This window comes from Pinus tabuliformis, chromosome 3_2, assembly GCF_031772625.1.
Source record: "Pinus tabuliformis cultivar Carrire ecotype Pingquan chromosome 3_2, CPIR1, whole genome shotgun sequence".
In the NCBI taxonomy this organism is placed as follows: Eukaryota; Viridiplantae; Streptophyta; class Pinopsida; order Pinales; family Pinaceae; genus Pinus; species Pinus tabuliformis.
In genome coordinates, this window is record NC_142302.1 from 1,042,129,431 (window position 1) to 1,042,256,117 (window position 126,687).

General features: G+C 36.5%; 2 protein-coding genes across 2 annotated transcripts; one reads left to right on the top strand and one right to left on the bottom strand.

The window, feature by feature from the left end:
- The first annotated feature begins 46,026 nt into the window (after positions 1–46,026).
- LOC149184156 (uncharacterized) lies at positions 46,027–105,146 on the top strand. Its single transcript, XM_089417408.1, has 5 exons — positions 46,027–46,527; positions 65,629–65,714; positions 66,320–66,625; positions 66,839–66,922; positions 104,412–105,146. Exons 1-5 carry the CDS (start codon positions 46,027–46,029, stop codon positions 104,863–104,865), a joined length of 1,431 nt encoding a protein of 476 aa, XP_089273534.1. The 3' UTR covers positions 104,866–105,146.
- Positions 105,147–112,646: 7,500 nt separating this feature from the next.
- On the bottom strand, positions 112,647–113,822 carry LOC149184157 (uncharacterized). The gene has a single exon (XM_089415245.1). The coding sequence runs from the start codon at positions 113,820–113,822 to the stop codon at positions 112,647–112,649; it is 1,176 nt and encodes a 391-aa protein (XP_089271371.1).
- Positions 113,823–126,687: the final 12,865 nt, after the last annotated feature.

Below are 126,687 nucleotides of genomic sequence, written 5' to 3' on the forward strand. Positions count from 1 at the left end.
AGCATTGCCAAATGGAATCAGATGCACATTGGGAGTGCGCCCTAGAACAATGAGCCGGTAACTGTTCACTGAGAGGACAAGTGGCGCAGGATTATAGTGTTGGACATCAGATGTAGATTTGACATTGACAATGGATTTTGGACTTCCTGGGAAGGAGGTGAATCCTGGTATTACTTGAGGGTGGATGTATGAGCCTCTAGATTCCCTTGTTGTGGATGCATGCATCATATCCTTTAATTTGTTGGTTGAGAAAATGTGTATATGTGTATCTTATTGTAAATACATAATGAGTTGTGTTATAAAGCTCTAGTAAATGGTATGTTTGTCATGTTTAGCAGATGGTCATTGTAAATACTGCAACAAGATGTGTTATAAAGCTCCATGGGCAGTATGTGTTGTTTCCAACAATCTTGTGTGTTATAGGTGTCATTAAACACCGAGGACGGTGTTCCCCCAAGGGGGAGGGTTCTGTAACAATGTTGATTAAAAATTCATGTAAAAGTATATAAGACCACGATGATGGGATGCATATTCCAAGCTGAATGGTGGGGAAAACATCCTAGTGGGTGTTCATTCAATTTATTATGGCTAAGGAAATTGGAAAAGGAAATGGATAAGGATTTGGAGAGGAAAAATGGCATTTTGGCACATTTATTTATGAAAATAATGGAAATTAGGAGAAAAGGGAGGTGAAAGGTCACAGGTTGCATCTGAGGAGGAAATTGAAGGAAAAGAATGGAAAGTGAAGAAAATAAAGGCCACATTGATAAAAAGGCTTTTGAGTATCAGTGAACAAGCTTGGTCAGTTAAATTTTGGAGCTCTGTCTCTCTCTCTTTATTCTCTCTCTCTCGTACTCTTGGACACTTAGAGTTTTCTTGGAGCACTCTTGGAGGGTATAGTGAACATGGATTTTTGGAGCAAGAAGGCAAAGGAAGAGTAGGAAAGTGCAAGAGGACATCAAGATCAACAGCTACAATGAGTTTTGCTTGCAGGTACCGAGTTGCATGTATGTTTTCCTCACTAGTTTTGGCATGCATGGCACATGTATGTGGTTTCTTAGCTATGAGTTTTCATTGGCACGGAGGATTGCCTGGATTGACAATTTTTTTGCCTAGCCTTGCCATTTCCTGGATAACCATGGTGTTGTGGGTTCATTTCTTTGTTTTTGTGGTTGGTTCTCATGTTTCCTTTAGCTTGGGTTGAGTTATTAGTTCCTGGAGCCTTGGTTGGAAAAATGCTCTAGAAGCCCTTTAACAACTTGTGTTAAGTTACTAGTCCTGGAAGCCTTGGTTGGAAAAATTCTTTGGAAGCCCTATAATAGCTTGGGTTGAGTTACTAGCCCTGGAAGCCTTGGTTGGACAAACACTCTAGAAGCCCTTGGTGGGTTGAGTTACCAGTCCTAGAAGTCTTGGTTGGAAAAACGCTCTGGAATCCTGACGACAGTTGTGGGTTGAGTTACTAGTCCTGGAAGCCTTAGTTGGACAAATGCTCTGGAAGGTTGGCAGCAGCTGTGGGTTGAGTTACTAGTCTTAGAAGCCAGTTTGGAACAAACGCTATGGAGCCCTGGAAGGCTTGGGTAGAGACCAATCTGATGATGGTTTTGTGATGTCCAACTGCGAGGTGGAAACACTGTTTGATGGGTTGAGGTGGTTTGGCCTCCGGAAGCCCTAGATGGTTTTGGATTGATGTATTTTATGAGATCCCACATTCATGATTGGAATATGGCACGAGGGTGAATGGTTGAAGAGAGATTTTGGTTGTCATTCTACGGTTAGGTGGAACGTGTTAGTCCCATACCGGGTTGGCTTTTGCATCATTAATATGAGGCTATTTCTCCTTGTTATCTCATGAGAAATATATTGGTTTATATGTGGATTATAGGGCTAATGCATCCTTGGTATTTCTATTGTTATTATGTTGGTTATGATCATGTATTATGACAGTGGCTATGTATGAGTCCATTCATGTTTTAATTGTATATGAATGAACAATGTATCTATGGCCTAATGGATGAAACAATAGCTAAAGTGACAAGGAAACAATGCCTCATAGTGAATCTCAGATAAATATGAGACCCTTATGCCCATAACTGTTATTTACACCTATAGATTACATATTCGTGATATGTTTAATGAAATGCCTATCATGGCTAGTATGGGTCCAATGAAGATCTTAATCAAGTAATTGCATTAGTACTATTATTTCCATGTTATCTTATTGTTCTAAAGGTGTCATTTGATTCTGGGTAGTGACTTGGGCTCTGGGCCTGAAAATGTGGCTTAAATCCCTGGCATGAAACTTAGTAAAATAGTCCCTGGACACTAGCTTGCAGGCCTGTGAGAGCGTCCAGAGGTCCCTGGATGCTGGCATGTCCATAGCATCAAAGCGTCCAGAGGTCAAGTGGTCCAAAAGCTCAGTGGGACCCATGGGATGGTTAGCATAAAGGTTGGATTGGTTCCTGAGGGTCCCAATCCTAATGTTGAATGTATGTATGGTTTGTTTTCGTCAGTTCCACTTCCTTCACACGACTTAGGAGGTTGAATCATATCATAGTGGCCTCTCATTGCATGTTTACCCCGACTTACCGTTTGCTTTGGTAGATGTGGGAGGAGGGTGTTACAGAGTTTATACAGGCATATAATGATGTGTTCCAAGAACCTAGAGAGTTACCATCCAAGAGTTAATTGGAGCACGAGATCCAGCTATTGTTGGACCCCCCATTGCTAAACATTGGGTTGTATAGGTAGTATGTTATAGAAGTAAGTGAGGTAAAGAAAATATTGTAGTAACTACTTGTACAAGGTGTCATTTGACCAAGTACATCACCATGTGCATCACCCATTATCATTCTGAAAAATAAGGATGGGACTTGGCGAATGTGTATTGATTACAGGGCGTTGAACAAAATCACACTTAAGAACAAGTGCCCCCTAGCCAAGATATATGATCTGATGGATCAATATTAGCAAGCAGAATACTTCACTGAGCTAGACTTAAAGTTTGGATCTCACCAATTTCGAATCAAAGAAGAAGATACCTAGAAAACCACCTTCAAAACTAGGTAAGGTTTGCATGAGTGGTTCGTAATTCCATTTGTCCTATGCAATGCACCAACTACATTTATGAGTTTAATGAATGTTATAATGCACCCTTTTCTAAATTCATTTATTATTGTTTATTTGAATGATATATTGGTATATAATGCTACCTGGGAGGAGCACATTGCACATTTGTCGCAGGTGTTGGAGAGATTAAAGAAGCACCGGCTACTAGCAAATCTCAAGAAGTGTGAATTTGCACAACAATCTCTAGTGTATATGGGGTATGTAGTAAGTTGAGGAGATATAGAGATAGATCCTACCAAGATGGAGGCCATCATGTAATCGCAAATGCCTACTAATGTTTTTGAGGTTAGGAGTTTCATTGGGGTAGCACGGTACCTAAGGAAATTCATAGCCTTGTTTTCAGCAATAGCAACACCACTCCACGTTATAACAATAAGTGGAAAATTTTTCCAGTGGGAAAAGGGTCAACAGAGAACCTTTGAGCAGCTAAAGAAGAAGATCATTCCAAAACAATTTTTGCAATTGCCAAACTTGAAACAACCCTTCGAAGTGGAGATGGATTCGAGTTGGTATGTTATGGAAGTAGTCTTGATGCAGGGAGGAAGCCATGTGTGAAACCATTCTAAAGTATCTCATGGGGTAGTTTTTAATTACTCTACCTATGACAAGAAGCTTTATGCCATGGTGCAAGTTGTGAAGAAGTGGAAGCACTATCTGATGGGAAAGGAGATAGTAATCCACACAAATCACCAACCATTACAGTATCTACAAGCCTAGAGTAAGCTAAAATAGACCAAGCATTACAAGTGGATGGGGTTTGTACAATAGTTTCAAGTATAATAAGGGAAACACACACAAGTTGGTTAACATGCTTTCAAGGCCATCAACATCAAAGATTACAACTTTGGTAACTCTGATGCACGTGGAGCCATTCACCCATGATGCATACAAAGAGGCATATTAAGAGTATGAGGAATTCAAGGAGGTATTTCAGTAGTTGCAGAATCAGAGTCATGTGCATGATGGTGAAAGCATAGTTGATTACCATCTCCACGACGGGTTGCTCTATAGGTTGAATGAGTTATGTGTTCCTAAAGTTGAGTGTTTGCGTCTGATAAAAGAGGCTCACACCTCCAAGATTGCAGGGCACTTTGGAATAGGGAAGACAATGGCCAACTTGCAGAGGTATGTGTATTGGCCCAAGATGCAAGAACATGTAGCTAGCTTCATAAGGGGATGCATGCTTTGTTGTACCAACAAGCCTAGTAACAGCAAACATGGTCTATATCATCCCTTGCTTGTACCCACTCGTCCCTGGAAAAACATTTTCATGGACTTTTTGGGAGGTTTACCAACAACCAGGAAGGGACAAGAGTACATGTTCATGTAGTTGAGAGGTTTAGATAGGTGTGTGTTTTGATGCCCTCTGAGAAGACCATCAATGGGAAAAAAGCAACAAACTTGCTCTCTGGACAAGTTTGGGTGCACTTTCGGATACCTAGGAGTATTATTTTACACGGGGACAAGAGATTTCTTAGTGCATTTTGGACTACATTATGGGAGAACATGGACAAGAAGTTGAAGAGGTCTACAACATTCCATCCTCAGAAGGACGAGAAAACAAAAGTAATCAACATGACTTTGGTACAACTTTTGAGGGGCTATAATTAGAAGCACTTGAAGACCTGGGATGAAAATAGGTATGTGTACAACACTCTTCTAACATAACAGTTCACACTTCTACTGGTAAGTCCCCATTTCAAACTTGTTTTAGATATTTTTTGCCTTCACCTTTGGATATTACATATGAGCAGCAAGGGGGAGTGAGGGAGGATCTTACAGGGGATTCCTTGAGGGTTGAAAATTTTGTTGAGAATATCAGGCATATCCATATACAAGTATAAGAGACATTGCAAAAATCACAGGAAAAATACAAGGCCAAAGATGATCAACACAAAAGAGAGAAGTCGTTCAAAGTGGGAGACATAGTATGGTTACAATTGAACTAGGAGAGGCTACAAGGTCCTAGTGACAAAATCAAGGCTTTACGATATGGTCCTTTTGAGATACTGGAAAAGGTGGGAGACAATGCCTATAGACTCAATCTACCCCCATAAATGTGCATTTACTCAGTTGTGAATGTGGATAATTTGAAGCTCTATGAGCCTTCCATGTTGGATCAAGAAGAAGAACATGTCCTACATTCTGTGGATGATTTGACACCAGATGCTCAAGTAGAGTTGACATAAGATATTATTTTGCAAAAGATATCTAGAACTATAAGACAGGGCAGCATGACATTTGGCATATTGGGTTGAAAGGAAAACTTGCAAGCAAATCTAAATGGTATACTCAAGAAAAGGTGGAGGAAAAATTTATTCACCTCAATCAATAGAAGCTTTTAGGAACCAAAAGCCTCCCAAAATGGGGAGGTGTGATCCAGATTGGATCATTATATTGGTTTTCATCCATTTTGATGCTTTTAGAGTGGAAAAAGTGGAGGAATCAACTCATAGGATGATTTTTATCAGTGAGACCCAGTTTGGAAAATCAAGGTCTTGAACCTTTCAAGAGCATTTTGAGGCATCAAACAACATTTTTGGGGGTAAATTTTGTTGCTTTAGTGTTGCACCTTTTTATCATATTCTATGTAATAACCCCTGGTTGATTTTCCATGTAAATAAAACAAGACCAAGGTCATGGGACAAGCATTCCAAGATGAATGGTGGGAAAACACTATAGTGCGCATCATGTGTTTATTAACGGCTATAGAAATTAGCAAAGGCATTGGCAAAGGAAAAGAGACAATAAATGACAATTAATAAAGGAAAATAGGAGAAAAGGAAGGTGAAGAGACACAAATATGCATGCAAGGGAAATTAGAGAGAAAATGAAGGAAAATAGGAAAGAAGAGTCTAGACATTAACGATAAAAAAGCATTAGAGAAATAGTTCACAACATTTGATCAGTTTTCTAATTTTGTCAGTTGTAGCTTTGGCTTAGCTTTTGGGGATCAACTCTTCCACAGTCTTGCATACTCAGAGCATGCTTGGAGCATTCTAGCATTCTCTTGGACTTGGAGAGGACAAGCAATCAAACAAATAAAATCATGGGAAGCAAAAGGAAAGGTTTGATCAATAGCTACAACTGGTGGATATGCAGGTTGCATGTGTGGTTCCCTTGTTGGGATTTGGATGCATGGTACATGCATGTGGTTCTATGGTTATGTTGATGTCATTTTCATGGGATTTGCATGGATTGACAGTGGTTTCATCCTTGCCTTGTCATTTCCTAGATAACCGTGATGTAGTGGGTTCTTTGTTTGGATATTGGATTAGTTCTCAGGTTCCATATTGGTTGTGGGTTGGGAGAGAATCTTTGGAGCCCTGGAACAACTTGGAGTCCCTAAAGGTTGTGGGTTGAGATGGTAGTCCTTTGTAGCCTTGTAACAACTTGGATTCCCTTGAGGTTTTGGGTTGAGATAGTAATCCCTAGAGCCCTAGACAGCTCGAGAAGAGACCAATATGGTTGGTATTTGTGATTTATGGACAGGTTGGGTGAAATCACTGTGATTGAGGGTTGAGGTGGTGTGGCCTCTAGAAGCCCTGATTAGCTTTATTTTGGTTGAACCTATATGATCCCGCATTCATGCTTGGAATATGGCATAGGTGTGATTGGATGAAAGAGAGATTTGGTTCAACCCAATCTATGATTGGGTGGTACGTGGAAGTCCCTAACTTGGTTGACATTTGCATATGTCAATATGAGTTATTTTCTTGTTGTGATCTATGAACACATGTATTGGTTATTATGTTGATCTTATGGTTGATTTGTCATGGATTCTATTCTGGTTATACGTTGGTTATATGCATGGTTATGTGATGTGCTCTTATTATAGATCTTGTTCATGATTGGATAAGTTATTGAATGGTTAATGTATGCATGGGCTAACAAGTGTTGATGCAGCTAGCTTGAGAGGGATTTGAGCCTTCTTGGTGATTCTTTGTTGAAATTCATAAGTTTATGATCAAATATGCATTCATGACTTGTAACTACTATGTTTGACGAAATGTTCTCATATGTTTGGGATGTTTCAAGCAAGATATAGTCTTAGTATTCATTATTCATACTTGTTATCATCTAAGATTCGATTATGGAAAATCCTTGAGAGTTTTGGGCAGTGGCTTGTAGGCTATCCTTAACAAAGTGGCGCAGATCTAACAATCAGGCCCTCTTAATTGGAAAGTTGTAGTAATAACCACATGGAGCAAGGCTCATGCATGCGGTTGGAGCCTTTCAACTGCATGCACAATGTGCAATGCGTGCAGTTGGGATGTCAACCCTAAGAAATGAAAGTTCCAGCTCACGGATTGATCAAAGAGGTGGTTTTTAGACACCTGGGTGATCTTGTGTCCCTAAGGGGTGTCAATATGTTTCCAATTATTAGGCCCCACTTCTATAGCTAGAACTTGGAGGTCACGTCCAATCATAGTGACACTCAACTCATGTTTACCCCGGAGTGTTTGTAAAAGTAGGTAAATATGGGATGAGGTATTACATTCTACACACAAAGACCTTTCCAAGGGTGTAAGAATTCCCTCAATCGGTGTCTATATGCAAAATTTATGCCGCTTAGAAGCTGACCTTCATGTTTTCACTACCATAATTCGTTAGAATGACATGTCATCTCCCATTATTCATGGAAAAGGGGCTAGCCACGTGATTATGATGAAGAAGACTATAGAAGAGTCCATATTGTAACTTTGGTTAAGAGTTGAGAAAGTCAAACCTAACCACTAATAGGATATCAGACTGTGTTATAACCAAGCCACTAGGAGGAAAAATGGTTCCATTCTTTCTAAGTGCATTTGTTCCATAGCTGAGCAAAAATATCCAAGAGGGATAGGAGATAGAGCACATAGAGAGGAATTGTGCGTTGTAGTAGCCCACATGCCATACTTATTTGTACTCACAATCATTTTCTATTTAAAGAAACAGAGCAGAGTGACCTTACCTTCCAACTAGGTTTTCTCCCGAAAGGGTTTCCTAGGTCATATCTTGTGTCAAACTGTGGTTTATGAATTTTTATGTTGTCATTCTATATTTTTTTCATAATTTTAATTTGCATGCATATGCAACTAGTAAAAATCTATACATTTAAGCCCTGGGGGTTAGCTCAGTTGGTCAAGTCTCTGTTGTTAAAGCACCCTTGCTACTGAGAGGTCGTGGGTTCAATTATCTCGACACTCACGGGGTTCGGCTCTGTGGTTGACCTTTCAAGTAGATTTACATGGTACAAATATTTAGTGGACATTGTGGTCACCGATCTCCAGGGACTGTGAACCACACAAACAAACAAAAAATTAATAATAATAATAATAAATAAATAAAATTACAGATCTATAAATTTAAAGAGAAATAAAACCTTAATAGCGTAGATTTCATATTTTTAAATATAGTTTTATGAGATTTGTTGCGACGAACTGTCCAGTAGAATATCCACAACAATTTATGGATCAATCAAGGTGGATAAGTAGGAGGAATAAATGAGTTATCATAGGAAATAAGTGGAAAAGCTTCCAAGAATGACGAGTAGCCTGAATTTAAGCTTAAATGATATAAATGTCCGGACTAGAATGAGCCCATTGAGTTGGGCAAGTATATTGTAATGTGAGATTATATCATTAATTAGTCGTTCATGTATTGTAGGTTTTGCTATATATTGGGGCTCTATTGGTTGGCGCCCCTGTCCCTCCCGCCCACCCCCTCTCCTCGCAGGATGTGAGAATAATGGTCCTCTTGAGAGGCTAGTTTGAATAGAAAAAAAAAAAACTGAAAAACTAAAGAAAATGACTAATATAATTCATGATGTGTCTATTGCGACCCATACACAAATTTTGATCTAATACAAAAATTCTCATTACCATTAAAAAAAACATTATACACCAAAGCTTCACAAAACAAGCTACATAGTAGCAAGTACCTGCCGCCTAGTTTAAATATAACTAAATTAAACTAACAAAACTATGAAGATTTGGCATAATGGAAGCCCATATAAGTGCATGCAAAAACATGAAACCAAAACTAGAAGAAAAAGAGGTAAAATTAGAAAACAAGAGATTAGAAAAAAAGGGAGCTATAATTAATTATACAGAGTCTAAATCTACAATAATGTCCTATATTTTGTTTAAGATTATAAATAAATATTCAGGAATATTATTTTATAACTTTAAAAAGCATCCTTTAGAAGTCATGGTCAACAAAAAAAAAATTGTCATTTAATGACCAAAATAAGCCATAAACGACAATTTCACTATCAAATTCTACCCTTCATGGAGAGTTTAATTTGACTTATGAAATGGACAATATCTATCCACCATGTGAAGCTTTTACTCATAAAGTTAAATAATTTTACATTCAATTTGAACTCTTTTTGAATGAATGGTTCTAGAACAAGTTATGCAATTTGTAAATTTTAAAGATTTTGATAACAAATTGTTAATTATTTTCCCTTTATAAATATGCCCTATTTTATGAATTTTATTTTAAATACAAATTTTGATTTTTTTCATAATATTTAAATTAACTAACACAAATAAAGTTTGTTCAAAGTTGGACTATACTAAAGTGCTTTGTTTATTATTATCTTAAGGTTTTATATTGCTATGGTCCCACATAGATGAAGCATTTCACATAGATGAAGTAGTTCATAAATGAATTTTAATGTTATTGTCCATTTTTATCCATGTTATGCTTTACACATGGTTTGTCTGCAACCTTTATTTTAATATCAATTTATTTTTTCTAAATTTGGGATTGTGATTATTGTCCAACATACTCATCATATTTCATATATATTTATTTATTTTAACAACTTTCATGAATTGAAAAGTTTAATATAGGGAGATGTGTAATTTAGTGCGTGATCAACATGAAATTGATGCGTGTTACTCTTAAAATAAAATAAACCTATTTTCTAAATAGAAAAGCAATGTTAAAATAAAAAATAACTTAGTTTTTAAATAGACAAGCAATGTTAACTAATTCATGTGGATATCAACTTCATATATGTCTATATATAGAAAAAAATGTTAATATAAAATATTTTAAAGTTGTATATAGTAAAATATTCAGTGGCTTATACTTAAAATTATATTAATAACAAAATTATATTAATGTTAAAATGTCTAGATATACATGTTATGTAAATATTTTAATGTCAACTATGTATATATTATATATTGTTTTAAAAAAATATGTATATATCATATAAAGCTATTGAAAAAAAAAACTTTTATGGTTAAAACTTTTGAAATGGTATGGGTATTTTACAATTCGGTCACTTTTTTAAGTATATGTTTTAATCAAAATCCAACAAAATTTTTTTGGACTTACAAGTTTAAGTTGCACTCTATATAGCATTCAAAAATACAATTTAAACAAAGAAAAATTACACATTGTATTTTGCACTCTAAAAGAAGTTTTCACCTAAAGAAATTTGATCCCTCTCGACTTATGTTAGATCCAAACTTAGATGGATCTAGGTTGGTTTTAGTCAAAAGAAAACTAATAACAGATAAACAAAAAACTAAATATATAAGTATAATAATATCATATCAAATAACAAAACAATATAAAGTCAAAAACTAATATAAATCAATAAACAAACTTATTACTATATTTTGCAAAAAAAGAATAATTAGGCCGATAGGCCTTCCTATGCATCAACAATTGTCAACACTTTTAATCTGAACCGTTTGATCAAGTTTGACAGTTTCAACGGTTGATTTGAAGTTGAGTGCTTTTTCCAAATATTTGAGTTGCCTTTTTTTCACGTCCAGTTCTGCTGTGCATTGAACCTGGCCCTTTGAGTTGCATTACTGTTTTTTCCAATTCTTTTGTCACTCTCGAAGATATGCATTACTGCTTTTTCCAATTCTTTTGTCACTCTCGAAGATATTTTCACTGCTTTTTCCTTGACAGTTGTTGTTGTTGTTCTTCAAATGAGTTTCGTTAATATTTCTCTTCTTAGATGCTTGAATGATAATACGTCTGATGATGGATTCAATCGAAAATATATAGTATCATGCACTGTGGAATCGAATTGCTCACGGGATTTTAAGGTTTCATGGAATTGTTCGTGTAGCATCTGTTAGCAAGAGAGAACACACCGGCCTAGCCTATTCTTGATTGCTCTACCTGCAAAAGGCGCAATTTTTTAGGGAAATTCTACTTTTGCCGGTTCACCTTAAATCCCTTATACAGATTGTGGGCGCCCAAAATGGAGGTCCTGAGTTCGCCCAAAGAAAGCTTCAGAGAGGTTGTGGTGGTACGGAGCAATTAGAGGAACCCATCCTCCTCCTCCTGTCGAGGATGGTAAGTCGGAGGCTCTGTGGCAGAGTAGGCGGCTCAGGCTGTTGAATCCTGTGCGCAGCACCGACGAGAAGAAAGCAGCTCTCGGTGATTCAAAATGAGATTGGGGCTTTAGTGAAGAGGAGAGCAGATTTCATTTCTGAAAATGTGCTAATTATCTTCATCCTCAAAAGGTATTTACACAGGTTAAATCTATTCATTAAATTACTTGTGGGTTTATTTTCTTTGGTTTTGTATATTGCTAAACCCTTCTATATTTGAAATGTGCAGAGAAGAGAAGTCTATTCCTACGAAGCAAAGTAAATTGTTGCTCCATGGCAGAGATGGTGATGGGTTTTTCGACTGAGTTGACCTCCACTGAGCTGCACTGATTCCTGTTTTATCTCTTTCTATTTCTCTGACTGATATTTGTTCTATAGATGTGTTCTTCTTTGTCTTTATCAAGCCCAAAGTCCTCGCGTGGTCATGCGTTTTTGTTTGGCCATTATATTGGTTTTATTTTATGGTTTATTTATTTATTATGGGGGAATTCATTTACAGTTTTTTAATTGTTTGGATTTGGTTTGGTCGGGGAGATGAAAGGATAGTTGGTTCGGCTATAGCCTATAACTTGGTTGTGTCATATGAGTTTTTTTCGTTTCCTTTGCTCTCAACTTCTTCTGTGTTTTTGTTTGGCCGTTATATTGGTCTTATTTGATGATTTATTATTTATTATGGGGTATTCTTTTACAGTCTTTTAATTGTTTGGATTTGGTTTGGTCGGGGGAGATGAAATGATAGTTGGTTCGGCTAAACCTATAACCATGGCTGTGTCATACGTGGAGGTATGCACTAGCTTTATTTTGATTCCAATAATTTTGATTACAATTACGTATGTGTTAATTTCAATTCTTAATATGTGTGCAGTGTATAAATATTGCGGTGGACCGTTGGCGTTTCTTATCAGATCAACTTTGAAGAATTATCATTCAGTTATTTCTCATTTATTCCATAGATCATTCTCATATCCCCGAAAAAAATTCTAGCTAAATTGACTCCTCTTAATTTTACATGACGTTGCCAATCTGAAAACATGTCAAATGTCAAAGTAAAATGCAAGCAATGTGTAGGACACTTGACTTTACATCACCTTACACATCTGAAGACATGTCAAATGTTGTCATTATATTCTTTGAGTAGTCCGACGTGGCTAACATTTAAAATAAAATGAAGTTATCCGTACTATATTGATCAAGTTTATTATCAAGATGTTTAGCTATACTAAGCTTCAAAATTCAACAACTATATTGTCGAGATGTTTGCCTAAGTGTGTGTTTTTTTTACTAATTATTTTATTTTCAGTTTGCTTGGATAATAGTTAGTGTAAAGTGCTCTCTTTGTGCGGAACTGCGGCGACATAGATCACGATTGCACCGTATAATTTCAATATATTTAAATTATCCGTTTCTCTATGCACATTTTATTTTTAATTTGTGTTTTTTTCAAAATTATGCACAAATGTTAGAAGGATGCCATTTCCTCGAGGAAATGGCATTCCAGAGTATAAACGATATGTTTATGTTTATATTGTGTATTATATTTGAATTACGTTCCTATATTTCTTTATTTTAAATAAATTATGTAATTAGGTCGATAGGCTTTCCTATGCATCAACAATTGTCAACACTTTTAATCTGAACCGTTTGATCAAGTTTGACAGTTTCAACCGTTGATTTGAAGTTGAGTGCTTTTTTCAAATATTTGAGTTGCCTTTTTTTCACCTCCAGTTCTGTTGTGCATTGAACCTGGCCCTTTGAGTTGCATTACTGTTTTTTCCAATTCTTTTGTCACTCTCGAAGATATGCATTACTGCTTTTTCCAATTCTTTTGTCACTCTCGAAGATATTTTCACTGCTTTTTCCTTGACAATTGTTGTTGTTGTTCTTCAAATGAGTTTCGTTAATATTTCTCTTGTTAGATGCTTGAATGATAATACGTCTGATGATGGATTCAATCGAAAATATATAGTATCATGCACTGTGGAATCGAATTGCTCACGGGATTTTAAGGTTTCATGGAATTGTTCGTGTAGCATCTGTTAGCAAGAGAGAACACACCAACGCATTAGAAATTCATCTAACACTTTTTTTTCCCATTTGCCAAGTTAGTATTGCTTTGCTTTTTTTTTCGTGAGGAGGTTTAATTTTTGGCTTTAAGCTCAGTGGTTTGATACTTTCTTGATTTGTATTATTTCCCGTTCCGTTACAGTGGTTGATATGATTTATTTCTTTCATAAATTCAGCGTTTAACGACAAAAAGATATTTCAGGTCCAATTCAATTTTTGTTTTCAGGATTTTATTTTTGAAATATAGCTAGTACTATTGAGGAGTTTATGAACAAAACAGATTTGAAATGTGGTTGGATATTTCTAAAGTTTTCTCTTTGACGCATCACATAAATATTGTATGTAATCGAACATGCTATTTTTTTTTGCTATTTCTAGTATTGTTGTCTTTACCTTGGTACTTTTGAAAAATATCTCCCTAAGTGTAGCCAGTTGTAATCATGAATTGGTCTGATTCCTTACATATATGTAACATTTTCCAAACCTGTCTAATGAATCGGGGAGAATATCGCTATTGATCATCCTGCAGTTTAGGTGATCCCTGGTCTATAAATGTGAGGCACAAAGTAGTGATTTGGGCCTGCAAAATGTATTCTCTGAAGGACTTGAGGGCTTTGACCAAGGCGTAGCCCTACTTCTCCATAATGGTATAATCTGGCTTTGCATATCGGAAACTATTTGAGGTTGTGTCCCAAGTCCCCTTTCTTAATGATAATGTTTGAAAGCCTTTATATCTTTTTCTATTTCATTAAAGAAATTCCTTCTAGAAATATTTGATTCCTTCTTGTAAAATACCCCAATAATAATTATAAAAAAAGAATATCTCTAACTATTTATTTCTTGATAATTATTTAATTTATATGTCTTTCCTATAATAAGGAATATGTATGCTTTTTTTTTTTGGTTGTTGTTCATATTATAATATAAATTCATTGTGAATGTATCATGGTATTCAGTTTATTCCTTATGGTTTTTAGTATAACTTAAGAGTTACAATGATCTCGCCCTCATAATTTAAGTATAGTTGATCTTAATGATCATTTGACTTGTGAGCTAGGGGTTATGTTAAGGTTTAAAACCTTATTCTATTGGGATATGCATTTTTGTTAGTGATTACCTTTACTTATATTCCACCAATGTTTACGTGGCTATGGAAATTTTATGAAACTTTTTGAAAGGTGTCCTAAACCTTTGAGACGCACCAACAATGAGGCACTACAGGTTGCTGGAATTCATTCTACCTAGATATTCGTGAGAACCCTAGGATCTACAACCTAAGGTTTTCCATTGAAATCAATGGTGAATTTGGAGGTTGAGCAATTACATAACTAAAAACCTCCCCTCTTTTGCACAACCTTGGCTCAGTTGTAGCCTCGCTCGTTGAGGATTTGCTCTACAATGGTGGAAAACCGCTTATTCTAACTCACTTCGTCTATGAACATGAATATACACTAAGTTTTGACCTTTGCTATGGACTCACATTTATACTTATGTATCACTTATTAATTTATTTATTTGTAACAATTTTTTGTGCCTTATGAATTAATGGGACAACTCTTTTGTTGGAGGTTCACTCTTCTCAGGCACATGGAGTATAGTTCAACATATAGCACTTATTAGCCTTACCTACAGAGGATAAATGTTTAATTAAACTTTTGACTTTTGTTGTAGGTAAACCCAAGACTTTTTTTTTTCCATTGAGTCACTTTATGAGGGAAAATAAAAAAAATTGTTAATTTGTTTTCAAAACTATTTTATGTGCAGGTAGAAGATTATTGGTGCCTTCATGTTTTAGTATAGGTAGGGTTCTAAACCCTAATGAGTTATGTGTTTTAGTATCCGCTACTTCTTGAAATATAAATGCTTTAATGCTTCTTTTCTATGACCCTAACATGTTTGAAAGCTGCACACCCTTGTGAATGGAAATGGGTTGTAACTATCATTTTTCATCTTGAGCAAAGGATTCTAGGTTTTCAATGATTCTTTATTAGTTGATTTATTGCAGGTTTTCAATCATTTTGAGGTCCATATGTGTAGTATGTATTTTAAAAGGAAAGTGTCAACCGACTCTAGGTTATCTTTTAATAAAGGGAATCATTGCTTGCATCAAAATCTATGCAGGAGAATATACTCTAGCCAATCGTACAACCTGTTTTCCAGAATTACCCACATGGTAAACACCACTTGCTGCAATAACCAAATTTCACATACATTTGCTTTATATTACATTTAACCTCATATGATTTTATATTAGTTTGAAATCATTTATTTTATTTCAAATATTCAAACATAATATTTCCCGCCAAGAACAACAAGGTCTAGCATTCACTGTAATTTAGAAATTTCTTTAAAAAATCATTTATTTTACTTCAGCGCTTTAAAAAACATGCTTTCGTCAAACACATCCATTGTCACTTACAATATTTTATTTTTTGATGGAAACAGGTATGGATACAGGCTATTTATGATTGTTGTATGAGTATTGCCAAGAAATTCAGCATCCTGCCCCAGCAAACATTGCCTCTTTACCGTTTGCATCCAGCCATTGAATTGTTAAAGAAGGTAAAAGAAATACTCAAAATAACAATTCACATCCATGAAAGTGACACACACAGAAAAATGCAGCGTCAATTGCAGGAACAACTCTGTTGCCGATGCCATGCCCCATCATGCCTATATGATTACCTGCTCATTGTCAATTACATCTATATGTAATAAAATGCTCTTATTGTACATATGTTTAGAAGCCAAATAATACTTTCATTGTATATATGTTTAGTTATTAGCTACCAAACATGTCTCTATGTGTAGACCATATGTAAAATTTCAAAAAATACATTGCAAAGCATTTAACTATCTCCTGTATAATTGCTTGTGATAAACACAGAATACCAAGTAAAATATTTAGAAGTATTCAAGTGTAATAAGTTTACTATGTTCCACCAAACATGATGCATAGTTATGGAGTGTCATAAGTTTTTTTGTACCTACAATTTTAATAAAAACTCAGTTTACATAGATTTGGCCTTTTGAGTGTGGTTTCTATTGTTCATGGAATGCTAGATGTTATGCTACTCACGTTAAGTTATCTTTGTTTTTTTTTTTCAAAAAAGTTATATAGGAATATGTTTACCTTACATGGGCTTCTGCAATGACATTTATAGAGTGGTTAGTTGTTTGTTTTTAAAATAAAATACATTTACATGAAATTTTCTAATTCTCTTCCTTTTTGTTTCAGTCATGTTAGCATTTTTAAATACATGTGAATGAATAGAAAGTCTTGTGGTTTTCTTTAAGTATTTCTGCTTTGACATGCTGCTTTGTTCTCTTTTTCACTTCCAGTATAAAAACCTTACATTCCCAGTCTGTTCTGTCTCCTATATCTTTTACTCTATTTCATATTTAATAAACTGTACAATATCAATAGCAGCGAAGAAGGTGGCCCAACCTTTTATAAAAATTCAACAATTCCAACTTCATAAATCTATCGGCCTCTCTTTGTACCTTTTGGTACAATTGCTAGTAATAATTATGTTGTAATGCGTTCCTTTGGGAAGAACTACCCTCTTGTGTTTGTTGTCTTGGCTATGCTCCGTCTGATTTGATGTTAGACGATTCAAATGTCTTCAACCATTGGATCCACCACCTATCTGACTAACTAATTAACTAACTAAAAATTGTATTCGCGTCTCCCTCTCAAATCTCTCTTTCGGCGTCATAGCTCAACTGGGCACAGGTATATCAATGCACGAGCGAGAGAATAGTTAATAAGGATCAACCAATTAACACTGAAAGCAACAAGACTGTTGTTTATTACAAATCAGTTGCAATTTACATAAGAGTATTGATTTATATTTGGGTAAGCTATTGAGATTGGTAGTGTGTGTTATTACAGGCTTCAATCGCCAAAATTTCATGGGTATCTGTGTCCTACCAAAGAAGAAGAGGAGTGTTTCGAGGTCATAGTTTGTTTCCCTCCTCCCTTCCTGGAGTTCAAGTTCATGCTCTTGGGTGTGGCGTATTTTGATCTATCTCTATAAGGGGAAATCATGGATTTATCAAATTCGGCATCCACATCCAGTGCTCAAACACAACATGACATTGACACTTGGATCTCCAATAAGTTATTTTTCCTTCTCTTTTGTTTTATCTCTAGAGACTATTAATGGAAACACCTTGCATACGATGACTGAGGGGAGGCATAGCCTCTTAGTATTGTATCTGCGCAGGTATTTATGCAAATTATGAAACCCTCCCTCCATACCAAATTCTTTATTTTAGTTTTTCATGAATTTATTTTTGTGTCTGGATCCCTTAAGACATTTCCCATGAATTCGTATTGTGTTCATTCATTCCACAATCAGAACTTTGATCTCATAATTCGAATTGGGGATTAGAGTGTGGTGCAAGAAACCAAGATCCATCATGATTACACGACAAGGGGTTCTGGTAGGGAAATTGAATATGTGAAAGGGGATTCTAAGCATCTGCCTTGGTTCCTTCTGTTTTTAAGTTTTTGTTTTGATTGTTCATTTGTAGATTGTATACTAGTAACATCCAGTTGCAATTATGAAATTATCGCTACAATATAAATTCACAGTTGTATCCCAACGTTTGCCATATTGCATGTCAATAAGAAATTTATGGTGTTTTTATTTCGTCATAAATGATTTATTTTAGAGATCTTCATCAGTCCAATTTTAAATTAAATGTTTGCATTCAATTATTGGTATCTGAAGAGATTGCAATCAGAAAAATTGAAAGACAAATCTCAACATGAGGATGTTTCAAGAATAGAAGAAAAGATACTTGTTATAACACATAGAAACCAAGTTTGAAAGTTAAATTCAAAGCTGTTGATACGGACCTCCAAAGTGAATCCAGTCCAAATTTAAATTTAACGTCATTATTCAATAATTGTTATATTAAGGGAATTGTTATTCAATATTTGTTATCTCAAGGGATTATAGATAAAACTCAACACGAGGATGTTTCAAGAGGTCTAAAAAATACCTGTTAAACCTAGTTCGAATTTGAATTCATATGGAAAAAAATTCCAATAAAAATTTAGCTAGCATACATCTTAAATCTATTGATCCCCTTGTTCAATACTAAATGATAGTCATTAAATGTGTATTCATATTTTTAAATTTAAACATTTTTATTATTTGGTGCAGTTTTTGATTAATTGGCTAAGTAATTTCTAATTCATCGAATTTACAAGGAAGAATAACTGGAAGAATGGCTCACATATAATATATTATTTTACAACCATTGACTCACTTGATACAATGGGGTTTATCTCCTTCCTAACTAACTTATATAAGTTATGCATTGGGATTTTTATTATTGAGTGTTGCTTATTCTAATATCTCTTTGTTATATATATATATATATATATATATATATATATATATATATATATATTAATTAAATCAACATTGTTTTAGATTTAATATTTTTATAAAAATTCAATATATCATGACTTTTTTTTATTACAAAGGTAGAATGCAATTAAACTTCCCAATCCAATCATCCAACTAAGTATCTTACCAACTTTCCAATCAACCCACTAATCATCATTACCAACTTCCCTTGTTTTAGTTTAAATTGCAAAGTTTTCCATCAAACAAAACTAGTAGTTGTTGCCAAATTTATCATTATCCTCATCGTTACTAAAATCTTCATCTTATGATTTAGTTATTTTCATATGGTTGGCGACTATGCTGGGGTTGTTCACGTGGAAATTCATACAGTACAGGAACACAGGCAAACTCAAAGTAGCAATATATTGTCTGTGTATGGCCAAAAGAAGTGTGGAAACACTTAAATTATAGAAGCTCTATCTGTTGCCCTTCTTCCCAATTGCCCCATTCCCCATACCTCGCTCAATTTGCACACAGAAATGCCTATTCAATAATTTCTCATGATGCCACCATTAAGTGAAGTTGAAGTTCTCTACATGGGATATTTGGTCTCTATAAGGCTCTTAACACAAAACACAAAAGCTATATACGTAATATGTGCACATAATACATAAGCAAAGATTCTCGTGACAGGTATCCCTAGATGTTCTTTTACTAGAATTTGGAACTACTAATGAAACAAGAGTACTGAAAACACTACCAAATTTGGAAATAAGAACTCATTGCAATCACTACATTATACATTCTTAACATAACATTCCAATTTGAATTCACATGGCAAAAAATTCCAATAAAAAGTTAGCTAGCATACATCTTAAATCTACTGATTCCCCTGTTCAATACTACTAAATGTTGGCCATTAAATTTGTATTCAGATTTTGATTGATTGATTGACTACGCAAACTTCTAATTCATCGAATTTACTAAGGCATGGAAAACACTAGACAACTAGAAGAAGGGCTCACATAAAATATATTATTTTATTATCACTAACTCACTTGATGCAATGTGGTTGATCTCCTTCCTAACTAATTTATTTAAGTCATCATTATCTTGGGATTTTTATTATTTAGTGTTAATTATTCTAATATATCTTTGTTATTTTAGTTATTTACAGTAATAAGATATAAATAATATATATATTTTTAAAATCAACATTGTTTTAGTTTTAAGATTTTTATAAAAAATCAATATATGATGCTTTTTATTTATTTATTAGAAAAGTATAATTCAATTAAACTCCCCGATCCAATCAACCAACTAAGCATCCTTGCCAACTTCTCAATCTAACCAACTAAACATCTTTAAATTGAGAAAAAATATATATTTATATATGAAGTTGCTAAAAATTCTTTGTATACCTATTTGTTTCAAATAAAAATTCGTTATTTTATTGATATAAATAAAAAGCAAGGACAAAGTATACTTCAAAAAATTCGTTATTTTATTGATATAAATAAAAAGCAAGGACAAAGTATACTTCAAAGTCATCAAACTTCCTGCTCAAAATTTCTGTTTTATAAATCTTGTTTTATCTATGGAAATTCAAGAATGTTGCCATTTATCCTTTCTGAATGCTATTCTTTTGCGTAGTGATTATTTTTCAAGAAACAATGTTATCTTGCAGAAGTCATTATATGTTGTTGATTCACTTTATAATGGTGGATTATGGGAATCATTAAAATTTTGAAACCTCTCTCGTACATGTTTGCAAAGATGCTCCATGGAGGTTTGGATACCATTTTGTTGTAATCTTCAGCATAACATAATGCTTTGTTTTTGTTTCCATGGGCAATTAAATATTGATAGTGAATATGTCAATCATAAAATTTTAATATTGTTTTAGTGTAAATTGGTCCATTGTACGGTGTTGAGTAGCTTGGTTGTTGATCATATACCATAATCAAATAAATTGATTAGTTATTTGTAGGTTAGGTAAGTACATTCAAACATGTTCTGACACTATGGTTGTAATGTGCATTTTTCAAAACTTGAGAAAAAGTACCCAAAAAAATTGGATAGCCTAGTGTTGATGAAACTACTTTGAAGATTTTTACTTAGGAAATTTGGGAATATCTTATAAAATCAATAATATACAATATGACACATGGATGCCTTTTTGAAAATCTTTGAATCAATAATTTAATGGAAAACGTTCTCCTAAGTTATTATGCCCAACTAACAAGCTTACTAAGCTCACAGAACAAGTCGAAGAGTACACAAATTTAATCATGGAAGAGTTGGCTACAGACCATATGGACTACATTGAGGTCATCTCTGCTCCCTGCAAAATTTAAATTTCAAACAAATTTATCTATTTTTGTTTTTTTCTTGCAGATGACTTCGTATCTATAATTTCTACTCAATTTTATCAAGAAACTGAAAATATTGTGTATAAAACTCTGGTGAATCTAACCGAGGCTTTAAATTTCATATTACCTTTCAACTAAGTCAACTAAAAGCTCTTCTGCAAGGCTTGACTTATGGTAAAGATGGCCATCCAAACTATAATCAAAGCTTAAGACAACAGATATCAAGAAGAATCCCATAATCCAAAATGTGAGATATCTATTGGAAAAATGGCATAGGCCTAGGTTATTGTCATATGACTAGCGACTATGTTGGGGTTGTTCACGTAGAAATTCATACAATATTGTTTTAATATAAATTGGTCCATCACACGGTGTTGAGTAGCTTGGTCGTTGATCATATATCAGAATGAAAGAAATTGATTAGTTATTTGTAGGCTAGGTAAGTACACTGAAATATGTACTCACATTGTGGTTGTAATGTGCATTTTTCATGACTTGAGAAAGAGTACCAAAAAAATTTGGAAAGCCTAGCGTTGATGAAACATCCTTTTTTTACATTAAATAATTTTACTCAAGAAATTTGGGAATATCTTATAAAATTAGCAATATACACTATGACACTTGGATGGCTTACCAAAAATCTTTGAATCAATAATTCAATGGAAACCGATCTCCTAGGTTATTATGCCCAAATAGCGAGCTTACGAAGATCATAGAATAAGTTGAAGAGAACACAAAATTAATCATGGAAGAGTTTCGTCCATACCATATGGGCTACATTGAGGTCATCTTTGCTCCTTGGAAAATTTCATTTTCAAACATTTTTTTTGTAGATGACTTCATATCTATAATTTCTACTCAATTTTATCAAGAAACTAAAAATATTGTTTTTTAAAACTTTGATGAATCTAACCGAGGCTTTAAATTTCATATTGCCTTTCAACTAAGTCAACTAAAATATCTTTTGCAAGGCTTGACTTATGGTAAGGAAGGCCATCCAAACTATAGTCAAAGTTCAAGCCAATAGATATTATCGGTTCCAATAAGGAAGAATCCCATACAAAGAGCAATCCAAAACGTGAGATATCTATTGGACAAAAATTGGCATAGGGCCTAGGTTATTGCCATATGGCTAGCAACTATGCTGGGGTTATTCACATGCAAATTCATACAATACAGCAACATAGGCATATCCAGAGTAGCGAGATAATGTTTGTGTATGGCTAAAGGAAGTGCAAAAACCCTTAGATTGTGAAATCTCTATCGGTTGCCCTTCTTCCCAATTTCCCCATTCCCCATACCTCACAGAAATGGCTATTCAATCATTTCTCATGATGTCATTGTTAAGTTAAGTTGAAGTTCTCTACAAGGGATGTTTGGTCTCTATTAGGCTCTTAACAGATAACATAAAAGCTATATACATAATCCATGCACATAACATAGAAGGAAAGATTATCAAGCTATATATCCCTAGGAGTTCTTTTACTAGAGTTTGGAACTACTAATGAAAGGAGAGTATTGAAAACAATACATAATTTGTAAATAAGAACTCACTACAATCACCATAGTATATATTCTTAAAAAGACATTTCACTCTAATGCTAAACATTTATATTCAAGAGCTTGTGAGTGTCTTAAGTTTGCGCTTCTAATTCTAACTAGTAAGTTATTCTTGAATTCTATTGTCAAAACACATCATGAAGGTGCCAATAACAAATTACCACCAGTGCTCTGTTTCAACCAAATCAAATCTATTATGAACACAATTTGTGAATTAGCCAATAAAAAAATACCATCAGTTCTCTGTTTTAGCGAAATCAATTTTTTACTTGGAGGCCAAATATTTAGAACGTACTAAATGAATGACATGTTATAATAATCTAATTATGAGTGATTCCAAAGAAATTGAATTTTGTTGTACAAATCACAGAATTGCAATGCATAAAAGCAATAATTTTTTGTATAGAGTTCTCCAAAGAGCTTTAGGATAATTTTTAGTGACTGCAAGTACAAGTTATTTTGGATGACAAGTTTTTCATATTCTAATTTCTAGTGATGCATTTCAGCAATTTCACCTAAGCCTGTCTACATTTCAACAATTTCACATTGGCCTATCCAAACCTCCACCATGAAGACATTTTTTTAGTTGCAAGTCTGTGGCCACTAAAATAGAAATAATATAAAAATTCGCTAGGTATTCTATGTGATAATATAATATCTTAATCTCTAAAATATATATGACCTTGACCATGAAAAAATACAATGAAAGTTTTTAGCTAGACGATGTTGACAATATATGTTATGCAATGGTGTTATGCTTCATGTTAATGCAAACCATAGGAAGTCACATGTTTACCTTGTCATCAATTATGTACAAATAATTTAAAATTCAATATGTTCATAGTGCATTACAAATAATTTAAAAGTCAATATGTTCATAGTGCATTACCATAATCATAAAAATATATAAATAGGAAATTAACCCTAAACCCTTTGTTTAAGAAGAGAAGAAACTAACTCATAAATGAGAATGGAAAATAAATAGAAAGGACTATAAAAGGACTTGAGTCCCCTTGGCATCCTCACTACAAATAGCATCACTCTCCAATTTGCGATAAGGATATTGTTTGATTCTTACTCATAATTTTGTATCATATGCAATATTTTTTAATTTATGCCTTAGTATCACAAAAGGAGAAAAATGGGCATAAACCAATACTATTTTTAGAAGATAGGATAGCATGCACTCATGTAATAAAAAAGGAAAGAGAAAAAATAGAGCTAGTTGTTGTGAAATGGATATTCCAACTCTAATAAATTCTTATGAGATCTTTCAGTAGTTTAGCAAAAAATACAAGAGAAAAGAAAGAACATGAATAAGAATAAATGGGATGGAAAATATGAGTTGTTGTTGAGAATGAACAAAGTACGATAAATGATGCTTTATACATAACTTCCACACCATGAGTTATTTGTGAGCATTCTGAATATGGTGAGTTTTGGGAAGTGTAGTCCATTAAAATTGAATAGTATAGGCCAATCAATACTCATCAAACATAGTATTTAACTACTCTCCTCTCCTTGACAACCTCATATTGACCATGTATAGGCTAGTCAATGCTCACCATATGCAAAAGAATTATTGGTAAGTTTTCTCTTCATCTTGGGAAACTCACATTTTGACAAACTACTGGATAGTCATTGCTCACTATACACATAAGAAGTCTTCACAAGAACTCTCCTAGTATGCCAATGACCATTTGTAATTTATTTATATTGCAAGTGTCCTAATCCTCATCTGAACTAAAATGCTCGTAGATTCTAAATTTATTTTGACCTCATATTTTCATTTGATGTGAAATACAACTTCCAACAATATTGATACTCTGGAGTGTAGGTGTAGTTAAACACTTTATAAGATGAGGGGAATAGATTTATCATGGAAGATAGTGTCTGTTCAATTATTATTCATAGGATATTTTGTTAATAAAAATAGTCTCATATATAGGTTATCCATGTAATTGCTATTATTTATGCCAACATGTTATGGAATATTATTTTAAGGTTTATTGTTTTTAATTTTAAAAGAAGATTGAGGGAAACAAGTCTCCATTTATGTAAGAATTGCTATTTATATTGCATAACATATCATATCTCTCTTTATCTATGCTCTTTTTCCACATGCTACCGACTTACGACATTTCCTTTGCAACATTCGCTGCAATTGCTAGTTTGTATATCTAACTAAATATTTAATACTCTTTACATTAAAATACGCACTCTAAGATCCTCTAAAATCCACTTTAAAGCTTTGTATCTTAAATTACATACAAAACATTACATTACATGTCAGATTTAATTCTATGCTCTTTATATTCCAGTGTACTCTCCAACCTATCATGTAATCAAATATTTATTATTGAACAATATATATCTACAAAAAATAATTATAAATTTAAAAAATAATTTAAACTATTTTTTATTTACTCCATTTTTCAATTTTTCAAAATTTTAAATGTCAAATCTAATTTGATACTTTATATCTCAGAATGTACAATAGTGTTACTCCTCGAATAAATGCTTTGTAAGACAATGTTCATTCTATACAGAGTGAATACATTTCTCAAGTTCAAAAAATATTAAAATAATCCAAATCTAACTCAAAATTTATGAAGATGTCATGTTATCTTTGGTATACACCATTCATAGTCAACGAGTTGCTTGTTTACACGTTTACAAAAATCGCAGTAACAAGGACACTGCAAAAATATTTGTTGCGTGAAGATTTCATTTTGCATGTGCCAAACTAGTCAAGAAGGCACGAACTAATGCTTTTGAGCATCGCTTCTCCATTTCTGTTGGTCCTAGCGTGGAGATACAGGAGGAGCAGAGCTTAGAGGAAAGTTTTATATAATGTTATTTTTCAAACCATTTGGGTTCATTGTACATAGAAATTAATGATATAGTACACTAAAGTCAATTTTTGCCATCATTATACAATAAAAAGTGAGACATTTTAACCAATAATATTTGAGATAACTGAAAATAAAATATATTTAAAAATAATAAAATATATTTCATAATATTAAATTTTGAATAGATTTTAAATTTGTTTGGTTAAAGAAAAACTAATAACAAGTCAATGAAAAACCAAATACATTATATCTTAACAACAAATATAATAACTTTTTTCATTAAAAAACTTAACTAAAATCTCAAATATATTTTTCGTATAAAACCAAGATTTAAAAATAAAAATAAAAAATTTAAACAATATATAGTTATAAAATCTCAATCACAGTTAACCAAAAAAAACTATCTGTCGCCCAACATTACTTGAGTGCCAAGCAACATCTGTATCACAAGTAGGTTAGGCTTTCTACTATTTATTTTCCACAAACTCTATCAATCACCATCTATATTATTATAATCCATGAATCTTGGAGGTGTTCTCACCCTAATGCATGACTCGACCATGTAGTTTTGCATTTTTTATTATTAAATATTGAAGTAATACTTCACGAAGTTTCAAGTAGTGTAAATCTAAATCATCTTTCATAGATTTGTCAAATCATATATTTACCTTGTAATAAATATGCAAAGTAGTAATATTGACTTTCAAATGTAGTGATTGATACTTATAAAGCTTTATTTATATATATTGAAAGCCTAGTGTCATGTTCTTTTGATTGTGGTGCGTTAAATAATATATTTTTTCAAGTATTTTAGAATAGTTATGAAATATATGAAGATATAGTTGAATGTGTAAAATATGTATAATTATATTTTATTTTATTTTAAGGTGGAAAAATCTATTATAATTTAGTTGTCAAACTAGTAGTGAAGACAATTGTTTTTAGTTGTAATTCGTGAATGCAAGCTAACTTATTATCATTATTAAAAAAAACTACACCATGTTACACTTAATAAAAAATAATTTCTTTGTTTCTTTATTATTAATAAAATTTAATAAAATTATTTCAACATTGATTTATAAAATAAATATTAAAAATAAATAAATAAATTATACGATAAAAGATAAATACAAAAATAAAAAATAAATTTATTTGAATAAAAAATCTCTTTTTTTTATTATAATATAATAAATATATAAGATGATTTTAAAATTATGCCATCTTTATATATAGAAAAAGATGAGGCAAAAGGTATAATTATATTTAAAGAATTTAGTCAACACTACTAATATACCTATAAAAATATAAAAACAATGTTTAAATTTCTCTTCTTAATTAAAATAAGTATAAAACTATAAAAATATAAAGACTGTTTAAATTTCTCTTCTTAATTAAAATAAATATTTATTTTATACTAATCCACAATTTAAATTTTTATTTATTTTAAAAAATAACATATCCATACACATTATATAAAAATGTTCAATCTCAATTTATATTACATGAAAGTAATTGGTATGACCTATGTTTTTTTAACTATAAACTTTATCAAATGTGCTTGGAATACACAATTACACTTTAAGAAGTGTTCACATGTCATGAAAATTATTTAACACTTACATGTAATCCACACTCTTTACGGAGGGTTTGAAAAATAAAATTTAATATTAATATGAATTTGATCACCTCACAACTTGTGTTATGGTATATTTTCTTAGACTCTCATATAAAAAAAATTGGAAGAAACTTTGATCATAAAGTCAAAAACACATCTTTTGTATTCTAGTCTATCATATTTTTGAATCATGAAATTGCATTGATTTTTTATTTTTATTTTAGTATTTCTCTTAACTTAAAAATGTAATATTGGAAATAGTTCGACCTATTAGATTATATGAAGTATGGATATTTTAAGTGATCTATTTTATAGGTGAGGTAAATTTTTGAAGAGAAAAATATGAATTACAATAATTGTTAAAATTATTACATATTAAATTTTGATATTAAATTTTTATTAATGTTTTTAAAAATTTGAATCTTGATATTATATTTTTATTGATGTTTCTAAGAATTTGAATCTTGGTTGATGATTAACACATTAATATTTTCATCATTGAAGCATTATTAATTGGAAAACTTTTTTTTGGCTAAGTTATAGTAATTGAAAGGTATTTATTATGGTAAAGTGTTGGATGTGATACTTCATTCTCCATCATTGGTGGCTATGAGGACTCTTCTTTCCTCACCTTATTGTTGCCTCTATCTCTCATGATTGCTCGTCGTCTTACTCATCATTCTCCTCGAGCTTGTGACCTACTGGCTCTTGCGTTATCTCTCATGTTATCCCTCCTTCTTTGTCTCTCGATATTTCCTCCTCACCCTCTTCCTTGTCAGACTATTTGCTTTCAACATCCTGAATCTCTCCCTCTTTGTAGTCGATCAGGGAAAATTATCCCTTTGTGACTCCTATGCCTGCTAAAAGGGATCCTCCTCCTTATCCTTTCATTGCTACAGGTGGTTCAAACCCTGTTGTTGTCGATTTATCCATCATCTACCCCGCTTCATGCGATGTCTCTTTTAGATGTGACACTTCGTTCTCCATTGTTGGTGGCTCTGTGGTTGGCCTAGTGTCTTCGAACCCCTACTCTTCTCCCTTTGTGGTTTTTGTCAGTTCTAACTCTTGTCCCCTCAATTCCATCATCGATTGTAATGTGTCACCTCACATTTTCTCTTGCTTGCCTGCCTCCTCCCTACATTCTGATTCCCTAGACTTGGTATCCTCTAATCTAGTTCCAATTTCTTCTCCTTATTTTTATTTGTTTTCACCCTCCTTCATGAGCGTAACCCCTCCCACTGTTGCTAGCACCCCACATTTGTCATTTCTCCGTTTACCATCCCCTATAACCCTAATTGGTGATCATGCTTTTTTCCCTTCATCTAATAATAAAGTAGTTAATCTCTCTAGTTTTGTTCTAGATAGATGTGTTTGTAATATTTTAGAAAAATGATTAAATTTTGCCATTTCTCCCAAAAGAATCCCTATTGAGGATATCATGTGCTATATGGAATTTGGTATCAAAGATTTACCAGACAACACTAAAGAAGTTAAAGATTGCAATGTTATCCTTGGAAGGGCTAAATTTCCTAAGAGAAATATTAATAGACTTGAGTCGATTCCTTGAGGGCTCTCAATAATAACTCTGACATTGTCATCCTTAAAGCTTATAGAGGTGGAGTTGTTGTTGTCTTAAAGAAAGTTGATTACGATAACAAATGCTAGACCACCTTAACAATTGTGGGAGTTATAAGACACTTAACAAGAATCCTCTTAAGAGGATCTCCAAAAAAATCGCTAATAATATCAAGTCTCATAGTGCCCTTAACCATATTAGTAAGAAGATGGTTGAGAGCAATCCCCTCACCCCAAGAATCTATGCCGTCCCTAAGATTTATAATGAGGGGGTACCTTTGAGACCCATCGTTAATACTATAGGTGGGCCCATTTATCTTCTTACTAAGCATTTGGTTCAAAAGCTTAAAATCCTTGTGGGCCTCACTAGCTCCTTTGTTAAGGATTCTTATTCATTTATCAATGATATTAAAGACATCAAGCTTGCTCCCTCTAATATTTTACTGAGCTTTGATGTCATTTTTCTTTCATGAAAATCCCCACTAATAAGACCATTGATATTATTAATCGTATATCAAATGCTAACAAAGCTAAGTTAGTCGAGATGTGCCTAGATTCCACTTTCTTTAGTTTTTCAGGTGAATTCTATGAGCAAACTTGTGGGGTTGCCATGAGCTCTCCTCTCTCCCCTGTAGTGGCAAATATTTTCATGGAGGACTTTGAGACCAAGGCCTTGAACTCTTCACCATTTTGTCTGAATCTATGGAAAAGGTTTATTGATGATACTTTTATTATTTGGCACCATTGTCATGATAAGTTATGATTATTCAAGCAACATCTTAATGATCAGTCTGACTTTATCAAGTTTACTATGGAGATCAAGGTTAATGACAACTTTCCATTCTTGAATGTCCTTATCTCCAAGAATAACAATGGTTCCATTTCACACCAAGTGTTTTCTAAAAAGTATCACATCGAACAATACTTCATGCCGAGTCCCATCATCATTTGACCCAAAATTTTGGTGTGTTGAACACCTTATCCATCTGTGCACCAAAGATTTATAATGAGAACCACCTTAATGAGGAAACTCCTTGAAGTTTTTGTGAAAAATGGTTATAAGAAACACCAACGCATCAAGGCCTTCTAAAAATCTAGCAAGGGTACTAGATCAAAGAATGGATTTAGTGGTCCTGTTTCTAGTGGTAAAGTTCCCTCACATTTTAAGAAAGAATCATTTTTTTGCTACTTTCAAACCTTTGAGAACCATTCGTAGTATCCCAAGGTTGATCTTACATAAATTACATAGAGTCGATCTTGTTCTTCATCTCTAGCTAAGCATGTAGAGAAAACCAAACACTAGATTTACATTGAAAACTACGAGGTACTTGTCAAAATTGGGCACTGTCATCATAGGAAATTCAAAGAAGCCATTAGGATAAAAAAAAAAGTTCAAACAATCTAAATAGAGATAATAGTTAGAAAATTAGTAAAAACTAGATTCCCACCCTTACTTCAGGATTTGCTTCCTCCTAAAACCCTCTCTTTCTTTTTATGTTTCTTGATTTCATTTATTTTTATTAAAACTAATCATTTATTTTTGTTTTTTTTTTCCTACCCCTCCTTTCTTCTTTATATTTTGTTTGTTTTTTTTGTTGATTCTAAAGTCTCCTTTTTTAGAATTATCCCATATTTTTTTTAAATAAATATATTATTTGATTTCTCCTTTTATTTTTCTTGCTAGTATTATTAATTTATATTTTATTATTAATTTTCTTGTGAAGCCTTTTAATAATATTATTCTTTATATTTCTTACTCGTATTATTAATTTATATCTTATTCTTAATTCTCTTTCGAAGCCTTTTAATAATATCATTCTTTATAATTTATGTTTAGTTATTTATATTAATATATTTATTAGCGGTTTGTCCCCTCCTTAACTTTTTTTTTTTCTCCATAAAACTACGCTAGGGTATTATATTATATACATGAATAAATTACAAGCAGAGAAACAAGTTTTCCATGGCCAACTATGGCTCTGTGGTAAGCAGCTGAGAAATTCATGCTCTGAGCATTTGCTGCCCCAAAACTACCTCAAAAACAGAGTTTAACTTTGACAGTGCCCACGCAGGGGCCGAGACTGATGCAGAACACCCACGCAGGGGTGACATTGAGAATTGGCGAACTCCCAGACACAACTGAAAAACTTAGTGACAAACAGAGCATGACCTGTATAAAGATTACTAGACCCACGCTCAAGACTCGAACCAGACAGAGAATTATAGGACATGACCATATGACCGAGACCCAAAATCATCAAAATGAACCTGGCATGTGAATGACTGGAGAAATTAGTCTGCTGGTTCCGTTTCTTCCGGCTCCATCTCCACAATCGGGTATCCCCAGCCCACCAGCTCCTCTTCCGAGTCCTCTCCAGCTTTAGACGTCGACGCATCCTGTGCTTTTGCTTGAATTGGCTCCTTTCCCTTTGCTTCCCCCGGTTGTTCCCCTGCCAAATTCTCCATATTTGCAGAAGTAGGAACTCTGCTGTCATCGTGTTCCTCTTCTGCTCTGCTAATAAAGAGAATTGAAATGTGGACATTGAGATTGCCCAGCCTGAAGATGGCTGAGCCATAAGCCGGAAGCACCAGCGGCCTTGGCAATTGCTCAGGCGGGGCATCAGAGTCCAGGAACGAAAATGCCTGCAGATGGGGAATTCCGGCTCTGCGGAAACAGTATTGACAACAACAATGGTGATGCGCTTCTGCAGCTGCAGGAGGGCGACCTGGTGCTCCACGACCCCTTCCTCTTCGGCATGGTTGCCTCTCTCTGGTTCTGGCCATGAGGATGTAGAAAACCAGAGTTTCCGCAGCCCCAAGCCAATTCCTAAACTCCAAAATCGCCAGAGGCCAGAGAGTGTTCCTACACTTCGCTTGCTGCGAATGTCGCTCCCCATACCAGTCCGCCTCCTTAAGTTCCATGGCTTGCTCTTGAACCCCGAGCGCCATGAATGCTCCTTACAGTCACCGCCTACTCGCATTAATGCGAATGAACTCCGGCGTGAAGGCTTCAGTATTAAACTCGCCAACCTGCCAGACCTCCTCCCGCGTTCGGTTGACTCGTGGCAGCTAGCGATGGCCATGTGGCCTCCTCGTGCTAGCTGTACCCTCCGGCTGTTCGGATTAGACACCCGCATCCGGGGGTCCCCTCCTTAACTTAATAGTATACTATTAAATTTTTAATATATTTTGAATTACTATAATATAACAATAATACACATAAGACTTAATATAAGTTCGTAATATTTATTTATTTATTTTTTTTATTTTTTTTTATTTTTTTTTTTTTATTTTTTTTTTATTTTTTTTTTTCTGAATCAGACTATTCTATTATATTACAAAAAAGTCAAAAATTACAGCATCAGTGTTACAACAGGGCCGTGGCCCTGTGATTCCTGTCGAGAGATTGACAGTTTGCCCAAGTTTAAACATGTCCAAAATTACACAAGTACAAAAATTGGAAGCGATGACAAACTAGCATAACGACACAGGACAATGCATAAGACCGACACCTAAAACATATGGATAGCCGACACTTAGATTTTGAGATCTGGACTGAGTCCGAACACATACAAGATGACAATGAGTGAAAACAGAGAAAACTTTCCCGTCCTAGCGATTAAGAGCGAACAGCAGGTCGAGTTATTCATCGTCGGTGGTATGCGGTTCGTCCTCCTCCTTGCCCCTGAAGTGCTTGGGGATGTCCGGGTCGAAGAGATGGATCCTCTGCGCTGGTTCGCTGGGGCCTGCCTGAGAGTCTGGGGAAGAGCTTTCCTTGATGGGGCGTAACAGATCAATAGTAGGCATTTGCATATCGATTGTGGGAACAATCTCTGGAACCCGAGGAGGGTTTGCCTGCGGTGCTTCCTCTTGACCTCTTGGATTGCCACAGTGCTCAACAGAAACCGAAACGATGAATGTGGAATTTTCCAGAGAGCAGGGAATTCGATACCTGACCATGGGATGCGCAGAGTGTCCGCAGTCCATGATTTCTCCATGCTCCGTTGCCCTACCGCGGCCAGCTGCTCGTCCCCGGGAGCGACGGTGGTCTGAAGTAACTTCAATTGAGGAAGAGGGAGAAATTGCATGCCTCTGAGCCGAAGCACGACCCCTGGAGCTTCCGCGCCTGCTAATCATTCTCAAGCGCTCACGCTGCATCACCAAGTTAGCCAGAGAGCAGGAATATCCCTGCGCAATCTTCCACAGAACCAGAGAATAATCCGTCGCTACCGCCGAGTGATGACTGGTATTAATTCCCGCAGAGGAACAACCGCCGCCAGTCTTAAATAACCACCAGCCCTGTATTGCGTGGCTCGTCCGGGCTGACACATGCCCATGTGACGAGCCATTGGCCTGCTACGAGTTGGAGCCACCCGCATCCGGGATAAGTTAGTAATATATTAATATTTAAGTTAGTAACATATTAATATTTTGATATATATATATATTTTTTAAATATTACATATAATTATAATATTATATTAATATTTGTATTATATATATATATATGGCTAAGAGTTGTCTTTTTTGGATGTAAGGAAACACGTTAATAACCCAAGACTTTGAGGCATTTAGCAAAAGTGAAAACCTACCCCCTTACGAACCATTAGTGAGTAATTCTAAGTGGTGTGGTTTTCCTTGAATAATGAGTGAGGCTGAATTCAGGGATAACAACTAGTGATGGTTGTACCACTACTGATTTGACAACTGAGTTATGATAAATTTTCCCACTGTTATAGATATATATATATATATATATATATATATAGATATCCCTTTCAATTTTATAAAGTCTTAAGTTTTTATTGATTGGTTTTCTTTATTTATATGGTTTTATTTAATATATTTTTTGATTTGATTTTTTTGAATACTTATGACCTAACATTTGTCAGTAGATTCTTTATCTTCTCTTCTTCTTCTTCTTCTTTGAAATTTTCACCTAACATATCTCACTTTTTTTCACTGAGACTAGATCAAATTTTTCATTAGTGTCCAACTGACGAGTCACACATGCTGGCTTAAAACGTCGACTCAAAAATACATTATGATAGATTTAGAAGAATCATATCTAAATTGATCCAAGATATGTATAATACTATTACGTTGAAATGAACTTAATGACTTAAGATTTGCATGATACTGAATGTTAAAATTGCCTAAGACTCACACCCATCCTCAAATGCTTATTTGTGTATCTGGAGAACTTGAAGGTGAACCTTGGTAGATCCCTTGACACACCATCATCTTTATTTTTAAAACAAGATCACTTTTACTAGTTGTAAAGATTTTCATCTTGTGTTAAGTGTAATTTTTCTATTAAACTTTGCTTGTTGGAATCTAAAGCCAACTCTTGATCCTTACAAGTGGTATAACTTATCGATAAAACACATAACTAGAAAGGAGAAAGTATTAATTTTTGTAGCATCAGATGTGTTCTAGCCTTGAAATTTTGTGGAGAGGCTATAATACATGAGATATCTAAAACACATAAATCATTTTTGGAAATGACACCTAGAAGTGACTTAATTAGACTATTAACCAAATTTTTAATGTTTCCTAAGTTTAAGATTAGAAAAACTAGTTAATTAATCAATATTAACTAAGTCAAGGTGAGAATCATCTAGAAACTCACACGGATCAACTCCAAGATGATCCTAGACATCGACTATGTTTTAATCTTGGTCATTGGTGCTCCAACAGAGGATTATAAGAGGAGATCGATGTGGTGATGGAGAAGACATTTTGAGTAGTTCGATTTCCAGAGTAACAATAGTTAGTTGTTGGAGAGAGAGCTAGTGAGATCAAAGCAGTGAGAGAGGGGCAGAGACAGTGAAGCTGGAGGAAGGTTCTAGATCCAGCGAGTGCATTTGTAGAGAGGCAAGAGAGCCACATAGAGGTTGACATTAGGGCAATGCAGTAGCCTCTAGAGGCAAAGTCGATTTGCTGGGAGAGATTGACGTTTTCAGTTCTAGAGGCCGGGAAGGAGCCCCAGAGTGCCAGATAAGCATCTTTCTGGTTAGTAGAAGGAAAAATGACTTCATTAGAGACCAGTCCAAGGCTAGACATCCATCCAACTATGTAGAGCAACGTAGAGGCTCGGAGGGCCGAAATTCTAAAGGCAAGTTGTGTCAGGAGATTGCCTGTGGGGTGAGGAAAATTCCTCTCCAAATTTTTGCCAATATTTCTCTGCAGGAGTGCCAGTTTTGGCATCCATTTGTACTCATATTTTTTAACTACTTCATAATAATAAAACCCTCAGCTACTGCACCGATTTTCCCAAGTTAGGTTTTTTCTGAGGACTTTTGTAAAAAAAAAATTTGTGTTATTTTATGTGTGCTGACATTTCTTCCAGCGTTTATTCTTCCACAATTTTATTTGTGCAGGTTGCAGTGTGATTTATTTAGTATTTGTTGTAGCAAACAGTAAATAATTTGTTAAATTAAATTAACAATTAGGAGAATAATTTCCAATTGTTGCAATATGATTCCCGTTTGAAATTTTCACATGGTATCAAAGAGCGAGCTTGATCAGTGGGAGAGCTCAGAGGCGAAGAAGGAAGGAATTTCGTTGTTCAGTGTGAGCAACAGATCGAAATTCCCAGGGGTAACGCAATCACTTTTCCAAGAGGCCGAGTTACTTAAGAAGATTCGATTTTTCTCAGTGAGGGACGGAAAAAATTCGATCTCTCCAGATTTAGTGATTCCAAAGGCAGAGGGAGCAGCTCAGTATTTTCGTGGAGTAAATCTCTAGCTGAACACAATGGTTTTTGTAGCAGTTTGCCAGAGCAGAGCCAATGTCGGGTGGAAGGAAGAAGAGGCACACACAAAGGGAAAATTTTCCTCGGGGAACTTCTAGTCTCAAGAAGTTCGATTTTTCCTTGTAGATCAGTAGTTGTTGTGAGTAGATCTTTTCAATCCAAAAGGGAGTGCGAATAACAAAACAATAATTGAGAAGAAGGAAGAAGGAGGTTTTTAACATTTTTGTTGAGATGGCCATTGCTCGGCTTCGTGATCGGGACAGGTTGGATGGAACTTCCAACTATGTCATCTGGAAGGCAAGGATGTCGTTCCTTCTAGATGAGTTTGGCTTGAAAACCTATATTGATGCAGTGGTGCCAGTTCCCACATATGTAGATCAGCTAAAAGAATACAAGTAGGAGATGGCATGGGCTAAAAGGTTAATCCTAGACGAAGTCAGGGATCATATTGTCTCACATGTAGTGGGCAAAGGAATGACCAAAGAGATGTGGGAGACCCTCTCCATGCTATACCAGGGTACTTTCGAGCAACAGAAGATGTAATTAGAGGATAAGTTGAGATACATCAGGATGCAAAAAGGGGAAGGCATAGACCCCTTCCACACAAGGGTTCAGGAGGTTTGGGACCAATTGTCAGTTTGTGGGGCAACGCCTCAACCCATAGAGCTAGTGTGATTGGCATTCAACAGTTTCTTAGAGGAGTGGCAAGTATTTGTCCAAAGTATCTTGGGGTAGAGATACCTTGTCAAGGTGGGACATGATGTGGGTAGATTTGCAGCAGGAGGAGTTGAGACGATCTCTATTAAAGAGCTTCATCAATGGCAACAACAACAGATAGAAATAGGTGAACAAGGAGGAGAATGTGGCCTTCGCATCTAAGGGTCCCAGTCAGCGACAAGGGGAGTAAAAGGAGAAGAAGAAGGACCTATTCAAGGCCAAGTGCTTTAGATGTGGTAAGCTTGATCACTACAATACCTGTGTGTCCTCTCAGGAAGAAGAACAAGGAGGAGAAGCGAGCAGCTTCAACAGAGATCGATAGGCTTTCCTCCAGGCTGGAGGAAAACTTCGCCATGTTTACTGACATACCTCCAAGAGTGAGGTGGGGTGACTTGATGTTGTAGCACCAGAGAAATACAAATGGGCAAGGTCCTTGAGGATTCCACCTCACAAATCATTACTTGGCTACAAGGGGCCCACAATATTCAGTAACAGGATGGATCAATGACATTTGATGCAATCAGATGCCAAAATGACAGTTGCAGAGACTAGTAGCAGTTAGATGCTAGGGAGCGCAATACAGTGTTGGCAGCAGTGCAGTTGACACAGTGCACAGTCAACAACAGAGCAAATTCTTCAATGAGAGTGCAGATACTAGCAACAGTTAGAGACTCGAGTGACAAATGCATTATACTGATCACAATTGATTGAACATTTTGGATTTTTTTCAGTTGCAGATGTTGTAGTTGCAACAACAACAAATGAGAGGGAGTTGCAGTGCAGGTGTAGTGTTGGCTACAGTATGGCATTTTCAATAGCAACATATATACAAGGTATATTAGAGTTGTGCAGTGGTTGGTGGGTAGTATGGCCATAAATCAACAATGTGACAGGAGATGATGCAAATATAGGGTGTTGTTGTAGGGGGTACAGTAGCATTAGAACACATTCCTCTCTAAGAGGGAGTATTAGTTTTTGTAGCATCAGATATCTTATGGCCTTGAAATTTTGGGGAGAGGCTAGAATACATGAGATATCCCAAGTGCAGAAATCGTTTATGTAAATTCTGCCTAAAAGTGACTTAATTAGATTATTAACTAATTTTTTTAATGTTTCCGAAGTCTAAACTTAGGAAAACTGGTTAATTAATCAATGTTAATTAAGTCAAGGCGAGAATCATCTAGAAACTCACACGGATTGACTCCAAGATGATCCTAGACATTAATGATGTTTTAATATTGGTTGTTGGTGCTCCAACAAAGGATGATAAGAGGAGATTAATGTGGTAATGGAGAAGACATTTTGAACAATTCGATTTCATGAGCAGATCTATTTCCACTATAGCAACAATTAGTTGCTAGAGAGAGAGCTAGTGAGATTGAAGTAGTGAGAGAAGGGCAGAGACAATGAAGTTGGAGGAAGGTTTCCAGATCCGGTGAGTGCATTTGCAGAGAAACAAGAGAGCCATAGAGAGGTTGACACTAGGGCAACACAATAGCCTTTAGAGATAAAGTTGATTTGCTGGGAGAGATTGAATTTTTCAGTTCTAGAGGTTGGGAAGGAGTCTCATAGTGCCGGAGAAGCATCTTTCTAGTCAACAGAAGGCATAACGATTTCATCAGAGTCCAGTCCAAGGCTAGACGTCCATCCAACTATGCAGAGCAGCGCAGAGGCTTAGAGGGTTGAAATTCTGAAGGCAAGTTGTGTCGGGAGATTCCCTGTGGGGTGAGGAAAATTCCTCTCCATATTTTTGTCAATATTTCTTTGTAGAATTACTAGTTTTGGCATTCAATTGTACTCATATTATTTCACTGCTTCATAATAATAAAACCCTCAGCTGTTGCACCGGTTTTCCCAGGTTGGGTTTTCCTAGGGACTTTTGTCCAAAAATAATTGTGTTATTTTTATGTGTATGCTAGCATTTCTTCCAACATTTATTCTTCTGTAGTTTTATTTGTGTAGGTTGCAGTGTGATTTATTTAGTATTTGTTGTAGCAAACAGTAAATAAATTATTAAAATAAATTAACAACTAGGAGAATAATTTCAAGTTGTTGCAATAGTATTCCAGTTTGGAATTTTCACAAAAAGATGTCATGATTTGATTACAACATATAAATAAAAAAACAACTTAAAAAAATAATATTGGTTTGATTATAAGCACAAAAGCATGAATGTAATAAAATAAAATAAATTAAAATATACACAAATCAATTTAGAATGTAACTATGTTTATGTTACCATGTAATGTTCTATAAAATTTTATGTGAAAGAGGATAAGAGAAAGAAAAATGCCATGTTTTTGATGGCATGCTTAATATTGCGCACATCATACAAAGGACTACATTTAGTTGCAAGAATCCCTATTTTTTTGGTAGAGCTGATTTAGTTTTCTCATTGTTGGCAACTATTCATCCCTTAGCATAACATGTGTTATAATTGGCATGTACTTGTTGATGTATTGGTGGGTTATTTTAAATGATATTGGATACATACAATATATTGAAGCATATTGAAAGGTGCGAGGACACATATTTGAGTTATGCACATAAGTTGAAGTATGTTGAATGTTGTGTAGGTAGGTTATAAAGGCACACACATGCACATGTTGAAATGTGTACACATATGATAGAAGTTGACATACATTGTAGGAATTTACAGGGTAAGTTCCACAGAAAGAATACCAAAAGGACACCGCTCACAACCAGATCTCAAATCAATACACCAGTATTTTTGACGTGGTTAAAACCCTCAGAGTGCAAGGAGGGAAACAGTCCACGGCCTGTCCCAACGTGGGTACTACAGGCAATTTATTAATCAAAGAATGAAAATTTACATAAGCTTCTCTCATGCACGGATTACCCGAACAATGACCCTCCATGCGCTTTAAATAGAACTCATGGACCAATCGGGTGTCAAGCCACGGATCAAGTGTCGGTAATACCGAGGTGAGAGTGAACCGTCGGATCACTACATATCGTGACCGTCGGATTGTAAGTTACAAAATGTACAACGGTAAAGAAACACACTTTACCTAACTCTAACCTAACTCTATACTAGACCAAGTTGAACTTAACTATATCCTATGTGTCGGAATATCCTAACATCCCCCCTTAAGAACAACTTGGGATAGGATTGAAGGATTTACAAATATGACACAATAGGAGAAGGAAGGAGGCACTAGAGCCTATCCCCCCTTAGTGACAACTTCCTGAACTCCAAGCATATATCGAAGTTTAGTGAACTTCGCCTCTGTGAGAGCCTTTGTGAAGATGTCTGCAACCTGATCATCTGTTGGACAATATTGCACTTCAAGAACATGGTCATGAATGAGCTTTCTGATGAAGTGCATGTGTAGTTCAATGTGTTTGCTGCGCTGATGCTGGACTGGATCTTTGCATAGCTGAATGGCACTTTGATTATCACACCAAAGTGTGGTTGGATGCTGCTGCTCAAAGCCAAACTCTGATAGGATCTGACGAAGCCACAAGGCTTCCTTACTAGCTTCCACGGCACCACGATACTCTGCTTCTGCTGACGAAAGAGAAATGGCAGCCTGTTTCTTACAAGCCCATGTAATAGGTCCTGAACCAAGAGTGAAGACATAACCGGCAGTAGACTTCCGATCATCATGGTCACCAGCCCAATCAGAATCAGTGAAACCAACTAACAGAGGAGCTGCTTTGGCACTGTAATGAATCCCAAACTGTACTGTACCTCGAACATAACGAAGTATTCTTTTAGCTGCTTTCCAATGACTTTCACGGGGGTTTTGCATAAAACGAGCAACAAGGCCAACAGCAAAGGAAAGATCAGGACGAGTATGGGTTAAATACAAGAGTTTTCCGACAAGTTGACGGTATAAGGTAGCATCAACTTCAGGAGAAGTACAAGAGACTGAAAGTTTGACTCCAGACTGAAAGGGAGAAGGGGCTGGCTTACAGTCTTCCATGTGAAAATGACGAAGAATATCACAAGCATACTTGGACTGGGAAAGGAAAATACCCTCTTGGGATTGCAAGACTTGAAGACCGAGAAAATAGTGTAAGTGTCCTAAGTCTGTCATTTCAAATTTCTTTTTAAGGCTGGACTTCACATGGTTTATAAGGTTGGGATCACTACCAGTAAGAATAAGATCATCAACATAAAGAACAAGGATGATAAGAGAGTTGCCCACTTTCTTGGTGTAGACAGTATTGTCAGAATGACACCTAGAAAAGCCAGATTCTAAAAGAAAGCTATCCATTTTGGCATACCAAGCCCGAGGAGCTTGCTTGAGGCCATAAAGGGATTTCTTAAGTCGACAAACAAGGCTGGAGTCTGTTTGTATGAAGCCAATGGGTTGTTCCATATAGATTTCTTCCTGCAAGTCCCCATGCAAGAAGGCAGATTTAACATCCATCTGATGGACTTCCCATTTTAAAGAGGCAGCAAGGGAAAGAACAAGGCGGATAGAGTTCATTTTGGCAACAGGGGAGAAGGTTTCAGTGTAGTCAATGCCTTCAACCTGTGAAAAGCCCTTAGCAACGAGACGAGCTTTATGTTTATCAACTTTCCCATCTGGTCCATACTTGGTTCTGTAAACCCATTTACATCTAACAAGTTTGCGTCCCTTTGGTAGAGGAACAAGATCCCATGTATCATTTGTCATCAATGAATGATATTCTTCATTCATAGCTGCTTCCCAATGTGGATGGCCTGAAGCTTCTGCAAAAGTGTCAGGATCATGATTTACTGGAGCTTGAGCCAGTAAAGAAGAGGCTCTTTCAAACTGAGAACGTGTACGTCGCTGATCTGTAGGATCACCGGCAAGATCACCTGCTGCATCCCGAGTAGCACGGACCCATCTTGGAAGTTGAGGATCCTGAGAAGGTGGGGGAGGATTATCATCCTCGCTTTCATCATCTGAAGAAGAAATGTTTTCAAAAGTAGAAGAGATAGGAAGAGGTGGCACATCCGCCGGACTAGGCTCGCAGGCCGATTTATTTTCATCAAATTTTACATCTCTTCTAATGATAACATTTTTGGACTTAAATGGAATAAGTCTATAACCTTTTACATCTTCAGAATATCCAACAAAAGTACATTTCTCACTCTTAGGTTCTAAAGCTTTATGCTTTTCATCTGGAATATGGGCCCATGCTTCACTTCCAAACACACGAAAGTGACTTACATCTGGTTTAATGGAACTCCAAGCTTCTTCTGGAGTGATATTCTCTAGAACCTTAGTAGGAGTGCGATTGATTATATAATTTGCACAATTAATTGCTTCGGCCCAAAAACTAAGACTGAGTCCTTTAGATTGCAGCATACAATTAGCCATTTCCTTTAAGGTGCGATTTTTCCTTTCAGCTACACCATTTTGTTGTGGAGTGTATGGAACAGTATGTTGCATTTGAATTCCATTTTCGGTGCAAAAGTTGATGAATGTGTTTTTAACATATTCTCCACCATTATCAGTTCTTAGCTTAAGAATTTGATGTCCAGATTGTTTTTCAACAAAGGCTTTGAAGGCCAAAAAAGTGTTAAATACTTCGCTCTTGAGTTTTAAGAAGTATACCCAAGTGCGTCTGGAGAAATCATCAATGAAAGTTAAGAAGTACTTGCAGCCAGAGAATGAAGCAACAGGAAGAGGACCACATAAATCACTGTGCACAAGCTGTAAAGGGGCTGAGGCGTGCCAAGAGGCACGTTTGTCAAAACTGTCCCGATGATGTTTTCCGAGTACACATCCGGAACAAACACCATCTCTGCAAGATACCATAGGAAGACCTGTCACCATATTTTCTTTACATAGATGCTGAAGGGAGCGATAGTTTAAGTGACCAAATCGCTCATGCCAAAGTTTGCTCACTTCATCATTATGAGCAACAAATACTGAGGGAAGATTGGATGACCCAAAGTTGTGAAACTTATACAACCTTTTGGAATCATCAGCAAGACCAGTAGCTAGAATCTGTTTAGGATCTTTTAGATCCTTGATTACAACATCATGAGGTGAAAATTCAACAATTTTACCTTCACCTGAATGAGTTATCTGATAGACAGATAGAAGGTTGCAGGATAAGGTTGGAACACATAATACATCATTAAACTGACCATTGTCTAGATGAACAGTTCCAGTCCCTACAACATTAAGAGATCTATCATCACCAATATATATATTTTTGGTGTTACAATCATTTAAAGAAGAAAACATGGCTTGGTTTTTGGCCATGTGACAAGAGGCTCCAGAATCAATGAGCCACTCATGAGAATGAGAAGAAGAAGAAGATACATTTAATGCATAACCAGACTGAGATGATTGACAATGACATGCAGAAAGTGCCATTCCGGAAGTTGAAGTTGAAGTAGGCTCCACATGGATGTTATGTTTCTTCATTGCGGCTTCCAAGGCTTCCATCTTCTTAAAGCATTTAGATTCTAAGTGGCCATCTCGATTACAAAAGTTACAATGTCTATCAGTCTTCTTCCATTTGTTTTTATTGGTCTTATCATTTTGCTGAAATGATCTTTCATTTTGAGGCTGAGATGGTTTAGGACCATTCTTTTGAGGATATGACTTCTTAGGATTCTTTGAATTTGGTTGCTGCTGGGCGGCTAACGCTTTCGTGGAAGAGTTTCCAAGATTAAGAAGACCAAGGTGTAAGAGTTTTTCTTGTTCTCTTATTAAGGAATCACAAAAGGAGTCAAAGGAAGGGGCCTTGTAGTCTTGTCCTTGACAAATGAAAGCTTCCCTTGTAGAATGGAAAGTGGAAACAAATACAGAGTAGGCTGGTCCCAACTTAGTAAGGATGGAATAAATAAGGTTACCATCTTCTTTCTTAACTTTAACACCTTCCAAGAGATATCTAAGGGTCTTGAATTTGGACAAGAAATCTTCAATGCAAGAAAAATTATTAGGATCCAAAGTAAGCAGCTCATTTTCAAGTTGATGGGCTCTAATTTCATTTTTAATCCCAAAAACTTTAGCAAGTTTTTCTAATGCTTCATGAGGAGTCTCAAGTTCTGCAATGTGGAATCTAAGATCAGGAGAAATAGACATCCCTATCAAACCACGTGCTTGATCTTGTCTATTTTCCCATTTTGCCGCCTTGTCTTCATCTTTTGGTTTCTTCTCTTGGTCTGTGGCTATTCTGAAGAGACCTTTACTTCTAAGTAAATCTCCCATGTAGGCTACCCATTGGAAGTAGTTAGTGCTGTCAAGAATGACTTGGCATGGACTTTCCATTTTTTAAAAAAAAACTGAAGCTGAAGATGCTGAAAGTAAGTGTTCCAATGGATAGATCTCGAAAAAATAGGCGGTTTTAAAAAAAACGGCTCTGAAAAAGGCTTCCGGATGAAGAAGTTATGGCTTTTTGAAAAAAAATTGTTGACGTTGCCGGCAAAGTGCGCGAATGTGCGGGAATGAAAAAATCCGCCCCCACAAAATGGAGACTTGAACCCAAGACCTCTACTCTCTTAAAATAGCTTTGAACCAATTGATCTATACAAAAAATTTGAGAGAGAGAGAGAGAGAGAGAGAGAAGGGGGGGGGGCCTTGGTTTGCGTGCTTGCCTTGAGAAAGCTCTTTTTCCCTACAAAACACAAAACACAAAACCCAACACGAATATGCAAAGAAAAACGAACCTTACGGCTCGAAGTTAGCTTTAGCCAAAAAACTAGAAATTTAAAAAAAAAAATCTCAAAGTTAGCTTTAGCCGAAAAACTAAATATTTTTCTCAATGTTTCTGATTTTCCGAGATCACACTAAGGTGCAGGGAAAAGAGCATACGCATGAGAAAAATCCTTCCTTTCTGTTTCTGATTTGCCCAGATCGCACAGAGTCGCAGGGCAAAGAGCATACGCAGAAATGAAAGGTATAGATCCGGTAAAAAAAAAAGGCTAAATAAACTAAGACCGAAATAAGCAGAGAGAAAATAACAGTAAACTGCAAAAAAAACACTGTATACCTCCCGATCTGAAAAATGACGCAGCTAGGGCTACCGGAAACCTTTTCGCGTGAAACGAAAGGGGTTCCTCACTGGAACAGATGCTCCGAACGCAACAGAGCAGTCCTCTCGGCCCGAAAGCAGTCAGAAACAGCAGATCTAGGAAACGACAGCCGCATGCAGTTCTACCGGCTTCAGATTTGGATCACCAACGGACGCGGCCCTCAAATAGCTCTGATACCATGTAGGAATTTACAGGGTAAGTTCCACAGAAAGAATACCAAAAGGACACCGCTCACAACCAGATCTCAAATCAATACACCAGTATTTTTGACGTGGTTAAAACCCTCAGAGTGCAAGGAGGGAAACAGTCCACGGCCTGTCCCAACGTGGGTACTACAGGCAATTTATTAATCAAAGAATGAAAATTTACATAAGCTTCTCTCATGCACGGATTACCCGAACAATGACCCTCCATGCGCTTTAAATAGAACTCATGGACCAATCGGGTGTCAAGCCACGGATCAAGTGTCGGTAATACCGAGGTGAGAGTGAACCGTCGGATCACTACATATCGTGACCGTCAGATTGTAAGTTACAAAATGTACAACGGTAAAGAAACACACTTTACCTAACTCTAACCTAACTCTATACTAGACCAAGTTGAACTTAACTATATCCTATGTGTCGGAATATCCTAACATACATAGCTTTAATTTAACACTCTAAATATTATGGAATGAAGTATTCACCCTTAATGACCTTTTAGTGTCTTGCTAAAAGTGTTTATTCCTAAATACTTAATAGTGCCTTTCAAAGGTACCCATGACAATGTTTCAATTCCTTATTGGTAGGAATATAATGAGCATGAGAGGGGGTACAACGATGGATATATACTATTAATGATGGAGGTTACGAGGGAGATTGTGCCTTGGACCTTATGATAGGCACTGCATGCATTAGTGTTGGGTGTAAGAGTTGCCTTGTTTCGAGAAAATTGACATGAAAATTATTGTTTTTTGAAAATTAAAAAACTACATATTATATATCCATTATTATATTGAAATTGATATGAAAATTATTACTTTTCGAAAATTAAAAAACTACATATCATATACCCATTATTATATTGAGCCATCTAATATTATAACAAATTTTCCTTTAATTATCAATTTAATAACACAAAGTTAAAGTTCCATTAATAATAACTATAGAATTAAAATTCCATCCATCCATAAATATAATCAAAATTTTAAATATTAATAATTTAAATTAATTCAAAATTTTAAATATTAATAATTTAAATTAATTCAAAATTTAATAACACCCTTATTCCATCGTTTATAAAAAAAATTAAATCATTAATTAAACTTTCATTATAGTTAATATTTATACCCACCAAATTTATAACAAGACAACTCCTATTGCTACAACATTAACTTACTCACCTTACTCTCACCCTTCCCCATAAGAAGAAGGCAATCCCTCAAACCCTTAGTCAATAAGTCATCCACCAATCAATCAAGAGAGGCTGCCCCATCGGCAATTCAAACTCATTTACAACCAACAGAAAGAAGAACGTTGGCACGAGGAATTTGAGTGAGTACCTCTACCACCACAAACATTTGATGTTAACATCAACTTTTAAACAGCGGTCACATGGCAAGATGCACAATGGGAAAGGGAGACCTTTTAATGTGTGGAAAGCCTATTTAAAAGGGTCGTCGTCGAAGAAAATGATTTGCGGCAAAGTTGCGGCATATTTCTCTAACAAAGGCTTGGACGGCAGGGTTTTTATAGCTTGTATTCCGATTCAATTCAAACCTCAGATTCGCATCCAAGCTTTTGTATTTTCAACGATCATGGCGAGCGGGTGGGACGATTCGGGTGCTTTCATCAACAGCAACAACGTTTCGAGTCCCGTGGGGGTCGAACCGGACGGAGCATTATTGGAAACCGCGCAGCAGATCGGGAGCGCCTCGGGCAGCTTGCAGAACGATGCTCTGTTGCTCGGTGACACGAGTGGCCACAACAGCGATGCCGAGCACGGCTTCGCTCGGCCAGAGATGTACTCGAAGTCGCTTGTGGGAACCGTCCAGTTCTACGCGAGGCACGTCTTTCTTTGCTACAAGAATCCCGAGAGCTGGCCGCCTCAGGTGGAGGCCGCTGAGTTTGATCGCTTGCCCAGGCTCCTCGCTGCCGCGCTCAAAGCTCGCAAGAATGAGACTCCAAGAAAGGTTTGCTTCCTTTAATATTTCTTGTATGGATTTATGGAATCTGTTAATAATTTGATTAGCTAGGGTTCTGGTGGCTGGCTGCTGGAACTAAATCAGAGGATTCGTGCTTAGCTTTGATATTTTCCATGACACGGCATACAATCTAAATTTTAGCTAACTGTGTGAAATAAGATATATATTAGGGCACGCGAGCTAAAATTTTAGTGTAATCTTCATAAGAAGATATTGTTAGCACACGGATGCTAAATTTTCAGTTAAATATATAGAATAAGATGCTTATTAGGGCAAATTTTTCTATATATGTGTAAAATAAAAGGCTATAGGGGTATGCAACCCGACATTTTAGCATCTTCAAAATAAGATATTACACGAGTATGCAAGATAAATTTTAGCTAAACTTTCAAAGTAAAACGACAATTTTTTTTCAATACACTGGAAAGGTCTTTTAAGCAAAAACTTATTATATTAACTTCTTTTTCTTTATAGATACAGCAGTAAACATGGATGGTGAGAGATTTCTTCCATTCATCAGTTTCTAGGGATACAGTATAAAATTAGGGAAACATACGTAGCATGCTCCCAGGTACTGCAATCACCTTCAAGCTTTAAAAAATAGAACAGTTTCCTTACAATCCATTAAAACCCAAACAAAACAATACAACAAGTTTACATATGTTCATGATGGCAGATTATCATCTCGTTGGAGGTCAACGGTGGTGTTCTGGCTGTCTTACAAATGATCCTCTTGACTTTTTTTGTTCTTAATGGGGAGATTCTTCGAAAATAAAACTTCGGGGTTAGCTGCTCGTAGGTTAACCGTGTTGACATTACAAACTACACTTTGGTTCATCATTAGGTGTGGGGAGATTTTTTAGTCATTGGAGCTGTTTGTATAGGAGGAGCATGAATTTTGCCAATAATGTATTCGAGATGACTGGTGTATTTTTATTTTCTCCCTATCAAGTGAGCCGAGCCTTAACCTACATGTAGTCTTGGCATTGAGAGCTCAAACTTCCTCCCTGTTTTCATTTAGTTGGAGATTAACTACATAATCTAGTTGAAGGCATAGTTGTTAAAATTGGCAACTAGGGCCAAATTTCACCGTGGGACAACTCATTTGATGGAGATGATGATTGCATTGGAGTTCCAAGATTGATATAAAGATCATCTCATTCAAATAAGCAACAGTGTGATTTTGAATTTATGACCACACGTGCAAATTGTTTAGGTCGGCCTCAGCTAAATGTAGGCTCAAGAAGCCCAATGGATGTGTCTCTTCACCCACAATGAAGTGTATAAATAGAAGAGACCTCGCACCTCATTTAGACATCATTCACTCACACATTTCTTCTCTCTTCATTAGATTGGTTCATACATCACCCCTCTCTCTCACACATGTGGTAAGGAGGACGATTTTATGGGCAAAAAATTACAGGCCGAATTTCAGAATTCAGGTGCAGATTTGACCAGCGTTGATCAAGGGGCATTTCATTGAATTTGACTTCGGTTTTTTTGGGTCGAAGGTTCGATTTTCTCAAGCCGCATTGTTGGGCACAAAAATTGAGGAATTTTGGGTTGGTTGACTTGTGTTAACTGCTGTTTGACCACATAAAATTACAAAAGTCTTCTCTCCTTTGATTGAGTTTGATCGAGTTGTTTTGGGTTGAATTTATACTCCTGATCATGCTGATGTTGACCAAGGAAGATCGAGCTGCTTCAAGGAAGGATTGTTGCTATTTTGACTAGCGTTGACTTTCTTGTTAGGGTTGAAGTTTGACTGCAGTTGACTGTAGAATTTGACAGGGCTGATTTGACTTTGTATCGGGCTAGTCTAGTCGACTTTTGTACTCTCTCTCTACTGAATATTGAATAATAATAAGAAGATTTGATCATAGGGTTTGCCCTACATTTGGGTTTTCCTTGACATCCACCAAATTTAGTGTTCTCCTGTCTTGGCTTGTCTTCTACATTTGTTTTTATGTTCTATCTACATTTATTGTCAATGTGATTAATGGTTGATGTGATTGCTACTGGAAATAATTAGATATTGTTATTGGGTTGCTAAAGAACATTGAAGTATATTGTGCGAAGCATAGAACATACCATTGTTATCTAAAAATAAGATGGTTCAGAGCTCAGGTGAAGACAAAGGCCAAGCAAGAGTAAGAAAAAAAATCACTAAGGGAAAACTGTTGGACAAGAATTTGGAGCTAGCCTCAGTGACTGCTACATCATACTTCAAATCCGAGGACAAGCTTAAGAACAAATTCGACTATGATGCATGGAAGATGTCTCTGGATTTGACTTTGGAAGAGAATGATGCTATGGACTATGTCAAAGGAAAAGTGGTGCCTCTTTCAAATGCACCCGCTGCTGCAAAAACAAAGTATAAGAAAGGTGAGGTCAAAGAAACGAAAATTATTGTTGATTATATTCACAAGCCTTTGATCGCCTATAATTTTGATTGGGAAACATCCAAGAAGATGTATGACAAGCTGGTTGAGATGTTCAAAGTAAACAATGCAAATCAAGTCCTCTTTCTCAAGTACAAGTTGAAATACATCAAGATGCATGGGAGAGTCCATTCAATCCTACTTCATGAGGATTACCGAAATCAAGAATAATCTCCTATCTATTGGAGAAGTTGTTGGCGATAGGCAGCTCACTCTTATTGCACTTGGAGGTCTTACAAGAGAATGGGATGTGTTTAACACCACCATCCTGGACAATGACAGGATTCTGGGCTTTGATGAATTATTGGCTAGATGCACTCAAGAAATAAGGATGATGGAAAGAGATAAGCCCTAAAATGGAAATAATCCTACTATTTTCTCTGCCCATGCTAAAAGGAAGATGTCCAAAAAGACAAGGTCAAGGGTTTAAGCCGGGATTCAAAGAAGGAAGAAAAGGAAGATGCTTCGATTGCAACAGGTTGGACCACTATGCTAAAGAGTGTCCTCACAAGAAGGATACTCCAATGGATGATGACAACAACAACCACAACAACTACAAAGGCAATGGCAATCAAAGGAACAACAATTTCAACAACAAAGGAAAGAGGAATGCTCCTGTTGCTCGATATGGAAATGGTCGTCTTCCCAAAAGATCAAGAAACTCCAGGCATGAGGAAACTAATGTTGTAGAGAAGCAAAAAGAAATTTATCTTATTTCTGCCCTCACAACTGCCTCTCCTCCATATAAATTGGATCATTGGTTCATTTATAGTGCTGCCTCAAGGCCCTCTCAAACTTGGATGGCATGATGATGACAGATGGATTGGCAGGTGGAATTCTCCCTAGTTGAGAGGGAGTGTTAAAATTGGCAACTAGGGATAAATTCCACCTTGGGACAACTCATTTGATGGAGATTATCATTGCATTGGATTCTTCTTTTCGAGAGGTCCAAGATTGATATAAAGATCATTTCATTCAGATAAGCAAAAGTGTGATTTTGAATTTATGACCTCACATGTGCAAATTGTTCAGGTCGACCTAAGCTAAATGTAGGCTCAAGAAGCCCAATGGATGTGTCTCTTCACCCACAACGAAGTGTATAAATAGAAAAGACCTCACACCTCATTTGGATATCATTCACTTACACATTTCTACAACGCCACACACTCCTGAGCATAATGGTGTGGCTGAAAGGAAGAATCGCTCTATTGTAGAAGCAGTTCGTGCCATGCTTCATGATCAAGGTCTTCCGAAGTTCCTATGGGCTGACGCTGCAAATACTGCCGTGTATGTTCAAAAGTAATGCCCTCATCAAGCATTGGACTCCAAGACTCCTGAAGAAATGTTCACTGGTAAGAAACCCGATGTCTCTCATTTTAGAATTTTTGCAAGTCCCGTATATTTTCATGTGCTGAAAGAGAAAAGAAGCAAATTGGGTGCATCTGGAAATAAAGGAATCTTTGCGGGCTATAGTGAAAATTCTAAGGAATATAGAATTTATGTGGTTGGTCAAAAGGAAGTTGAGATAAGTCATGATGTCACCTTCAACAAAGATACGTGTTAAAATTGGCAACTAGGGAAAAACTCCATGCGGGTCACCTCATTTATGACAGTTGATATTTTTCCAAGATTCCTCATGTCGTGAGGTGTAGGATTGATCTAAAGATCATCTGATTCCGACAAGTATTTATGGAGATATGAATTTATTTGTGTTTACTTGACAAATTGTCAAGGCTGGCCAACAGTTAAATGTGTGGCACACATGCCCAATGAATCATATAAATGCAAGAGAGGTTGATTCATTTTCTCATCATCTCATCTCACTCATTCTTCTCTCTCTCTCTCCTTAGCTTTGGGTTATACAAGGAGCAACTCACGTGGGAAGAAGGAGGATGTATTAGGGCAAGGAGGACGCTGAAAGGAGGATGCAGAAGCTACTAAAGGTCTCTTTGACTTGCGTTGACCAGGCGTTGACTCATCAAGGGTGCGGTTTTGGTGTGGTTGCCTCTCCTAGACAGGCCACAGATTTTGGCACAAAAATCGAGGCAATCTGCCCACAGGTTTGACCAACGTTGACTGCCCTACTTTTGGTCAACGGGTTGACTTCAGTCAACAACAGTTTGACTGTGTTTTTGTGGCTGTTCAAGCGCTGTTTATTTAGGCTGTTTGAGGGCTAATTGACCGGAAATTGACCAAGCATATTGGAGGTCAATTTCAACTCGTTTGACCAAGTTTGACTTTGCTGATCTAGGGTTTGCTGTCGCTGATATAAAATTACAGAATTATGATTATGTGCTATTTCTCTCTTCTGAACTATTGAAGATAAAAAAAGATTTGATCAAAGGGTTTCCTCGCATTGGGGTTTGTCCCTGGCTAGCCGCCATATCCTGTGTCTCTTGTCTTGGTTTGTTTTCTGTTGATCGTTTAATGTTCTATCCGCACTTTACTTAATGTATATGTGATTGCTAATCTGTGGCTAATAAGAAGAAAAGAAGTAAACTGCTCTAAGCATAGAACATACCATAAATTAGTAATATGACCCTCAGGAAGATCGACAACCTTCCTATTCTAAGGAAGGACAAAGAAGTTGACACCGGAAATCAGGGTGCAAAAGAAGACGAAACGATGCCTGATGTTGATGAATCTATGGATCCTATTGATCCTACTCCTCATGAGCCCTCCACCAAAAGGAGACCCTCACGGCCTAGGGAGACTCTTGAAGATGCCGAGAGACACATTGCACCAAGGGGGACTTTCTGTGAAAGCAAGAAGCCAAACATGTATCAAGGATATTTGACCGCCATGAGCACTATCATTCAAAACAAGCCTTCATCATTCGAAGAAGCCATGAAACATCAAGTATGGAAGGATGCTATGAATGAAGAATACGAGTCAATTATGAAGAATGATGTCTGGGATGTGGTTCTTAGACCTCGGGACAAATCGGTTGTCACCTCTAAGTGGCTCTACAAAATCAAACATGGAGTTGATGGGAGTGCAAACCCTCTCATTCACAAATGTAAGAGGGAGTTGGCTTCTGAATTTGAGATGGACCTAGGACCGATGCACTATTTCCTAGGGTTGGAGGTCTGGCCAAAGCCAGGTGAAATTTTCTTCTCTCAAGGAAAATATGTTGTGAAGATATTGGAAAGATTTGGGATGGTGGACTGCAAACCTGTGACTACTCCGACGGAACTTAACTTTAAGAAGTTATGTGGTATTGCTGTTGGACCTGAATTGGGAAATGCTTTTGAGTATCGTCAACTCATAGGAGCACTAATGTTCTTGGTGAACTCCTGTCTGGACATATGTTTTGCAGTACATTGAGCCAATATATGGTTGAGCCTCATCATATACATTGAATTGGTGACATTCCCCCTGATTCCTAGGAGAAGAAACCCTATTGTCAGACTCGACCAATGAAGCAATAGTTTCCCCCACCCTGTAATGAAGAAGTCCATATCCACAAAGAGAGGTAACACATAATCATCTTCCTTCCCAACTCCCAAACCCAAGATCAAATAGTAGGAATATCATTTATGGGTCCCAATTGAACATAGCCAAAGGATATGGAATCTTCTCGTTCTCGTAACTCATCCTATGATCCTTTATTCAAAAGAGGAGGAGAATTCATAGATGACTTGGAGTAGACGTGCTCTTTCTCCATAGGAGATAAATTCTCTGTAGTAGCGATCACAAAAGTTGAAAAACGCAGGTGTTGTGATAACATCTTGCTAAATTTGTATCCATAGATGGAGACTCGAGCATAGGTGGAATAGAGATATGCCCAAGCAACATATCATTGTTCTCACAACAAGACCTAATGACCTTATCCGAAATCCTCAAGTGTTCAACAAGCTCCCTAAGATCACCACCCTTCACTTCTCTAGGAGGAGAAATAGTTTTAGGATGTACCATCAAAGCACCTCGACCCAATAGATGCTCTCCAATTTTCTGCCAAACTCTATTTTGGTATGATTTTTCACATTCTCTGAGAACGTGTCCATAATGGTGGCATGAAGCACAATGAAGGAGGAAATTTATGTATTCCAGAATTTGGGAATGACTCGAGTTTCCCATTACAAGTTCCATATACTAAAAAACCTAGACTAATGTCGATTTCAACAAGGAAGATAGAGTTCAAGTGGTCATTATGACCTCTTTGCGAGGATGAATTTACCTAGATTATCCTTGATCTCCTTAACTAAGTTGTCCGACCAATATTTTGTTGGCAAAGTAGGCAGTTTATCCTGCAACAAAGAGGTAGACATAAATTCTTCCATATCATTTAAACAAGGGTATCTTGAGTGATAGGTAGTTTTGATATAATAGATAATTTTTCTTCACCTCAAGTGTGTCATCATTTGACCAAAATATAAACCCTTTCCAATGTTTAGCAAACATGTAAAAATTGGCCCTTAACCCAACAACGACACACACTCCACTTGAAGCTAGTCATTAAGTCAACCCATGGCAACCCTATGGTAGAGAAAGCTTTCCATTAGAGAAACCCTATCTGTTGCACCTTAACATCTTCTCACACTACATCTTCAAACATCCACCTCGAGACTTAATCACCTTCCTCTTGCATTTCCTCCAACCCTTGCCAAATTGAAGACTCTCATCTTTGCTAAAGTCGTCCTCTAACAGTCTTGACCCAACAAGATTGACCCCACCTTCACCATCTCTCAGCTCCAAATCATGGTAGAAGGTGCTAGAATCTGAATTATAGAATATAGAAAATGAACCCCATGGAGTTTAACATATACAATACTTTGTTCCACAATTAGTAAAGGTGTTGCTTGAACGCTCATTAATTCTCTAGAGTACAAATTGTCCACATAAACATCAACAAGAGCTCTTGCTTGAGAAATTGCTGCATACGAATGTACCTTGCTTGAAAGGGCCTCAAATTTGATATCAGCATGCACTGTGCCCACTTTATCCAAGGTTTTTTGATAAGTTAAAACCTTAGGGATCATGGCCCGATGGACCTCGAGTGTGGTTATCTTAGGGACATACAAAATGAACGAGAACCAAATATGTCAGCGACAAACGAGGAATCATCATAGTCCACAAGTTACAAATCTTGTTCCATGCTTATGCCCTTAACCAAATCCTAGCAAAACACTCGTCGTCGACAGTATGTTTCCAATGTTGGTTCCTTTTGTTTTTAACAATAATAGCACATAAGAGTAATTGTCAAGCATTTATGTGTCTGTGAAAATATCTCGTATATGGGGAAAAAGCTACTGTAGATTTAGTTGCATTTGAACCAATTTATTTTGTTTACATAAATATTCGTGGCTAAGGTAAAGGTAGATCCATTTCCCAATTAAGTTGATTTGGTTCCATCACCATCAATAGGAAGTGAATCGAGTAACGTATCTAGTTCCATAACCATGACCATATCGATATTGGGACTCAATGGATTTTGTTCTAGAGCTATTATCATATATTTGAGATATCTTATTATGTATAGTAAAATTGAGGTGTGGGCATGCGATTCCTCCATTCATGGTGGTGCTTTGGGCAACTTATAGAAGGGATTTTGTCAATTATCTGATTTCATTGTGCATTCGCATTATGATTATTGTTTTGGTGAGTTGGGCACAATGTACCATGTACCTTGTGACCATTTTCATAACTCTTCAAACAATGTGTTTCAACAAATTTGAATGAATGTAGTTGTGGGAGTGGACCTTAGAGATGCACAAAATTTTCGAGAGTGCAAGGTAAACCATAAAAAATAAATAGTTTTTCAACAAACTCCCTTTAAAAAAAATGAATTTACATGTAAATTTGGTTGTGATATTATGTGGAAATGAGATGTTCACTATTCAATAGAATTTGGTGGATGAATTTGTTCACCTATAAATCAAATTTGCCCAATTTTGAACTTCATCATGCAAAGTAACTGAACTTAATGACTTAAGATGCAGCTTGGATTCTAGTGGTTGCTTTTGTTCATCAAAAGGGCTACTTTGAAAACTATCAATACTTAAAATCTTCTCATGTGGGTTTGTTTCAAGCATGTTGTAGAACCCTAATTGAGCATTTTACCCAGAGAACTCCCTTCCTTTTACCATTTAATTCCAGATTGGGTCTAAATCCCTAAATTTATCAATTGATTAGATGGCAGAGTTTAATGAGTATAATTTTGACAATTAACCAGACAGAAGAACTCGAACTGGAATTTAAAAATTTAAATGTAGAAGAATACTTGGAAATCTGTTTGGAGATGTTTCTTGTTACTGTAGCTCTCGCTTTTGCTACCAAATCGACTTTTTTTCCTCCCAGCCTATCTAGGATCAACCTATGTGGTTCCTAGATCTAGAAGACTTCATATTTGAGGTCTTTTGGCCCCCGTCCCCAAAACCCCAAGAACAATTACTTAAGTATCAAATTTCTTTGCACAGATTCGCTCTCCCCTCTTATTTATTGCTCCCCTCTATAACCTCCTTTGTCTTCGCTTCCCTGGCTTCGAATTCCCTCCCCCCCCCCCACCCTTTGAATGCCCATACGCCCTCCTTATTTTCCCAAAATCTCACCGCCCTTCCAGAAAATATTATCAAAATTTTCAAGCGGTCGCCGCCCTTGCTATAATTTGTAATAGAGTACTCACCCTTTGTTAAGGTTCTTTGAGCTTTTACATCATGCTCACCTTTGATTGTTTAATATATATATGTTATGGTTAATATAGATATTATAATTTCTTACTTTTGGTTTGTATAACAATTAATATATTATAATCCTTTTGTATATTATATATTGTACTTCCCTTGCTATTTTGTATGATACATTGTCTTTACCCTTTTATTTTGTATAGTTATATATATTACGATGGTAGTACATATTTTAAGTTTCCCACAATATATATATATATATTTTTGAGAGTTAGGTATCCACTTAGAACTTTCAATAATTAATTCGTTTATCCTTTACATGGAAATTTTCATAATAAGTTAGTATATATACTAGCGCAGTGCATGCGATGCATGCATATGTAGCTATCATATGCATGCTAATAGTCATATTCTATCCATAATCTAAGATGGGGCATTACATACGCAGAATGGTTGCAATCTATGACCCATATCCTTGCGAGAAAGCAACAATATGTGCCATAACATCTCTTCCCTCTAGGTAACCTACTCATAATCCTTATGGGGTTTAGGTAGAGGCTTTTAGACTTCTCTGATACATGTCACACAAGGATTGCTTTGAAGATGAGAAGCATTCATGGCAAAATGCATTTTGTGCACGTGCAATTTTTGGGCACATAAGAATGACAAAGGTAGACATTGGTTGCACTTGCTTAGGATCCCTTTCAGACAACTTTGGGTTAGCTCCCATTGACTTCAGATAGAGATAGAGCACCATAAACTTTAACGCATGATTTGGTAGGATTTGCTAGGTGTGCCACTTTCGAGAGTTGGAGACAGAGATGCACCTCATTTTTTGATGTCCCCTATGCTAGGATATTAGAGGACGCTATAACTACCTCTATAGGGACTCAGGAGGCTCCCTCTCCACTTTCTTTTGGTACCACGGTTAGATTTGCTTAGACCTCTTCATTAGGGACATTTTTATTTTGAGCCACAAATCTCAACTCCTGCATGCAATGGCGTGCCCTGAAGACCAGACTGATTACTTCATACTTCCTTGTTGATCCATTAGATCAAAGCAACAAATGATAGGCAAAGTTCTAGGGTGCACTTGATAGTAGGATGGTGAGACCTAGGGTTTCTCCTTAGTCTCCCTCTTTAGGAGACCACTCAATATTTTTGAGATCAGTTCTGAGATGTCAGAACATACATTAAGCCAAATGTTGGAGCATTGGAGATATTAACTCTAGATGGATTTAGAGTAGAGCACAACTTGCTCTTCAGACTACCTCCTAGTTCCAAAGGAGCAACTAAAGATCTATTTAGAATTTCCTTCTTTCAACCTCGGTTGTTAGGAGTAGGCAACCGTGCTCCTTGATGGTTCCAGAAGGCTCGAACAGTGAGCTAGTGCCTAGTTCTCCCCCCTTGCGCTCAACCTTCATGCTCAAGAGACCTTGACATCATGACCCCCATTGTTCGATCTCCCTCTATCTCTCTCTTGACGGGTTCTTATGTTGGGTTTTCCTCCTTTCTAGTCTTGGACAAGCTTAGTGTTTTATATCTTTGTACCTTCGTCATAGTTTTATACATATATATGGGTTTCTTTCCTTGTATTATTTTGGCAATTTGTAGGAGTTTCCATGGCACTCCTACATTGTTTTCATACTAGTTGTACTCTTCAGCCCCGTTGATCTACTTTTGTGGTCATTTGTTGGACATTAATACAATTATCTTATCTTTTCTTATTGATGATATGTTCTCTGCTAGGTTCACTTAAACTCCAAATGTTCAATGCGTCAACTTTCTTTGGGAGTCAAATGACTTGCATCTCTTCTTCATTATAATTGAGGCCATCTAGAGCATCAAGGGAGTTCCAACTTACAATAGGTTTGTATAATAGAAACCGTGCATCTGAATTGATTGGTTGTGGTCAAGCAACAACTATGGATAGCACGCTCCACAATTTCCATCACCTTGTTGAGATGGTCCAAAAACCCATTGAATCATTGGCTTCCTCTCCAAAGCAATGTGAGGTCTAGAAGGGTCGGCCAACCTCACATTCTTTTCAGCTGGTGTCTTTTGTGTCCTCCCTAGTTGTTTGTGGCATAAACATTAGTAATTTGAAATCAGATCCCCTTGTCTCGAACTAGAAAGGCTAAGGGTACTTGATGATCAACCTTCCATAATTGCTATTTTTCTAGGGAATTCAGGTCACACCATGTTGCGTGGCCATCTAAGAAGCTCTTGGGGTTTTCTTCTTCACGTCTTGTTTGTTGCGAAATAGCTATTGCTTGTTTTATTGTTTAATTAATGTACTTAAATTTCTTTTCTTTTCCTTAGAGCCTAACTTTCTACAGTTCCATGATAGGGCCTTCATACTTGGGTTTGTTTTTGGTGGCTTCTTCCAAGATTGAGGCTCAGGGGGATTGTTTCCCCATTGCCTTATTTCTGTTGTGTTGTGATGTCTTGCTTCCTTTTTGGATTTTCGATCACAAGTTGAGCTGGGTTCTTTTGCTTTTTGGTTTGAAAGTTGGCATGAAGTGTATTTTGGGTTGCTGCTTTTATTCATCAAGGGGGCTTGAGGATCAAGACCCAAGTGGGAGACGACTGTTTCTTATGTGGGGAATCTCACAAAGCCATTGTTGCAATATCATCGTGAAGATTTTCCTGATTGGAAGGATCTGATTTTTGTTCTTTTTAGAAGTACAATGGATGCTTAATCTCATTTTTTGGATTCTCTAGGTTCTGGTTGATTAACACAATGTTCGGTAATAACACGTCCCTTTGGGTGGGGTGTGCAGCCCACATGTTTCCCACACTCTAGGGGTGGGGGGACAGTTGGAGAAATGTTTCCCAACAACCCCTTTGGGGGAAACTTGGGGAAATGCATGGGTAATCGTTTCCCCAGTGTGGGAGGATGCATTTCTGCAAAAGGGGGGGACCTTTGAGTGCCCCCTTCCCCCAAGGGGGGGATGCTTGGGCCTCACCTCAAAATTTTTTGTCTGTCAACCCATGAAGATAGAATGTCTTCTCTAACTTACCTTTTGTATCCTTTTAATTAAATTTTAACATTACCTTTAATTCTTTTAGGATGTTTGAGAGTTGGTTCTAACCTCATTAAAGTTCATATGGAGAAAGAAGAACTTCACATCCCATTTAGTATTCACAAGCTTAACAATTACAAGGATTTGAGGATTGGCAAGATTATAGCATTTCCACTGGATTGCACAATGATGAATTGTTTTGTTTTTTCTTTTTGTAAATTAGGCCTTAATATCTTATTGAGCAAAATTATATACAAAAAATTATATTTTTGGTTTGCCACTAGGGAAACTGTACCAGAAATATAAAAGCATATCAGATGTTTTAAAAGTGGAGCTCCTAAAACAAAATAAAGCATAACTAGATAGCTAAGCCCATAAGTGAGAGTAACTATAATCACAGGAAAACTATAAATACTATGTGCAGAGCTAGGAAAGCTGTGCTGAGTGCCTAAGAACAAAAAATTGAAGATTGACTTCATTTTTGACTGTTGGGAGACTCCACTTGGATAGGATCTGGGGCCAGGTCCTCCTCCTCTCTACTGTGAAGGTCGAAGTTGGCCAATATTTTGGCAAACTTGTTGAGCTTGTGGTCCATCTTGTTGACCTGTTGTTGTAGTGTGTCCACTGTCAAGACTCAACACAGAAGAGGATTTCTTCTTTAGCCTCATTTCTCTCGACAAGAACCTTGCGCGTAATGGTCTTTAGCTGCCAATATAAGTCCACGGTTTACATATATTAAGTGTGCCTGGTGCAAGAGTTGCCAGTGTCAGGAACCCACTGGCCAACATCTTCCTCCACCTGAATGGTCGAAAGAAATCATCTTGCTAATTTGAGCTTTTTGCTCAGCATTCTTTATCTCTTCCTGGACTGAAAGGGGAATGAGGAAACTATATCTCGGTGCAATTGCTTCCATGCTCGCCTGAGCATGCTTTCGAGGGTGAGGAGCTCTGCTTCCAAAGCTTTGATAATGAGTGGCAACCCTGCGAGACATGTTGGTAGCAGTGATAGATACTCGGTAGCTGTAGGGGCCACAAGAGGGAGTGCGATTTGCAACATTGCAGAGCAGAGAGGGAGAGTAGAGAGAGCTGAGGAAGGTTGATGATAAGAAAGGAGCTAGGAGGGTGTTATTGAAATTTGACGCAGGATACAGAGTCGAGAGATAGACAGACCAGAAGGACACCAAAGCTGGAAAGGGGAGGAAGAAAATCGGCAAGGGAGTATAAGAATTATTGAGGTGCTGAGAAAGACCAACACAGAGTTGCAACAGAATTGTTCTCAACTCTGCTGGATAGAATGGAAAACCTGGGATGGGGAAATGGAAACCGCAACAATGAAACTCAAATGAGACAAAGAAACATTATAAAACTCACAAGGGGAGGGAGATGTCACAGTGAAGGTAGATATAAAGACTCCATGGCAGTGTACATGAACCAATGACTAAATTGCCTGAGCAGGATAGCCACCGGAAAGCCCATAATTGAAGTGTAATGAGTGACTATAGCAGGTGCGTTCATGATGAGGTGATGTTGTTGGATCGGGTGATGGCCATTTCTGCGATGAATTAACTTAGGAGTACTTACCTTTGTCCGCATAATGAATGTTTGACGACAGTTGGAGGGAAGACAGGGCATATGGCCTTTAAGCATCTGAGTTGGTTGTGGTGATCACCCCACGTGGGGAATGGGATGAATTGTTATTGTTGGGATTTTATTATTATTATTATTATTATTTTATAATTATAGAGACTGGCACCCCTATGCTATGGACCTCGATGTCCCCTTATCCCCCCTGAATTTTCCTAAAATTGGTGTTGCTCCCACATGTCCCCCTTGTTCCTCTTTTTGCACCCAGGCTTCCTTTGTCCTGGAAACTTGGTGGAACATAGATTAATGATGATGGAGGGGCATCCAAATTTCTGTGAGCGGGAATTTTTCCCTACTTTTTGACCGCGTTTGGAAGTGGGGTTCCTTTAGAGTTGGGCTCTGTATTAGTGGGCGTGGAGTCCATAATATTAAGTTTATTTTGACGTGACGTTGGGTGCAGAGTAGTTTACTTTGTTGTGGTTGTCCTTGATTCTGCATTGCATTCCTCTCGGTTGAGAATTGAGTGAAGTTTTAGGGTTTCCTTATTGTTTTTATCCTTGAGTAGCCTGCCCTAATTTTAGTGGGCATTCTTTTGCAAAAAGCCCATATTCGTGGCAGTCTTTACATTTAAATAGAATTTTCTCATAATCTAACTTCTGAAGATGGGTCCTCTTATCTATGTGTAGTTCTATCACTTCTGGAAGCCCTTGCTCTATAGTTCACATTGATAAAAAATACAAGCACAAGCATATGTACTGGCAATAGGCTAGGTTTGTCCAAGTATTTCCCTATAGAGTTTGCAGTTGCCTCTAAGGTTTCAGATTCCCAGATGATGGAGGTGCTGCCCAAACGGGGATTGTTGTTGGGACTTACTCATTTGGGTCAAAATACAGAGATTACCTATTGAGATAAAGACCACAGGGGCTCATAAACCATGGTCTAATGCAAAATACACAGCCCTAGTTGCTCTTTAGCTGAAAATGAGAGGCAGAAACAACCTCTTCCACAAAAATAGAAGCAGACTTCAGTTTTTAGCTGGGGAGTTCAATGCTTCTGAACCCTACACCTCCATGGTTTCGGTGTTGGGTTGGGCCCCTGTAAATCTTAAATTTTCCACTAGCCTAGAGTAAAACTTTCTTCTTTAGAGCATCTGGAGAAACCTTGAGTTTTGGCATTTCTTCAATATTTATATAAACCTTGACTAGGTTGGATGCGAAGCCTGGGCCCTCTTTGCTGAGGCTGTAGCAAGTTTTTACAAAGGAAGGAGTGGATTGGGACAGTGAACCACCCCACATCCCGGGGAAACCATGAATGGAGATTAAATTAGTAGTAAGCTCAGAAGATATCCAAGTTGAAGTACATCAACATATTGATTTCTCTGAAATAAGATGTTATCAGGATGTGCAAGCTAAAATTTTAGCTCAATCTTTAAGGTTTAAAATAAGATGTTATTATGGTATGCAAGCTAAAATTTTTGCTAAATCAGAGACTGAGATCTTATTAGGGAGCTAAAATTTAAAGTTGAAATGCCCAAAAGACATGCACAAATTAAATTTTAGCTAAAGTCAAAGTTAAATTTTTGCTAAATCAGAAACTGCAATCTAAAATTTAGTTAAATATATAAACTAGATGCTATTGGCACTGTGGATGGACAGACAAATAAACAGTTTATGATAGTTCTAAGTTTACATATGAACAAGTTAGTCAAGTGGTGATCAGTTGTATCTGATTTTGTTATGAATAAAATATATATAGATAATATAAATATAAATAATGGTGATAATTGTAATAATGATTAATAAATTAGTACTGAAGAGGTATGTCTAAATGGGACATCACCTTCCATGAAGAGGCACCTGCCTAGGGTATATAAGTAGGCCCTCACTCTCATTTGTAACATCATTCTTATTCTTACTTTTAATATATATTCGTGTATCTCAATGGAGATCTTTATATTCCAAGTCTTCTGGAGTATTTAACTTGAAGCACAAACTTTGTTCATTCTATTTGGTATTAGAGCAGTGCGACCCTCTGGCCGCTCAACCACTGCACAGAGCCAGTCTGATCCAGCCTTTGGTTATCAACCTATCGTCAACCTTGTTTCCGTCGTGAGTCAAGCGTTTCACTACATAATTTTGGAGATTCTCCATTAGGGCTTTGGCCATTTAACAAAAAAAAGTTAAAAAAGAAGAGAAAAACAAAGGATTATATATATATATATATATATTTATATTCATAAAAAAAGAGGAAGTAAAATTTAATTTAAAAAAAATACATAAAAAAAAAGAATAAAAGCATCATATCTAAAAAAATTACATCAAAAAAATCAAAGAATCATTTCTTAAAAAAAAAAAATTTATTTGAAAAATTAAATATATAAAAAAGTGATCGTACTTGGTTGACTCCCGACCACCGACACACTGCTCTGACCACACCATAGTCACCAGAGAGCCATAGCTCTGCTACTTAGAATTCGAACCTAACATTGGACAATCGCCGGAGCACTGCTGCCACAACTGGTTTGCTCCCCATTCTGCGGATGCCCAAGTCGCAAGTTTGTAGCCATTCGACGTAGTCCCTGACACCACCACGTCGCTACCCTTCGAGCCGCCTTTTGGCCCTCGAGCTACATTTCACCGTCGCCAACAGTCGCTGTAGCCTTCGACCCACTGCCCCTACCACCCAATTCATTGCTATCAGATCCCTGCTCCACGAATTCTTCCATATCACAGTCACTTTCACTCTGCAATGCCGCTGCAGTTGCTGCCATTGACCAGAGCAATCTGCGTGCATCCATCGAAGATCACTGACTACTCCACCACCAAATGCTCCAGCCACCACCTTGTAAGTGCTTGTCTGGTCGTGTAGATCCACTCGCAAGTCTGTAGCCATTCGACGTAGTCCCAAACACCACCACATCGCTACCCTTCAAGCCGCCTTTTGGCCCTCGAGCTACATTTCATTATTGCCAACAGTCGCTGTAGCCTTCGACCCACTGCCATTGCCACCCTATTCACTGCTATCAGATCCATGCTCCACGAATTCTTCCATGTCACAGCCACTTCCACTCTGCAACACCGCTGCAGTAGTTGCCATCGACCAGAGCAATCTGCGTGCATCCATCGAAGATCACTGACTGCTCCACCACCAAACGCTCCAACCACCACCTTGCAAGTGTGCTTGTCTGGTCGTGCAGATCCACCCTAACGTTTTTCAACAACAAAACAACCGTTGTATTGACGTTTGTTTATCCGCACTAGCCACACCATACGTTTATTTATTTATTTATTTTGTTTCGTACAGACATAAATCATCACAGCTACGATACAAGTCAACTGTGCATTTTTTTAGATGCCCTACAATCAATTAATCGATTATCGGGCCATACAGTGCATAAGCTGAATACATTAAAGGCATAAAGTGACATTCATTAAAGGTTGTGACGTTTGACCATTCACATTAGATGTCTTGGCTTGGTAATACTTTATGAAGAGGGGGTTAATTAAAGTTAAGAATTTTTGGTAATAAAAGGAAGTTCCATTTGAAAAGAGAAAAGATTTAATTCCATTTATATTTATTGAAAGTACAAGCTAATAAATGGATTATAAAAAGTCAATTGAAAATAAATGAGCATTTTTATTAAAAAGTGAAACAAATATAACAACTCTTTATAAAGAGAGAATAATATAAGCTGGGAATATAAGTGGGAAGAAAGAGCATAAAAATAACTTTTAATGTCCGTTTTGTATAACATACATTGAATATCCATGGATTCATAAAAATTGCGAAATATGTTGTCCAACATGTTGAAAATTATTTTATGCAGAAGAATGTCAAGATGATGTCCTGATGCAAATGATAGAACGAGAGGAAAAACTTGCCAAACTGGAACAAAAAATTAATAGAAAAGGAAGAGGAAATTTTGCATCTAAGGGACTATAGCCAAAAATTACTTGCGAAGGTCAAGAAATTCAAGGAAAGAAAGAAAAAATTAGAAGAAGAAAATGAATGCGTTGAGAAGAAATTCAACGAGATTCGATCAGAGAAAGAAGAAAATTTGCGCTTAAAAGACCTGAATCAAAGGTTATTAAAACAAATCAGAGATCTAAAAGATGAAAAGCTTAAAAGTCAAAATGTTGAAAATAAGGTTGATGAATCAGAAACCAAAGAATTTTTACGTCTAAGAAACCATAATCGAAGTCTACTAAGTCAAATTAAGAAATTCAAGGATGATAAGAAATCATTAAAAGACAAGTTAGAACAACTTACTCACAAAGAGGCATCGAAATCTCCAGCGATAACAGTCCAAGTGAAAGATAAGGGAACGAATACTGATTCAGTCAATATCACAACTCAAGAAGAGGATATACCAATTGAAGTGAAGATGTACTCAGAAAGTTGCATTTCAAACATCAGAGATTTCAAGTGAAGATTATATAAATACATTAGTGCCCAAAATAAATCAGGAAATCACCACACATGTGTTAATGGAAGGTCAAATAAGAAGAGCTCCTTATCTACATCCGAATCACAAGAATAAACATCACAATCAATCTACGAATCTGTTTCACTGAGAACAAGAACCACAAACTTATCTTCCGAAGACTACTAATGTCAGTACAATTTAGTCTTGTGATAACAATTGACACGAAGTATCCAGTAACCACAAGATTGCCCCTTCTCAGTTCGGCAATTTTATTTATCACTCCAAAGGTCATATCAACTTGTATCGACGAAGATGACAGTCCCAAGACGAGAATACATTCAAAACAGAAAAAGAGATCAAACCTTTTCATCAGCAAAGCTTTGAGGACAAAGCTTTATGAATAGGAAGACAATGATATGAATAAAATATGTATAAATAGTATAAATATAAATAATGATGATAATTGTAATAATGATTAGTTAATTAGTACTGAAGAGGTATGTCTAAATGGGACATTATCTTCCATGAAGAGGCACCTGCCTAGGGTATATAAGCAAACCCTCACTCTCATTTGTAACATCATTCTTATTCTTACTTTTAATATATATTCTTGTATCTCAATGGGGATCTTTACATTCCATGTCTTTTGGACTATTTAACTTGAAGAACGAACCTTGTTCGTTCCAGTTTTATTACACAACAGGATTTTTCTTGTTCGCAGTACAAATGCAGTGAAACTAGGTCCAAAGGTTTTACAAAGTGGTAACTGGTTCCAGATTTGTGAAGTCAGGCATCACAATCCACCTGCTTATGTGGGCAGGGTCTCTTTATTTTATCTAATTAGCTTTTGTTGGTTGGTGCCTGATCATTAAAGTTATTTGTTTCATGATACTTTTAGTCACTCTTTGATTGAAGTTATCTATGTTTACATTTTTTACATGGCCATTAGTGGTTAATTGTCTCACTGTCAATACTTTGTTGGAGCAGACACGCTTTACAATATGCGAGGGGCGGGATGGAACAGAGACTTCAAATGGAGATGTTTTGATATTTCCAGATATGATCAGATACAAGTAAGTTATATGCCGCACTTTTCATTTTTATTGTTTTTGGACTTAAGTTTCTAGGAGTTTTGAGCATGATCTTATGTAAAATTTGGTTATTGCAGCTTTTCAACTTATTGGTTATGCTATTTCAGTGTTGCTTGCATGATAGTTAAAAATTAAAGGTGAACAGAGACTTGAATCGGCTATTGAGGTTGGAATGCGTAACAGATTAGGGTGCTTCTGGTAGTTACCTGGTGTGTCAGGACTTGGAACTAATCTACTCTTAGCTGTATTAGTATGTCTTTTGGTCAAAACTCACTAATTCATTTTTTATGGCACTATAAATTAGAGTTCCTGGGTTACAGCACTTGTTGTTTCTATAGATTGTGTTTTTATTTTTATTTTGGGCAAATCATTATAGTTTAAACTCAGATTGTTGTCACCTTTATTAAGTACGATTCACTCTATCATCAGTCTCTGTGAAGTTGCTTTTACACATTTCAAGTGAATGGTAATGAAATGTCCAGCATCTTTGTCTTTTAAAGCAACAATTGAGGTTGAGATTTAAGTACTTAAGTCTTACACTCTTCTCTTCTATATATTTTAATGAAGAACTGGTTTTACTGATGCAGGGGCTTGACACACTTTGATGTTGATACCTTTGTGGAAGAGGTGATTGTCAAAGATACAGAATGGCTTTCAGGAAATCCTGAAATACTCACTGGATCACATATCTTTGTATGTTCACATACTAGTCGAGATCGAAGGTGTGGTGTTTGTGGACCTGCTCTTATCAAGAGATTAAAAGAAGAAATAGAATCTCGAGGCCTTAAAGGTCATGTAGCTGTGAGTCCATGCTCACACGTTGGTGGTCACAAATATGCTGGGAACCTTATAATATATGGTCCAAATGCTGATGGTGAAGTTACTGGTCACTGGTGAGATGTCTCTTTTAGTCATCTCAATCTCCGTGGTTAAAAATTGTTTTAATTTTTTTGCATTACTGTTTTACTCATGGAGTGCAGTTTCCCTTGAATAGCATTTTTATTATTTCGCTACATCTCTGCAGTAGTTGCTTGGACATATAATTGTACTTGAAGTTTACAGTGTATGGAATTGATTGGAATCATGAACATTTGTCCACTTTTCAGGTATGGCTATGTTACTCCAGATGATGTGCCAATTCTCCTAGATCAGCACATTGGAAAGGGGGAAATAGTAGATCGACTTTGGAGGTCTGCCTTTTGGCTTCTTGCCCCTTGGCCCCTTTCTTTTGATAATAACTTTCTAAATATTTTTTTGAACTCTACATATATCTATAAAGTGGGAAATGATAGGAATGTTTCGAGTCCCTTGTTCTGAACGTCTTTCTAAGAGTACACAAGCATGCATAATTTAGAAGTCTAGCTAATTAATTTTCTATTATAGATAAATCCTCTCTACTGTTGTGCAAGATACTTGAGGGCCAAGTAAGAATTAGAGATTATTGGAATGTTCAATCTAAATTTTTTTGTGATGCCAATATTAGAGATTTCGTTGAGAAAAGACACATAATTTTTCCGTATATTTCAGGTCATGATGATATATTGTGATGATGATTAACATCCCACTAACACTGAAATGTTTAGTGGATGATGAATGCAAATGCTGGTCATTGCATTTGGTTCAATTTTATGTTAGATTTTTCCCAATGAATTTTCACTATAAAGTTTGATACTTGCCTAGGAAAATTGAATAATTTAATTATAGAAATATAACTAGCTATCTGCTTAAGAGAAAGTGAAGGAGTATAGTCTAGAGGTTGATTGAGGTGTTTGGTGAAGAAACAAGAGGCAACTGATTGGAATGATCGATGCAAGAGGAAATTGGGAGAACATTGCCTACAGAGTGTGGGCTACAGTCAATGCTTCCTCTTTGAATGACTTCTCCTTCCAACAACTTTGACTTAGTCAACAACTGCAACTGCAACTATAACGTTCAACTTGCCCATAAACTACAACTTCTACTTGCCTAGAAACTGCAACTTCTACTTGCCCAAAAACTGCAACTTCGACTGAAACCAAAACTGCAACTGCAACTTCAAGTAGAAATTGCAACTGCAACTTCTCCTTCGCTTGGGTAGATTCTCTCTCCTAGAGAATTCGGCTTCCAGAACAACTCTTCTTGGTGATGTAACTTTAATTCTGCAACTCGGCTTCACTGCAACAATATGTGCCCTAATTCCTTCGCATGTGTGGAGAGAAGTAGCCCAAAACCAAATCCAAAACTTCAACTTTTCTTCTTCTTTTGTTTTCCTCTTCTTCGCACTTACTTTCGTCCTTAAGATTGAACTTGTGTGAGCTAGAGTGTGTCCTCCAAATGAGGCTGATGTCTGTTAAACACACATGGGCAACCAGAAAATATGAAAGATAAAACATGCAGCACAATTTTTATTAACAAGAGATATACATTTATAGTACATTATGTGACCATTGGGTTTCACATCCCAAGGTCTCTTGGACTCCTTTTGTCCATTCGGCTTCCACACTAACCCATTGAGGATTAGGTGTCCAACATTCCCCCCCTTAATCCGAAGGGTTATGTATGAGTCCAAGAAGAGAGCTGAAATACAAAATGTGCAAAAATGCATGGCAGCACTAGGCTGAATGTGCTCTATGAAATGTTGGTATAAAGGGCGGTGGTTTAAGGATGACCACCAACACTGGAACGCTTAGTGCAGTTCCCGGAACTCTTCCAAAACTGGCAAGACGCTGAAGTCTTCTGCTAGAGGAAGTGCTCCTATTGATTTGAAGAGGGAAACCTTCAACCATGAAAGGGAGGTCTCACCCCGCATAAAAGGGAGAACTTCAACCTGAAAAGGGAAGTCTCAACCTGTGATGGTTTAAGGATGACCAACAACTCTGGAATTCTTAATGCAATTCCTAGAACTCTTCTAAAACTGGCAAGAAGCTGGAATCTTCTGCTAGAGGAAGTGTTCTCAATTTTGTTCCTGGAATTCTTCCAAAATTGGCAAGAAGCTGAAGTCTTTTGCTAGAGGAAGTGATCCAGATTGCCAATTGAAGGCATGTTCAGGGGCATCTTTGCTTCTGACTACAACTCTGAAACTGGTGTGGCAGGTTGTGGCTCAGGCTCGCTTGATGTGACTTTGAAGCTTGTAGATGACCATCATTTCCCCCTGTCAGATACAAGGTGAGATGATGGAGAAAACTCAACTGCAAGACTGTTCAATACTCGGGAACAAGTTCTGACATGTGTTTGGAATATCTTCTTGGCTGTTGATGCCCATTGCCAAGAAGCGATCCATCCAAGATGAATCTTTGTTCTTGCAGGACGTTTATTTCTGAAGCATCTGTGTGAAGAATAACTGGTTTTGTGACAGTGCTTACATGGATGAAGATCAAAACAGTGATCTTTCAAATGGCCAACTCGGTCACAGTGTTGGCATTTCACAATCTGTTGTTGTTGCTGTTGCTGTGGAAGAGGGGCAGAATCTGGAACAGCTGGAGCTGAACTGTCATGAGGAGCAGGTGAACTGTCATGAATGAATCCAGCACTCTGAAACTGAATGGGCTTGGAGTAGTCTGGAATATGAAAGGACAAGTCCTTGTCATACCCAAGACCAGTTCTGTGCTTGTTGTGGACAAGCTGTTCCCAAGGTCTTATGATGGGCTTGGGAAGTGCAGACTGAGTTTCTGCATTTGCATGCAAATCTGTTGTTGTATTAGGTACTGAATTTGAATTTGCAACATTAATGTTTTGCTGTTTATGGGAGTCTGTTTCAATTTTCTGAACAGAAACAGGTTCAGAATGATGACTCCACTGCTGTAATTCTTCCTGCTGTAGTTGAGATTCAAGCTGCAAAAATTCAATCTGTTCTTGTGCATATTGTAGACATGTCTGAATTTCTGAGAGAGAGCCTTTGCTGATTTGGAATGTTTCATCAACAGTAGATTGTATAAGAGTTTTCATGAACTCTAATACTTCACTGATTCTGGCCATTTTTCTTCAATGTCAGATTTACACCTTAAAAACTGATCACAATTATTACTTAATGCAGAAAAGTAATATCCACTTACAGTACACAGCAATATCTTGTATAAATGTGCAGCAAATGAATTAGGGAATCAATGCATATATATGTAGACAGAAACTATAATGGGTTTTAAATACAATGCCACAATTGGGGCAACAACAACTGCAAACTTGCTTGAATCCTTCAAATACTCCTTCACTTTCTCGGCCAGTGGAAAAGAATAGTCAAGTTCAATAGCGACGGTAACCATTCATGATAACCATGTGGAACAGCTACAATTGTGGGATTACAAATTCCCAGAGAAAGAATTGTACATAATCTCATAATCTTATGTGGAACAATGCAGATATATAAACCAAGTCAACATTGCGATTTCAAGGGTTTCATAGTATAATTTCTCCACCAGCTGATATAACTACCGACTAAAGACACTTGACTCACTACTCAACGCACATACCAGAAAACAAACCCGTCTTGTGGTAATGATATTAAAAGCTCTTGGTCGCTTGCCTTCAGTATAAGATGAGAAATGCTACCAAAAATAAAAAAAACTTTGATATCCAATGCACCACATAAAAATTCAATGCGCCATGGCAGATTCAAACTTCATTGTGAACTCTGAGTCGTTGTAGAAAATACAAAGTTGGCCTATGCAGGTCACGAACCAACTCTAGAAAGATTGCTTCAGGCCTGGAACCAACTGTCTTCTCAAATTAAAGCCACAAGACGAAGTTTCTGAAAATGAACAGGCAAGAACTCCTCGACTTCAATCACCAAAAATCATTTAACCAATTCAACTTGGCATCTCTAAAAGAGTCTGCTACAGCAAAGATAATATGGACTTGTGGAAAATACAACTCATTGTTCGATGCATTCGACCTTCCAACAGTAATTTATCAGCCACCAAAGTATGCACTCGGCCTTTAGATATCAGTCCACCCTTATCAATAATGTTTAGTACTTATTTATTTGCTTCACACAGAGATATAACTAAAAAATAGCGATATCTGGAAACATAAGAGAAAACGGTACTAAAATATAGAACCTCGGTAGAAGTTTCAACTGTATAAGATGAAAATTTTCCACCTTTGCAATACCCATAAATTGTACCTAAGAGAAACCTTTTCCTCTGACATTGTACAGTAGTGGTTTCAACCACCTGAGTATGACAAGCTCGGTCTTCTGCAATTTTATGCCAATACGAGCTCCTGAATTCCACAAGGAACCCCCAAAGACAAACTCCCACAAGCCTTCAAACCGAACTTAGTCTCAGTTTATTCTGTCCTGGGACTTACGACGACAATTTTTTGAATCGTACCAAAATGACTAATGCAATTATACTTATGGTCTTCATGGCACTTTACATACCATAATTATACATATAAGGAGAGCACACTTGCCAACGAACTATTTCCAACAAACTCTGTAGATTGTTTTCAATGGAACGCGACCTTAATAAGGAAAATAGCTCTAAAAAATTCAACGTGCCAGTCAAATATTCACGGCAAGACAACCTTCAAATGGTTGTCCATAAAAGCTTCAACAGAGAGCTTAAATTTGCACAATACCACCACTCAAATCAATGCATACCATGTCAGGAATATTCAACACATACTAGTATCTAACGCAATTCACGGTATTTAACAGGGACTAGCGATTAAAGGAAAAGCTAAGCTGAAAGCAAGCTTGCCGGAAGGTGCGATCTAGAATTGATAAAAGATTGATGCAATAAATCTGAATTGATAGCGTGGACGGAAGTGTTGAAGATGCAGTCCATTCTCCAGCAGAGCTCTGAGAATCGATTGGCAATTGAATCGATTTGCATCATTCGAACTGGTTCTGTTTATAAAACCCAGAATTAACTTCTTCCATTACATTAACCATTGAAATCGATATTCATACCATCTAAACAGATTTGGATTTTAATTCAACGGATTCAGTATTCCTCTCTGCACGATTTCTTCTGCGTCAAGCAACTCCAGGTGTGAATTCACGGCATAATGCTCACAAACAGAAATCGACCCTTTGAATGGCTGGCCGGTGCTCTTTAAACAAAGCAGCGGGCAGAATCTACACGTCCCTTTTGTGGAAAGGCAGAGTCTCTTTACAAAGTCAAAAGTCATGAAGTCCCTTTTATAATATTATATATCATTCTTCCTTTCAAACCGTTCCTTTTCGTCGTGCCAGAAGAACACGCATATAACGCCAAAACTCCATAATAAAGAAAACAACGCACTGTCGTCTTCGCCTTCTCTCTCAAAAGCAAAAAAAGAGAGGGCCAAGCCTACTGAAGCAAAAGCTCATTTGTGCTATGAATCGAATCAACAGCCGCTTTGAATCACTTTCATATTCTCAAAATCTGGTGTCATATTCTTCTATAGCGTTCATGAGCTGCAACAACAATTCCCGTTGCGTGTCGATGGATGTGAACAGTCATTCATGTGAAAAAAACGGCAGCATTGATACGCATTCATTTGAAACGCATTGAAACAGTCATTCATTTGAAACCAGGCAGCATTGATACGCATTGATTTGAAACGCATTGAAACAGTCATTCATTTGAAACCAGGCAGCATTGATACGCATTGATACGCATTCATTTGAAACGCATTGAAACAGTCATTCATTTGAAACCATTCGAATTGATACCATTACATTCGGGCAACATTTATTTGAAAAACGCATTCATTTGTACAAATACTCAAAGCAGCAAACGTATTTCAGGCAGCATGAAAAGCAGTTATGTCAGACGCAGGTGTCAGCGCATCCAGATGAACAGGCTACCAAAGTTTAGCAGAATGCAGGCTACGGTTTAATGCTAGGCGCAGGTACCATGTCAGGCGACGGTTTAATGGAATATGCAGAACAACAAACATTTATGGACAGACCTTCAGGCAGTCAGAGAGCAGATTATTACGACTGAGAAGATTCAGAATGGCAGAGAGAGGCCAAAAATGGTGCTGGAGAAATGACAGGTTAGCTGAGAAAATATTCATGAAATGATCTGCACATACACATAAGGGCCATAAAACAAATGGCTCAAAATAATTATGCAGGGCAGGAATACGCCTGCTCTGATACCATGTTAAACACACATGGGCAACCAGAAAATATGAAAGATAAAACATGCGGTACAATTTTTATTAATAAGAGATATACATTTATAGTACATTATGTGACCGTTGGGTTTCACATCCCAAGGTCTCTTGGACTCCTTTTGTCCATTCGGCTTCCACACTAACCCATTGAGGATTAGGTGTCCAACAATGTCTTCTTTATATAGGCTTCACATAGGGTCGAATTGCTTCTTTTAGACCGACTAGAATTTTCCTTGGGCCAACTTGAACTTTGCACCATGACGAGGTCTTGGAGGGTCTTTTGACTTGATTATGACTCTAAATGTTTCGTTACAATATGTAACATGCTCAAATGGGTCATTCATACATGACAATGACTCAATGACTTTATAACAAACCTAGAAGCACTCAATGGGTTGTTTGACCTATAAAATAGATTCTCTTGAGCTTGAAACCCATAAATACATGAAATACATAAAATCATGATTACATCTGTAATTATGAAGACCGAAACTCGTTACATATTTCAACACTCCCTCTTAACTAGGGAGGTATTCATAATTCATACAAGGTACTTGGACATTCTCAATTTGAAGAATTCTCATAAGAAGAGTTGGATTGGTAACCCATTTGTATAGCATCATACCATCCAACATTGTCACATAGGAAGGCCTTGACTAAAAATTAAAATCTCTATCTCTCCACAAGATTAGAGCACAATGTTGGCGAGACAAATGATTTGTAAACACCTTCATCATTGTCTCTCTCAGAACATACCCCACCCATGTTCACTTATAGTACGTTTCATCGGGACTATTCTTATCTTGGATTTCCTGTCCTTAAAGAATATCGGTCCTCTACGCTACTCGTCTTGGATGGCCTATCTCATCCTCAAAGAGTATTAGATGGCAGATGCTTACCCAATTCTCCATTCTATCTTCCTAAGTGAAGACAAGAATGATGTGTCTATCTCTCCCTCTTAACTAGGGAGGACATATCTATTCCAATGAAGGAATGTACCCATTCTTTTAAAATAAATTTACCTAAGCTCCCTCTTAATTAGAGACTTGATCAAGTTCCCTTTTTGACCGGGGACTTGCTTTCAACAACTCTTTAGGTGGGGTTCATGGGACAATCAATTGCTTGAAGAGCTCCTCCTTTCGATGTCATGAACTTCTTTTTCTTTATTCAGGAGTCTTCATCCTTTTGGGACTTCTTTGTAGGGCACAAACTATCCATCACTTTCATTCAAGAATCATGTTAGTCATGTCATCCTTCTTTTCATCAGAAAGTGATCCATTTGTCCATATCTGGCCTTTTGTCATGCCTTGCTATCTTCTTCATGCCATGTTTCCTTAAGGACCTTACATCCTACCACATGAGCATCAATTATAGATGATCCGAATTGGATCCATAAAGAATGATTAACAGAGCCATGGCTGTACCAGGTTGGGATAGACTTGAAAGGATTTAAAACAACGATCAAGAACACCTCTAAACCAGTGGCAATGGCAGCCAACGTGGAATGATGAGGACCTCAGCCAAAGCACGCTGATCGAGGCCCATGGAGACTGCGCGGGAGGCAAAATTAGCCTTGGGAGGCCCGGACCGGGAAACAGAGGCAGTTTTTAATGCGCGAAAAACCTCTAATTGGAGAAGCCCTGAGCGCTCCGTCGCATGAGAGCCGAGAAAACTGTGGGATAAAAGGCTAAGAGCTAACGGCGGGACCCGCTCCAAAACCGACGGTATTGATCAGGGGTGTCCATGGGCGGTAAGCAGTTTTGAAGGAAAAGGAGCGATTCCACTTAGTGCCTGACGTGTGGCAAGCGGAGGAGAGAGGAAACTGCCGCTCATCGCGTGCTAACGGTCGAGCTATTCAATCGCGTGGGACAAGCAAATGGCGTTGGATCTGGGGGCTCCAGATCTAACGGTTGAGATTGCGCTTGATGGAGAAGACGGAATTGACGAGGGAATAAGCCGCGATTTAGAAGAATTTGAAGTCCGAATTGACTGCCACAGTGGCAAATGACTCATTCCATATGTAACTGAAGAAACGAATCGACGAGGCAAGCTGGCACAGTTTGCAGGGGGACAAGTGGCCATCCCTATGAGTCTGATGATGACGCCGAGAACAGGGAACTCCAAGCAGGCGAATCGACGGAGGCGGAAGAGGAAATGAACCGCCATGAGCTCGAATGATTTAAAGCCATAAATAGAGAATAGAAAACACACACCCAGAGAGGAAGACAGAAACCAGAAAAGAGAAGAACCAGTGAAGCAAAAAGCAGAAAGAAGGCAGAGGGCCGAGCTGACCAAGGGTAGCGTTGAGCACCAGAGAGCTTGAGAGATTCAAGCCATCCCTGAGAGGATCTGTTAGACTAGAGAGGTCAAAGAGCTGGCAAGGAAAAGAGTCTGTGTACTCCAGTGGCTTGGGGAATCCAAGAACCACCCTGCCAAGCCAATTTGTTTCAGGAGACTCATATTGAGCTCCTTCATTGTAATTCTCTGCTTTAAGACACAATAAAAGAAGGCCACCACTGAGAGTTGGACCGGAGATGTAGCCCTGGAGGATAGGGTGAACTCCTTGTTAAATTCTTGTGTTCTTGTATTTGCTTACCGTGTTTCTCTGCTGTTTTCCATTTCAAGTGTTTGTGTATTTGCAATCCGATCGATCTGTTGCTTAAATATCATAGGCACACACCAACATATGAGTATGTAATACCTTCATTTAATAAATCTTTAACTGAGGTCACCCATTGGGTGATTATCAGATCAAGTGGTATCAGAGCTCTAGGATGTAAGGTTAGACAAGCTTGTGTTGGTTTAGCTGTTGAATGCTCACTAGATCAAAGCTCAAATTAGGAGAAGGAGAGTTGGTCGAAACTAATCCTAAAATTGGGAGAGTCTATCCTCGGAAGACAATGTTAGAGGAAGGTTCTATGGGGCCAGACCCTCAATTCATAGAGTTTCCTAGCTATAAAGTCTATGGTAGAAGAAATGTATAGGGACTTTAGAAAGCATAAGGATGAAGATTCATTAGGTTTTAAACAAGACAAAGAAGAAGATGAGTCTCATCCCCATGACCACTCAAAGGGAAAAGGGAAAGAGGAAAGCTTTCTCACACCGCCTAATAGCCCTGTGCATAATAAGAAAGCATCTTTGATCAAGCTAGATGTTATATTTGACTTGCCTATATATTTGATGGAGAGCTAAATGCTGAAAAATTGGACAATTGGATTAGACAAATTGATGTGTATTGCAGAGTGCAAAACATCGACTCAGACAAGAGCAGAATTCAATTGGCAAGCCTATGCCTAGGAGGCACTGCCTTGGTTTGGTGGGAAGGCAGAACCCAAGCTGACATGAAAAGACATGGGAAGACTATCTCTGTCTGAATTGACTTTGTTTCTACAATCAAGAAGCAGTTCTATCCATTGGCCTACATGCAACAAGCCATGATGAGTTGTCAAACTCTTAAGCAGTTGAAAGGGCAAAGTGTGCAAGGGTACACTCAAGAATTTAGAAAGGGAGCATTGATTCTAGGGATCTCATTAGACTCACTAGAGACTCTTTTGAAGTACATTGGTGGTCTACACAGCTACATGAGGCATACTATCCTCATGTTTAATCCCACTAGTATAGATGAGGTATCTGTACAAGCTACTCATCTAGAAGCTAGAGGAAAGAATGGAAATCCAGAAGTTGGGGGACCATCCCAACCTGCTGCAAGCAAGAGCAAGGAGAAAAGAAAGCAGAAGTGGAAAGCAAGGAAGGCTAACACTGCACAGAAAAGCAAAGCTTCATGCACTCACTGTAAAAGGGAGGGGCATGATGATGAACATTGTTGGATTCTGCATCCAGAGCTGAGACTGCAAGAAGAAGAAGACTGCTGCGGCTATTCAGAAAGACTTAGGGTCAGACTTGGGAGATGAAACAATCATTGTAGCCACAAATATAAAAGGTAAGAATTCTGAATCATCCATTAGTAATTCTGCTCAAACTATTATTGATGAAGAACATGAGAGAAAAAAGACATGAGCTTTTCCATATTCGAGTTATTTCCAAACATCAAAAGATTGATACTTTGTTTGATAGTGGCTCACAAGTAAATTTGATTTCTGAAGCAATTGTAAAGAAATTGGGATTAGCAACTACACCTCACAAGAAACCATACCCATTAGCTATGTCACAGGGTTCGACGAACCTGAATTTTTTTTTTGAAATTCGTTCAGGTTTGCCGACCCTGAAATTCGAACCTCAAGTCGAACTCGAACCTAAACGAACCTAAACGAACCTGAAGGCGAACCTGAAGGCGAATTTTAACGAATTTTTTAAGGTTCGATTTTTTTAATGATGCACTGAGAACTTCATTATGACAACCATGATAGCTGTTTTATCCTACCTTCATCATTGTACTCTAGACCTATGTCACAGGGTTCGGCGAACCTGAAGGTTCAGGTTCGAAATTCGGCGAACCTGAATTTTTTTTTTGAAATTCGTTCAGGTTCGCGAAACCTGAAATTCGAACCTCAAGTCGAACTTGAACGAACTCGAACCTAAACAAACCTCAACGAACCTCAACGAACCTGAAGGCGAATTTTAACGAATTTTTTAAGGTTCGATTTTTTTAATGATGCACTTAGAACTTCATTATGAGATCCATGATAGCTGTTTTATCCTACCTTCATCATTGTACTCTAGATTATCATGTTGACTGTGATCATGTGAGAGTGTATTCCATGACGGCAGGATCATTGTGATCTTTCTTACACCGAGACAGTGAGATCATGTAAAGATAGTGAGGGATCCGAAGATCTTTCCATTACATATATATATAAATTGACAGTTTGACTGTTAAGAAATAGATCCACCGAGATGAGATACTATTCCTCACTATACTGAGGTCCTTACTGTCTCATTTATTCCGAGACTGTAATGGTCACTGTGGCTCTTTGTTATGCAGGGATTGTATCCTCCGAGAATGATCATTTCTGCGGCTTTGTTATTGTGCCAAAATTGTAGTGTATATATATATATATATGTGAGAGATTGAGACAACGTCTAACATCAATCTTATTAGGCCGAGAGAGAGGTTCTATCACTGCTGTTCTTTGTCTAGAGTCTAGACTTCTACAGGAGTATCACCGAGGCCTTGATGCCAAGACTGCCATGTGAGATCCATTGACACTGTGCCATTGTCCTAGATCTTTGCTACTCCATTCAGTTGAGATCCTCACAGGTATGTCGAGATCACTAGCTGTGCAATTGTGATATGTCTAGGTAGATTTGTATGCTAAAACAGATATGCCGAGAATTTCTAATCCTTCAATCTTTGCAACGTCCATTATACAAGGTTATTCCTGCTCCATTAGACCGAGGTCATATATATATATTGAAAAATATGTATAGTCGAACCTAATGCCGAACCTCATTCGAACCTGATTGGAAAATTCGAATTCGAATCGAACTTAATCGTTGTCGAACTCGAATTCGAACTCGAACCATGTGACATAGCCCATTAGGATGGTTGAATGATAAAGCACAAGTACAAGTGACTAGACAGTGCAAACTGAAGTTTTCTTTTGGGTCAGCATTTGTAGATGAGGTTGAGTTAGACATAATTCCTTTGGATATATGTGGATTTGTTTTAGGATGTCCTTACTTGTATGATAGAAAAGTCATTTTCTATAGAGCTGAGAACAAGTATCTACTTGTTAAAGATGGAATCAAATACTTTGTAAGAGCTCACAAGCTCAAGAATAATTATACTCTCATAAATTCCGGGCAGATGAAAAGAATGATAAATTCATGCAAACAATTCTTACTAATGGTTGTAAAGGAAAAGAAAAGATTAGTACAACACTTGTACTAGCACTGCCTGATCTACAAAGACCGTTTGAGATCCAAACAGATGCCAGTGACTATGCCATGGGAGCAGTGTTGACACAACACGGTGAACCCATATGTTATCATTATGAGACTTTTAACCCTGCAATAGTTAACTATCCTACATATGATAAAGAATTGTATGCATTAGTTCAGAGTGTGAAAAAATGGAAACATTACTTAATGGGCAAAGAGACAGTAATACATACTGATCATCAACCACTCCAATATCTACACTCCCAGACTAAGTTGCAGCAATCAAGACACTATAGATGGATGGGTATTTTGCAACAGTTTCATTTAGTCATCAGATATAAAAAGGGCATACATAAGAAAGTTGCAGACATGTTATATAGACCCATCTAATGCATCTACTATACTTAAGCATAATTCTGTATTACATGAAAGCTACATTGAACAATATGCTAAGATATAGACTTTAAAGATGTATATGCAACTTTGAGTCGAGGCAAGAGAGTAGAGGAATTGGATTATCATGTAAAGGACCGACTCTTATATCACTGTGGGAAACTCTGTATTCCGCAAACTAAGAGAGTAAAGATAGTTAGAGAAGCACACACTTCTCTGATATTAGGTCACTTTGGGGTAAGTAAAACAGTTGCACAGCTGCAAAGATTTTGTTATTGGCCAAAAATGAATGAAACAGTTTCTAGATATGTAAGAGGGTGTACTATGTGTGCTAAAAGCAAGCCCAACAATAGAAAACTAGGCTTGTACACTCAATTACCAGTTCCTTCTCACCCTTGGGAAAGTGTTTCCATGGAATTTGTTGGAGGACTGCCTAAATCTAGGAGAGGTCATGATTATCTATATGTGGTTGTGGATAGGTTCAACAAAATGTGTATTTTGGTACCTTGTAATAAACAGACTACAGCTGAACAAACTGCAAAACTATTCTTTGAACATGTATGGGTTCATTTTGGATTACCCACTTCTATTGTATTGATCGAGACACCCGATTTGTGGGGAAGTTTTGGTCAAGTCTGTGGGAGCTGATAGACACCCAACTGAAGAAAAGCACAACTTTTCATCCACAAACCGATGGCTAGATAGAAGTAGTCAACAGGACAGTGATCCAGTTACTCAGGGGATATTGCAGCAAACATCCTAAGCTTTGGGATGAACACTTATGTTATGTGTAGCATGCTTACAATAGAGCAAAACATTCTTCTACGCAGAAATCTCCTTTTGAGACTTGTTTTGGTTTCATACCAAGGTCTCCTTTGGATTTTGTCTTTGGTAAAGATACCACAGTTGATGGACACAGTGATGTGGACAAGGCAACTAGGTTCATTGAACAGATCTAGGAGATCCACCAGGCAGTATAGGAACAACTGGAAAAGAGCCAAGCCAAATACAAGGCAAGGCATGACAAGCATCAGATGGAGCATAGTTTTCAAGTTGGAGACTAGGTCTGGCTATATATCAGCAAGGACAAGATGCAAGGTGAAGGTAAAAAGCTAAAGCCTATCAGGTATGGACCTTTTAGGATACTTGAGAAGATTGGTGAAAATGCTTTTCACCTTGATCTACCAGCTTACATGCACATCTATTCAGTCGTAAATGCAGATTGCTTGAGACTGTTTGAACAATCGATGATTGAGGATCCTGAAGAGCAAAGTCAATTGCCTTCTATTGATGACCTGCTACTTGAATATCTTAATGAATTGCAGAAGGACACAGTGCTGGACAGGAAGGTGAGGACGATGCACAAAGGAGATGTTGAGTACCTCAGAATTGGACTCAAAGGTTCGAAGCCGAGCAGTGCAAAGTGGATTGAGATTGAGAAAGTGAGACAACAATACCCTCACTTAGTCGATGCTTGAAAGAAAACCAATTTTTGGTGGTCTAAAAGCTTTTCAGTGGGAAGGCCGTGATTCGAATTGGATCCATAAAGAATGATTAACAGAGCCATGACTGTACCAGGTCAGGATAGACTTCAAAGGATTTAAAACAGTGATCAAGAACACCTCTAAACTAGTGGCAATGGCAGTCAGCGTGGAACGACGAGGACCTCGGCCAAAGTGCGCTGACTGAGGCCCATGGAGATTGTGCGGGAGGCAAAATTAGCCTTTGGGAGGCCCGGATCGGGAAACAGAGGCAGTTTTTGATGCGCAATTCGCGCATTGTTGGGCGAAAAACCTCAAATTGGAGAAGCCACGAGTGCTCGGTTGTATGAGAGCTGGGAAAACCATGGGATAAAAGGCTAAGAGCTAATGGCGGGACTCGCTCCAAAACCGGCGGTATTGATCGGGGGTATCCATGGGCGGTAAGCAGTTTTGAAGGAAAATGAGTGATTCCACTTAGTGCTTGTCGCGTGGCAAGCGGAGGAGAGAGGAAACCGTAGCTCATCGCGCGCTAACAGTCGAGCTAGTCAACCGCGCGGGATGAGCGAATGGCGTCAGATCTGGGGGCTCCAGATCTAACAGCTGAGATCGCGCCCGATGGAGAAGACGAAATTGACGAGGGAATAAGCCGTGATTTAGAAGAATTTGAAGTCCAAATTGACCGCCACGGTGGAAAATGACTCATTCCATAACGTAACTAAAGAAACGAACCGACGAGGCAAGCTGGCGTAGTTCGCAGGAGGACAAGTGGCCATCCCTGTGAGTCTGATGATGACGCCGAGAACAGGGAACTCCAAGCGTAGTTGCAAGTAGGCGAATCGACAGAGGCGGAAGAGGAAATGAACCACCATGAGCTCGAATGATTTAAAGCCATAAACAGAGAATAGAAAACACACACCCAGAGAGGAAGATAGAAACTAGAAAAGAGAAGAACCAGTGAAGCAAAAAGCAGAAAGAAGGCAGAGGGTTGAGCTGACCAAGGGCAGCGTCGAGCACCAGAGAGCTTGAGAGATTCAAGCCATCCTTGAGAGGATCTGTCAGACCAGAGAGGTCAAAGAGTTGGCAAGGAAAAGAGTCTGTGTACTCCAGTGGCTTGGGGAATCCAAGAACCACCCTGCCAAGCCAATTTGTTTCAGGAGACTCATATTGAGCTCCTTCATTGTAATTCTCTACTTCAAGACACAATAAAAGAAGGCCACCACTGAGAGCTGGATCAGAAATGTAGCCCTGGAGGATAAGGTGAACTCCTTATTAAATTCTTGTGTTCTTGTATTTGCTTACTGTGTTTCTCTGTTGTTTTCCATTTCAAGTGTCTATGTATTTGCAATCTGATCGATCCGTTGCTTAAATATCACAGACACACACACCAACATATGAGTCTGTAATACCTTCATTTAATAAATCTTTAACTGAGGCCACCCATAGGGTGATTATCAGATCAGTAGAAGACATCTACAGTTCTTCCTTTGGAAACCCTGCAACAATGCATCTAGATATTGTTCAAAAATTAGAGTACAATGATGTGTACGTGAGATTAGCCCTCGATGGGTACGTGTGAGAGATTCAAGTAGAAAGCTAAGCATCAAAATCAACACCTGAACAAAGCCAGAGACAAAGCCAGCGAGTTACTACCCCCCCACCTCGCTAGCCAGTAGCAAGCCAGAGAGACAAGTAGCTAGCAACTAATAAGATTCCTAAAATAAATAATTAAATCAAGATTACCTTTGTGATGGCCTTTCATCATGACATCTTCCTGTTTGCATAAACGTCCTGTATACATATTGAGACATCTCCAAAAGATATACGATGTTAAGGGTTTTTTTTTCTTTTTCAAACTTCATTAGAGTCTTCATATATTTCCCATGGAGATACCATAGTCAAAACCTCTTTAGTTCTTAGATGTTGATTGCCTTCTACATAGTTGCATTAGATGATCTCTTCCTTCCTTTATTCACACACTTCTTCCTAGGAGCTTCCAATTATAGTTCCTTCAACTTTGTCAACCACCTCATATTTCATATGAGGACATATTATGTTGATTTCATCTAGTCAATGTGTGAACTATGCCTTAATGCATCCTTTAACAGGAGGAGATCCTTTTTTCGTTTGATCATGCTCACAAGATAGAGCATTTATTCCTACAACCATATGACATGACCTCACTTTTATCCAAATATATGCATCATACCTCATCCCTTCCTTTAGGTCATCTAGATTTTCCTTCAACAACTTCCTCGATTGAACAAACTTCAATGCTTTGCATCTTATGACATCATACCTTCACTCTAAGAATCCCATACAAGGCGGAATTCTTTGTGAAACACTTGCTTTTATCAAATAGGTGAACCTTCCAGTGAAGATTTTAACGGAGGATCTTGATCATCCTCATCTGGCAAATGCTCCTCTTGAGTGACTTTCTTCTTCCCATAAGCACTACTTATGTTTCTAATGAGGTTACCAAGAGCTACATCCTTCTATAGGTGGCTGCCATAGATTTCTATCTTAGCAATCTTTCGTACTTCTTCTAAGATAATGACATGAGTTCTTGCTTTCAATCGTATGCTTCTATGTTGCCATTTCCTAACATGGTGCATCCTATCATGGTTGTAATTATACGACAAAAAAATTGGAACAAAAGCTTGAAAAGAACTAGGCGAGGAAGACTATCTCAATCACAGTAGAGATCTTTTATTTCCTCCTCCTTAGATTTCTTCTTTTAAGCTTCTTCCACTTCTTCAGTGATATGTGCTTCTTCCCTTCCTCTTTTGTTGTTGTCCTTGAGCTTAGGACAATTCCTTTTGTAGTGCCCATATTTTTGACATCCACAGCATTGGACCTTTGCCATGTTCTTCTTTCTTTTTTGAGGACCAAATTTCCCAAACTTCCCCTTTCTCTTTGCCATAGCAGCATATGCTTGAGTTTGCTCATTTGATCCTACATCAGATTTTGCCTTCAACCTGGTTTCTTCAATTTAGTATAGTGACCATGGTTCATTGAATGGAGTAGCTTCCATTTTCCCATAAATACTTAAAGAGAAGTTGCCCCATTCTTCTGGTAATGCATTGAGTACCATGGTGGTCATTTCTCTGTCAGACATTATCTCTCCCAATTCTTGTAATTGATCTCTTATTTTAGATATCCTCATAAAGTATGAAGCTATTCCTTCTTCTTTTGATATCTTCATCTTGTAGAGTTCTTGCCTTAACGAGATTACTTCACCTGCAGTTCTTACGGAGAATAACCCTACAAGTTTGTCATATATTTCTTTTGATGTTTCTAATTTTGATACATAGGGAATGAGGGGATCCTTGATGGATTCTATGAGAATCCTTTGAGCCCTTACTTCCACTTTCATATACCTTGCAAGTGCATGAGCATCTTCTTTTGGAGGTTTGGTGATTGAGCCCTTAACATGTTTAGTGACCTAATTTTCTATGAGGTTCAAATCTGTCCTCTTCTTCCATGCTAGAAAGTTTGAAGCCCCAACCAACTTGTTGCTTTCCTCGCAAAAAGACATTTTGAGTCTTGATAGATTTAGATGTAGACATAAATGTACTTACTTGTGAAGATGCTCCTTCGATCGGTTGCCTTCTTGAATATGATGATGATATAGATAACATAAAACTTCTTCTTGATGAAGATGGTTTTCTTTAAAAGTGATCCTTGACTCCAAAGAGAGGGAGATCACCTTAGATCTTTGATGATGATGATAACCTTCTTGATCTTGCTTCTCTTGGACGAGTAGACTTCAAGTTACTTTGATTTGAAGATCTCTTCAACTTGAGTAGAGGTAGGGTTTTGTGGTCTCTTTCCTTGATGATGACTTGAGTGAGGATCCCAAGAATGCTTTTAGTGTAGACGTCTTCTTTGATTGATCTAGTGTTTTGATACTTACTTCAAGAAGATGATGTACACCTTGACTTCAAAATGCTTTGATGATGAGATGATCTTCTTTGATTCGTTGAAGCCCTTGATAACCTTCTAGAACCTTGATCTTTGAGAGCTTGAGTGTCCCTTGGTGAACTGCCCTTCCTTGACTTGTCACCTTAGCTTTGATACCATGTTAAGAAATCTAGGGCAGAGATATTAAATGATTTCTCTTATTATGATAATTGCTTGTGAGGACTTTTTACTTTTCTTAATTAGGTTCTTCTTGTACTTTATTATTATGTGTTCTTCTTCATCAAACAACTACCAAACCATAAAGGACAATGAGACAAAGGACACAACATGTAGGTGCTTAGCTAGGGCTAAAACCTATCCAACATAAGAGGCAAACTCACAAGAATTCTTCTTCTTATAGAATCTTCAATTGATGAATTCCAAGACCCTTGACCAAGAATCCCTCCAAGACCAAGTCAATGCTTCCTCTTTGAATAACTTCTTCCAACAACTTTGACCTACTCAGCAACTGCATCTGCGACTATAACTTCGACTTGCCCAAAAACAACAACTACAACTTGCCCAAAAATTGCAACTTTTACTTGCTTAGAAACTACAACTTTTACTTGCCCAAAAACTGCAACTTTGATTACAACCAAAAACTGCAATTACAACTTTGTTATGCCCAAAAAATGCAACTTCTCTCCTTCGCTTGGGTAGATTCTCTCTCCTAGAGAATTCGACTTCCAGAACAACTCTTCTTGGTGACCTAACTTCAATTCTGCAACTCGGCTTCATTGCAACAATATGTGCCCTAATTCCTTTGCACATGTGGAGAGAAGTAGCCCAAAGCCAAATACAAAACTTTGATTTTTTCTCCTTCTTTTGTCTTCCTCTTTTTCGCACTTCCTTTCGTCCTTAAGATCAAACTTGTGCGAGTGAGAGTGTGTCCCAATGAGGCCGAGGTCTTCTTATAATAGGCTTCACATGGGGTCAAATTGCTTCCTTTAGGCCGACTAGAAGTTTCCTTAGGCCAACTTGAACTTTGTGCCATGACGAGGTCTTGCAGGGTCTTTGGACTTGATTATGACTAACTAAATTTTTCTTTACAATATGTAACATGCTCAAATGGGTCATTCATACATGACAATGACCCAATGATTTTATAACAAACCTAGAAGCATTCAATGGGTGCTTTGACCTATAAAATAAATTCTCTTGAGCATGAAACCCATGCCTTAAGACTTACAATAACAAATTTATTTTTCTCTTTTCATTAAATACATAAAATCATGATTACATCTGTCATTATGAAAATCGAACCTAGTTACATATTTCAACGCAAAACTCTCAAAGGGAAATTTGCTTCTGCTTTTTCTCAAGAATGGAAGGGGATCATCATTTTTTTTTATGATGCAACCACCCTTACCACACCAACATTGGCCTCTTTTTCCATTTCTTTCTTCTTAGCTAAAGACACATTTGCACATGCTCCAATTTCACAACCTGGTAAGCCCAACAAATGAGCTTTCACACGGTAATAATTGCTTTTGAAATGAATGTTGCAATTGTTGCATTTCCAGGTAACATTGTCGCCTCCCTTCAACTCGCTGCTTGGCCCTTGATCTCTTGTGACATACTTCCACAAGGGATATTTGCTTTCTTGAGCCTGCTCTCTTTCTAAATTTATTCCACCCTCGACATTTGAAGCTATTGTTGCAGCCCCACTTCCAACAAAGGGAAAACTTGTAGACCTTGATGAAATTGGAACATGATGGGCATCACTAATGGGGACATTCTTCCCCTTCCTTTCCCCCTCCCTTGTTGCCCTTAATTGAGCCATGAATGCTGTAAAAAAATAAAGAAAAAATGCACAAACTTGTAAATTTTTTTTGTCTTGCACACTGCTGTAGCAAAAATACAAAAAAAATATGAATCAAAATGCACTTACCTGTTGCTTGAATATCCTCCAAAATGCTTCCAAACCCTTTGCTAGTCGCTCCCATACACCCACAACAAGAGAGACACTCAAGAATGAGTGAGAAATGGGCCCAAATCGGGTCTTAAATTCCGCATGACACACTTTTAGGAGGGATACGTGTCCCAAATTTGGGACTCGCTAGCCCATAGAATCCCACGTGCCAGGGCATGCAAGAGTCGCGAATCAGACACGTGTGCTAGAGAATCGTGTCTGATTCGTGGGATTCAAGACATGAAGGGGGGGACAACGAATCAGGTTTCTTAGGTTCTAGGAGATGCCAAGTTTTCTTTGTGAGAGGTTGGGATTCCTTCTGGAGGTTGAGATTGCTAGGAGGAGGTCATACATATTGTCAGAAGGGTTGTACGAGTTGCCAACATAGCCAAGAGGCTAATTCCGCCAGGGCCGTGAACATCAAAGAGCTAGAGAAGCCACATATGTGAAGTCGTACAAACCATATTTTACCAGGAGAGGCTGTGTCAAGTTGTAGAGGGAAGCTGTGAGCCTTCCAATGGTCAGGTTGACATGTGGAGGTGAAGAACTATCTTGCCAGAGCTTTGGCAGGGTTTGGCAAAGCAATATTGTAATTTCCATCAATTGTAGAATTTGCTAAAGATTAATAAAGCTCTCAAATCTAAAGAATTGGTTTTCCCTTCGGAGTTTTTCCAGGGAAGTTTTGTTCGAAAATAATGTGTCCATTTTGTGATTGGTTTTCTATCAAGAATTTTCGCAGTTTATTTTTGTGAATATTGCAATCATGCTTTTATTCATTCTTTGCAATATATTAATTTTACTCAGAATTAAATACATTGGATAATTACTCAGTGATTACAATAAGCTATATTTTTATTGATTTTTCACCTGGTATCATAGTAGATTTGAAGCACAGAGGTTTACTAGAGTAGATCAACGCTGGAATTTGGAGGAGAATTCCAGATTTACTTGAGGAATTTTACCAATGTTATTTTCTGCAAGAGGGAGGTTAACCCCAACATTTGGTGGTGGGCCTCAAGTGGAGTTTTCCTAGGACCTCATCGTCAATCATCATGTGGAATTACCCTCAAATAAGTGAGGTGGTCCCCTTGGAAACTTGGTACAATGGGACCTAAGTTGCATGAAATGCTGAAACGTCTAGAAGTTTTTGAAACAAGTATGGCTCGAAACACGATCGCCAAAAAAAATGCAAACTTCGGTCAAATATTTTTTTTTTCCAAAGTTAATAACACATTAACTTGCAAGAAAATAAAGAATGAGGCACATAAATGACATTTTAGAAGGAAAACCAAGTCTTTATTAACTCTCATAGATGATTACATGATGCAAAAATTTAAAATTAGCCTTTATATTGAGGCTTAACATCGAAGGTGTTGGAGAATGTAACTAGATTCAGTCTTCATAATTTCCTTTGTACTTATGGCATTACATATATTTGTAAAAAGAGAGGATTATTGAATTTGGGATTCATGCTCAAATTGATATGTCACTAGGTCAAGCATGTTCTTCATGCTCCTAGGGTTTATTGAGTCAAAAGAGTCTTTGTCATATGTATAAGACCCATTTGGGCAATTTATAGCAAGAAAGAGAAATTGTTTTTGAATCAGAAAGTCAAATTTGACCTCCAAGACCAAGTTGGCCCTACTAGTGAAAGTTGGCCTAGGAGAGGTCTATTCGACCCTTGAGAAGGGTATATATAGAGGAGACTTCGACTTCCTTGGATTATCATCATCAAGTTCGATTTGCACAAGAAAGAATAAGAAATCAAGAGTGAAGGTCAACGAGAAAATTAGAAGTCAAAGCAAGACAAGAAGAATTGAATTTTTGTAATTCCCAGCCCACATGTACAAAGAAGCTATGTTTTTTGGGAAACTGCAAGATCAAGCATTGCAGGTCCGAATTTCAAACCTATGTTAGAAGGCCTAAATTTTGACTGGGAGCAGAACATCAAAAGTTTGACTTTCGTTGACTAGATGAATCTTGACTTGTTTAAGGAAGGTTTTGTTGGAAGGTTGTCTTGGTGCTTGGAGGAAGTCTTGGTCTTGGTGTTTGAGTCTTGGATTTCTCATTTTATCTGATTCTATATGAAGAGAAGAATTCTTTTTGGGTTTTCCCCTTGGAGGGGTTTTGCTCTAGCTTGGAGCCTATATCTTGTGTGTATGGTCTTTTCTTATGATCTTCATGGTTTTGGTAATTGTTTGATGACAAGAACATAATAAGAAGAAAAAAAGCTAACATAATATCACAAGCAATTTTCAAAGTAAGGAAAATCAACTCTAACTTGCAAATACACTGATTTTCCAACAACTGGTTCCAAAATCAACCTTATTACATGAGACTATATGTGCTTAAACTCGAATAAAATATGAGCTAAAGATAATTATTGGCTACATTAACATATCATTAATCATAAAAATCCCAATCCTCATCAACAAAAATAGAATAGGATGCTTATTCAACATAAGAGGCAACTCTAATGGCACCTCCACTTGCATCACCACTTACATAATATCAAAAGCAGCAAGAGAGAGCTCTAGGTCTAGACATTTTGCTTGCACATCCCAAACTTTATGAGGCTCACTTGTATTATCTTCACCCCTACAGCACACAAGGCATTGGCTTGAATGAACATATACAAGATCCTCAACCTTCTGCGATCCCAACTTGTTGCACTTCATAGATTGATTGAAACTATAAGTGCTCCAATTACGTTTTGTTGATGAAGAACTTGCCACTTGTGATAGAATATGAGTGGCAAGGCTTTACAAAGAAACACCATTTGCCCCATGACAAATCCACCACTTAACCCAGTTCATGGTCCTCTTCTCATTCAAGGTTGATATCTCTGCAAAATCCTCTAATCCAACAACAATACATGCAAATTCTTCCCTTACAATAGTTTGTAAAGAAGTTGGAAGCAACCTTTGAAAGATTTTCTTCACTCCATTGGCCACCTCCTTGTCCTTGTGTGGCTCCTTCCTCTTCCCATTTCCCTAAGCAATGAATTCTTCATCATAAATAATTTGGTTTAGGGCTTGTGGCAAAGTTTGCAGTGGAGTGTTGAAGCCATTCCACCTCGTATCGATGATGCACCTCACTTGCTCAGCGAAATCAAAATCCACAAAAGGAAGAGTGGGAGCATCTTGTATAATAATTTCCACGGTTTTCTCAACCATGGTATCCATGCCATCATAACCCCCCCACCCCCCCTAGGAAAAGTTTCTTTGTGCTTTCATCTCAAAGAAGATCAAATGCAGGTAATGTGAACTTGAGCAAGAAACGAATCTTGCTCCACCAATCTTCATCAATCAAGACCTTCCTCACCAGACTTCCCTTCTCTGAATATCCCTGTCTCCACTCATACCAAGTTGAATCCACCACCATACTCATTAATGTAGTTTTAACCAGTGTTGTGAACATCGCGATTTTAACCTTGCCGATAAAGTCGCCTGATTTTTTTTTTTTTGAAAAAATCGTGAACCTCAAGGACAACGTGTTTTAAAAAGCGAATTCATGGTTTTTATTTGTCATTTTTAGTAGACAATGGACTTGTTTGAGAGCTGAGGAGAGGAAGGCGACTACATTATTATATTTTTTGTTGATATTTTCAGGTTGAGTTGGGACTCAGGAGTCAAGACTTACTATTCAGGATGTGATTCACTGTTATGTGTGATGTAGCACTAGAAATGATATTACACATCTTATATATTAATTCTTTTATCATGTTTATGTGTCAATGTATTTATTTTATGTTGTAGATGCTTTAGATATTAAAAAATTTGAAAAAAATGAATATTTTTGTATTTTCCGATTTTTTCCCCTCACCGATTTAATCCCGATCACGATTTTCGCAACATTGGTTTTAACTTCGACAAGGCGATGCAACACGATGATGTTTGAGACATACCTTGTCTCAACAACTCTGAAAAACTCCAATTTGGAGTATTCTTGATATATTGCTTGAGATGGTTGTGGTTGGTGATGAATTTTATAATCTTCCTTGCTTGCTCTGTGACCTCCTTAATTCATTTTGCTTTTGCCTCAATCTCTTCTAAAATCAGATTCAGCTTGTGGACAATGCAGAAAGTCTAAAATATGTGATTATATCTACTGTCAACAATTAAAGCTGCAACTTCGCAAACAGCTGTGTTATTTATGATAACTTGCACCACATTTTTTGGCCGTACTTGTTCAATAGCAGCAATTAAAATTTCAGCAATGAACTTAGTATCCTTTACCTTGTCCAAACAATCTTCTGCTTTTATGAACATGGCTCCTTTTGGTGATGATGCAATGCCATTAATCAATGGCCAATGCCTTGTGTCAGTCCAACCATCTCAAATAATGGAAAGCCCTGTGCTATTGCATGAGTTATGAATTGGTTTCAAAACATCATCAAGAAGTTGCCTCTCTTTCTTGAGCAAATTTGTTTTGAATTTTTGATAGTTTGCCCCTTGTAACCTTGATGGGTTGTGTTAATTACTCTCACCAAATCTTGCCAATATGGGGATCGAAAAACGTTAAAATGGATGCCCCAAGCAAGGATGGCCCTTGTGACTCTTAGTCATCTTCTTCTTTCCCTTGATTGTCAGTTATTTTCAACAATCTACTGTCTTTAACTGGATTTGATGGCTTGGATAACTCTTCTTCTATTGCCAGAGCCCTCCTATTTTTTGCTTCGTCAACAATCCTTCGCTCATTGCTAGCACCCGAGCGAGGATTTCTAGTGCCACCCATGCCAATTCTGCTTCTTTGATCCTTCAACCTTTGAGCATCATCTTGCTCTCTCTTGAATGTAGCACTTACCTTTGGATTTCTAGTATGTGCACACACTTCAATAGTCCTTATCTCATCATGCAAAATGTGGGCCTTCGCGCTCGTGTAAGAGCCCTTGAAGGTCCCATCAATTTTGCATAAATTGCACTTCCATTCCCATGAACCACCAGAACCCATTTGCTTGACTTTGGTAACATACTTCCACAGAGGATAGTATTCTTGCTGCCTGGTTGCTTGAGTAGATCTAGGGGCACTGGAAATACAACTTTCAGAAGACATGATAGTTGCAAAATAGAAAGTAGAAAATAAATCACTCACCAATAGAGCTGCTGCTCACACTACAAAACACAATTAAAATGTTTGCTGCTTCTATCGGAAGCTCCTTTTGTAGAAGAATGTTTGAGAAATGAGTGAATGAAGTGTTTTTTTTTTATAGAAAAGAAGAGGCTGATAGGGTTTCTAGAGAATTTTAATTTTTCAAATTTCTTGAGAATTCAATCCCCCTTTTTTTTTGGTCTTCCCTTAATTATTTGTTTCTTTCTTGTGTAATTGGTTAATTAAATTATTATTAAAATTTGTTAACTAAGTGTTTAACTTTGGAAAAAATTGTCAAGTTAGCATTTTTGGGCCATAGAAGGGACCCATTCCTTTCTTGGCCACTTGAGTAGACTGGAAAAGGAAAAAAACAGCCAAAAAGTCATCGGCCTACCGGTACAGTGTTTCAGAATCGTGAAATGCTGTACGGTATGGCCAGTGGTGTTTTGGACCTGTTTCGGCGCATTTTGGGTACCGGAATGGCCCCTGACCAGCCATTTCCTGAAAACATAGAATGGGATCCTTTTTTGTTGTCATTGATACCTCAGAGTGTTTATGCATAGTCTAGCTGCTAGGCTTCTCGTGGGATTACCTTGGCCTTCACCACCACCCATTTTGAGGAGTTATGCCAATGTTGAACTACCATGCCTTTAAAGGAGTTACCCCAATGCAATGCTGGGATCATCCAAATATGTCCTCAAGTTCAAAGGCACCTCAAGCCTAAACCATTGTGACGTGGAACAAGGCTTGAAGGCCAAAGTTTCTTACACTGTTGCAGAATCAAATTTATCATCTTAGAGAAGATTTAATCAGGCACATAACTCTTTCACTATTCAAGGAATCCATTTGGATGAATTACATAGAAGAATGAGTGCATGTATGTATTGCATAAAATTAAAGGTTGATTCAGTATAAAGGTGGATACTTATCTACATGAAAGACATTTCAGATGGTCCACAAGATTGAAGAGAGAAGACTTTTGAAATCTTATACGGGGGAGTAGTCTGATGACAGTATGGTATTAAAAATTGTCGACATACAAGGGTATATATTTAGAGCTTGGTATTTACTTACCATTGAAATTGGAGACCATTATATTTTTGATAGAGTGAAACAAGCTCACACACCATTTTGAGAATTTGCAATGTTTTTATTAATGGATTTAAGATATAATCAGATTAAATTTACAAAACAAGACCAATAGTGTTACAACTTAGGAAGCTTTCTAGAATTTACGAGACAGTAATGCCTTTTAAATTGGAGAATGCTCCAACTGCATTTCATTGCATCATTACAAACATATTTGAAGATTGTAAGATAATCTTCGGCAAAATCACATAGCGAATCTTTTGTCGACGCGTTTCGAACCAACTAGTGTGGTTCATCGTCAGGACAAGTTGAAGAACCAATCTAGCTTAGCGTGAATAAATAGAGTGTGCAGAGATCCCAACGGCTACATTTCTAACGGCTAATTTGACCAAGAGACCCTGGTCAAACTACTAAAAAATTATTATTCAATTAATATTTCTCTAAAAAGCTAAATATAGGTAAATATTTGGTAAATTTTAAAATAATTAGGTAAATCTACTGGTAAATTTAAAATAATTAGGTGTATTATTCTTATTATGTACCTATTTTAATTAAGATGGTTATTATATCCCTTAATATATCATATTTAAATATTATTCCAATGTAAAGGTACCAAACCCTATTTTTCTACTAGATAGTTGTGTGATAATTAATTCAAGGTCTTTGGTAAGTTAGATCTATACCAAATTTAATATTTTAATTAGATTGGTCATTAAGTCAATCAGCTAAATAACTAAATAATAATCTAAATCTTCTATTATTATTATTAGAGAATTAGCTATATTAGGTGAAAAATATAACTAATATTATGGTAAATCATAATTACCTAATAATAGTTATTCCAAGGTGAACTATTATTACTAATAATTTAAGGTCGATAGTTTATTATTAAAACTAATGTTATTGGTACCTAAAACATTAAAATTTTTTTTATTCCAAATTTATTAAGGTTAATAGTGTCATTATTATCTAATATACGTTAGGTCTATATCATATTTATTATTTAAATAGATTGGTCAATAGATTAAAAGTTTATTACATAATCTAAATCATCTTGATAGATCTAAACAGTTTGTTCAACTATAATTCCTAGAATCATAATCCAAATTCTATTCTAACTTATAATCCAAGGTTGATGAGTTTATTACTAAACTACTATTCTGGTATCTTTAAATCTACAGGTTAAACCACTATTTATTAAAAAGAATATTTATTCCAAATTTTTATTAAGGATAATCATATCAATACTGATAATTATTGATATTTATAAGGTTTAAATTTTTTTTTTTTTTTTTTAATAAGAATTCGTTTAAGGGAAACTTAATTTTTAAGGTTAACCTAGGGATACTTAAATAATATAATACTAATAAGCCCCATATATACAATAATAGCTCGAAACAAACTCAACCGTTCCAAGATCATAGGACAAAACCGACAAAAGAAATTAAAGGAGGTGGAAGACAAAAACCCTAAGACCTAACAAAAGGAAAAGAGAAGGCTAAGAAGACAAGGCTGGGACCCAACAACTGCTAATCTTCCAGCCATCATCCCTATTAAGGTTGACTGGCCTTTTTTCGATCTCCAGGGCCTCCCTAAATTTGCGATGGTGAAAGTGCGCAATTTTGGCAATGACTTGAGCCTCCTCTATACACACATGATGCATAGTCTTTCCCGCATGCTCAGCCAGGGCCGAGGACTTGGTCCTTCCATGTCTTAAGTCAGCCGAATGCTCGCTAATCCGTTGATTAATAGAGCGACCAGTCTCACCAATATAAGGGGTCCCACAGGAACAGGGAATGACATAGACGCCCTTCCCTGTTCCTGTGGGACCCCTTATATTGGTGAGACTGGTCGCTCTATTAATCAACGGATTAGCGAGCATTCGGCTGACTTAAGACATGGAAGGACCAAGTCCTCGGCCCTGGCTGAGCATGCGGGAAAGACTATGCATCATGTGTGTATAGAGGAGGCTCAAGTCATTGCCAAAATTGCGCACTTTCACCATCGCAAATTTAGGGAGGCCCTGGAGATCGAAAAAAGGCCGGTCAACCTTAATAGGGATGATGGCTGGAAGACGCCCTTCCCTGTTCCTGTGGGACCCCTTATATTGGTGAGACTGGTCGCTCTATTAATCAACGGATTAGCGAGCATTCGGCTGACTTAAGACATGGAAGGACCAAGTCCTCGGCCCTGGCTGAGCATGCGGGAAAGACTATGCATCATGTGTGTATAGAGGAGGCTCAAGTCATTGCCAAAATTGCGCACTTTCACCATCGCAAATTTAGGGAGGCCCTGGAGATCGAAAAAAGGCCGGTCAACCTTAATAGGGATGATGGCTGGAAGATTAGCAGTTGCTGGGTCCCAGCCTTGTCTTCTTAGCCTTCTCTTTTCCTTTTGTTAGGTCTTAGGGTTTTTGTCTTCCACCTCCTTTAATTTCTTTTGTCGGTTTTGTCCTATGATCTTGGAACGGTTGAGTTTGTTTCGAGCTATTATTGTATATATGGGGCTTATTAGTATTATATTATTTAAGTATCCCTAGGTTAACCTTAAAAATTAAGTTTCCCTTAAACGAATTCTTATTAAAAAAAAATAAAAAAAATAATAATAATTAAACCTTATAAATATCAATAATTATCAGTATTGATATGATTATCCTTAATAAAAATTTGGAATAAATATTCTTTTTAATAAATAGTGGTTTAACCTGTAGATTTAAAGATACCAGAATAGTAGTTTAGTAATAAACTCATCAACCTTGGATTATAAGTTAGAATAGAATTTGGATTATGATTCTAGGAATTATAGTTGAACAAACTGTTTAGATCTATCAAGATTCAAGATGATTTAGATTATGTAATAAACTTTTAATCTATTGACCAATCTATTTAAATAATAAATATGATATAGACCTAACGTATATTAGATAATAATGACACTATTAACCTTAATAAATTTGGAATAAAAATATTTTTAATGTTTTAGGTACCAATAACATTAGTTTTAATAATAAACTATCGACCTTAAATTATTAGTAATAATAGTTCACCTTGGAATAACTATTATTAGGTAATTATGATTTACCATAATATTAGTTATATTTTTCACCTAATATAGCTAATTCTCTAATAATAATAATAGAAGATTTAGATTATTATTTAGTTATTTAGCTGATTGACTTAATGACCAATCTAATTAAAATATTAAATTTGGTATAGATCTAACTTACCAAAGACCTTGAATTAATTATCACACAACTATCTAGTAGAAAAATAGGGTTTGGTACCTTTACATTGGAATAATATTTAAATATGATATATTAAGGGATATAATAACCATCTTAATTAAAATAGGTACATAATAAGAATAATACACCTAATTATTTTAAATTTACCAGTAGATTTACCTAATTATTTTAAAATTTACCAAATATTTACCTATATTTAGCTTTTTAGAGAAATATTAATTGAATAATAATTTTTTAGTAGTTTGACCAGGGTCTCTTGGTCAAATTAGCCGTTAGAAATGTAGCCGTTGGGATCTCTGCACACTCTATTTATTCACGCTAAGCTAGATTGGTTCTTCAACTTGTCTTGACGATGAACCACACTAGTTGGTTCGAAACGCGTCGACAAAAGATTCGCTATGTGATTTTGCCGAAGATTATCTTACAATATTATGGATCACAGAAGTCTAAATTCCTCAATATTTGAAGATTTTGTCCATGTCTTTAGGGGGATTTATTTAGATAGAATGAGTTCTGTATATTTGACTGAGATCATGTCTTATTTGCTAATGATGCTGCAAAGATGCCTTTAACATGTATTTGTGTAATTAATAATTATATTGCCTTGGATTTAAAATTTTATTTGAATTTTCGTTTTGAATTCATGTAATATAATATTTGCATGTAATTAATCATACTCTTGGTCACTGCGTTTGCTCAGCTTCTGGAATTTTTTTTTTTTTTGACTTGTATCATGAGACCCATTGAATAAATTGAATCAAATTCGAATTCATTGATAAATTTCAATGAAATTTGCGGGAAAAAAGTGAAACAAATAAAAATAAATTATAAAACATACTGTAATATTACACTAGGTTTATACACTACAGTTTATAAATAGATTTTAAGGTTCGAAAAGTTCGAGTTATGTATTTCCTTGAACTTAATGGTGAATTTTATCACATCCTTTTGCACTGGGGAATTTTTTCTGGCTTCCATTTGTCATGAAATTCGAACACCAACATGAACCAGATGACTTTGGCCATGCCCTGTACCAGTATCCCGAATTTGTTGGGATTGGTATGTGGTTCTCCATACTCGTACACAATATACCTCCATATCCATGTACGAATGCTACCTTGCATCAGGCTTGTTTGTATCTACAAATAAGTTTAATGGCCCCGCTATTTTGTTTTTGAGTTGACTTACAAATATTGATCTTGTGTCATCCTTGCAGAAAGCATTGTCCTATCAAGATAATGAGTTTTAGCTTTTCATCTCATTTGGGGTAAACAATACTCAAATTATTTCGATTTCAGTGACCATGGTTTATGATTTAGGATAGAGGCTCAATGCTATCTTTGCTGGTCTTATAGGCCTTGGGTATTTTCAGAAACAGACAATTGTTCAACCCATACATGGTATTCTTCTTTTCAATCAATAAATACGGAATGGAGTGATATCACTACCTGTTTTGATCAATGGTAAAGAACTTGTATAAGCTCAGATTAAATTTTGATGATATAAGTGTCGTTAGACACATTTTATTAATCAGGAAAAGAAAATTGCATAATAGATGCAAGAGTTTACAACAATCTCAATACTCTTGCAAGAGGAGAGAAAAAAGGCAATAAATAAGCTTACGTATTAATCTAAATTTGTTATGAATCACTTATTTCACGTGACAAGTGTCCATTTACATTTAATGTGATTCTAACAATGTTACAATTCTCTTAACAAATTTCCTAATTTGATTACTAAATAACGACACCTATCTAGATGTCAAATCTGTTGTAACAAATAAATATTCTAAGAAGACTCTGTCTCTAAATAATTAAATATTAAACTATGTACTTTGGATCATATATTTAACATTCCTCCCTTTGATCCAAAAGTAAATTACAATAAGTACCAAGTTCTTCCTTGAACTTAGTAGATTTGATCCTGCCAAGTGGTTCTGTGAAAATATCTGAGATCTGTGTTGATTGAAGTAGAGAAGTAAGGGTTCTGCTTGCCTAAGTGTTAAGGCTAGCAGAGGGACCCAAAAGGCAACCACTTTAGTAGAATATTAAATTATTTGACTATTTCCTAAAGTTGGGCATATGAAAAATAATCTCATCCCTTCATTACGTTCTAATCTCAGTTGTTGAAAGTGACTTTAGGGTTTGGGTCGAAATTATAAGAGGAGATAGAGCAAGTGGCAAGTCAGTTGTGCACAAGCAATGTGTCAGATCTGCGAGAGGAAGAGACCAGAGTTTAGCAGATCATAGTGTTTTAGCATCTGGGAAGGAGAGATCAAGTGATGATTGAATTTCCTCATCTCAGATAGCCTTAGCACAACCTCCAGTTCGCATGAGTGCGCAGGAAAGGAAAGCTTGCGTGTGGCGCAGATAACCAGATTTATGCGGCCATATTATAGATCTATAGTGTGTGGGAGGGAGATCGATCTATCTCAAAGTTGATCAGTTGTTTGCCTATAGTGAAAGGGAAGTTATCCCTTGCTGTAATTTTTCTGAAGAAAATCCTCTTGTTGAAGATAATAAAAGACACAAAAGTTGCAGGTTTCCCTCAGAGTTGGAGTTTCCTGGGTATATCTTTTGTTGTATGTTTGAGGTGTGTTTGTCTTCTGATTTATTTATTTTCCGATGTGCATGCTAAGCTAGAAAACTCAGTGTATTTGCAATTTAAGTTTCCAATGCAGCAATTGTTTGTATTTATGGTTTTTATAGTTAGAAACATGTGAATCAGTTACTAGGTTTTAAAGAAATCTAACATGGTGTCAAAGCGAAGCGTCTGATTGAAAACCAAACACAGCTTTCATCTTTAGGAGCAGGTTCTGTGATTCAGTGAGAGCAAATTTATTAGATTGATTTGGCCGCTAGGGTTTTTGGGCAGTGCAATTTGGCAGTATGGTGTATCAGGGTCTCATATTTGAAGACAAATTGGACTATGTGTCTAACTTTTGTTTGTGGTGTGAAAAGATATCAGTGGTGTTAGAGGAACAAGGGGTATGGGATTTTTTTGATAATGTTCCAGCTGCACCCTCTAACCCTCATCAGTTGGCCCAACATAACAAAATAGATGCCAGAGCGAGACGAATCATCTTGGAAGGAGTCAAAGACCATATTATTCCTTACCTAACTAGGAAGAAAACAATCAAAGCCATGTGGATAGCCATCATTGGTCTCTTTCAGGGTTTGAGCGAGGCCAGAAACCTAGTATTGAAGGACAAGCTCAGGAATATCACAATGTCCAAGTCAGATTCTGTGGTGATCTTACCTCACCAAGTTTTCCAAAATAAAGGAAGAATTGTTTGGTGTGGATGAAACAGTTCCAGATAGGGATTTGGTAAATTTTGCTGTATTGGGTTTCCCCAAATCGTGGCAAGCCTTCATTGATGGGATATGCGCCAGAGAAATATTCTAGATTCAGAGCAATTATGGGGAGATTGTGTCCAAGAGGAGATTCACAAACAAGCTGCGTAAAGAAAATTTCGCTCTAGCTAGCAAAAGGAGCAGATCCAAGGGACAAAAGAGTAGTGGCGGTGGAGAGCCAAGCTTCAAGGGCGAGAAGAAGAGAAAGGATCTCACCAAGATCAAGTGTTTTAACTTTTTCGTGCCACCAATTTGGGCATTATGCTACTGAATGCTCTAACAGAAAGAAAGGGTCCAAGAAGGACCAAGTAGCAACCTCTACAGAGGTTGGTGAGTTCTCTTCTCATTATGAGGAGTTTTCACACATTGCTTGCATTGCAGGCTTAGTGGTTGCTAGTTTATGGTATGTGGAGAACGATGTGCCCTGTTACATGTAGTTTGACATTGAAATGGTAGATGATTGGAAGTATCAAGTCGAGCGTACTGGTGCAGTTCGTTTTGAGAGGGAGTTTGGAAACCCTCTTTATTTCTGACATGTCCTTTACGTACCTGGGCTCAAGAAGAATCTTGTTTCAGTTTCAACAATGGAGGATAAGGGGTACGAACTACGAAGTGACCTTCAGACAAAGTAGGGTTTTCATAAAATCCTCAGACTCCAAGATGGCGAAGCAGATCGCGGTTAGACACAAGAATTTGTATAGATTGCAGTTTGAGATAGTCACAACATTAACCAAAAGAGGGGGTTGTGACTCAAACAACAAGCTTGGAGAATTATGCTATAGGCGCATGGGGCATTTCCACGATGGAGCGCTAAAGATTCTCAAGAAGATAGCAACAAGAATGCTAGAGTGCAGTGTGGATTAGCATGAAGTGTGCAAGGGTTGTACACTTGGCAGGTATGCCAAATCATCTTTTCTTAGTAGAGATAACAAGGCCAATGTTCATTCAAATGTTTGGAGTCCTTTCTTTACAACATCCCTTAGCGGGTACAAGTATTATGTCACCTTTATAGATGATCACTTGAGGAAGATGTTGATTTTTAATGTACCTTGGACAAGTGGTTTCCCATGGGTTAGTCTCTACCTAGGGAAAAGTGTTCAAAATAATTCTTTTCCAAAGTGTGACTTTATGAAGTGAAAGTGACTTTATAAGTCGTAAAGTCAATGTTAAATTATAAAGTGAAAAGTGACTTTAGACAAAGTACAATGTGGGTACTTTATTTAATGGGTGAGGTAAAAAATAGAAAGTGAAAATTAAATGCAGATTTATTCTCATTCCTTGATCTAAATGAATCTGAGCCATTAGATCTTAGGGTGGTTGTCCAAAAGTCATTTAGGGAAACAAAAGGGGGAAAAGAAAAGAGAGACTGCATTCATTTTTCATGAGCAGATTGGAGAAATGAGGCCAAGAGCTGGAGAAAAGTTTTGGAGGAGAAATTTGTTGCAGCAAGCTGAAGGAGTGATTTCTGGGCATGGAAATCAAGGTTTAGAGGACAACAAAAGGTATAGTATGAACAACATTGAATACTGTGAGTTGCACACCATTCGAGAGAAGTTTTTGATTTTTTTTTTTAAACTCCATAGTCTGTACAGCGGTACGGAAATCTGTATAGTCTGTAAAGTCGTATCCGTACAGTACATATTTTCAGCTTCAAGTGGGCACAGAAATTGAGTCAAAGTGGGCACGGTTCTCAAGGAGTTTTGGGTTGAAGAAATAAGTTGTATTTTGCTGTTTTGTTTTGTCTGCAAATGCATTTTTCCTGAACTTGAAAGATAAATAAATTTGGGGAGCTCTCTAACAGGTTTTTCCCGGAGAAGATTGAAGGGGTTTTGCCTGGGTCTAAGTTGACCAAAAATCTGTGTGTATTTGTATGTGTGTTGCTGGTCTGGTTATGTCCATATTTATTTTCATCATGTGTTTTAATATGAAAATTTCATTTCCAGAATTCTATATGTTGAAGGTATGTTTATGGGAAAGGGCATTTCACTGGATGGGAGTGATAAGGTGAAATTAAAACTGGGTTGGAATTGTTGGAAATTTTTTTTAGTCATCAAATTTCAATAGAAGATGTGGTTATTCTTCATGAAAAAGAAGGATTGAGTCTTCTCGAAGTTTCTGGAGTTTAAGGCATTGGTTGAGAACCAGACTGGCAAGAAAATCAAGGCGTTGAGGTCTGATAATCGTGGGGAGTACACCTCAAACGCATTCAAGGAGTTGTGTGCCAAGGAGGACATTAGGGGGGAGTTGACTAAACCATATAATAGATGCAAGAGTTTACGACAATCTCTCAATACTCTTGCAAGAGGAGAAAAAGAGCTTTAAATAAGCTTATGTCTTAATCTAAATTTGTTTTGAATCACTTATTTCATGTGACAAGTGTCCATTTACATTTGATGTGATTCTAACAATGTTACAATTCTCTTAACATTTCCCAATTTGATTCCTAAATAACGACACTTATCTAGATGTCAAATCTGTTATAACAAAAAAAAATATTCTAAGAAGACTTTGTCTCTAAATAATTAAATATTAAACTATGTACTTTGGATCATATATTTAACATTCCCCCCTTTGATCCAAAAGTAAATTACAATAAATACCAAGTTTTTCCTTGAACTTAGTAAATTTGATCCTGCCAAGTGGTTCTGTGAAAATATCTATCTGTGTTGATTGGAGTAGAGAAGTAAGGGTTTTGCTTGCCTATGTGCTAAGGCTAGCAGAGGGACCCACAAGACAACCACTTCAGCAGAGTATTAAATGATTTAACTATTTCCTAAAGTTGGATTTAGAATAGATTAAAAATTCCTAAGTTAACTTATTTAATCTCATCTCTTCAGCATGATCTAATCTCAATAGTTGAAACTGACTTTAGGGTTTGGTTCGAAATTATAAGAGGAGATAAAGCAAGTGACAAGTCAGTTGAGTACAAGCAGTGTGTTAGATCAATGAGAGGAATAGACCGGAGTTCAGCAGATCGCAATGTTTCAGCGTTCGGGAAGGAGAGATCAAATGAGGATCGAATTTCCTCATCTCAGATAGCCTTAGTGCAGCCTCCAGTTTGCACGAGTGCACATGAAAGGAAAGCTTGCATGTCCGTACTATTTGCACAGGGTAGATAGCTAGATCTGCCCGGCTGTATGACAGATCTAGTACGTGAGAGGGACATTGATCGATCTCAGAGCTGATCAGTTGTTTGTCTGTTGTGGTGAAAGGGAAAATATCCCTTGCTGTAATTTTTCTGACGAAAATCCTCTTGCTGAAGATAATAAAAGACAAAAAAGTTTGCAGGTTTTACCCAGATTTTGGGTTTCCTGGGTATATCTTGTGTTGTATGTGTGAGATGTGTTTGCCTTCTGATTTATTTAATTTCCGCTGTGCATGCAAAGTTATAGAACTTTGTATTTGCAATTTAAGTTTCCTGTGCAACAGTTTGTATTTCTGGTTTTTATATTTAGAAAATTGTGAATCAGTTACTGGGTTTTAAGGAAATCTAACAATCTGGTCTTCTGAAGGACAATATATTGGTTTGATGACGTCCTTTGTGACGAGTGTCATGATGTAATGATACTTTGTGTCAACATGCTTTGTTTTGGAATGGAAAACTAGATATTTTGCAAGTTTTATGGCTGTGACTGGCTGTCGATGAATAAAGATGTGGCTTCTGCTTGAGGAATGCGTAAATCCTGCAAAACTCCGTGCAACCAAACAATCTCACGTGCTGCTTCCCACACTGATATATATTCTGCTTCTGCTGAAGAATTTGCTACTGCAGCTTGCTTCTTGCAATTCCAAGAAGTTGATACCTAGTCATCAACACTTCTAGCAAAATCTGCATCTGAATATCCACTGAGTACAAAATTCTGTCTTTTTGTAGAGAACATGGCATCTTTCGTACCTTGGATATATCTAAGAACCCTTTTTGCTGCATTCCAGTGGCTTTCCCTTAGCTCAATCATAAATCGGGTGAGAATACCAACGCATAAGATAAGTCTGGATGAGTGGTTGTTAGATGGATCAAACTGCCAATCAATTGACTGTAATTAGTAGTGTTCACTGTTTACCAATTCCCCCCCTTCAAATTTTGAAAGTTTTAAGTTTTGCTCCATTGGGGGGAGTATTGGACCATTCGGCCATATGGGGAACTGTCATTGACATATACAACTGGATGCCACAGCATGCTTGATGAACAAAAGCATCGACAACTTCCAAAAAAGAAACTCAACCAGATTTACAAGAAGGGATTGCTGATAAAATGAAACCAAATGTGCAGCCAAAGTTTTTATTTTTATTTTTTATTTTTGCAGATATAAAACTTGGAAGCTGAAATTTTAATTTTCTTTTCCTTAATAAAACTGAAGCACTTTTCATACCATGATCAATTTGATGTAGTTTTCCAAGAGTTTGCAAAGCTGGATTATCCTCTTGTCTTCTTTACATCAATTACATCACTGCAGCGCTTATACCACAATGATAATAAAGTGTCCTTAGGCACAACTTTTATTAATTAGGAAACAAAAATTACATAATAGATGCAAGAGTTTACAGCAATCTCTCAATACTCTTGCAAGAGGAGAATAATAAGCTTATGTCCTAAATTGAATTTCTTATGGATCACTTATTTCATGTGACAAGAGTCCATTTACATTTAATCTGATTCTAAAAATTCTCCTAACAAATTTCCACTTCTAAATAATGACATTTTCTTAGATGTCAAATCTATTATAACAAATAAATATTCTAAGAAGACTCTATGCCTCTAAATAATTAAATATTAAACTATGTACTTTGGATCATATATCTAACAAATTTCCAAAATCTTGAATGTCTAAGGTGGTTGGCAGTTCAGTGTTTTGGAGAATAAGTAAACAAAAACTTTTGCAAAATTTAGGGTTTCTATACAGAGCTGTGCAAAATAGTTAGTAAAAATTTTAGTCTCATGAAAACCTCCTTTTGTGAAACCTCTTTCTTGAAGCTTAATTAATGAAATTCAAAATTGTTACGGTTGGTCAAGATCATTTTCCTTAAATTTAACTAGTGCGTACAAAAATGTGGTAAACAAAATTCAAAATTGTTACTGTCATTCAACTTCATTTTATTGAAGTTTGGGTAGATTACCAGGTGAATAGAAAAATGTAGTTATACTTTTCAGTATGAGTAATTGAGGATCTCGACCATTAATTTTGATGATTTATTTGATGAAAGTTCTTTTTTTTTTTTTTTCTGCTGTAGGGGTCAGATGGGATTGACGGAAGAGGAACAGGAGGAAGCACATCAAGAAAGGCTTAGACCAAATGAGGAAACTGTGTTGGAGAAAGTTGAAAATGAAATAGGTTTGGAAAAAGCTGAGAAGGAAGTAGGGTCCTGCAATGAGAATGGTGATGTAATAAATGGTATCCAGAATGAAGTAGCAAGTTGCTGCCAGGGTAGCAGTGCTACTAATTGCTGTCAGAACTCAACACTGGAGGAAAATGTTCAATGCGATGAGTTGGATATGAAGGTAACTAATAAGAACATTGAAGGTAGCATGGAAAGTCATCCCACTCGCTCAAGCAAAGGTTGCTGGGGAAGAGTTTCAATGTGGTTTGAGACATGGGAGCGTGAAGACACATATGCCACCTTGGCAGTTATTGGAGCTGTTGCATCAGTTGCAATAGCATATAATGTTTACAGGAGGTCAGGTTGATTCATCGGTGGATATGTGTTGCTTAGATGTCTGCAGGCAGTAAATTCATAACTTTTACACACTTTTTTTTCTTTGCCTATACCTAAGCTGGCACAAACAAAATGTCTTGGTTTTACCAATATAGGCTGTTATTTTGTTTGATTACTTACTGGTCAGATGAGCATCCATGGTCAAAAGAGATCACAAATAAACATTTATGAAGCGTTTGGTACAGTTTTCTGCGTGTATGATTTTTTATAAATTGAGAGTAAAGTCAATAAGTTACCTGGGGTGTATTTATATATGTTGGGCTATGAGAAACATGTGATTTTTAACTTCTGATAGTTTTGTAATTTATTATAGACTATTTATATGAAACTTGAAAGACAACCACTTTTAGCTTTCCTTTAAATTGCTGTTATTTTGTTTGATTACTTACTGGTCAGATGAGCATCCATGGTCAAAAGAGATCACAAATAAACATTTATGAAGCGTTTGGTACAGTTTTCTGCGTGTATGATTTTTTATAAATTGAGAGTAAAGTCAATAAGTTACCTGGGGTGTATTTATATATGTTGGGCTATGAGAAACATGTGATTTTTAACTCTGTGATAGTTTTGTAATTTATTATAGACTATTTATATGAAACTTGAAAGACAACCACTTTTAGCTTTCCTTTAAATTGCAAGAGACAAGAAAAATATTTTGCTGTCAGGGGAAGAGTCTTGGTTGCCAGGGCGTCGCAGAATATAACTGCCAAGCCTGTTTCTCACATTGAATAATCTTTTTATTCCTATAATACAAAGTGTAGTGATGTTATAGTGGCATATGAACTTGCATAAAGACTATACAGAAGCACTAAAATATATCTATAAAATGTGCTAGTTGCCATGTAGAATCACATCGCTAACAATAAAGGAAAGGGTGAGAGAGGCTTGTAATGACCATTCAGATGAAAGCTACTACTGATGTTTGACCCTAGTGTGCTTTAGTTCTTTTGTTTTGTTTGCTATGGATTCTTGCTTGTAGGTTTTTTATATACATGTGTAAGTTATGATTTACATGAAAGGTTGATCCTGAAAGCGACTTTTTGAAGTGAAAATCGTCTGGAGTGCTTTTCTGGAAATTACTGGTGGAAAAAGGCATTTACTAGAAACAAGGACAAATTCATAAAACACATATTGGACACAAGGTTGATTGTGTTTGCATACCTAGTAGTGTGACTTCTGTATCTCCCATATTTGCAAAGCTATGACTAGAATTTGACAAGAAATTGAAATTGAAGACCACTTTAACCCCGAAGTTCCAAATACGACACTGAGACAATAGAATTTTGATGAAGAGAAATAATTTCTGCTAGTGCTGATCGATAAAGCAATTTAAAGATTCTCCAATTCAATCCAGTAAACTACAGTATCTGTTTGAGTTGCTTTTCTTCTGTAGATTTGTAATCTGCTTTCATCTTTGGAGAACTACTAACATTTCCTATAAGTACGTACTGTTAATAGGCAGGTTATCTATACACAGCATAGCTTGAATGGATGCTGAATATCAGGGGCCAAGGGCAGAGGATTTTTTCTTTGTAGAGCACTTAATCCTGATAGGAATTAGAGGAAGAAGTGAACCAGGTTCACAGTTTTTTGAGTGACGAGGAATTTTTTTAATCAATGCAGACTAGTATCTCTAATATGGATAAGGGTTTTGTAATGGTGCAATTATGTGCATGCTATTTTTTCCACAACGGCTGGCTTAGGGTTTAGGATGGCAGTCAACATAGGTTTACCGTTCAGTTGCAGTGCTTGAGCAATCTCTATGATTGCTCTTAACCCGATACTTATACCAAGTTGACGAAGCTATTAGAGCTTACTTTAAGGATTAATCTACGTTATTATTGTAGCTGACGTTGATTAACCTTTTGTCTGGGTTGATGCTGATTGCTTCTCCAAAATAACATTCTCATGAGATTCCTGTCTGGGTTAAGAAATGCATGAGATTCCTGTTCCTATTAACTTAATCCAAGAAGGTGCTTCTAATCTACAAAGTTTGTTGGTCTTGGGCTTTGTTTCACTTCAAGTTTTTCTTAGTTGTTGCCTTCTACCACATTTTCCATTTTGGACATAATGAAATGGTCATGCCCATGGCTTTTGTGCTATCTATTTCACATTGACAATCTTTTCCTAGTGTGTGCATTTCTTGAACACATAACATCAACAAGAATGCAGAGACATGACTTATGCTGTCCCATTGATTCCAGGAAGGGCATTAGCATTGTAGCCACAAGCATGTTTTTGGATCAAATTTCATTGAATGCATGTAGAAAACATTTTTTCAACTATTTGTTAGAACAATCTTTTAATCAAATAATGGATATATATAAAAATTAAGATTTCAGTTATGCTAGGAAAATAGGTCAAAAATTCCAAATTAGGTGTAATTTTGTTTGAAAATAAAAATAAAAAGATATGAAATCCCTAGATCTTTGTTAATTCATGTGTTCTTATTTGGTTGCTGTTGGAAATTACATACATGTTTAATAATTTAATAATGAAGTTTGAGATCCCTTAAAACTTACATTTTCTATCTCATTGTTGTGTTTTCATAAAAAAAAAATTGTACCGTGTGGGTTTTCATGGATTGCAATTCATGGGTTTTCAAATGTCTTTGTTATATGAACATCCATTGTTTGAGAGTTAAAAACATTGTATTTTGAAATTAATTAAAACAAATAATTTTGCGTTTAATGATATTTTCTCAAAATTTCACAGAGTAATTTATGTAGAAGGGCTCTATTCCCTTGGAACAATTTGGTAAATATTGTATATTTTCTCAAAATTTCAACCAAGAGTAATTTATGTAGAGGGGGTTTATTCCCTTGGAGCAATTTGGTAAATATTGTATTCGTGGGGCCTAGGTTTGGCTACAAACAATCAAGTAAAAGCATACTTTTTATCTCAGGTCTTTTCCAATCTCTATTCCTTAATGCGATTAAGATATAATCTAATGCACCGATTTCGGAAAATTAACAAATTTTGACATATCGATGCTAATTATTCAAACAATGATATTTGAAAACATAATTCACTAATTTAATCCACAGTACATACCTGGTTTCTACTTTTGAAGTCGCTCATGGGTTGTCGTCACTCCAAATTTGCCTTTGTTGCTAAAATGACCAAATCTTCCTTACCAAAATGGGCACAACTTCGGTACCCAACTCCAGAATACGTCTAAATTTCAGCACTCTGCCCTCCGTGCTCAAAAACTTAAAGACCATCCAAGGCTCAGTTTCCTTTCTATCAATGACCCTCTTGGAAATTCCTTCCTTCAACTCTAAAGGGAATACTAACAACCACTATAGAACCTCACAAAATCTCCCTTTCCTCACTTAAACAGTGGAGGTTCCTCCCCCCTACGCATTCGTTCACCATCTTATACAGGGATATTATTTTTGTCAAATGATGGCTGCCTTGTCATATTTCTGCATTCAATTGAGTCGGATGACACTATAAGATAGGGTGACATCACCTTTCTTTTAATTTTGATGGTTGGTTTATTTTGATTTGATAAACTAGTATATGGTCAAATAATATTACAATGATTTAAATAATATTTATTTTGAAAACATATGAGTGTTAGGTATTTAATTAGAACATTTGATAATTAATTCATTTATCATATATTTAGACATTCTTCATGAGTAATTAATATATATACTAGTGCAATATATGTGGTGCATGCATATGTAGCTATCATATAGATGCACATGCATGATAATATTTCCATGCTACTTGTGATTCGAGATGGGTTGTTACATATATGAGACAAATCTATTCACATCTCTCATCTACAAAAAGGAACATCCCCGAAAATTATAAGGCTAAAGGCTCTTTGTTGGGGCCTACTTTTGTCTCTTTTTGGACTGTCTATATTGCTACTTTTTATCATAACATGTTCCATTTTGACCTTTTTTGACACCTCAAAAGCTACCTTATCCTTGTCAAATTGTTCCAGTTAATGAATTGAGGTAAAGTCACAATTAGGCCTATTTTCATGACTTTGGTTAGTCTAGATAAATGTTAAGTGAGTTAATATTATTTTGACTAAATTTCGCTGTAACTTTACTAGGATTCTTAAGCATGAGGATAGGAACTTGATGGCATTGGAAGACTACACTGGAGGGTCAACATTTAAGTTCGTGTTGCACCTGACAGTTGTTCGATACTTAGTTTTGTACTCATTTCAGTCCAATGTTCTAGAATTCGGTACCAGTCAACTAGACGATGATCCCCAAGCAACAATGTCATCTTCTCATGTTTCTTTTGACAATAGCGATAACAAATCCCTCCCAAGAATAGTACCATGACAAGATCCCTATGAATATGTTAGATTGTATGGGTGATCTCCGAGACCTGACTTGCTTTAATTAAGTCCAGATCATATGTTGTACTATTTTTTTTGTTTATTCAGTTAAGTTATATTTAGGTTGTGATCTCTTTAAAGGGAGCAATTAGTAGTGTTACAAGGGTTGGCAAGTGAGGAGGAGAGAACAATGGCTTTGAACATTCTTAAAACCTTTGTTTTATTTCAACTTGGAACTACTTTATATATGTATTTTTGAAACACTGTTAATATAGTAATCACGACTTCTATTTCATGAGTTAATGTGTTATTAATTTACCAGTTCATTATTGTAGTTTAACTTGTTTAAGGTCATGGTCAGGGCCCACCATTGATCTCAGTCAAGTTTATAATCGATTCTAGTTAGAGTAGGAATAGATGTATATTAGTATAGAATACTTGTAGTATGTTTGATAATATTATGAATATGATTACAATTAATTGAATTCTTCAGTTTTGAACATTTGGGATTTTCAATTACTCGTATTTACATTTAAGTATCATTTTCATTCCTTGTAGTTTGAAGATGAAGCATTGAATTTTCAGTCTGGAGCTTGAAGCATTTTAAATGAACAATCCTTAGATTTGAAGCATTTCGATTTATAAACTTTAAGCTCTGAAGTAGAGTGTACAAACTATTTATGACTAAAATTGCTATTTTTCAATATGAATAGGGAACTCTATAATTAGAAACTTTCAAAGTGGACGCTTATCATTACACAACAAATTAGATTGTGAATTCATTCATTCTTACATTAGTTTTCTTTTAGGTAATTTTCAAATCAGAAGCAACAATTTTGCGGCAAATATTATGCTTTTTTTTTAATGATTTCTTGTTTTTGAATTGAATAGAATTTCTAGCCATATGCATTATTGTCGGAATCATAATTTATTATCACAGGTTAGGGTTGAGTGAATAGTTGTTTGATTAAAAGCCCCGGGGTTGGAATTATGAGCACATGAGTTCGTTTGGGTTAAGATATTGTTAGAGTTATTTGATTGATTAAGTTGGAATATATGGTTATTAAATTTGCTTTGAGTAGGATGTATAACTTGGATTGATCTGAGCAATTACATTAGAACAAGCTAGAATTCCAGTACTATAAACACAACGTATTGTTAAAGTAATTCAATCATTTGATTTATGTTATTTTCGAGTAGAAATCAATAGGTTTCTTTACTTCAACAAGTGTGAACGTAGTAGTGAATTATTTTCAAACTTGGAGTTAAGGCAAAGACTTAAATTTGAGTATTTGGAACTTCATTTAGTATTAGGTTGATCTTAGGATTAAATATAATGTGGATTAGATAGTTGGATCTGTACCTAAAACCATGATATTTTGCAGCTCTAAGATTACGAACCTCATTGACATTTTAAAGTGAAGGGAAATTAATATAAACATATAAAACCCCTAACATTTTTGGCCCCATTGCTGGGGAGTTGCAAATGGTCTAGGTAACATTTTTCTTTTAACAATTTGGTAGATTTATGTTTTTGACAGTAAACTTGTAGAGAAACTTGAGGGCGGGGAAAGTATGGTAACACGTGAGTGAAGAGCCACACATTCATTATGGTGGGGTTGCTCCAAAGTCTGGTTGTCCCTAATCAATTTCCTTAGTTCTTTTTCTTATGCGTAGAACTAGAGGTAGACCTAGAGACAGTAAAGGAAGATTTATTTAGAGTGAGAAATTTCTTTCAGATTTGTTTGGTCCTACAAAGACCCCCCCAATTAACCCTGCTAATCATTATGCAGGAAGCATGGAGGAAGGAGAATGTTCTGCTACAATAGTGGCCTGAAATAAGGAAGAACCATACACAAGAGATGAAGGCACATCATAACAGGAACAACTTGTATTGGGAGCAGTTGTGGGAACAAAACAAGTACCGATACTTCAAGAAGTGGCAATTTCACAAGTAGAGTCTACAGTGGGAGCACCTTGAAGAGACTTAGGACCTGTGCACATAATACCTAATTCAGTTGTAACTTCTTCCAATTGGGACACTACACCAGATTCTACCGTCTTTAGACATTTTGGAAGAATGGTTGGAAAAGAAGGTGAAGGGATTAGAAATGATAACAAAATTAATGGTAATGGTGGCAAAAGAGATGTACCTTGGGGTTGAACTGATGAAAACGAACACGAGAAACTGAGACTACGTTCGGATTTCCAATCTTAGATGTCACAAGGAACATTACTATGAAGAACATACCTTTGACATCCCTTCCACTTCATTAGGGAAATTTTGAGGTCTAAAATGAGCCTCTTAAGGAAATTATAAAATGATAATGGAAATAATAGATTAGATTACATCATCAAATTTTAGAGAGAAAAAAAAAAAACTATTTTTTCAACTCGTATTTTCAACTTATCTCCCAATGGGTTTACTCAAATTTCGAGTAGCAACACTTGTTGGATGCATAATTTGATTCTTCATCCAAGGAGTATTCATGTTGTATACTTTTGATGAACCCTACCACATGAAAAATGTGATTGCAATCACATTTTTTCATGTATTTCTCATTTTTCGTGTAGCAACAAGGTAAACTTTGAAACGGGAACTGCTACTGTTACCCGTTTTGTAGAGATAGCAAAAAAGTGACCCGATTTTGAAAATGGGTGATGCAGAACACACATGTTTTTTTTAAAGCATAGTTTTTGGCACTTTAATTTTTTTTTTATGTACATTGCATTTTAGAATGGTAGTGATTTTCATGCTGATTTAAAAAAGTGGTTATTCTGCATCAGACCCTTTTTTAAAAGACTTATTTTTTGACTTTAAATTTTTCTAACATATTAAATGTAAATAATTATTTCGTAAATTTAATAATTTTGGAAGTGGTCTTCTTTTTCATATTTTCTAGTTTTTATTTTATTTTTTATTTTTTTTGTAGTGAGGTTTTTATTGATTTGCATATTTAAAGAAAAAGGTCGATATTTTGCATTTTCGATATACTACATATTTATACATCGTTAATTAAATTTTCAATCCAAATGAAATAATTGTCTCTAAAAAAAATATAAAAATATATTTTTTTCCGAGGAAAAAATACCGCGCTTTTCTATTAATCTAGAAATAAAAAAGCTACAAAAAAGAATGTGTAAACATTCAACTGAGATTTCTTGTGCCATAGAGATTATTAATCTCCTCATGGGCATCGAGTTTGTCAAGACTAAAAAACAGGAGGCTGTGGGATCTCCCCTGTTCACGACCAGAACAGCGCAATCTCAAAAAGATAAATTCAAAACCAGTCACCAGAGTTTCTGGGCCTCCTTTTTTACAGGAGAACAGCCCAATACAAAGGAAAACAAGTCTAATAACCAAAATACATACTGTCGCTCCTGCACCAGAAGTATTTCAGAACAAGATCATCCAGATGAAGAAACAGAAATAAAGATAAGAACTACAAAAAAGGGGGCAGATCCGACACACGGATCTGATCATGAATCTGCTTCGTTATCCTCCAAGTTCCCAGAGTCTGCTGTAAACCTGTTTTAGAGAACCTGTCGGCTTCTTCATTTTTATCCCTGTAAATGTGAGCAATGGAAAAAATATTAAAATGTGACTTTAATCTACGGACTTCTTCTAATAGAGGCAACAGCATATAATTTCGGCAAGCAAATTTCTCATTGACCCAGTTAACCACATTTGTCGAATCACCAAAAATCTGAACTGTGAGGATATTCCTATGGATGAGCCAGCAGAGGAGTAATTTTAGAGCTGATAGTTCAGCGAAATTGTTTGTACCCGACCCAAGACCAACTGATGCTTTAAGGGAATGCGAGGGGCTTAGGTGAATAATGATTCCAGCCCCAGTGATATTGTTTTGGGCTGCCCCGTCAAAGAAGGCCCATGGGATGCCCTCTCTGATAGCGACATCCGCACTCTGGTTTGAAGACTGGGGACCCTCCGGCTCAGGTAAACTTGCTAAAATGGCTGAAGCTTGTATAGCTATGACATTCACAGTAGTGACCTTTTCATTAAAAATGCAACCATTTCGAGCTAACCAAATACCCCAACAGACAATAGGAGGAAGATTTCTCATGTTTTTCTCAGGATAGTGATTCCACCAATATTCCCATGCAGCTGATAAATTCACCCCTTCCCAGATTCCGGTAAAATTTAGAAGCTTTTTTGTTTCCTCCCAAACAGATTTTGTGAAAGGACAGCTCACAAGAAGATGTGAAACAGATTCAGAGTCAGAATTGCATAGAACGCATCTGCTCGGACCCAGCTGGAAACGAGCTTGGAGGATATCCCACGTGGGGATTTTGTTTTTAAGGGCGCACCAAAGAAAAATTCTGGCTTTTTTGGGGCATTTTAGTTTGAAGAGTGGCTTCGCCCACCAAACCGGAGGCTCCCACCCCTTTCTTTTCATCAAAAAATCGTATCCAGCCTTTGGGGAATAGCGACCTGTTTCCGCATGTGCCCAAACCAGAGAATCTGGTGAATCCGTTATCCTAACATTCGTGCGCCCAAGTTCCTGAGTAAAAACTTGCCATTCATCTCTCCAATAGGGATCCAGGTCCAAATCATCCGCTGATTTCCAGCCCTGCCCCCAAATGGTTGACAAACCCATGTTTGCTATCTGATGCAGGTGTTTAATACCTTTTGATGCCAGATGCACGATCAGACCAGGAGATAAAGCATACCGCTCATTACACCCCACCCAAGGATCCTTACCAATCCGCAAACATTCACCGTTCCCCACTTTCCAAGCCAAACCTTGTTCTATGATTTTAAAAGCATCAATAGTGGCCTTCTAGATAACCGAGCAGTTTCTCCCTTTTTTGTTTGGGCTTATAATCCATTCTTCAAGGGGAATTGGGTCAATATATTTCCTTTTTACAACCCTGGTCCACAGGTTCTCAGCTACTACAATACGCCAGCCCGATTTTGCCGCCAAAGATTGACAAAAATCCACGAGTTGTTTCACTCCCCAGCCACCCCATTCTTTTGGTCTAGCAATCTTTTCCCAAGCAACCCAGGGAAGCACTGAATGTTCCTTTGAGCCTGACCACAAGAATCTGCTACAAATCTGCTTTATTTTATGAATAATCCCTTTGGGAATCCAAGTCAGCGCTGCCCAGAAAACAGGAATGGCTTGAAGAACTGAATTGATCAGTGTCAATCTACCAGCTCTTGAAAGCCACTTGTAGCTCCAGTGCGATATCCTCTGTTCAGTTTTGCCACTAACCAAAGCCAATCTTGTTTTCGGTATGAGGACGGCTTTAACCAGAATCCCAAATACTTAAATGGCAGATCCATCTGACAGGTTTCAAAAGGCAAGATGGATGTGATTGCAGCTTCCTCTTGCCTGGTAAAACCCTCCATAATAAAATGAGACTTTCTGGAATTTATTTGAAGTCCTGTAGCTTTTAGAAACAGGTCAATGATATCTTTAAGAGCTTTTACTTCATTTAAATTCCCATTTAAAAATAACAAAATGTCATCGACAAAGAGAAGATGAGTGATGAACAGGTTTACAGCAACCTCCAAACCTGTGAAGAAGCCTGAGTGCTTTGCTTTTAGGATCAGTCGGCTGAGTCCCTCAGCTGCCAAAAGGAAGAGCAGGGGAGACAGGGGGCATCCTTGTCTCAGTCCTCGCTGACCTTTGAAAAATTGAGAGGCAGTAATGCACCCCATAATCCAGTTTATAAACTCCACTTTAAAACCAAGATGAGTCAGTAATAATCTAAGGTACGACCAGCTAATCCTATCATAGGCCTTGGAAAGATCAATTTTTAAGACAGCCCCTTTCTTCTTTGCTTGTCTGATGCTGTGGATGGTTTCCTGAGCCACACCAATTGCTTCGTGAATTTGCTGGCCATCCAGAAACCCAAACTGCTCACTTGAGATACATTCAGAGAGAATAGGCTTCAATCGCACCGCGATGATCTTTGCTATAATCTTATAAATTGTATTGCACAGGGGGATAGGCCTGAAGTCTTCAAAAGAGACAGGATTCTCAGTCTTTGGAATGAGTGCTATAAAAGTAGAGTTGAAGGAACTGTATATTTCACCTCTCTTTCTGGATTCCTCCACCACCCCAGTAATCTCATCACCAATAAGGTCAAAAAAATGGGCAAAAAGCTCTATAGTCCAGCCATCCGGCCTCGAGCTTTTGTCTCTTGGCATGGCCTTTATAATACACTCCACTTCCTCCTTATCCACCTCCCTATATAACAATTCTGCATCTTCCTCTTCCACGAACCTAGGAAAAGCTTGTGCTGTTCTGATAATTTCTGCTAAAGATATCCCCCCGGGATCAGAAAAGAGGGATTGGAAGTGATTCTTCCCCAAAGAAGAAATCGCTTCAAAGGATGACACCTCCCTTCCTTCAGGATCATTCATCTTCCAAATGGTGTTTGCGATTTTCCGGCCTTTGGCATAATTATGAAATTTTTTTGTATTTTCATCCCCAGCTTTCAGCCAAATGGCCCTGCTTTTCAACCTCCACTCCTCTTCTTTATCCAACAAAATCTTTGCTCTACTCTTTTCTAAAGCCAAGATTTTTTCTTTTGATTCCTGAGAGACGTAAGCATCCGCTTCAGGATCTTCCAACAGACTGAGAACTTCCTCGATTTTTACCAACTCCTCGCTTTGTTTCCTTCTCCTCTCGGATGCCCATTCAATGGATGCTTTCTTAAGTCTTTTCAGATTCTCCATAAAATGACCTCCTTTGTTTTCCAGAGAATTTGGACCCAGATGTCTCCAGGTACTCCTGAAAAGTTGTTGATAAGACTCCTCCTGAAGCCAAGAAGCATTGAATTTGAAAGGGGAGGCCGGTTTAGCAGGGGGTTTTGAAAATTCAAGGAAAATTGGGAAATGATCCGAGTTTCCCCCTTCCCCCACCCATTGCCGAAACAACGGGATATAAGCCGCCAGAGTTTCATTTATGAGAAAGCGATCCAGTCTCTTTGCAATTCTCCCCTCTCCCGCTCTTCGGTTCCTCCAGGTCGGCTTTGCCTTTATGATGTTGACATCAATCAATTTTGCGTTCTGGAGAGCTTTTGAGAAAAAATCTGTCAAAGGATCTTCCCTCGCAGAGGGTCCCCAGGCTTCAGCCATCCCCAGAGAGAAATTTAAATCACCCCCAATAATGAGGTTTTTAAGTATGGGGGATTTACGCAGTGCATTATATTAGATATCATTTTTGGGATTCAACTGCGTTAAGTAAGTCATTCAAACGTATGACCATTTCCATGAGAGGTAGTCGTAACTGACTAATTTCTCATGATTTTTGAATAGTTCACTTAGCACTCATTGCATCGGGTGATGCTCACAGGGGTGAAGAAGTGGGATTGAAACTAGTGAAATGTGGGGAACGAATCACATAGCATCAATCATTCACATAGTGAAATGAGGTTTTTGTTAAGTAAAAGCTCTTTAGACAGAAAATCATTCCAAAAAGGGACCCTACCCTGACAAGGTCCATATATATTGATAAACAACAGAGGTTGGTCAAAATCAACCGAGAGCACCTCCATTCCAAGGGCTTGAGATGAACCCCAACAGTTTTGCACCTTAAATCTCCCTTCCTTGAAACCAATGGCTAAACCTCCAGAATGACCAGCAGCATCCAGTGCAAAGAACAACCAACCCGGGAAAAGAGTTCGCAAGGCCAATTCAATATCATTACTTTTTCCCAAGGTTTCCTGAAGAAAGACAACATCCGGCTGATGGCGTGAAATGAGATCCTTTAGAGCTAGTTTTTTGGGTTTACTAGCTAAACCCCTGCAATTCCAGGACAAACAGATCATTTGATAACCGTCTCAGGGGCTTTCGCTGCTCTAAGCGCCCCAGGGATCGACATTTGTTTTCCGTCAGCCACGTCAAATTTAGCCTTAACTTGAGCCTTCAAAAAAAGAGATTTCCTACCTCTACCTTTCTTAGACAAACCCTTAGACATCTCAGGGCTGAGACCGCCCATCGATTCCTGAAGATCATTTGTGTGGGCGGGACGCTTATGGAGGGATCTTAAATTATAATGTCGAGCTACAGAAGGGCTACCCGATCCCTGACCTTTTTTAGGGGACTCCTCACAGTTCAGATTTAATGACGGAATGGCTTCAGATAAGGTCTCTATGTTTTGCAGGGGATCTTCTAAATTCGACATCATAACAACATCCGACACAAAAGCATCATTAAGCGTTACAGGAGTTTCAGTATCTGGTAATGGAGAGGACTGCCTCCCGGAAGAGGGATCCTCCGATGGGCCGACGGAAACTGCCTTAGGATCTTCCCGACAGGGCTGGTCCTTTGCTTCTTGATCCGGGGTCTCTTCCTTCTGCTGTACTCCAACTTCCGACTGGGGGTTTAAGGTCTCATTCTGATGATCAACCTGCACGCCCTCATCCTTCTTCTGAGCATCGTGAAAACCCGACCGATCCTCCCAATCCTCCGCCTTATGCTGTGCCCACCTTCTTCTTTTTCCCAACGGACACTCCCTCGCTAAGTGCCCGTACTCATGGCAGCAGTGACATCTAAAAGGGAAAAGCTCATAGTCTAACACCTGCTCATATACATAGTCCCTGTACTGCAATGTAAACGATTCAGCTAACCCATCCGATGGATTGAGCCTTACCAGAATCCTTGCGACCGCTCTTTCAAAAGTATGCAAATATGATCTATCCACATCCAAAAATGTGCCCAAATGGTTCCCAATAGATTTGAATACAGAGTCCACCCAAAGGAACGGCGGGAGATTTGGTGCCCTGACCCAGACGGGGATTTCATCTACTTTCTCCTTCGAAGCATCGAACAAGGGTGTCCATCGTTTGAAGAACACAGGTCTGCTCCCGAACGCTCAATTCCGCGCCTCCACCCATTCCATTGCTTCCTTTGTGTCAAATTTTACCATAAACCATCCTTTAATCAGCGTATCAGTCCTGAAGGACTTTGCCGGAGTTTCCATCCACTGACTCTCAGCCCACTGCCTTAAAAATTTGCCCGAAACATATCTCCCTCGAACTCTGCCAACCAGCGTGCATTCTGAAACATCCAATGCCTCATCGACTTGAACATCCATACCTAGAACCAGGTTTGAGACCCGCTTCTTTTTCCACGACTTCGCCTTCTTCCTTTTGTCCCCTACTTTTTCTGATGCCGACACCGGATCATTTCCATAAGGGATTGGGGCCGAAACACCTTCTTCCCTCTCTTGAAAATTCCCATCGGTTACAGTGTTATGAAAATCATTTACTGGAGGGGTTTCAACCAACCCCTCCACAGGGCTGCCCGCCTCACCAAAGGCATATGGGCCTCCTTTCACCGGATTCCCACGTCCCTGGGTATTTGAAGAAACCCCCGCGGACGGTAAATTGCAAAAACCCACAAAACCCACTTCCCCTTTGGATAGATTCTGCAAAAGTTCATTTGAAGAGGGCCTCCTGAATATTTCCGGCTGAAGGCTTCGATCTCCCGAGCCTTTCCCAACACCCTGAGCTCCACCCACCGACCTCCATACTTCGTGGGTTTGGGGAAAATGAATGATGTCCTCAAGACCGCCCGGAGAAACGAAATTTTTTACAGGAGAAAGCGACTTACCAACAGATTGAGTACCCACCTTGTTATACAGCGAGCTTTGGTTTAAAAAGGGACTTTTTACCTCCGGCGCCCTTCCTCCTCATCCGAACCCGCTAGCGAGCTCCAGACTCTCTTCCAAGAGCCCCTTTGCCGGATTCTGATGCCACGAAACTCCACCCGGAAAGAGCGCAGACTGAAAACTGTTTGAATGTCCGATGATCTCACTGATGTTCTTCTCCGTGACTTCCTTTCCCCAGACAGTAAGGATATCCTCAGGGGCGGGCTCCAAGTCAACCGTTTCATTGTGAATTACCATAGTTAAATCTCCCCGTAAGAACAAACTGCAACCGCCCTTTCCGAAATGCCGCGAAGGGGAACACCGTTTTACTCCCGAAAGCGACAGAACCCCGTTTGTCGTTAACGCAAAACCGCTTCCAATCCTGTACCCCAGCAGTCACCTGCTCCAAAAGTCTACCTGATCCGTCCACGATGGAGAAGCCAGCTAACCCTGTACCTGTACGCCCGCTGACCTCTCTGCGCCACCTGCATCATCCAGGCCCTAGGCCTAGGGTTCCTGGATCAAACCCTAGCGGAGCCATCATTCAAAGCCTAATCCTCAAGAGGGATCCTCACTTATTGAGGGTCAAAATATATATAAAAAAGACAAAAATAAAAAATAAAAATTGTTAAAAAAAAATTATCTCACAAAACATAAAAGAATTTGGAAAAGAAAACAAAATTAAAAAAATACATACATATATATATATATATATATATAAAATTAAGTAAGTAAATATTGAAAAATTACAAAAAAAACATTAGCAAAAACTAGGGAAAAGAAAAGAAAAATTAAAAACAAACTAGTTTTAAAAAAAGAAATAGAAAAATAACGAAAAAAATTAAAAAAAAGTAAAATTAATATTAAAAAAAATAAAAAATGTAAAAAAAAAATATATCTCACAAACCATCAAAAACTTTGGAAAAATAAAAATAAAATTAAAAAAAAAATATATTTATAAAATTAAGTAAGTAAAAATAGAGAAATTAAAAAAAAACATTAGGAAAAACTGGGAAAAAAATTAAAAACAAATTAGTTAAAAAAAAAAAAGAAAATTAAGGGAAAAAAATAAAAAAACTGGTAAAATTAATATAAAAAAACACAAAAAGTAATTTAAATTAAAAAAAAAAAACCCAAAAAAGCACGTATTTTTTTATTAAAAAAGAAAAAAATGCAATTATTTTTATTAAACATATATATTTTATTTAAAAATAGATCAATAATTTTATTTTTTTTAAACCATCTTTGTTTTTATTAAAAAAAAAAAATAAAAAAAAAATTTAAACAAATTTTATTTGAAACAAAAAAAAACAAAAAAATTTAAACAATTTTTATTTGAAACAAAAAAACAATTTAAAACGATTTTGTTTTTTTTTTTTTAATGTGAAAAAAATATATATTAAATTTTATTAAAAATTAAATTATTAAGTAATGCAAATTTAATAAAAAATTTTGATTTTTATTTTTAAAAATCAAAAACACATTTTTTTTAAACTTTAAAATGTTTTTTAATTTAATTTAATTTTTTTTAATTGGAAAAGACGTATTGTTTTTAAAATTTTGATTTTATTTTTGTTTATTTTTGTTTATTTTTTTAATAATTTGAGCTTATTTTTGTCTTTTTTGTTTTTTTCTAAATGCTTTTAATAGTAATTTTACTAGTTTTTATTTTTTGTTAATTTTCTAATTTTGTTTAATCTAGTTTGTTTTTAATTTTAATTTTTTTTTTTGCTAGTTTGTGTTAATGATTTTTTTAATCATTCAAAGCCTAATCCTCAAGAGGGATCCTCACTTATTGAGGGTCAAAATATATATAAAAAAGACAAAAATAAAAAATAAAAATTGTTAAAAAAAAATTATCTCACAAAACATAAAAGAATTTGGAAAAGAAAACAAAATTAAAAAAATACATCTATATATATATATATAAAATTAAGTAAGTAAATATTAAAAAATTACAAAAAAAACATTAGCAAAAACTAGGGAAAAGAAAAATAAAAATAAAAACAAACTAGTTTTAAAAAAAGAAATAGAAAAATAACGAAAAAAATTAAAAAAAAAGTAAAATTAATATTAAAAAAAATAAAAAATGTAAAAGAAAATATATATCTCACAAACCATCAAAAACTATGGAAAAAAAAATAAAATTAAAAAAAAATATATTTATAAAATTAAGTAAGTAAAAATAGAGAAATTAAAAAAAACATTGGGAAAAACTGGGAAAAAAATTAAAAACAAATTAGTTAAAAAAAAAAATAGAAAATTAAGGGAAAAAAATAAAAAAATTGGTAAAATTAATATAAAAAAACACAAAAAGAAATTTAAATTAAAAAAAAAAAAAAACCCAAAAAAGCACGTATTTTTTTATTAAAAAAGAAAAAATGCAATTATTTTTATTAAACATATATATTTTATTTAAAAATAGATCAATAATTTTATTTTTTTTAAACCATCTTTGTTTTTATTAAAAATAAAAAATAAAAAAAAATTTAAACAAATTTTATTTGAAACAACAAAAAAAAACAAAAAAATTTAAACAATTTTTATTTGAAAAAAAAAACAATTTAAAACGGTTTTTTTTTTTTTTTTTTTTAAATGTGAAAAAAATATATATTAAATTTTATTAAAAATTAAATTATTAAGTAATGCAAATTTAATAAAAAATTTTGATTTTTATTTTTAAAAATCAAAAACACATTTTTTTTAAACTTTAAAATGTTTTTTAATTTAATTTTATTTTTTTTAATTGGAAAAGACGTATTGTTTTAATTTTTTTTTTTTTTTTTTTTTTTTTTTTTTTTTTTTTTAATTTGATCTTATTTTTGTCTTTTTTGTTTTTTCTAAATGCTTTTAATAGTAACTTTACTATTTTTTATTTTTTGTTAATTTTCTAATTTTGTTTAATCCAGTTTGTTTTTAAATTTTTTTTTTTTTTTTTGCTAGTTTGTGTTAATGATTTTTTTAATCTTTCTATTTTTACCTACTTAATTTTATATATATAATTTTTTATTTTTTATTTTTAATTTTTTCAAAATTATTTTATGGTTTATGAAACAATTTTTTTAAACAATTTTTATTTATTTTTTGTCTCATATATATATATTTTTACATTTATTTTTTTAAGTAATCATCATTTTAATTTTCACTAGTTTTTTATTTTTTTTTTTGGTTAATTTTCCATTTTTTTTAAATCTAGTTTGTTTTTAATTTTCAGTTTTGTTTTTTGTTTTTTTTTTTTTGTTTTTTTTCAATTTTTGTATTTTTACCTTTTTTTTTAATGTGTATTTTTTGTTTTCCCAAATTTTTTTAGTTTACATATTTGTTTTTTTTTTTTAAATATGTTTTTTTTACTATTTATTTGTTTATAATTTGTAATTTTTTTCTAGTTTTTTAATTCTTATTTTTTATTCGTTAATTTTGTTTTTTATTTCCATTTTTATGATTGATCTTTATTTTTGATGTTTGTTTTGTTTTTTAATTTTATTTTATGTTTTGTTTTTAGTATATATTTTTATTTATGTTTTGTTATTTTTATTTTTATTTTTTTTGTTTTGTGTTTTTTCATTGTTTTAACTTTTTTATTTTTTATTTTTATTTTTATTTTTATTTATTTATTTTTTCTATATGAAATTTTAATGTTTTTCGGGGTCATGATAAAATATTTTATGCTATTATTTTGAAATGTTGAAATTTTACCCTTGAAAAACAATTTGTTGTCCGAGCATCAACACTTTTCGTTTTGAGGGTGTTTTCTGCACAAAATTTATCATTGAGAAAAAAAAAAAATTATTCGAACATCAGCGCTTCGTTTTGAGGGTATTTTTTGGATAATTTTTGCACAAAAAATTGGTTTTCACCGCCATTTTTAAAACATGTTGAAAATTTACCCTGGAAAAAAAAAGGTGTTATTCCGGCATCAACACTTTTCGTTTTTAGCATTGTTTTTGATGTTTTTTCGGGGTTTTTTTGGCCAGAGTTCCCGTTTTGAGTTTATAGTTCTCGTTTCAAAGTTTACATTGTTTAGCAAGGTCCATCGAAAATATGCAACATGGGTACTCCTTGGATGAGGAATCATATTTTGCATCCATTGAATACTCCCACTCGAAATTTGAGTAAAATCTTAGGGTGATAAGTTGAAAGTGCGAGTTGAAAAAATAGTTTTATTATTTTATTATTTTTTAAACTTTTTACTTTTTTACTCCAAAAATGGTGAATCATCCCCTGTGGTTGACATCATCATTTTGAATCCTATTGGTTCTTATAAATTTTATTTTAGTTTTACATTTTTCTTAGGAGGCCCATTTTAGACTTCAAAATTCCCCTAATGTTCCGTGGTATGTCTTCAGAAGACCCTGATTCTTTTCTGTTTAAGTTTGATATTCTTTGCAAAAGCTATAATTATCATGATGATGGACACAAACTCAATCTATTTCCTTTTATCTTGAAAGATTCAACCCTTAGGTGGTTTACTAGCCTGGGGAAGAACATATATTCATGAGATGAGATGAAATCTATTTTTCTAAGATTATTGTAAGAGCAGAGACATTAATGAAATTTTTAGGATGCAACAAATGGAAGAAGAAATTCTAGAGGAGTATCTCGAAAGATTCCTATATAATTATCACAAATCCCAAATAGGTAACTTAGATGAGAGAACCTTTAGGACTGTCTTCTTAAAAGGGATAAGGGAAGATTGTATTGAAACCTTAAACCTATTAAGATCAGGGGACATATACAAGAAACCTTTTGCTGAGATAATTGAGCTTTGTAGAACCTATTCTAGAAGCCAAGCTAAAGCAGGCAAAAGAATTCGTGATAGTCCGAGAGACTCCATATCTAGAATTACTAAACTTGTACAAGGAGTTATTCGAACTGAGCTAGGGAATATTTTGGAAAAATTTAAGACATGAAATCTAAACACTATTAGTGAGCAATTGGATACAATTAGAATCAAGAAGAAAAAGGAAGAGGAGAAGGCCGATTTAGCCATTTTATGTCCCAAGTGCAGAAGGAAACATGTTGAAAGAGAGTGTCCTATAAATGTGATAGAGGTCTGTGGAATTTGCACACATGATCACCCCACTGAACAATGTCCTTCCTTATCAGGACTACAAGCTATTTATAAAGGAGGGGTTGAAACAAGTGAGCTTCCCCAAACTTCTAGAAGACCACCATGGAGGGCACCAAATAGTAATCATTATCAAGATCCTAATGTGAAACCTTTTCCCCAATATCAAACATGGAATCCACAAACACCTTATTCTCCATGGTCAACTCAATCACCTCAAAATTCACCATGGAATCAAGGATGGAGAGGAAACCCTTATGGGAATGTTTATCAGTCCCAAATTCCAGTGCCCTCATATCCTCATTACCAACCATAATATCCACCTTATGCACCATACACATCTAATGTTCCTCAGTATCAGCAAGGGTATAATCCACCCTATCCCACACAACATCAATTCGTGTTACCATTACCACTCCCACCATAGCAGCCACTGCCATTACCTCAAATTTCCAATCCACCTTCATAACAGATGCAACAATCATTCAACTCGAATCCTCCAAGGCCAACACAACTTCCTGCACAATCCACATCTAATCCTAATAACATACCTCCTTAGCGTGCACAAAACATATAACTACAACCTTTTCCCACCTATGTTATCACTTCTTTTCCTATAAATGAAATTCAACTTAGGTATGGGAAAATGATTAATAAGAATAAATCTGCAGTGGTCATACAAGAGGAGGATCCCCAAATAGAATTTGAAAACAAATTTGATGAAAATAAACAAATGGAGACCAAAAATAATGATGTAATAAGAGAACCACATGAATCATTGGAACCTAAAGAACCTCCTTTTCTAGAAAGACTACTTGTAAAGAAAACTGAAGTACCTATGGAATATGATCTGGAATCTGAACTAAGAAATGTTTTTATAAAGATCCCTTTATTACATGCCATTAAAGACATACCTATTTACACCAAGATTATTAGGGATCTTTGTATCAAGAAACTTGAAAGGAATAAAAATAACAACCAAACCATTAAGGTAGTTAACCAAATTTCTGAAATGATATCAGGGTTATCACCAAAATATGATGGTTCAGGATGGTAACTATATGAATCATTGGGACTTTTCTGCCTAACACTCTAGTAGATTTGGGAGCATCCATTAATGCAATGACCGTTGATACCATGACTTCACTGCAATTAAACCAGGTAAGACCCACACCTATTGTGTTGGAATTAGTAGACAATTCTATTGTCAAGCCCATTGGAATCCTAGAAGATGTAATTGTAACTATGGCCTCTTGGAAATATCTAATAGATTTCATAGTGATATCTCCCAAAACCACTAAACTTGGGCACCCAATAGTCTTAGGCCGACCATGGCTAGTTATTGTTGATGTTGTTATTGGTTACAGGAATGGAGAAATGGAAATCTCTAATGGATCCCAAATCCAAAAATTGACAATTTTCCACCCGCTCAGTTAGAAAATGGAGTTCCTCTTTGGTTAGAGAATCCTTATGGAGAGGAAGAATGTGTGCCTCCCTCTGTTAACCTTAGAACAATCAAGGGGATTTGAAGAGAAAGTGGAGGAACATGTCCTGCAAAAGTTTTTATCTGACATAATATGTATTGAATACCCTGTTTCTTTTAGTGGTTATAATCATGCTTTTAGCCCTAAATTTCACGAAACTTGCTATCCTGCTGTCTTTGCATCATTTACTATTGCAAGCATAGGTGAAAACTAGGAATTGGGCACTCAACTTGTTGAAATTAGCCTTGGAAAAACATTGTACATAGGTTCAAACTTAAGTACAGAACAACAAAAACAAGTGGTATAAATGATCCAAAAACAATATGGGGCATTTTATTGGGACTATTTGGACATGAAAGGAATTCATCTTGACACTTGCATACACCACATATACACCAATGAAGAAATCATGCTTGTAAGAAAACCACAAAGGAGAATGAATCCAACACTTAAATAAATTGTTAAAGATGAACTCCAAAAAATGTTGAGTGGTTTTATATATCCCGTTTTCGACACCAAATGGATATCGACCTTGGTAGTTGTTCCAAAGAAAAATGGGAAATGGAGAATCAACATTGACTATAGGGAGTTCAACAAATCCACCTTGAGAGATTACTTCCCTTTTCCTTTTATTGACCAAGTACTAGATACCTTGTCTAGGAAAAAGTAATTTTCCTTGGGGTACTTATGCCTACATATTCCTCCCTTTTAGCTTGTGTAACTCTCCAACCATCTTTCAAAGGGTTGTTTTAGCCATTTTTGCTGACCTTATACATGACTGTGTGGAGGTCTACATGGATGAATTTACAATATATGGCAATGATTTTCAGGAGGCTTTGGAAAATTTAGAAAAGATTTTGATTCACTATCAAGAAACTCATATAAATCTCAGTAATGAAAAATGTAAAATGGTGCAAACTGAGGGAATCATATATAGGCTACATCATACTTAGCCATCATGTTTCACAAACAAGCATAACGATTGACACTGCAAAAATCGAGGTAATTTCACAAATTCTAGTCCCAACTTCACAGAAAGAGGTAATAAGATTTCTAGGGAACACAAGGTATTACAAAAGGTTTATTGAAATTTTACTAGACTTGTTGCATCTATGTTAAAATTATTGGCTAAAGATGTTGATTTTTCATGGGATATTGACTATCAAAATGTTTTTCAAGTACTAAAGGATAGGCTATCAACTGCACCAGTATTGAGAGGGCTTAACTGGTCCCTCCTTTTTCATATTTTCACTAATGCATTAGACAAATTTCCTTGAGCTGTGTTGAGTGAGAGAGAGAATCAAAT

Bases quoted from the DNA above. Each gene is read 5' to 3' on its own strand.
- LOC149184156 (XM_089417408.1), top strand. From the start codon at position 46,027: ATGATTTGCGGCAAAGTTGCGGCATATTTCTCTAACAAAGGCTTGGAC. The intron at 46,528-65,628 runs GTTTGCTTCCTT...TTGTTGGAGCAG, and splicing joins AGAATGAGACTCCAAGAAAG to ACACGCTTTACAATATGCGA. The intron at 66,923-104,411 runs GTCTGCCTTTTG...TTTCTGCTGTAG, and splicing joins ATAGTAGATCGACTTTGGAG to GGGTCAGATGGGATTGACGG.
- LOC149184157 (XM_089415245.1), bottom strand. From the start codon at position 113,822: ATGGGTTTGTCAACCATTTGGGGGCAGGGCTGGAAATCAGCGGATGAT.